The following is a 127,277-nucleotide window of genomic DNA, read 5'->3' as shown; positions in this document are numbered from 1 at the left end:
GGTCTGGCTAGGAACCCCCTTCTGTCACCAGGGCCCTGCAACCGGACACCTGGTGGGAATCAGACTCTCTGTCCCCAAGACAAAAATACCATCTGTAGCTGCTGTGACTGGACCTAATTATAGCTAGTCCCCAGGGGATAAAGGCCGCCGGGCTCAGCCTAGTGGAGAGACTGGGGTTAGGGCCAAGGAGTCTTGACACCACCCCCAGCCCTGTGGGAGGGGCTCAGGATGCTCTCGTGGCCCCAAGGAGACACTGAGGCGCAAAGAGATTCAGTCCCTTTCCTGAGTTCACAGACACAAAATGGAAGGTTAAGACTAAACACGTGGGTACAAACTGAGCATTTCTTGCTCTTCTGGTGCTGAGCCAAGGGCTGTGCATGTAAAAGTCATTTGCTTTTCAGAGCAGCTCTATAAAGTGGGGACTAGTATTCTCATTTTGTGGATGGGGAAATTGAGGCACGGAGAAGGGTGCTCATTGCCTGAAGTCACTCAACCCTGGGTTGCCAGGCTCCCCAGCCTCTCCCAACTTAATGCTTAACTAGCTCCATCCCCTGAGTTTGAGTAAGCTCCAAGAGTTGGTGATGGACAGGGAACCCTCACGTGCTGCAGTCCATGGGGTCGCAAAGAGTTGGACTGAGCAACTGAACTGAAGTGAGCTCCATCGCCTGTGTAGTCCCAGATGCTACTCTGACATTAATGCTTTATCGATAGTTTTAATGTTAATGTTTCATTAATAGATTCAACTTTAAATATTTTATGACCAGTTCTATCAGTAATGCTTTTACTGTTATCAATTGCTTTTTGGATGGAGAAACAGCTGCAGAGCCAAGACTCGGCATTCAAAGCCTGGCCTGCCTGACCTTGCGAGACTCCAAGCTTCACCCAGGAGGGCAGAGGCCAAAAGAGGTGCTGACATGACTTTGTCTCACCCTAACTTTGTCTCTGCATGCTATATGACCTGGGAAGGTGACCAGCAGTCTCTAGCGCCCTTGACACATCAATGTCTCCATTTCCCCTACTTGAGTGAGCCTCTTCCTTGGGCAAGCACTTATCTCCTCTGCCACTAGGTGGCGCTAGTGAGACAGGAGGTGCGTGCTGTTACCCTGTTTTCCGTACAAATACACCTGGGTCTGGAGAGAAGTGATGACTTGCCCTTCTCCCTGAAGAATCTAGAGAGAGAGGAGAGTGGAGGCTGAGTCCCACGTGCAAGTGCTCAAGGGGTAAGATCTCACTCTCCTCTGCTCCAGATCCTCCCGTGGCTCCCCATTGTCCTCACTTCTGAATCCGCACCTCCCTGGCAGCCTTGTGTAGCCTAACCCCTGCCTGTCTCCCCAGCTTCCTCCTCTTGGCTCACTCTGCTCTAGGCTCATCATCTCCCTCTCCTTGCTGTTTTTTTGGAAGCATCCAGGCTCATTCCTATCCCATGCCCTCACCGGAAGCCTCCTCCCCTGCTAACTGTTTTGGTTTTTAGGTCACAGTTGAAGCATTGCCCTCTGCAGGAAGCCCTCCCTGACCAGCTAAATAAATGACTATCCTCAGAGCACCCTCCTCTTATTGGTACAATTTCCTATGTAATGTCCTGATTATTTGATCTGTGTCTGCCTCACCCACCAAAGCTTCCCAGGTAGCTTAGCTGGTAAAGAATCCACCTGCAATGTGGGAGACCCCGCTTCGATCCCTGGGTCGGGAAGATCCCCTGAGAAGGGATAGGCTACCCACTCCAGTTTTCTTGGGCTTCCCTGGTGGTTCAGACAGTAAAGAATCCACCTGCAATGCAGGAGATCTGGGTTCAATCCCTGGGTTGGGAAGATCTCCTGGGGAAGGGAACGGCTACCCACTCCAGTATTCTTGCCTAGAGAATCCTATGGACAGAGGAGCCTGGCGGGCCACAGTCCACAGGGTCACAAAGAGTCAGACACAATTGAGCGACTTTCACTTTCACCCACCAGCCCCTTGAGGGAAGGACCAGGTCTGCCTCTTGTGTTCCCACTTGTGCCCTCCATGGCCAGCACTTAGTAGGTACTCAATGAATGCTTGAGAAATTATTAGAGAACCTCCCCTCCCACCCTCCAGCCACATTGGTCTGTGTTCGGCTCCTCACACATCTGATCTTCTTGAGTCTGAGGCTTTACACTTTCTATTCCTTCTTGGCACACCCTTCTCTACACTCCTCAGCGGACTTCACTTTATCCTTCAGGCTAGGCTTAGAGGTCACTTCTTCCAAGTGGTCCTTCCTCACCTCCTGGCCCCAGCTGCTGGGTCAGAAGCCTCCTCTGGGCCCTACAGCACCCTGATCTCATTCCATCACAGTATAGATCACTCTGTATGGTCTCCAGCTGGTATGTCTGCCTCTACAATTAGCCTATGAGTGCCCTCTTGCCCTTGGCCTGTGCCCCAGTCCAGGATGTGGCACACAATAGCTGCTAAATAAATGTTTGCTGAACAAGATACTCAGACCCTCCCAGACTTTTGTGATCCACCTGGGGTGGTGGGGAGGCAAGCCACCCTGAGGCCTATGCTCTGGCACAGAATGTTCTTGACAAAATTCAAAACCTGTGAGTTTTTGTGTTTGCATTTCGCTAATGACACTGAGACTCAGGGAAGCACCACCACTTGCTTGGAAGTGGGCAGAACATGGGCCTTGAACCTAGCTTCCCTGAGGACTGAGCCTCTCCCACCATATGTGCACATATACACACAAGCAGAACACACACACACTCACAGGAACACAACCCACCACTCCTGCCTTCCAGGGCCACGTGGTTCTCCCCCGAGATGGGCCCAAACCTAGTTTCCGTTTGTTCTTTCTGGAAGATGGAAAATCATGAGTCACCGGGAGGGAGGGGTGGGGAACTAAGGGTTAGAGGGTGGGGGCAAGGGGCCTGCTGGGCCACCTGGGGAAGCCCCAACCCTACCGGCCGTGGGGCCCCGCTGCCCCAAACACCAATCAACACTGCTGGAGGGCCAGCCTGGGGTGTTAGGCCAGGCTTGTTGACCAAGAAATCAGTAGCCCTGGGAGGTCCATGGACCAAAGTATTAATAGGAGAAAAGCCCAGAGAGGATAGGCTTCCCCAATAGCTCAGCAGGTAGGGAACCCACCTGCAATGTAGGAGACACAGGAGACATAGGTTTGATCACTGGTTTGGGAAGATCCCCTAGAGGAGGAAATGGTAACCCACTCCAGTACTCTTGCCTGAAAAATTCCATGGAGAGAGGAGCCTGGCAGGCTACAGTCCACAGGGACACAAAGAATCAGATATGACTGAATGACTAAGCAAGCATGCTAGAGAAGAAAATGACTCATTCAAGGTCACCTAGCCTGGCCTCAAACCCAGAGCTCTAGGTCTGGCCTGATTTAGCTCCCTCTCCCATCCAAGGGCTTCCCAAGTGGCACAGTGGTAAAGAATCAGCCTGCCAATGTAGGAGATACAGGAGACACAGGTTCAATCCCTGGGTGGGGAAGATCCCCTGGAGGAGGAAATGGCAACTCGCTCCTGTATTCTTGCCTGGGAAATCCCATGGACAGAGAAGCCTGGTGGCTACACGTAGTCCAGGGTGTTGCATAGAGTCTGACAGAAGTGAGCACACACACACACTCACACACATACACACACACCCATCCAAGGAGGACCCTGCTCCTTGGTGGTGCTGAGACCTCTCTGGCCCCTCCAAGTCCCCTGTTTCTCTGTGTTTCTCTTCTGTCTTTGTCTTATTCTGGTTATATGAATCTCTCTCAGGTTATATGAATCAGGAGCAGCCCCCTACACACCTCTACTCCCCTCTTCTCCACCTCATTCTCACATTGGAAGAAACATCCTGTGCTCAGGCTCCCCAAGAGGCTTTCCTCTGATGGCAGAGGACGTGTGTGTGTGTGTGCGTGCGCGCGCGCGTGTGCGCGGGGGGGGGGGGGGGGAGTGTGTGTGTGTGTGTGTGTGGCAGGATATGCAACAGAGGAGGCTCCTCCCCCCAGCACAGCAGACAGCTGAGCCTGGCCCTCTAGTATATCTAGCCCAAGCTCCCCTCAAATGTTTTCTGTGACCACAAACCCCACAAACACCTGAGGACAATCCAGGATCTGGAGGACCCTTGGACACCCAACTGGACACACCCAGCCACAAACACACACGGGCACCACAAGGGGAAACACTCAAGCAGGCACACAACTGGTATACAAGCGCATACATAACTGGTATACACACACCCGAACGCCCCGTCACCCACAGAGACCCAGCCAGCGGAGCACACACTGAGTCGTAACTGCTCAGACCCACACATACTCGGACGCAGCACCACGGTGTCACACACATCATAAGCAATCATGACACCACCGCCCCCCAGCTCCACCTCCGCGTAAAACAGCCTTTTCCTCTAAAGCGCCGGCCGCAGCCACGAGGCAGAGACCCCCGCTCCTGAAAAAGCAAAGACCCTCCCCTACTCCCGCCAGGCCCTGCGCGCCGCCCTGCCCCCGCCCACCTACCGCCTGTGGAAGGAGGTGGGCCAGGAGCGCCGCGACTTCTCGAGAGCTGGCCTCAGGCTCGAGTCCTGCTCCCTGCGGCCCACAGACTTGTCCGGGTCTGAGTGGAAGCGCTGCTGGATTCGGATGGGGCGCCGGGGCTGCCGCCACAGGTGCTTCGGGGCCCTGGCTACGCCTTGGCGGCTGCGAGCGGAGTTCAACTCGCGGGATGCCTCTAGCCCTTCTTGGACCTTTGGGGTCTCCATGCGCCAGAACTAGGGAGCAAGCGGAGAGCAGGGCGCGAGAGCCGTCCCCGGGAGGGAAGAGAGTCAGCCGAAGTCCCGGCCAGAGCCGGGAGTGGAGACGACAGCGAGGAGCTGTCCGCGCTGAAGGTGCTGAGGCAGGAAAAGGTAGCAACAGGGGCTCAAGGTGGGGCTGATCCCGAGGAGCTGTCCTCACTGAGGTGGTGCTGAAGGATAGATAGCAGGGCAAAAAGAACTTGAGGGTGGGGGTTGGGGAAAGGGGATGGGGAGGACCCCTGCGCCAAGGATGGTCTGCCGTCCCCTCTAGAGCTGAACGAAATAGGTTCAAGACATGGAGTTGGGGTGAAGACAGAAATTGTCCTCCCGTTTTCTGCCAAACAGAGAGCAGGGAAACAGGGTCTCTGGAAACTCCCAGCACTGAAGCATTGATCCTACTCCTGATGCTGAAAGTGTAGTAGATTCAGGAGCTCCGAGTGGCCAAGACAGAGAGGAGCTGTCCGCGACCTGTCGGTTCTGAAGGCAGGGCAGGAAGACAGACAGGAGTTCAGGAAGACCTCCAGACCAGGGCGTCGATGGCCCGGGAAATGCTGAAAGCAGTAGCGGGTCTTCAGCCTTCCCCTGTGACTGTAGCAAAGAGGTGTCTGGAAGCAGAATCAAGGGCTCTAGTCTTCAGAGGTAGGCACAGATGGCGGTCTCTCTGCTCAGAAAGGTAGGCTTAGCAGTTCAGCCCCAGATTGGGTCTCTTTGGGATCTTAAAAGCCCCATACATGCTGGGCAGAAATCAGAGAAGTAAACAGAAATGGGGAAGGGCTATGGAAGGGTGCTCCAATGCCTGGGGTGTGCACACAAGAAGCTGCCCCTGGCTGGGGTGGGTAGAGAGGGGCACTCTTTTATAACCACACTGACGCCCAGACCCTCAGCGGAAATGGCAGGATCTCATTTGCCCCGTTACGCCCTGGGCCCCTCCTTACAGCCGCAATTTCTGCTCTCAACTCTCAGGCGTGCCCCTCCCTTCCCCAGTTCTAGACACTCAAGGCCCTGCTCACCAGACATTCTAATCTCAGGGGTTATTTTCTGGGAAGTAGCAAAGGGAGGGCGAGCATATTTTCTATCATGGTTAACAGAAGTAGACATGGACAAGAGCAGGCATAAGAGGGTGGGTGTGGGCCGAGGCAGGCAGGTATTTGGGACCATTTGGTGCAACAGATTTGGGGGTAGGAAGGGCTCCGATCTTTTCAGAGAACTCACAAGGACATCTCAAGCGTATTTCCCGTGAAGACTGTCTATCCTCTACTCTAGTTGTGTCCCCGAGTGGGAAGAATGGAAAATACTTGTACCAGGGAATCAGACACACTGAGCCCCAGTTACAATACTGCCATGTCTTGCTGGGTGGTGCCAAACAAATTGCTCCTCTCTGTCCATTCCATCTGGCTCAGTCCCCGGCCCCCCAAAGCTGATAGTGGGAGACAACTTGGTCCAGTGGTGGGGGGTGTGGGTTCTGCCACTGGCTGGCTCTTGCTTTCCCTCCCCAAACCTGTTTCTGTTCCAGAAAATGGGGATAATGATGGTGTTCCCATCTCTTGGCTTTGTTACAAGGATGAAAAGGGATGTCACATGTGAAGGGTCAAAGACCAGGAGCTGTCCACACCAGATCCCCTCTCTCTTACCTACTGCTGGTGCCCACCAAAGCCTGGTGTGTCTATTTTATACATAACTTCTGAATCTGCCTACTTCTCTCCAGCCAGTGGCTCCCACACTGGTCCAGGCGCCACGATCTACTGTCTAGAACTGTCAAGGTGTCTTAATTGGACCCCTGTTGTTTTCACTTCTGCTCTTGACAGTGGTCCCTACAGTAGCCACAGGGAATTTTTTTTTTTTTAATGCCAATCTGATCAACTCACTGCCTTGAAAACCCACCCATGCCTCCCCTTATATCCCATGAGATCTTGGGTAGTCAGGCCCCTCCCCACCACTCCAAGCTCCCCTCCCATCTTCCAGCCACACTGGTCTATGTTCAACTCATGCAGCTGATTCTCTTGAGTCCAAGACTCCAGACATTCTGTTTCTTCTAATTGGCACACACTTCTGGCTCAGCCAGTGAAGAACCTGCCTGCAATGAAGGAGACCTAGGTCTATTCCTTGGGTTAGGGAGATCCCCTGGATTAGGAAATGACAACCCACTCCAGTATTTTCACCTGGAAAATTCCATGTACAGAGGAGCCTGGCAGGGTACAGCTCATGGAGTTGCATGAGTGGGATACAACTTAGCAACTAGACCACCACTCCCTGTCTCCTCCTGGCTGACCTCTCTTTGTCCTTTAGGCTAAGCCTAGATACTACTTCTTCCTAGCAGCCCTTCCTCGTCCCATCCCTCTCCCCCTCCCTCCACAGTGCTGGGTTGGAAGCATCCTCTGGGCTCCCTTATCACTCTGATCTCTCCAGTTAGAATGAGTCTATCTCCACCATCATCCTGTGAATATAGCCATATGCCCATGACTATATTCCAAGTATGAGGTCTGGCACACAGTAGGTGCTTAATAAATGCTTGTTGAACAAGTTAAAGAAAGGTCCAGCTAGACGAGGCACTCTCTTTCTCCTGGGACAGGCCCCCTTGATCCCCACAAGCCTCTTGACCTGCCTGGGGCCAGCCCTGTCATTTCCCTCCAGCCCCGACGTTGAACAGCACACAGGCCCTCGGCTCCACATCTACAGTGGTCCTGAGGCAGTCGCGGCAGCAATGGGGTCCCTGAGAAGCATGTCCGGATGACACCATTGCCAAAGGGGCTCATGGGGGCCAAGCCGGAATCAGCCAGCTCCCAGACTTCCTGGGGAGACAGCAGCAAAACATGAGCACGTTCCCAGGCGTGGGAGCTCTCTGGAGCCCTGGGGACAAGGAGTCTCTGAGGTATCTTCACCAGGTCGTGTGTGGTCAAGCCCCTGCCCATCTCTCCAGGCTCCCCTCCCACCTTCCAGCCACACTGATTTATGTTCAGCTCATGCACCTGATCCCCTTGACTCCAAGACTTTGCACATTCTGTTTCTTCCAGAAAACATTCTTCCAGGAACTGACATTCTCTCAGTCCAGATTCCTGGACTGACGCAGAGAGTTGTATCTCAGTCCTTCTTTTCCCCTCAGTGGATTTCCTTCTCTCAGCCTCAGTTACCCCACCGATGAAATGGGAATGTGGATCTCAAACCTTGCAGGATATGAATAGTGCCTGGCCCACAGTAGGCACTGAAAAAATATTTTTTATCAGTCAATTCATATATAGTATATTTATTGTTTATAACATTATATATATATATTGCTATTTATTATAATATTATAATAATATGCACTGTAATGGTATTCTAGCATGTCTTATTATTATTAAAATGTAAAGATAAGACATGCAGTGCATAAACAAGTGAATAATGACAGTACCAATAGCCACTCTTTCTTACACACTCATTCCACATAGGTGGTGTTCTAAGGATCCCTCATGGATCAGCTCCTAAGAACACAATGAGACCATTTTGTACAATTATCCCCACTGTACAAACAAGAAAACTGAGGCTCAGAGGTTAAGTAACTTGCAGGTGGTAAGGAAATGGTGGAGATGAGGTTCTGGATTCTGAGGCTTCTTGTTGGAAGGACTGAACAGGAAAAACTAAATGAGATAGTGTTTGCAAACGTGCTCTGGGTAAACACTTGAGACATTTAGAAATCAAACAGGGAACTTCCCTGGTGGTCCAGTGGCTAAGACACCAAGCTTCCAATGCAAGGGGCATGGGTTTGATCCTTGGTCAGGGAACTAAGATCCCACATACTTTGTGCATAGCCAGAATATATGTATATATAAATCAGACAGAATCGGGATGAACTGATGCACTCTCCATCCCATCAGATCTGAGTTCAATCCATGCGATATGGTCTAGGCCAAGCATGCTTCAGTTTCCTCATCTGTCAACCAGTAATGAAATCCACACTGGTTCCTTGGAGTTGCTAATAACAGAATCGTCCAGCAGGCATATGCCAGCCTTAGGCTGGGAACTGTCCGCGGTGCTGACCCCAGGAAGTAGCGTCAAAACTGGAACCCGTGGCCATGGGGATAGGGGTAGGAGGCAAAGGCACAAATGAGGACTTGGGAGAGGCAGAGCTCAGAACCAGCCTTCTGCGTCTCTGTCCCTGCACTACACAAGTAAGTGTGACCCCACCATCAGGCTCAATATTCAGATGGAGAAACTGAGATCCAAGTGTGTGTGCATACTAAGTCACTTGAGTCTTGTGTCCAGCTCTTTCCAACCCTATGGACTGTATCCCACCAGGCTCCTCTGTCCATGGGATTCTCCAGGCAAGAATACTGGAATGGGTTGTCATTTCCTTCTCCAGAGGATCTTCCCAACCCAGGGATTGAACCAGCATCTCCTGTGACTCATGTATTGCTAAAAGATTCTCTACTTACCACTGAGCCACCTGAAGGCCAAGACTAGAAGGCTAATCTGGGGCCAGAGCCAGGGCAAGGGGCGATGGGGAAGAAGGTAGGAGAAGAGGACATCAGTTGAACCTCTTCTAGGTTCACTTCCTTCCTTGTGAGGTGGCCCCTCTTATTCCCATGTCCCAGAGGAGGATGTTAAAGCTCAGAGAGGAAATGAGCTGCTGAGGGTCACACAGCCAGGGGCGGCTCAACTCCCCACTCTCCCTTCAGCTCTTTGCGTGAATCCGATCCTCCTAGGATGCAGGACACCTGACTGTTCCCACACGCACACGTCATCCTTCTCTCCCAGGGGCATCTGAATTCTAATGCAAAAACCGAAGTGTTCCATCCTAGGCTCCCCAGGGAGGATCCCTGGCAGCTGGAGGATGTGCAGGGAAAGCTGAGGGTGGGGAGGTGGAAACAATGGGCTCCTTCCAGAACGGGAGGCCCATGGAGACATCAGCTGCCTCTTCTTCAGGAAATGGATTTCTAGATGGGAAAATCACTTGCCCACATTTATGTTCATCCATTTATTCATTGAATACAAAAAGATGGCTTGCATGGTGCTAGGAAGAAGAGGAAACTATGCCAGGGACTGGGGGTGTGACTGGAGGAGGGGCCATTAATGTTGCTCAGGGGTAATTGAGGGTCTTTTGAAGAGAGGACTTTGAGCTGAGACTGGAAAGAGGAAAAGGAGCTGGCCATGGGAGAGCTAGGGAAGTAGCATGCCAGGCAGAGGGAACAGAACATGCACAGGCCCTGAGGTAGGATCAAGCTGGTCGGTTAGATGGACAGTGAGGGGAGGCGGGAATGGAGTTCGAGGAGGTGAGTTGGTGGGAAATTGATGTGGGGCCTCGGGGGTGGGGTGATGAGTTGGGTGTTGCTTCTGGGTGTGGATTGAGAGCTCTCAAGTTACACCACTTGCTTTATGATTTTTTAAATATATATATATATTATTTATTTATTTATTTATTTAGGCTGAGCCAGGTATCAGTTGTGATATTTGGGATCTAGTTCCCTGACCATGGATCAAACCTGGGCCCCCTGAATCAAGAACTGAGTCTTATTCACTGACCTACCAGGGAAGTTCTTCCCTTTATGATTTTAAGGAGCCTCCTGTGTCTGCCAGGGAGCAGGGACCATTGGGGGAGAATAGAGGCTGGGACAGCATCTGGGGGGTGGGACATGGGCCAGGCTGGGGCCCATGAGTGGATTTGGGACATGTTTTGGTAGTTGAGAGACAGGCCATAGCTATAGGATGTTCAAGGGGATTCAAAGGTAACTCATGATTTCGATGGGTGACGAGTCACGCAGTTCTCTGGGTGGGTGGGGCAACCACCACCTAGATGGGGAAGATCTGGGAGGAAGCACCAAAGAGCTGGTGAATTCAGGTTTCATTTGAGCATCACATGACTCCCAGGGGAAACCAGAGGAGGCAGCTTGAAATATGGATCTGGGCTCTTTGGGGTGGGGAGATAGCTGGTTTTGGGGTGAAATAGACAAGCCAGGCCCTATAGGGAGCAGTTGATAGCCCTGCAGTGGGTTGGGAGGGGTGGTTCTTCAGCAAACCCTGACTCCTGGGATCCATCCCGATTGCCTCTCCCTCATCCAGAGTGAGGGTAGGAGAAGGGTGGCGGGAGGGTGGAACTCTCAGAGCTGCAGGTGGGGGAGGGGAGGGTCCTCTGGGCCTCTCAGCTGCAGATTAATCAACCGGCCACTCCAGACTAATTGCTTTCCTCACTGAGAGGCTGGAGTGGGGACAGAAGGCCTGGCGGAGGAGGGGTGGGGTGGGTGGGGAAGGGATTGCAGAGAGGCTGAGAAGCTGGCTTGATTTGTGCATCTCTCTTGTCTCTGAAATCCTGATATGCCGTAGCTCTGGCTGCTAGTCTTGCCTCTAAGACTAGCCTCCAATCTGTTCCTTGCCTACTCCTGACCCTCCTGTGGCTCTCAGCACCTCTAGATCACAACCCACACCCCTCACCTCGGCCCCAGAGGCCCCACGTGCCCTGCCCGCCACTTCCTCTCACCTTCCTCCATCACCCCTCACTCTACCTGCTCCAGCAGCATCAGCCTTGTCATAGCGGCTCCCTTAAACCCGCCTCAGGGCCTTTGCACAGGCTGTGCCCTCTGTAGGAAGTGCCCTGCCCCCAGCTCTCCCTGTGGCTGGCTTCTTCTTTACATCCATTCTTCAACTCAAATGTCACCTCCTCAGAGAAGCCCTCCCTGCCCAGTCTGGGAAGCCTCACTCACATTCACCCACCTTCAGAGGTTATCCTTCTTCTTGGTTTAAGGTCTGTCTGCCCAGCCTGTGAGTCTCTGCGTCCCCAGACCCAGGGCAGGAGGCACCCCACGTGCAAGTGGGGTGCCTGATGCTGTAAAAGAGTGTTTCAGGGAATGTCAAAGACCCCCACTTTAAAGAGAAGGAAGGTGCAATTTGGAGAGGGAGCCAGCTGCTGGGGTTCAGGGCTGCCTGATCACATACCACAGTAAAGAGGGCAGCCAGGGAGTGTCCTGGGCCATTGGAGCAGTTGGGGATTCATCTCAGTTGACAGAGGTTCCAAGCTCAGAAAAGGGTCCTGAAGACTCAGGTTCACGCTCACTCAGCCACTCAGCTTAAGGGAGAGAGAACCTCTCTGTGCCTTGGTTTTCTCGTCTGCAAACTGGAGTCACCTTTATCTTTCTCCTCCACCGGCTAGCAGCTGGGGCATGGCTAAGCAAGGTAAGGTATGTGGGACCTTGCCTGCTGCTGGGACCACCTCATACTGACTTCTCTCCAGCCACGCAACTTTAGCTTTTTTTTTAAACACAAGCATATATAGAGCCCCAGCGGCTTCCCAGGTGGTGGTAAAGAACCCACCTGCCATTGCAGGAGATGTAAAGACACAGGTTCAATTCCTGGGTCAGGAAGATTCCCCTGGAATGTGAAGACCCCCTGGAGGAGGGCCTGGCAGCCCACTCCAGGACTCTGGCCTGGAGAACCCCATGGACTGAGGAGCCTGGCAGGCTACTGTCCATGGGGTCGCACAGAGTTGGACATGACTAAAGCGATTTAGCATGCATGCTCACAGAGTGTGAGTGTCCCAGCCGCTCGGGCAGTAACCTGGGATTCAAATCCAGCCCCTTCCCAGTTCCTCACTCACTACTGTCTTTTACTCCTGCCTCAGTTTCCCTGCCCTGTAAAGAAAGGAGGTGTGAGAGGCTTCACACTCTCCTCACCCTGGACTGAGGACACCCAGACCCCCTTTCCTTGGGTGAAACCTTGCATCCAGACCTAAGGGGACCGTACTGCCTTCCCTCCCCTCAACCCCCTCCACTGCTCTCCTCCCCGTAAAGCAACAGCTGCAGCCAGGGGCTGGGTCCTTGGAACAAGCAGCCTGCTCGTGGCCTCTCAAGGTTTCAGTCTCCTCACCTGCATGTGGGTCTTCAGGCTGCTCTGGGTGTTCCTAAGTACTGGGCCCCCTGCCCCACAGCACAAACAAGGCCACCCCGCTTCAGTCACAGCCCCACCCCTACTGCTCACCTTGCTTAGTGAGAAGGAGAGCAGTGTTCTGTTATGCCTCAGGGAAGCCTGAGGTGTCTTTGAACCTGAGGAGATGAACATGAGATCTCTGGCCTCCGGGAGCCCAGCTACTCCCCTGCGAGACTCCCCTAGACAGGGAGCCCACTCCCACAGCCTGCACTCTCTCCTGGAAGACACTCAATCACGGTAGCCTGGGCCAGGACGACCGTCCAGCCTTCCTCAGGGCCCTCTGTCCAGGGGCAGCGTGTCTGGCACCCACACGTACTCCCCAAGCCCCTCCCAACTCCCTCCCAGAGTCAGCAGCCTTGGAGCATCAGGACCCTCAGGAAGAAGTCCCCTGGCCCCATGGGCTGTCCATTTAGCTCCCAGCCCAGCTCTGGACAGTTCAGGGACCCCAGCCCACCACTTGGGAACCCCTCAAACTCACACAAGTTCTGAGAGGCCTGGGTAGGTCTGAGCTCACTGCCACCACTGAGTCCTGTGACCCAGCAGGAAGTGGGGGCAGGGAGGACAAAGCCTGCCCAAGAGGCAGCCCAGGGTCCCCGCCCTGTTGGAGCCCCTTAACTGTCTGAGCGCCAGCCCTGAGCAGGACATACCCACACCCACATGCTACCCTCAGGACCCAGCTGGAAGTGGCAGGCACAGAGACTGGGAAGGTGTGACAGTGTCACCGAGTTGGTGTGAGACAGAGTGGACAGGAGCATTGACCATCTGTGTTTGTGGGGGGAGATGGGGGGTGGGGTGAGCCCAGAGTGGGCAGGCATTAAGTTTAATTGTTCCTGTGTTTGCTTATGAGAGAGGGAGTGAGACAGAGAGAGGAGAGGACAGAGCCAGAGAGAGAGTTGGAAAGAGAAAGATGGAGACGGAGAAACAGGGAGAAGGGAGGCAGAGAGGCAGAGGGAAGCGCAGTTCTGAGGCCAGAATGGGGGGATTTGGGGAAGGTGGGATGAATTAGGAAGTTAGGGTTGACATGTATACATTACCATGTGTTAAACAGATAATCAGTGGGAAGAGCTCTATAGCACAGGGAACTCAACTCGCTGCTCCGTGAGGGGTGGCGCGGTAGAGTGGGAGGGAGGGCCAAGAGGGAGGGAATACAAGTATTTGTTGTTCAGTCGCTAAGTCGTGTCTGACTCTGCGAGCCCAATGACCACAGCATGCCAGGCTTCCCTGTCCTTCACCATCTCCTGGAATTTGTTCAGATTCAAGTCCTAGAGTCAGTGATATTATCCAACCGATTCACGCTTTGCCACTCTCTTAAGCGGATACCATTTCCTTCTTCAGGGGATCTTCCCGACCCAGGGATTGAACCCAGGTCTCCCGCAGTGCAGGCAGACTCTTTCCCATCTGAGCCACCAGGGAAGCCCTAAGTGGATATCTGTACACATGAAACTGATTCGCTTCATTGCACAGCAGAAACTAACACAATATTGTAAAGCAACTGTTCTCCAAAAAAAAAAAGAAAGAAAGAAAGAAAAGGATGGGAGGATTTTATTTATCCCAGTCCCTGGGGTCTGGAACATGGGCTTCACAGCAGAGTCCATGAGGAATGGCTTCAGGAACATGCGGATGGCTTTCAGGGGTCCCTGGAGGCTCTGGGAAAGTTACTTGTCATGCTCTGCTGCCGCAGGCAGATTGATGACCTTCTCTGGTCCTCTGGTTAATACTCACTTCACAAACAGTAGGGGCTGGAGCTGCAGCAGGAACTGGGGGCCTCCAGGAGGGGCTGTGGGATGAGGGGGCACCGTGGCGAGAGGAAAGGCCACCTCCCAAGCTGCCACAAGTTAATGTTTCACCACACCCGCCGCCTGCCCAGGAGGCCCTGCTGTCCCCTCTTCCTCCAAGAATCATCAGAGCGTGACCCTCCCCTGGGCAGGCTTCACCTCCATGTTCTGGGTGACCCTGACCCCCAGCCTCTCTGACCACCCATTTTCACTGCACGGTAAACCCAGCCCTGAGGGGGCAGCTCCAGATCTGAACCGTGGCCAAGGAACAAGACCAAGACCCAGCCTGAAGCCTCCATGTCCCAAGCTGCTAGAGACTCCTGGAAGGTCCCCTTAGAAGGGAAAGCCCATAACCACCGCGGGCCCGAGCCCCGGGCCTGCCCCGCCCTGAACTCAGTTTTCCCTCCTGTACGAGGAGAGGGAAGAGAATGGATGCCTGGCTCAGACCTTGGGAAACAGGACTGAGATAATGGAGGGGTTGGGGGTGGTGGTGGCTGTTTTCTAAACTATTTATATTTGCTGTGTCAGGTCTTAGCTGTGATGTGCAGGCTCATCGTGCCACATGAGGGCTTAGCTGCCCCCTGGAATGTGGGATCTTAGTTCCCCAGCCAGGAATCGAACCCACATCCCCTGTATTGGGAGGCAGTTTCTTAACCACTGGACCACAAGACTGGGGCAGGGAGGGTGGGGATTGTTTTGACTCCCTGTTCTCTGCCTGCTTCTGGCCCTGTCCAGTCTCCAAGCCTTTGCACAGGCTGCTCCTGCCTCCTGCAGAGCCTCTCCCCCTGCTGATCTGCCCTCCTAAAGACCTGAAGTTGGATTTTGGCATTTGCTGCCTGAAAATGCCCCCACGGTGTTCTGGCTAAAACTCATACTCTTTCCCATAGCCCACCTGGTGCTCCACGTATCTCTCGCTCACCCAGCTCTGACCTCACTCATCTCCTTGTTTCCCAAACACCCCAAGTTCTTCCTACCTACCACAGGGCCTTTGCACTTGCTGTGCCTGCTCCCAGGCACGCCTTCCCTGGCGTTCCCCACAGTGGCGCTGTTCTCTCTTTCAGGTCTCAGCACAAATATCACCTTCCAGGGAACTCCCTGGTGGTCCAGTGGTTAGGAACTCCATGTTCTCACTCCTGAGGGCCTGGGTTCAATCCCTGGTTGGGGAACTAAGATCCCACAAGCTGCATGGTATGGCCGGGGAAAACAGTATCACCTTCCAGAGAGACCTCCCTGCCCTCTCGGCAAACCTGGGCACACAGGACCCTGGGATCCAGCTGCAACCCCACTGTGCGGCCCTCAGCCATTTGAAATTACATCAGTTGATTACCTGGCTGCTGTCGGTCTTCCCTCTTGAGACTGTGGGCTCCATAAGGGTGGAGAAAGGGTCCCCACCCACTGTGACCCCAGCACAGAGTAGACACTCTAAAATGTTTGTCAAATGAATCCATGACTCAAGATGCCTCAGAGGAATGATAGGGGCTTTATTCCCACAAGCTTTGCCCCTCGCCAGATGCCCCAGCCTCATCCAAGTCCCTCTCCCTCAGCTTCAAAGATCGAAGATCACGGCAGTGTGTGATGGGCAGAAGATGACCTTCGGCTCACAAGCCCCTGAAGGAGGAACACACACGAGGGGGTGTTCAGGGACCAGCAGTCTCTGCAGCAGGGGCCTGCCCTGCCTGAGAGGGCACCCCCACCCCAGTGCAGCCTTCCCCCGCCATGGATACCTCATCCAGCTTCTGGAACTCAGAAACCCCGTTGTGACAGCGCCTCACTGCCATGATCGCACCTCCGATGAGCAAAGCAGACACTAGTAGACACACGGCCACCACCACACCAGGGTTCCTGTGCAGCCTGGGAACCCCAGAGTCACCTGGAGCTGAAGGGAGGAGCCCTGAGTCAGCCACAGCACCGAATTCTTCTAAGACAGACACACCAGGGCCCCAGGGCCTTTTTTTTTTTTTTAACTGTGCTGTGAGGCATGTGGGATCTTAGTTCCCTGAATCGAACCCACATCTCCTGCAGTGGAAGTACAGAGCCCGGGGCCTTTAAGTCCTTTCTCAGGACTCGATGCTTACTTCCCTCTCTAGTGGCTGCTGTAACTATCTTTTCAAGCACATTTTTTTACCCTTTTACTTTCACTTTTGTTTTTCTCTTTCTTTTCTTTTGAATAGACTTGTCTACAAGGCATTCGTTTTCTTTGCTGTGTTCACACTCCACTGTTGGCCATTTCTGGGAGTTCTTGCAAAGTGAAAAAAAAAAAAAAAAAAATTCAACCTAAAACTCAATTCCCAAATGCAGTGTCTTTCTGAGGATATGTACAGAATTTGACACTTTGTAAAGATGGTTTTATATCCTGTGACTTTAAGCAAAATGTTTTTATTTATAGCAAACTGTTACTAAATTTATAGCAAAATGTTATTATACTTCATGTTTGCAGTCTTCTTTGCATGTTTTGGAGACAACATATTATTTTGAATGATAGATTTTTCTAGACTCTCTAAAAAATGCTTGGACCCCAGGGACCCTGTATAACCACACTGTGCAAATTCCCCACCCTCACCACCCCAGCTAGTACCCCACTCACCCCATTCCAGCCACCTCACTTCTCCTTGGTTGCTCCTCAGATGCCCCACGAACAGTCCTACCCCAGGGTCTTTGCACTTGCTGTGCTCACTGCCCATCCTGTTTCCCTCTAGGTACCGGCATGGTTCCTTCCTTCACCTCCTTCAAACTAAGACCTCTGCCGAGTAGGCTTTTAAAATTTCAAATCCTTTGCACTCACGTTTCGACCCTTTATCCTGCTCTACTTTGTTCTTTTATAAACAAATTTACTTATAACCTATCTTCCAACATAACTGTTTCCCGCAATAGATGCTTAATAAAATGTGCTTGGGATGAAGGTCTGAAGAGGCTTAGGTGATGGGAGGTGAGGGGGTGGGGTGGGGAAGAGGCCCATCCCAGCACATTCTTAGGACTGTGTTTCCCCCTGGTGGCCAATCCCAGAACTGCAACTTGGTACCCCCAACCATCCCCCCTTGCTCTTCAGTCGCTCAGCCTTGTCCCACTCTTTGCGACCCTATGGACTGCAGCACTCCAGGCTTCCCTGACCCTCGCCATCTCCCAGCGCTTGCTCAAACTCATGTCCATTGGAGCGGTGATGCCATCCAACCATCTCGTCCTCTGTCATCCCCTTCTCCTCCTACCTTCAATCCTTCCATCCCCCTCCAGGCCCCAATGTCCCAATACTCACCATAACCAGAGGTCTCGAATGTCCGGTCAGTGGTGGCCAAGGACACAGAGGGAGGCCCCGTGCTGGGCTTGGGGTGAGTGGGACTCCAAGGCATGGTGGCCAAGGAGACAGAACCCAGGGAGGGGGAGGTGACGGTGTGCTCCGAACTGGGGGAGCCAGAGCTGGGATGGGTGTCTGGCTCTGGTTGTGAGGAGGTGGGCTGGGTGGTGGAGGTTGTCCCTGAATTTGAGGGGCTGTGGGAGATTGTGGACTCTGAACTAGAGCTGTCGGGATGGGATGTGGAGGCCGTCTCTGGCTTCTCTTGGCTGGTTTGCTTTTCCCACACAGTAGGGGAGCTGGAGCTGAAGGAAGAAGTCAGAGGTTTGGAAGTCAAGTTGTCCGTCTCTGAGGCTGTAACATGTGGAAAGAAAACACCATTGGGGTGTAGGAAGGAGATGATTAGGAACAAGGATATGCAACCCTGGCCCCAACCCGCCAGATGCCTCTTTCCCTATTATGCCAGTAGACCACACCCACCACTTAGGGAGACTTGGAGGGATTAGTGCACGGTGGGAGTGCTCAGTGGGAAACTGAGGTGTTGGTGTCTGAAGTTCCTCATCTGAGTTCCCACAGCCAGCATTTCAGTCTGGGGTGGACCCTCCCTGCCCCCTACTCTTCTTCAGGGCTCTGGAACTCTTCTGGATATAGGGAATGGCTGCCAACCCAGGCAGCATGCTGGGTAACTCTTTCAACCCTTCTGGGACTCAGTTTCCTTATCTGTAAAATGCACATCACAGAAAGTCAGTCTCTGAGAGCATACGCAGGTCTGATACTCAGTGACGCTGGGCAGCAGAGATCCATCTTTGAGCTCCCAGAGAGTATCGACCCTAATCTCCTTTCCCAGGTACCTGGAAGGTCCCCATGGCTAAACTCAAGGTTTTAATGGGGGCACTGAGGCCTGAGCTCTAAGAACAGTCAGCAGATATTCATTGGAAGGATTGATGCCATAGCTGAAGCTCCAATACTTTGGCCACCTGATGCCAAGAGCCGACTCATTGGAAAAGACCCTGATATTGGGAAAGATTGAAGGCGGGAGGAGAAGGGGATAACAGAAGAAGAGATGGTTGGATGGCATCACCGACTCAATGGACATGAGTTTGAGCAAGCTCCGGGAGAAAGTGAAGGACGGGAAAGCCTGGCGTGCTGCCATTCATGGGGTCACAAAGAGTCAGACACGACTGAGCAACAAGACTCTAGAACCTCTGCTACCTTGCTCTAGCTGCTCCCTAGCTTCAAGCCCAGGGGCCAGGCTGAGGGTGGGTAAAGATTTCATGGGCCACCTCCCACAATTACTTCCTTCCCAGTTCCAGGCTGCTGGTAAACTTAACTGATTGCAAGTTCATTCATCAACCATATCTTGCCACACCCAATCCACTCTGCCCTGGGTGGATCTTTGTGCTTGCCTCACCCTAAGCAGCACAAATGAGGAAATAACATCTGGCCCTGGCCCCAGGAGGGGGCTGGGTCCTCGTGCAGACCCCATTTCTCTACCCAGTTTCCCAGTTCCTGAGGGGATGACAGATGAGTCTGGAAGGAGACATGGTGTACTGGCCTGACTTCATCCTCATTTCACAGGTGGGGAACTGAGGCTCACAGTGGTAGAGTGTCTGGCCCACAGTGACTGGGAAGTAAGAAGGCTCTTCAACCATCTCCAGGGAGAGTAGCATGGAAGCATATTCACTACCGCATGTAAAGTAGACAGCCCACGGAAATTTGCTGCATGACTCAGGGAACTCAGACTGGGGCTCTAACAACCTAGAGGGGTGGGAAGGGGTGGGAGGTGGGAGGAAGGTTCAAGAGGGAGGGGACATATGTACACCTAAGGCTGATTGATGTTGATATTTGGGAGAAATGAAACCAACACTGTAAAGCAATTATCCTTCAATTAAAAATAAAGTAAAAAACAAAACGAAACCTCCAAGCCGTCAAGGACTAAGAGTCCAGCCTGCTCAAACTGTCTCCTACCATTGAGAAGGAATCCAGATGACAGAGGTTTCAGCTGAAATGAAGATGACTCAGGGGCCACAGTGGACCCCAAGCCAAGCGAGACCTCTGAGGAGTTGTACTTCTAAAGCAAACTAAGGCAAACTGGAAAGAGGAGGTTGTGGAGGACATAAGCTCCGCTGAGTGCCTGGCACAGACAGGGCACTCGTGAGCTGCTGGAAAGTCGACCAGAAGGTAAAGTGGGGCTGAGTCTATGCACCGTGCCAGGACTTTGCTTTGCCCAGAGACTCCTAGACCAGGAGGCTGGCGTGAGTCAAGTCAGTTGGTTTAATCTGGGTCTGGCACAGGTTAGGAAATGTGGCTTGTCTGAGCCTCAGTTTCCTGAGCTATGTGGTCCTTCTGAGTAAAGCTTTTGTCTGCTATGAGAATCTCATTTGTGGTGGCCTCCACTCTGATATTCCAGGTTTGGGGCTGGGACACTGGTCAGAGACTTGATGCGGTGGAAAGGATGGGGGCCATGGATGCAAGAAATTCAACTCTTCTCCACCCCAGGAGTTATCTTACAGGGAAACAGAAAGAAATTAAGTCAGGGGCCAAGAACCTCCCGCTGGGAGCCATGGATGTTCAGTGAGCAGGAAGTAAGCCCTTCTCCCGCCCGCATCCCCATGGTCCCTGGGTGCTCACCCTTCTCCCTTTGGGGGCTGGCTAAGAGAAATTGAGATTGGGAACGGAACCTCCAGTTGGGTAGGCGGCATTCACCAGCCTGTCGCTGTTCATGTAACGCTGGGGTGGCAGACCTGGCACCCTCAGGACTGGGGTGAGGTGGGGGGATGGAGGGGCTGGTGCTCCCGCTGTTTTTGCTTCCAGGAGGAGCAACAGCTCCGGGAGAGGAGGGGGGTGGGGGGCGGTGGCAGACTAGTGTGGCCTGAGGGAGGTGTCCAGACACCAGGTGTGCGACTAGGCCACTTCCCCCTCCAGCTTCCTGGAAGCCGGATCTTACCTGTTCTTACCTGTAGAGGTGGCCGTGGAAACAGAGGAACTCGTATCAGAAACTTTCAGCAGGAGCAGCAGAGCCAGCAATAGAAGCGGCGGCGGCGGCGGCGGCAGCGGCGGCTGGGAGCTCGCCATTCTTGCGAGAGGAGAGGGGGAAAGACGGGCTCCGCACAGGTGTGTGGCCAGGGGCCCGCTCTTTACACCTGCGCGCCCCCTGCTGTCGGCGCGCGGCACTGCTCAGGGCCGAGGCGGAGGCGGGGCCTCCGGACGCAGGGCACGTGAGGGGCGCATGTTCATTCCTGACTTCCCCCTCCACCTCTCCTAACAAACCCTCTTGGTTCATGACCCCAAAGCGTTACACTCTGCCTGTCCCCTCAGGGGACTTCCCAAGTGGCGCTAGCGGTAAAGAATCCGTCTGCCAATGCAGGAGACGCAAGAGACTGGCAGGTTCGATCCCTCGGCCGGGAAGATCCACTGGAGCAGGGCAGGGCAACCCACTCCAGTATTCTTGCCTGGAGAATCCCATGGACAGAGGAGCCTGGTCGTCCGTGGGGTCAGTGTCGGACACGACTCAAGTGACTTGGCACGCACACACGTCTCTCCAGGACACCCTTGCCCCTCCTAGCTTCCACTGAAGCCCCCACCACTCTGCTGCCCCCTATGCCTTTCCCAAGCCCATGCTGTCACCCCCATGCCCCTCCGCTTGGCCAGGCTGCCCTCTCTGGGTGCCCCCAGGCCCCTCCCTCTGCCGTGTCCCTGATCCCACCTGCGTCCAGCTCTCTCTCTCACCTACACTGGGGCCCCTTGAGGGTGGCCCAGCATCCCCCCAAGTCAGGATGTGGCTGGAAGCCTCTAGGATTTTCTAGGAACAAGGGCCTCATGGTGGCCATTCCAAGTCAGGCCCCCCAGACAATGGCTTCTGGGGTGCTTCTGTCCACAACTGACTGGACGCTGCCCTGCTCGCCCTGGATGAATATGGTGGCACAAGTGAGTCCAGGCTGGCCGCCCTGACCTCCGCAGAAGGCTTAGGGTCCAGATTCCAGGCACAGACCCCAGGTGCCTGCAGCGTGGCTGAAAGTTTTGCACCCCTCCAGTCCAGGATGTTCTAGGGCCCCCAGATGCCCACCCCACACCATGCCCAAGACGCCCACACGCACAGGAGGCCAAGATCCAGGCTGTGGAGGGCTTTATTCATGAAACCCAGAGAGCCACGCGGCCCCTCCCCTGGCATCCCCCCACCAGTAAGCCAAGGTCCTAGACGCCTGGCCACTGAGTGTGTCGTGAGTTGTCCCACACCGCTGGCCCCAGGAGCGCGTCCGTGGTGAGGGAGGCCCGGGTGCTGTGGCCGCGCCAGGTGGCTTGAAGCATCTTGGCTGCGTCCTGTTGCTGCTTCAGCCGACGACGCACGACGAAGCCCCTCCAGGCAGACTGGATGGCCGTGGCCGCCTTGGTCTGATGATGGGGTGGCCGCCGAAGGCTCTGGGCGGTTGACTGGGTCAGGCAGCCCCGTGGCACACCGGCCTGGCTGGCAGCACCCCGGCCCGTGCCATGCACCACCCGGGTGGGCAGCGTGTGGCCGCACGTGTGGCATGTGCGGGGGCTGGAACCCACAAGCATCACCACGCTGGGTGGGCTTCCGAGTCCGGAGGTCAGGGACTGGCAGAGAGCACAGACATGGGGCTGGCAGGACTGGAAGCAGCGGTGGTCAGACGTCGTCCTAGCCCCACTGCTGGTCTTAGCCCACACGTTCTGGAGCAGCATTTGCTGGGTGCGGCTCTGGCGGATGACGAAGCCTCTCCACGCAGCCTGGATGATGGTGGCAGCTCGGCAGAGGCGGGCCAGGTCCCGCCGCACACAGTAGCCACGCCAGGCAGCCTGGATGATGATGGCCCACTGGTGCCACACCTTGATGGTACGGCGCACCAGGAAGCCTCGTGCACACGCCTGGATGATGACCGCCGCGTGGATGATTATCTTCTCTACAGCCTGCACTGACGCCACCAACTCCCTCGGCTGTCTGGGGTCCACCGCTGCCTTGCTGCCCACGACATCCCAGGGCACAGTGCCCCCAGCTGGCTCCCAAGCGCTGCCAGGGGCCACGGTGCTGCCCCTGGGCCCAACTGCTATGCTGGGGATGGTAGAATTCCTCGCTTGGCCACCAGACATGGCAGTGTCCTCCGGGCCCTGGAGTACAGCGGGAGTCAGGGACATCCCGAGACTGTCAGCTGGAGTCAGGGATGTCCCGAGACTGTCAGCTGGGGCCAGGGGCACCCCAAGACGGTCAGCTGGAGTCAGGGACGCCCCCAGATTGTCAGCTGGAGTCAGGGATGCCCTGAGACTGTCAGCTGGGGTCAGGGGCACCCCAAGTTGGTCAGCCGGAGTCAGGGACGCCCCCAGATGGTCAGCTGGAGTCTGGGATGCCCCAACATTGTCAGCCGGAGTCAGGGACGCCCCGAGACTGTCAGCTGGAGTCAGGGATGCCCTGAGATGGTCAGCCGGAGTCAGGGATGCCCCGAGACTGTCTGCTGGAGTCAGGGATGCCCCGAGACTGTCAACCGGAGTCAGGGATGCCCCAAGATGGTCAGCTGGAGTCAGGGACGCCCCAAGACTGTCTGCCGGAGTCAGGGATGCCCCAAGATGGTCAGCTGGAGCCAGGGACCCCCCCAGATTGTCAGCTGCAGTCAGGGATGCCCCGAGACTGTCAGCTGGGGTCAGGGGCAACCCAAGTTGGTCACCTGGAGTCAGGGACGCCCCCAGATGGTCAGCTGGAGTCTGGGACGCCCCAAGACTGTCAGCCGCAGTCAGGGACGCCCCTAGACTGTCTGCTGGAGTCAGGGATGCCCCGAGACTGTCTACTGAAGTCAGGGATGCCCCAAGATGGTCAGCTGGAGTCAGGGATGCCCCAAGACTGTCTGCCGGAGTCAAGGATGCCCCAAGATGGTCAGCTGGAGCCAGGGACGCCCCAAGACTGTCACCCAGAGTCAGGGATGCCCCAAGATGGTCAGCTGGCGTCAGGGACGCCCTGAGACTCTCAGCAGGAGTCACAGAAGTTCCAAGAATGCCAGCGGGAGTCTCGGATGCCCTGAGACTCTCTGCAGGAGCCATGAAGCTAAGGGAAATTGGAGACGCCTGCGGCAACTCCTGCCTAAAAAGGGGCCGCCGGGAACCCCTCGGTGAAGACTCATAACCCAGAGACACCCTCCGAATCCCAGGGTTCTGCTTAGAGCTGGCCATGCCCTGTGCCAGCTCATTAGTGTGGATTATTGGCGTTAAGGCTGGCGGTGCATGCAGGGAATGTTTAGGAAATTTCTGCGAGGACTTGGGGGCATCCTGCTGCTCCTGACCGGAGGGCACAGTCCCAGCTGCAGAACTGTCTGGCTTTTCTGGTACAGAAATAGCATGCATGGACCTGAAGGATGTTCTAGGGCCAAGGGGCCTGTGGCCATTCTGAATCAGACCACCAGCCGCTGTCTTCTGGGGTGCGCTGGGAATGGCTTCCTTCTGGAAACCACTGTACGTCAGCTTTCTAAACAGGGATGGATGAGGTGAAACACGTGGCTGTGACCTCCGGGAAGTTCTTGGGGTCCCCGTCCAAGCCACAGACCCTGGGTGTAGACCGGTGGCCGCAGTATTGTCATGGGTCGGCTTGGGTGACCCTGAGACTCCAGTAGAAGCCATGATCCCACGGGACTGGTGGAGTCATTGAGGGGCTCTGAGGCAGTATATGAGCCACCAAAGCCTTTTGATAAGCCGAGGGGCTCCGGAGTGTAGTGTGAGAGCTTGGAGTCTGCGGGCGAGCCAGTGGGGCCCCAGTGCCCGTGATGGGCACCGTCTGCACACTGGGGCTGGCAGCCGCAGTGTGGGAACCAGGGGCCACCAAATTGGTCTCTGACCTCTGCTGCAGGGTTGGGGTGCCACTACTGACCGTGGAGGGCTTGGCAAGACTCGGCGACTGGGGAAGGACAGAGGCCACACTGCTGGGCATTGACTTAGCTTGGCCGGGAGCTACCTCCTCCAATAGCGGCCTCTGGTCTTTGGGAAGAGCCTCATTCTCTACAGGGAATTCTTGGCTGTAGTCAGTGTCTATTGCCAGGGGACTATGGTATATCCATGGGGTTGCCGCAAGGACTTCGGACCCCTGCCTGGATACGGACCCCTGGGGAGGAGCCCTGCCTGGGTCCTCTGGCCTCATCACAGTCTTGGGATCTGTGGTCTCAAATGCCGTCACCACCCCAATGGCCTGGTTCAACTGGGAGGCTCTTTGCAGAACCGAAGGCACTTGGTATACTCCACCAGCCATGCCAGGAGCTTCCTCGAGGGGAGCTTGAGCCAGGCCAGGGGGATGGGATGCCTGCAAGGTGGTTGTGGACCCTTCCCCTGCCAGGCCCCCATGGTATGGACGAGGAGAGATTCCAATCAGCAGGGACCCCTGGGGAAGGCTCGGGGCCACGCCTCCGACTGTGGAGGGTGGACTGGCTGTACTAGCCATGGGCTCCAGAACTAGGTTCTGACTCAGTCCCCCAGGCATAGATGCTGTGTCCACAGTAGAGTTCACAGGACAAGGAGGGATTCTGGAGTCCACTGCACCTAGCACTGAATCTAAGAGCAGGTCCGGAGCACTTAGACTAGCTGACAGCTTCACCGAGAGACCTTGCTTCTTCCCGTCACTGCCAGATGCTGCAATCAGACTGGGGGACACTGAAGTCGCCACAGAACTCATAGGCACAGTTCTGGCCATGCCAGTTGCCCCAGACCCTGGAGGAAGGCCCTGGACTACACTGCTGCTCATGGGATCTAGAGCAAGGCCCTGGCCCACGCCACCAATCACAGGCCCTGGGGAAAGGCCCTGACCCACGCCACCGATCACAGGTCCTGGGGGAAAGCCCTGGCCCACGCCACCGATCACAGGCGCTGGGGGAAAGCCCTGGCCCACGCCACCGATCACAGGCCCTGGGGGAAAGCCCTGACCCACGCCACCGATCACAGGCCCCGGGAGAAGGCCCTGGCCCACGCCACCAATCACAGACCCCGGGGGAAGGCCCTGGCCCACGCCACCAATCACAGACCCCGGGGGAAGGCCCTGGCCCACGCCACCAATCACAGACCCAGGAGGAAGGCCCAGGCCCACGCCACCAATCACAGACCCAGGAGGAAGGCCTAGGCCCAGGCCACTGATCACAGACCCTGGGGGGAGACCCAGGCCCACACCACTGATCACGGACCCTGGGGGAAGGCTCAGGCCCACGCCACTGATCATGGACCCAGGGGGAAGAGTATGGACTACACCATTGACCACATAACCTGGTGGAAGGCTGGGGGCCACACAACTCAATATGGGCCCTGGAGGAAGGCTCTGGCCCATGCCTCTGATCATGGACCCTGGGGGGAGAGTAGAGGCCATGCCACCGGCTATAGAACCTGGGGCCACAGCACTGGGCATGCCCATTGCAGGCTCCTGGCTGATAACATCAGCTTGTTGGTAACTGCTGGAGATTGTGGACACAGAAGGACACCGGTGGTCCAGAGATACTGGAAGATCCATGCTGACCTGAGATATGCTGGGGCCCACACTGGTCACGGAAAACTCAGACGAACTCACACCCAGTCTACTGGACACTGAAGCCTGAGAGAAGCCAGGAGCCATCCTGGCCGATTCATGAGGCAAAGGGGCAGCAGCCACAGAGGCACGGGATGTCATGGGAGCCATGCCCCTGCTCATCTGAGACTGGCTTGGGCCCATGGCGGTAGCCACACTCCTCTGGCCCACCCTCCCTGCTCTGCCAGGGGCCATGGGTACCTGAGACATACTTAGGAACATGCCAGTAGCCAGAGTCCCCTGAGACACATCTGGGAGCACTTCGGAGGCTGTGGCACCCTGGGATCTGCTCACAGACATGCCCCTCAACAGAGACACACTGGCTTCCTGGCCTAGACAAGAGTCCTCCCCACTGGCCACAGGCGCCTGGTAGAGGTTTGGAGCAGAAACGATGACAGCAGGTTGTTCCGTTACTCTTGGGTGCCTCCCACCAATACCAGGCAGCTGATGAAAGCCCAGGGCCACCTCGCTGAACTCAGGGACCTGGGGATGCGGGGCCACTCCTCTGACCGTCAGAGGATCTTGACGTGGGTCCACCCTAGCAGACACGGCTGGCTGGCTCAGACCCTGGCCCACGCCATGAGCCACTGATGCATATGGTGCACCCGAGGTGACTTCAATGGCAAAGGACGAATAATGCTGACTGGGAGTCACTGCATTCGCCCTCGAGGATGGTAGATTTGGACTCACCCTAGGGGCCCAACTCGGCTGACTCATAGCACAACCTGCACCACTCATCACAGGTAGCTGGGCCAGGCTGGGGGTCCCCCTAGTGGCCACAGATGGCTGCGCTAGGCGGGGGGCCACCACACAAGTCATAGAAGGCTGGCCTAAGCTAGGAGCCATCCCACTGGTAAAAGATGGCTGGCTTTGGCAGGCAGATACTCCAAAGGTCAAAGATGGCTGGCTTAGGCTAGGGGCCACCCCAGTGCTCATAGGTGACTGGCCTAGACTGGGGACAACCCCACCAGTCACAGATGTCTGGGTTAAGCTGCGGGCCACTCCAGTAGTCACAGGTGCCTGGGCGAGGCTGGGGGCCACCCCACTGGTCACAGGTGGCTGGGCAGGGCTGGGGGCCACCCCACTGGTCACAGGTGGCTGGCTGAGCTTGGGATCCACCCCACTAGTCACAGGTGGCTGGGCTAGTCTAGGGGCCACCCCACTGGTCACAGGCGGCTGGGTGAGGCTAGACGCCACGCCACTGGTCATAGATGGCTGGGCGAGGCTCAGGGCCAGTCTGCAGGCCATCAGTGGCTGTGAAAAGCTGGGAACCACCCCTCAACCATCAATGGCTGGCCTAGGCTGAGGGACACCTTCTTGGTCCTGGACATCTGGCCTAAGCTGGGAGTCACCTTATTGACCACTGATGGCTCAGATAGGCTGCTGGTCATTCTACTGGCCATAGAGAGCTGGCCTGGATTTGAGGCCACCTTACTGGCTACTACAGGCTGAGATAGGCATGAGGTCAACCTACCAGCCACAGCCGGCTGCTGATAGACAGTAGGGACCATGTTACTCGATGACAAACTTCTGGTCAACACAGTCCCATAGGGTGCCTGCGACAAACTCTCCTTCAGATTCATGGAACTCTGATCTGAGGACATGTCTTCCTCATCCTCTGAGTCCCAGTGCACACTCAGTGTCATGCGACTGGCCAGTGAGCTATGCTGTAGAATGGGGATCAGCTCTGAGTCTACAGAAGACTGGTCATGGAGGCTTGGGGCCAGGTGCCTGTAACCTGCTCCCTCAGTCTCTTCCACACTCCTGGGTCCCTGGGACCTCTCCACGGCCTCTGTGGAGAGGAGAGCATCTAGATCAAAGTCCCTGTCCAAGCTGGCTTCCCAGGCCTCCTCGTCCACCAGGTCAACAGCGGCCATGCTGGCCACAGACATGGTGGAAAGGCCGAGTGAGCCGCAGCTGCGCAGCGAGCTCTGGGAATTGCTCATATTTAGGCCATAGCCTGTGGAGCCCTGGGAGAAGCTTCTGGACAGGTCATTGTCTGGACCTTGTGGCATATTGGCCACCAGTTCACTAGGTATATGGCCAGTTATCCGCTCCTGTGGGCCATGTGCCCTGGAAAGGCTACCCCGTGTTTGATTCTTCTCCTTCCCAGGGATGGCTGTTCGGGAAAGGGTGGGTGTCAGCTTATTGCCTGGGGAGACTTGGAACAGACTGGGATCCACCTGACCCCATCGCTTGGGTGCCCAGCAACGACCAGGAGCCACGGAGCCGGGCCAGGGACCTGGGGTTATGACGCAGGCCTTGGGGGCATGCACTTGTGCTTTTCTCACTGTGGCGGCCTGTGGCGGAACTGGGGTCGCTTCTTTGGTCACCTGCCTAGGGCCCCTGCAGCCTCGTTTATGATTCGGGGACCGTGTTCTCTGCACGGTCTCCTCGGGGACCACAGGTAGCTGTTGTGGAACTTTGGCCCCTTGGGGTTGGCCCCCACCGGGGGATGCCCTGCTGATCCCCGAGGGCTGACACCAGCAAACAGAACCCCCATAGTTGGTGGCACAGCTGTGGGAGTGGGTGCCGCTCCCACGACCTGTGGTGCTGGGAAGCTTGCCCGGTGCTAACCTGCACTCCCCTGGGGATGCCCTTGTGTGTGGGGCCACCCTGCTGACCACGTGTGGACTGTGGGTGCTTGTGGTTGAGCTGCCAGTGGCCAGTGACGGCTGGCTGGTGCTCGGGCCCACGCCATTGGCAAGGAGTGGCTGCCACAGACCGGAGGCCGGCTGTTGGTGGGGCATGTTGGACAAGTTGGGGTCCACATCACTCACCATTGGGCCGAGGGCTGATGCCAATTCACTCACCCTGGGGTGCAGGCACACTCTTTCCTCACAGTTCTTGAGGGTCAGGTACAGATTTAAGGGGCTTCTGCTGGGTCCCGTCTCCCATGACAGAGTGGGACCCGGGGCAGAAATAGGGGGATACTGGTGAATGGTCATCACCCCAGCAATCAAGGAGGCACCTACAGAGACCACGGATGAGCAGGGTGACCCCCCGAGCATAGCCCCATCCCCCCTCTCTTCCAAGAGCCCGGACGGCCAGCCTGTGACAAAACCCTCCCAGGCCCCACCCCAGGGAACCCTAACCTTGCTGGGCTGTAGTCTCATGGGGCCCAGGCTGGGCCCCCACGCGGCCGACAGGCTCCCCCTGCAGTCCTCCTCCACGGGGGCCGGCATCACGGTCATCCCACTTCCCATCGTTTTGGAGGCAGCCTTGGGGAGGCCGACTCCAGACCTCAGGGCCGCCTGAGAGAGAGATTGGCTGAGGACTGCACCCAGCTCACCCTGACACAGGGCCTGGCTCAAGGTGGCGCGCTCCTCCTCCGTCAGGGCCTTGCTAAGCACGTCCGCCAGTCTGCTCTGAATGGCCTTAGTCAGCTCGCCCCGGGACAGTGCGCGGGACAGGCTGGTGCCCAGCTCGCCCCAGGAGAGCGCCTTCACCAGCACCGTGCCCAGGATGCCCTGGGGCAAGGCCTTGGCCATTGTGGCTCCCAAGACTTCTTTGGACAGGGCCTGGTTCAGGGCCGCCCTCACTTCCCCCTGGGAGAGGGCTTTGGCCAGCAGGGCGCGGAGGTCCTCCTGCGAGCCCAGCACGGCGGCCAGCTCAGCACACAGGGAGGCGAGTTGGGAGGCCGCTAGCTCCTCCTGGCTGGGCGGGGGTGCGCTGGTGGTTGATGGCTGGGCCCGGGCAGCCCTGCTGTCCCCCCAGGATTCAGCGTTGCATGTGGTGTGGCCAGCAGAGGCCAGCAGAGGCACCAGCATGTTCTGGGTCTCAGAGGCCCCCTGGTGCAGGCCCAGGGTGGCCTTGCCCTGCACGTAGCTGTGGGATGGGAGCTGGGTCAGTCTGTCTTCTGGCTTGGCTCGGGGCAGAGCGCCAATGTGCTGGCAGGGCTGGGTGGAAGCCTTGAAGCCCACCAGGAGTGGCTGCGACTGCGTCTTGCTGCTGAGTTCAGCAGCCTGGTGGGCTGCATAGAGGCTCTTGGCTGTATCTGTGACCAGCTGGGCCTGGGACTGCGCCTTTGTCAATCCGGTGGGGAGATGCCCTTGGGACTGTACCTTGATCACTGCTGTGGTCAGCTGTGCCTGGGACTGCGCCTTCATCAGCTTGGCGGGCAGGTGTGCCTGGGACGGCGTCTTAGACAGACACACACTCAGGTGTGGTTGGGCCACGGCGGCCGGGGGTTGGGCTTGTGGGTATCCTTGGCCCTGGGCCATGGTCAACTTGGCAGCCACGTGCTCCTGGGGCAGGGCCTTAGTCAGCTCGGCCAGCAGACGGGCCTGAGGCGAGCCCGTGGTTGAACGAGGGGCCAGTTGCGCTTGAGGCAGACATGTGCTCAGAGGCGCCCCAGCGGTTCTCGCAGGCCCATACAGTTGGGACTGAACCTTCAAGATGTCCGTCCTCGGATGTGCCCACTTGTTCCTGTCGCTCGCCACTTTTGCCCAGGTCAGATCCCCGGGCATTTCCATGGCCATACTGGTGTCAGACGTGGTTTCCGTTTTCCCTTGTTTCTGGGAGAAGGCCTTGATTTTCTCGCCTTCCAAAGGAGGCCTGGCTGGAGGCTTGGGAGCCCCAGCCCCCGGATGTGACGGGGGAAAGCATTTCACTTTTCCCTCTGTCAAATATGAGCGGGACGAGACCTTGACCGCCCTGGTCGCCTGTCTCGCGTTCACCATGGCCCTGGCCTTTGGTCCACTTAGACACATGTGGGATGAGGTGTCGGAAATTCCAGCTGTCGCCGCTGCTGAAAACGGAGGCTTGAGGTTTCCAGCTGCTGACGGGGGCAGGCACAGGGTTTTGAGGATGGTGGCCACTGAGCGTAACTGAGCTGGAGTCTTGGTGATCATGGCCGCCAGGCGTGTCTGGGGAGGAGCAGTTTTCGCCACCGTGGCTCCTTGGAGCATCTGATGAGAGTGGGTCTTGGTCGCTGTAGCCACCTGACATGTCTGCAGTAGGGTCTTGGTTCCCGTGGGTGCTGGGTGCGTCTGGGGTGGCGTCTTGGTCAGCAAGGGCACTGCACACGCCTGGGGCGGGACTTTGGTCGCTGTGGCCGCAGGCCGTGTCTGAGTTGGAGACTTGATCATCGAGGCCAGCAGGCCTAGCTGGGGTGGGGCCTTCGTCATCGTGGCTGCCAGTCGTGTCTGGGGTGTAGTGTTGGTCATGGAGGTTGTTGGTCGCATTGCAGCTGGGGTCTTGGTCCCTTGGGTCACCAGGCAGGGCTGGGGTGGGGTTTTGGTGATGGTTATCATGGGCACTGGGCATGGCTGGGGTTGGATCTTACTCATCATGGCCGCCAGGCATGACTGGAGTGGGGTCTTGGTCGCTGTGGCTGGTGGGCACATCTGAGGTGGGATCTTGCCCACCGGGCCTTGGGGGTACACCTGGGGTGGGGCCTTGGTTATTGTGACAGTTGACATCGGGCATGGCTGGGGTAGGGTCTTGTTCATCATGGCTGCCAAGCACGACTGGAGTGGAGCCTTGATCATGGTGGCCGCCGGGCATGTCTGGGCCGCAGTCTTGGTCATGGGGGCTGCTGGGTCTGTCTCTGGTGGAATCTTGGCCATTGCAGCTGCCAGGTACATCTGGGGTGGGGTCTTGGCTATTGTTACCATGGGCACCGGGCAAGGCTGGGGCGAGGTCTTGGTTATCGTGGCTGCCGGGTACATCTGGAAGGGAGTCTTGCTCGTGGTCATAGTGGGCCCTGGCTGGGCGAGGGTCTTGGTTATCACAGGCGCTGGGCCTGTCTGAGGTGGCATTTTGAGGACCTCTGCTTCCGTGTGGACCTGGGTTTGGGTCTTGAATTGTCCTTGAACTGCCTGGGCGCACCTTGCAGATGGTGGTGGCCCCATGGCTCCTGCCTTGTTGGCTCTGGAAGTTATTTGCTTGGTCTTCATTGGGTCCCCTTCTACTTGGACAAGGCAGGTACTTCTGACGGTTCTTGTCATCAGGCATGGGCGGCACTTCGCATCGAGACTCATGGGACATGGAAGTTTGATGGCGACTGTCTGGTGTGGCAGGAAGGTGACGCTGGGGCTTCCGGCAGAGCACGTCCCAGACGGTGACATGCCCTGGGACTGCAAAAGGGCCGGTTGGTGGGTATAAGCGGCCAGGCTGTCAGAGGAAGGGAACTGGGTCTCCTTGCTCACCATGGTGGGCTGGGCCAGAAGGGACTTGCCCTCTTCCGGATGCTGGAACCGCACCTGCTGGGGCGGGTGGTAAGGGATGTCGCGTTCCTCCACCTTCGCTTTTTTCTCCATCGCCTTGCCAGCCCGGAGGAGGCGCCTGGTGTTGAAGCGTCGCCAGGACGCCTGGATGGCCTTGGCCGCCATCATCTGCGAGATAAGCTTCTGCCGGAGGCGGTACCCCCTCCAACAGGCTTGAATGAGGGTGGCTGCGCGGGACACCATTATGTCCATTTCATCCACCAGGACATTCCTGAAGGCCTGGCTCTCCACCACAGCGCGGAGGCGAGGGACACGACGAGCCACCGTCTTGTCCTTGTCAGGCTGTTCCAGAAGGGTCTCCTTGGAGGCAGGGGGTTCGCTCTGGGGCTGTGGATGCAGTGTTCCCGGTTTGTCTGGGAGACTGGGATCGGGCTGATAGGAGCTCTGCCCACTGGGTGATGCCTGTAGCTGTGAACACAGTGTCCTCATTCTATCTTGGAAATTGGCGATGGACTGATAGCTCTGCCCACTGGGTGACGCCTGTAGCTGTGAACACAGTGTCCCCATTCTATCTTGGAAATTGGGGATGGACTGATAGGAGCTCTGCCCACTGGGTGACACCTGTAGCTGTGTTGCTTGCTGCATTGTCTTGGTTCCTAGGCGGGTCGGCTCTGCCTGTGGGGGGCAGTAGGGAGGTGGTCAGGGAGGAGCGTCATGCAGACACGAGGCCTCCTAGCGGGGGCGGGTACTCACCCGCAGAACCTACATGTTCTCGTTCCTGGGATCTTGCCATCTTCCTCCTCCACTTGGCAGGTACTCCTTCCCAGTCACATGCCCGGGTGCCCTTTCGTACCCAGGCCACATCATCCTGTGGCTACTTCGACATCAGCACACAGGGCACATTCTCACCTGAACGCCTGACCACCTACCTGCTCTTCAACTTTCCTCTGTATCTGGAACACACTATAAGGACAGCACTGATCATACTGTTTTGGAAATATCCTGCCTGTGTCCGTGTGCATGGTGTGATTTGCTTTTTCCCACTGACTGATGGTGTTCTGAATTCTTAGATGGTAGGAACCAAGCCTGACTCATTTCTGGGGCCGCATCTCAGGCACAGGGCCTGGGCTCCCAGTTGTGAAAAGGTAGATGTTCTGAGTGGCTAGCTTGGCTGAAAAGGAATAGGGGAGCAGATTGAAGGTTGGATGGATAGATGGATGACTAGATCCTGAAGGGATAAATTAGTGGACGAATGAATATTGGATGGGTTGGAGGAACAGATAAGAGAGTTTGGGCTGAAAATGGGTGAGTAAATGAAGTTGATGAATGAATGGGCAAACAGATCAGTAAATAAGGAAATGGATGCATGGATGGATGGATGGATGAGAGCATAAACAGATAAATGGATGGGTGTCTGAGTAGCAGGATAGTTGCATAGATAGAGGGATGGAGGATAGATGAGTGGGTGAGTGAATAGATGGAAATGAGTAGATAAATGAGTGAGTGAATGACGAAAGGTAAAGGAATTGGTAAAGAGATCAATGAAAAGGAGGTGGATTGACGAATGGCTGGATGGATCAGATGGGGGATAACATAGATGATGGATAGATCAATGACAGATGGAAGGATGGGTACAGGAAAAAACGAAGAGGTGACTAGATTTCAGAAGTATCCCGGTGCAGAGTATTCAGACACTCAGGCAGCCCTGGAGCATAAGACACTTTCTTTACAGGAGTCCCCCCTTCTGGCTGGGACCACAGACTTCATACCTTGGAAGATCATAGAGTTGGAGGAGGAGCAGGAGAAGAAGGTGCAGTCTCAGAAGCCAGCTTGCAAGAAGCAGCAGCCTTCAGCCCTTCATCCCACGCAATGTGCAGCAACACTGCCCTGGGCTGACTCTGTCCCCAAGACCAAAATGAAGAGATGTGAAAACCAAAAAAAACTCCAAAAACCCCAAAAAACTAAATTCTATTTAAAAAACAAAACAAAACCTTTTTTGTTACTGCAAAGTTCACTTATTCAGAGGTAAAACTAGAGAAATAACAGTCACGTCAAAGAGTAGGGTAAAGCCACCATCAAAAATTGGTATTTTGGGCGACTTCCCTGGTGGTTTAGTAGCTAATGTAGTGGCTAATTCTTGGGTCCAGTGGAGGGGACCTGGGTTCGATCCCTGGCCAGGGGACTAGATCCCAAATGCCTCAACTAAGTCTTGGTGCATCCAGATAAATAAATAAATCTTTTTTTTAAAAAATGGCATTTTGGCTATGACTGTCAGTGAATTTCCTCCATGTTCATGTCTTTGGATTAACAATGAAACATCAAAAACAAAGAATTTTAAGTCCAAAACTGAATGTGCAAGGAAGTTTATTCCTTTAAAAAAATTTTTTTTATTGAAATATAGTTGATTTACAATGTTGTATTAGTTTCAGGTATATAGCAAAGTGATTCAGTTATATATACATGTCTATATTCCTCCTTAGAATATTTATTTGTGCTAGTTTACTTATTTAGCTGCACCAGGTCTTATCTGTGGAACCTGGGGGCTTCAGCTGCAGCATATGAGATCTCGTTCCCTGACTGGGGATTGAACCCAGGTCCCCTGCACTGGGAGCTTGGAGTCTGAGCCACTGGACCGTGAGGGGAGGCACATATATGTTCCTTTTTGACATTCTCTTTCATTATAGGTTATTACAAGATATTGAGCATAGTTCCCTGTGTTATCTTGTAGGTCCATTTGGTTATAGATTTGATATGTATCAGTGTTATTTTGTACCTAAAAAAAAAAAACCCTGGAAATAACCAAAAAGGTGATTGCTAGGGGATCAGTTAACAAGTGCATAAGGAAGGGTACTCAAGGATGTTTATCACCGTATTGTTTATGAGAGTCAAAACTGAAAACAACAATGCTTTTCAGCAGGGAGGTGGCTTAAATGCAGGAGGCCTGGGTTCAATCCCTGGTCAGGGAACTAGATCCCACAAGCCACAACTAAAATTTCTCATGACTCAAGGAAGACTGAAGACCCTGCATTCTGCAGCTAAAATAGGGCACAGTCAGATAATATTTTTAAAAAAGAAAAGAAAGGGTTTAAAAAAGAAATGGTGTCCAGATCCACCAGAATAGGTAAAATTTAAAAGGGAAACAAGTTACAACCACTTGGATCTCTATCTTGAAGACAAGTCATCAATTCTACTCAGATGAATATACTCAGGAGGTTCAAGTGTTTACACTCACCCCAAACCAGAAACCATCCAAATGTCCATCAACAGAATAATGAATAAGTCAACTGTATATCTATCAATATATTAATATAAATGAATAGAATTAAAAATATCGACCTATTTATAAATCAATGCATTTTATTTGACATGTCAGTGAGAAAGCGGTCAACAGTATAGAGGAATCTCACATACATTGTTTTGAGTGAAAGAACCTGAACATAAAAGACGACAAATTGTTTCCTCCAGTTATAGGACATACAAAAGAGAAGAGAAGAAATTAAGCTCTGCTATTGAAAGTCTAGACAGGGGCTTCCCTGGTGATCCAGTGGTTAAAAATCCACCTTGAAAGGTAAGGGACACGGGTTTGATCCCTGGTCCCGGAAGCTCCCACATGCCAAGGAGCAACTAAGCCTGTGTGCCGCAACTGCTGAAATCCACACACTTAGAGCCTGTGCTCCACAACAAGAGGAGCCGCCGCGATGAGAAGTCCTCGCGTCACAACAGAGAGCAGCCCCTGCTCACGGCAACTAGAGAAAGCCGGTGCGTAGCAAGGGAGACCCATCACAGCCAAGAAATAAAATAAATACAGAAATGAGGTGATTGAGAGGGGACATGGGCGGGCTTGGGAGGCCAGTCACGTAGGTTTCTTTGGATTGTGAAAATATGGCCTGGCTTTTCTCTCTGCATCACCTTCATATAGAGGCCAAAATACTCATAAGTGATGATGAGGAATATGTAAGGAGATAAGCAAAGAATCAGAGCATAGCTTAAATGAAAAATGCGAGTTATAAACAACAAGCGCACAGGACTTGACCTTTTTCTTTTCTTCACGTGCTTGGCCGCATCAGGTCTTAGAGTGGCAGGCAGGCTCTTCTCTACTTAGGGCGTGTGGGCTAAGTAGCTGCGGTGTGCCGCCTCAGCTGCCCCCGTGGCATATGGGGTCTTAGTTCCCCGATCAGGATCAAGCCCACATCCCCTCCGTTGGAAGGTGGATTCTTAACCACTGGACCACCGGGGAGGTCCCAGGACTTGACTTTTAAAAAAATACAAACACACACAACACACACACACTGGAATAGACATTAAAAAATCTGGAAGGATCAACAATTAAATTGACAAGTGATTGTGTGTGTGTGTGTGAGGAGTAGTCTCAAGGGGTACTTTAATAAACAAAATTTAACTTAAAACATTAGAATTTGGCCTTTTAGTCAAGCTGGCAGGAGGATATGATGTGGGGACCTGGCCTCCCTCACTCCTTCACTCAAACATAGAAAGAATGATGGAGTATTTTAAAACAGTGTTACATGGTGATTGTGGTTTAATGCACAGAAACATCAGATTACTAAATTGAAAACCAGTAACTAACTTAACACTGTGTGTCGATTACACTTCAAAACCAAACAACACGGACTTCTCTGGTGGTCCAGGGGTTAAGACTCCACATGTCCACTGCAGGGATCTCGGGTTCAGTCCCTGGTCGGGAAACTAAAATCCCACGTGCCTTGTGCTGTAGCCAAAAACAAATGAACTCATAGGAAGAGAGATCAGATTTGCGGTTACCAGAGGGAGTGGGTAGGGAGAGGGGGACGTGGATGAAGACAGTCAAGAGGTACATACTTCAGGCTATAAGATAAATATATATTAGGGATGTAATGTACAACATGATTTAAAAATACTGTTGTATGTTGTATACGAAAGATTTAAGAGAGTGAATTCTGAGTTATCATCACAAGGGAAAATAATTTTCTTTTTCTTTTATTTTGTATCTATATGAGATGATGGATGTTCACTAAACATTTTTTTCTTTTATATATTTATTTATTTAAGGCCATGACTTGCAGCACGTGGGATTAATTCTCCAAGTGCAAGTGAAAGTCGCTCAGTCATGTCCAAATCTTTGCAACCCCGTGTTCTATACAGTCCATGGAATTCTCCAGGCCAGGATACTGGAGTGCGTAGCCTTTTCCTTCTCCAGCGGATCTTGCCAACCCATGAATCAAACCGGAGTCTCCTGCATTGCAGGCATATTCTTTACCAACTGAGCTATAACCAGAGATCAAATCAGCAAACCCTGCACTGGGAGCTCAGAGACTTAACTGCTGGACCACCAGGGAAGTCCCAATGTTCATGAAACTTCTTGTGATCATTATTTCATGATGTACCTAAGTCATTATGCCATACACCTTAAATTTGCACAGTGCTGTATGTCAATTATATTTCAATAAAACTGGGAGAAAACTTTTCTTTAAAAAGAAAACTATACCTCAAAAACAAACCAACAAGTCACTCAGTCGTGCCCAGCTCTTTGTGACCCCATGGACTGTAGCCCACCAGGCTCCTCCATCCATGGAGTTTTATAGGCAAGAGTACTGGAGTGGGTTGCCATTTCCTTCTCCAGGGGATCTTCCTGACTCAGGGATCGAACCGGGGTCTTCTGCATTGCAGGTAGATGCTTTACCGTCTGACCCACCAGTTACCATAAAAAAAGGAAAAGAAAAACTTTGTAATATCCTTTTTAAAAAAGAAGAAAAAAGAAAAACGTTATCAAAATCTAGCTCTCACCAACAGATATGATGCAAATACTCTATAAAAAAGGCCAGTTATCAGAAGAATAATACTATACCCAAGTAGGATTTATTCTAAAGATGTAACATTAGTTCAGTATCTATAGATTCCCAAGGTAATTCATTACATCTAGGACTTTAAAAGATAGCCATATCATTTTCCAAATAGCACCCCAAAGCACTTTTCCAAACCCATAGCTATTTATAATAAATATTTTTAAAAATAGATAAGATAGTACCTAAAAATGGTAAGTCTAACCACAAAACCATAACAAATGCCATTTTTACAATGAAATTCTAAAGTCAGTTTTGCTAAAGGAGGGAGAAAGATGTTGCCCACCCTTGCTGTGGGTATCATTATTTTTGGTAATTACAGCAAAAGCAAGATAACAAGGACTTGGACAATCAGTGTAAATGTTTGAAAAGAGAGCTTAGCAGAAATTGTCAGTTAGAAGATCCAAGAGATTCTAATTTTTAAAAGCATATCTGTATACACATACAGAACACATGTATGTATATATATATCCCATCATTCCTAAGGCACATGGCTGCATACAAAAAAATGAGCTGCAAATGGAAATGAGAAAAAAAAAAATTCATAGTGATGTCCAAAACTCTACAATTCACAGGAACAAATATCACACAAAAGCCAAAGGAGTTACATGAAGGCGAGGAAAAGAGACAAAAGATCTCTTGGAGGCTTTTCTCTCTGCATCACCTTCATATAGAGGCCAAAATACTCTTAAGTGATTTTGAGGAATGTGTAATGAGGTAAGCAAATAATCAGAGCATACATTAAATGAAAAATGCAATTCTATGAGGCCACCATCACCCTAATACCAAAACCTGACAAAGATCCCACAAAAAAAGAAAACTACAGGCCAATATCACTGATGAACATAGATGCAAAAATCCTTAACAAAATTCTAGCAATCAGAATCCAACAACACATTAAAAAGATCATACACCATGACCAAGTGGGCTTTATCCCAGGGATGCAAGGATTCTTCAATATCCACAAATCAATCAATGTAATACACCACATTAACAAATTGAAAAATAAAAACCATATGATTATCTCAATAGATGCAGAGAAAGCCTTTGACAAAATTCACCATCCATTTATGATAAAAACTCTCCAGAAAGCAGGAATAGAAGGAACATACCTCAACGTAATAAAAGCTATATATGACAAACCCACAGCAAACATTATCCTCAATGGTGAAAAACTGAAAGCATTTCCTCTAAAGTCAGGAACAGACAAGGGTGCCCACTTTCACCATTACTATTCAACATAGTTTTGGAAGTTTCGGCCACAACAATCAGAGCAGAAAAAGAAATAAAAGGAATCCAAATTGGAAAAGAAGAAGTAAAACTCTCACTGTTTGCAGATGACATGATCCTCTACATAGAAAACCCTTAAGACTCCACCAGAAAATTACCAGAACTAATCAATGAATATAGTAAAGTTTCAGGATATAAAATCAACACACAGAAATCCCTTGCATTCCTATACTCTAATAATGAGAAAACAGAGAAATTAAGGAAACAATTCCATTCACCATTGCAACAAAACTAAAGACCTATATATAGAAAACTATAAAACACTGGTGAAAGAAATCAAAGAGGACACTAATAGATGGAGAAATATACCATGTTCATGGATTAGAAGAATCAATATAGTGAAAATGAGTATACTACCCAAAGCAATTTATAGATTCAGTGCAATCCCTATCAAGCTACCAACGGTATTCTTCACAGAGCTAGAACAAATAATTTCACAATTTGTATGGAAATACAAAAGACCTCGAATAGCCAAAGCAATCTTGAGAAAGAAGAATGGAACTGGAGGAATCAACCTTCTTCACTTCAGGCTCTACTACAAAGCCACAGTCATCAAGACAGTATGGTACTGGCACAAAGACAGAAATATAGATCAATGGAACAAAATAGAAAGCCCAGAGATAAATCCACACACCTATGGACACCTCATCTTTGACAAAGGAGGCAAGAATATACAATGGATTAAAGACAATCTCTTTAACAAGTGGTGCTGGGAAAACTGGTCAACCACTTGTAAAAGAATGAAACTAGACCACTTTCTAACACCATACACAAAAATAAACTCAAAATGGATTAAAGATCTAAATGTAAGACCAGAAACTATAAAACTCCTAGAGGAGAACATAGGCAAAACACTCTCTGACATACATCACAGCAGGATCCTCTATGATCCACCTCTCAGAATATTGGAAATAAAAGCCAAAATAAACAAATGGGACCTAATTAAACTTAAAAGCTTCTGCACAACAAAGGAAACTATAAGCAAGGTGAAAAGACAGCCTTCAGAATGGGAGAAAATAATAGCAAATGAAGCAACTGACAAACAACTAATCTCAAAAATATACAAGCAACTCCTACAGCTCGATTCCAGAAAAATAAATGACCCAATCAAAAAATGGGCCAAAGAACTAAATAGACATTTCTCCAAATAAGACATACAGATGGCTAACAAACACATGAAAAGATGCTCAACATCACTCATTATCAGAGAAATGCAAATCAAAACCACTATGAGATACCATTTCACGCCAGTCAGAATGGCTGCGATCCAAAAGTCTACAAGCAATAAATGCTGGAGAGGGTGTGGAGAGAAGGGAAGTCTCTTACACTGTTGGTGGGAATGCAAACTAATACAGCCACTATGGAGAAGAGTGTGGAGATTCCTTAAAAAACTGGAAATAGAACTGCCTTATGACCCAGCAATCCCACTGCTGGGCATACACACTGAGAAAATCAGAATTGAAAGAGACACGTGTACCCCAATGTTCATCGCAGCACTGTTTATAATAGACAGGACATGAAAGCAACCTAGATGTCCATCAGCAGATGAATGGATAAGAAAGCTGTGGTACATATACACAATGGAGTATTACTCAGCCATTAAAACGAATACATTTGAATCAGTTCTAATGAGGTGGATGAAACTGGAGCCTATTATACAGAGTGAAGTAAGCCAGAAAGAAAAACACCAATACAGTATACTAACGCATATATATGGAATTTAGAAAGATGGTAACAATAACCCTGTATACGAGACAGCAAAAGAGATACTGATGTATAGAACAGTCTTTTGGACTCTGGGAGAGGGCGAGGGTGGGATCATTTGGAAGAATGGCATTGAAACATGTATAATATCATATTTGAAATGAGTCACTAGTCCAGGTTCAATGCACGATACTGGATGTTTGGGGCTGGTGCACTGGGATGACCCAGAGGGATGGTACGGGGAGGGAGGAGGGAGGGGGGTTCAGGATGGGGAACACATGTATACCTGTGGCAGATTCATGTTGATATATGGCAAAACCAATACAATATTGTAAAGTTAAAAAATAAAACTAAAAACAAAGAAAAAAATGCAAATTAAAAAAGAAAAAGCAAGTTACAAACTACAGGCACCCTAGCACCTGATGTACCACCAGTTTAGGAGAAAGAAAGAATTCCTATAACAATTATTACACAATGTCACAACTCACAGACCATAATTCATGTCCGATTAGAATCTCAATGTGGAGTGTTTTGGAAATACTGAAATAATTTCAGTACTCAGACGGAAGAGTAAGTGAGAGTAGCCCAAAAGATCAGAAAAAATAACAGTAATAAGAAAACTTTGACTCGTCAGATGTATAGACTTAAAAGCCATCATAATCACAGTATGGTTCACATCTGTGACTAGAGACATAGACCAATGGGACAGAAAAATGAAACCAGAAATTAATACCAGTGTACCAAAATACCAATGATATAATGTATTTAAATTCAGGAGAGGGAAATTCTGTGTTTAAATAAATGGTACAGGGCAATCTATCTGCAAGAACATATGCTTGGACCTCTACCTCATACCATATTCTAAAAAATTCAGATGACTTGAAAAATTATAAGAACATTTATTATTATGTGTGTATGTCAGTGAGCTCTTAAGAAACTAAACAGGAAACCCAAAAGCTTTGTAAAAGATAGACATGTTTGACATCATAAAGACCAAAAAAAAAAAAAATGTATGCCTAATGATGCCATAAATAAGGCCAAAGTACGAGAGACTAGGAAAAAAGTTTGCGATGCATGTGGTAAAGAGTCCAAGTTGCTATCCTGCTAAAACAAAAATACCCATACTTCTGGAAGACTATGACAGTATCCAGAGTGTCCGCAACTTAACATTTGCAATGTCTAGGATATAATCCAAAATGGCGACAAATGAGTTTGAATAAACTCGAGACAATGAAACATTCTCATGAGAAAAGTTTATCAATGGAGTGTGACCCCAAGAGGCCCAGTTCTTGTAATTATCAGACAAGGATTTTAGAGCAGAAATGCTAAGAAACTTCTTCAAGTTGAAGGAGAATCATACTTGAGGGAGACATATCTGGGGAGAAATGAAGAATACATAAGGGATGATAGATACCCACATAATAAGGAAAGACTATTATTTTCATCTTAAAAAAAAAACACACACACATATGGCAGTATAAGCAAAGATTAACACATGGTCTTTCGGCATCAATACTCTATGTAGATGTATTTCACCGGAGAAGGCAATGGCACCCCACTCCAGTACTCTTGCCTGGAAAATCCCATGGACCAAGGAGCCTGGTGGGCTGCAGTCCATGAGGTCGCTAAGAGTCAGACACGACTGAGCGACTTCACTTTCACTTTTCACTTTCATGCATTGGAAAAGGCAATGGCACCCCACTCCAGTGTTCTTGCCTGGAGAATCCCAGAGACAGAGGAGCCTGGTAGGAGGCCGTCTACGGGGTCGCACAGAGTCAGACACGACTGAAGTGACTTAGCAGCAGCAGATGTATTTCACATGAAAAGTAGAGAATAAACAACAATGTTGAGGGTAAAAGGACCTACACGGTTGGAAGATTTTTACATTTTAGATGAAGTAGAACAACAGTAACTCTAATTCAGTTATCATTTAGGGATTTTTGTTAAGGATTACAATTCCTTGAGGAGCCCCTAAAAAGGAAAAAAAAAGGCAGTAGAAAATAAAATAGAATTCTAAAAATGATTCCAATAATAAAAAAAAAAAAAGAAGGCAGAAGGGGGGATGGAGGAATAAAATTCAGGGACTACAGAAAGAACACTAGTAAAATGGTGTATTTAAATTCAATCATATTAATCACTCGGATGGTAATGGACTAAATACCTTAAGACAGAGATGATCACAATCAATTCGTTTTCAAAGACCCAAGCACCACCTCCTTTCCCACTAGACATTTTGACTTCACTTGTGTGATGGTCTGAGTATCTGGCCCCAAGATGGGCCAGGCCCAGGCACAATGGGCATCAGTGGGAACTGACTCATAAGGGCAAAGTGGCCTGAGGCTGGCTCCCCTGGGGGTCTGCACGGTCGCTGTCTCCATGTCACAGAGGAGGAAACGAAGGTCCAGAGAAGCCAGCATACCATGTCTTACTTCTTTATATCGTTTCTTATTTGCCTCCCCCATTAGACTGGGAGCTGACCACCAGGTAGGGCCCTTTGTCTGCTTTTGAGTCCCAGTGTCTAGAACAGTACATATAGTAGGTGTCCCAGATATACTTATGGGACACTTCCCTGGTGGTCCAGTGACTGCGACTCTGTGCTCCCAATGCAGAGGGCCCGGGAATCGATCCCTGTTTGGGAAACTGGATCCCACATGCCTCAAATATGAGTGTGCATGCCTCAGCTGAAGATCCTGCATGCCACAAGGAAGACGGAGATCCCGAGTGCCGCAGGTAAGACCCAGCACAGCCAAATAAATATTTTCTTAAAACAGAGAGATTTACGGATAAATAGAAGAATGAATGGAAGGATGGATACATGGATGGACCGACAGATGGATGGATGAATGTGGCCCAGCATTCAGAACTTGGAGATGGTAACTTCAGGATCTGAATTTCTCCATCTCAGGTTCTGAGGTTTCCTCAACTGCATGATTCAGCCTGTTCCATAAACTCAATCAGAATGAGACAAAGGAAGGACAGGGTGACAGAAACAGGATGTGGAGAAATGAGAAGGAGTAAGAGCCACAGACACATGAGCTGAGTGGCCAGTTGGGCGATTCTGAGTAACCCCTCTGGGTCTCCATTTAGTGTCACCTGGAGAAGGCAGTGGCACCCCACTCCAGTACTCTTGCCTGGAAAATCCCATGAACGGAGGAGCCTAGTAGGCTGCAGTTCATGGGGTCGCTAAGAGTCGGACATGACTGAGCGACTTCACTTTCACTTTTCAGTTTCATGCATTGGAGAAGGAAACGGCAACCCACTCCAGTGTTCTTGCCTGGAGAATCCCAGGGACGGGGGAGCCTGGTGGGCTGGCGTCTATGGGGTCGCACAGAGTTGGACAAGACTGAAGCGACTTAGCAGCAGCAGCAGCAGAGCAAAGACCACCTTCCCAGGTTCCCAAGAAAATGTGATAGGTTCTCCAGGCTGGGTGCCCAAGGCAGACAAACTCACCATCAGGCCTTTGGGGGCCCCTTGCATCTTTGCTGTGAGGGGCTGTGGGGCTGTCCCACCTCTCAGAGCAGCCTGGAAGGCCCAGGAGGACCCTGAAGGCCCTGGGGGCCTTGGGAGAATGACCAGGTCTCCACATACCCACCCTTACTAAGCCCACCACCAGCCTCACTCACCTACCCTTGAAGCTGAACACACCAGCCTGAATGGCCAGCCTTGGGGCGCTGGTATCAGGGCGGCTTTGTGACTCACCGCCAGGTTCTGGCCAATCCCCACCAGTTCCTGATGGGAGGGGATTCTAGAAGCCTGACTCAGTGGGATGGGGGAGGGGACAGGACCCAGGTCAGGGCTGAAGGGTATGGTGGTTGCTGCACCTCGCCTGCCCATCCCAAATAGAAAGGTTAGGGCTCTGAGCACAGAGGGGACCCCAAATTCTCCCCCTTCGTGTGTCCGGAGATGGCCTCAGTCTCTCTCATCCCTTGGGCATTTCCTGAACACCTACTCTGTGCTGGGACCCTTGTGCTGGGGACACAAACAACTCAAATAATTTAGGGGTGTGAAGCTGTTAGGAAGGAACCTGTCGACTAGAAAATAGTCACAACCTGTAAATAGAGAATTGTTCTATTTGGTAGGAATGTTAAGGACACCAAGCCCGGGAGCCAGCTTCTCAGTAGCGCTGAGAAAACGGCTCCAAGGAGGCGGTGTTGCAGCCACGCGTTCCTGGAAACAAACTCACTCAGAAGGACAGTGCAGACGGTGGAGTGCAGTTTATTACACCGGCGGGCCCAAAGCAGACTTTCCTCTTAGCCAAGGACCCCAACCGGCATTTGTGAAAATCTTTTATACCCCATGTGTTCGTGTCTGAACCCACCACTCCAAATTCCTTGAGACTTACATAAACCAAGGAAAATACAGTCCCAGTCACCCCATCATTCACATGCTGTGTGCTCAAACAGTCAAACAGTTAGCCAGTAATCAATAAACCCAAGGTTACACTCCGATAGATACAGAAAAATGTATGGCCTGTCTGGAGGAAGGGGTGATCAGTGCGTGTTTTCTCTTAGGCGATGAGTAATCTAGATACGATCTTCAAGGTTCCCCTGTCTGGAGGGCGTCGTCTCCTTCTGTTGTTTTCATAGGCACTAAACACAGAGTTCAGAGTCCATTGGAAAGGTGCTGAGCATGATCAGCATGAACAGGCCTAAGATGGAGTCCAGGCCCTACGAATTCCTTCTTCAGTGGGAGGGGGAGTCAGGCTATATCCAAGTTTGCAACAAAGGAAGCAAGTAGTCAGAACATCAAAGATTACTGTGAGGTAAGAAAAATCAGGTGTCAAGTTAAGGAATTTAGCACCCTATGTAAAAGATGTAAGCCTCTGGGCTCACTGAAATGCTTTCTTTCCTATGCACCTCAGCCATCTGTGGGCCAAATCCTGTTTCCTTGTTCACTGTAAGGGGTGGCAGGTGTTCAGTTCAGTTCAGTCCCTCAGTCGTGTCCGACTCTTTGCGACCCCATGAATCGCAGCACGCCAGGCCTCCCTGTCCATCACCAACTCCCGGAGTTCACTCAGACTCACGTCCATTGAGTCCGTGTTGCCATCCAGCCATCTCATCCTCTGTCATCCCCTTCTCCTCCTGCCCCCAATCCCTCCCAGTATCAGAGTCTTTTCCAATGAGTCAACTCTTCACATGAGGTGGCCAAAGTACTGGAGTTTCAGCTTTAGCATCATTCCCTCCAAAGAAATCCCAGGGCTGATCTCCTTCAGAATGGACTGGTTGGATCTCCTTGCAGTCCAAGGGACTCTCAAGAGTCTTCTCCAACACAGCAGTTCAACAGCATCAATTCTTCGGCGCTCAGCCTTCTTCACAGTCCAACTCTCACATCCATACATGACCACAGGAAAAAACCATAGCCTTGACTAGACGAGCCTTTGTTGGCAAAGTAATGTCTCTGCTTTTGAATATGCTATCTAGGTTGGTCATAACTTTCCTTCCAAGGAGTAAGCGTCTTTTCATTTCATGGCTGCAGTCACCATCTGCAGTGATTTTGGAGCCCCGAAAAATAAAGTCTGGCACTGTTTCCACTGTTTCCCCATCTATTTCCCATGAAGTGATGGGACCGGATGCCATGTTCTTCGTTTTCTGAATGTTAAGCTTTAAGCCAACTTTTTCACTCTCCTCTTTCACTTTCACCAAGAGGCTTTTTAGTTCCTCTTCACTTTCTGCCATAAGGGTGGTGTCATCTGTGTATCTGAGGTTATTAAGATTTCTCCCGGCCATTTTGATTCCAGCTTGCGCTTCTTCCAGTCCAGCGTTTCTCATGATGTACTCTGCATAGAAGTTAAATAAGCAGGGTGACAATATACAGCCTTGACGAACTCCTTTTCCTATTTGGAACCAGTCTGTTGTTCCATGTCCAGTTCTAACCCTTGCTTCCTGACCTGCATACAGATTTCTCAAGAGGCAGCTCAGGTGGTCTGGTATTCCCATCTTTTTCAGAATTTCCCACAGTTTATTGTGATCCACACAGTCAAAGGCTTTGGCAGAGTCAATAAAGCAGAAATAGATGTTTTTCTGGAACTCTCTTGCTTCTTCCATGATCCAGTGGATGTTGGCAATTTGATCTCTGGTTCCTCTGCCTTTTCTAAAACCGGCTTGAACATCAGGAAGTTCACAGTTCACATATTGCTGAAGCCTGGCTTGCAGAATTTTGAGCATTACTTTACTAGCGTGTGAGATGAGTGCAATTGTGCGGTCGTTTGAGCATTCTTTGGCATTGCCTTTCTTTGGGATTGGAATGAAAACTGACCTTTTCCAGTCCTGTGGCCACTGCTGAGTTTTCCAGATTTGCTGGCATATTGAGTGCAGCACTTTCACAGCATCATCTTTCAGGATTTGAAATAGCTCAACTGGAATTCCATCACCTCCACTAGCTTTGTTCGTAGTGATGCTTTCTAAGGCCCACTTGACTTCACATTCCAGGATGTCTGGCTCTAGGTCAGTGATCACATCATCGTGATTATCTGGGTCGTGAAGATCTTTTTTGTTCAGTTCTTCTGTATATTCTTGCCATATCTTCTTAATATCTTCTGCTTCTGTTAGGTCCATACCATTTCTGTCCTTTATCGAGCCCATCTTTGCATGAAATGCTCCCTTGGTATCTCTAATTTTCTTGAAGAGATCTCTAGTCTTTCCCATTCTGTTGTTTTCCTCTATTTCTTTGCATTGATCACTGAGGAAGGCTTTCTTATCTCTTCTTGCTATTCTTTGGAACTCTGCATTCAGATGCTTGTATCTTTCCTTTTCTCCTTTGCTTTTCTCTTCTCTTCTTTCCACAGCTATTTGTAAGGCCTCCCCAGACAGCCATTTTGCTTTTTTGCATTTCTTTTCCCTGGGGATGGTCTTGATCCCTGTTTCCTATACAATGTCACAAACCTCATTCCATAGTTCATCAAGCAATCTATCAGATCTAGGCCCTTAAATCTATTTCTCACTTCCACTGTATACTCATAAGGGATTTGATTTAGGTCATACCTGAATGGTCTAGTGGTTTCCCTACTTTCTTCAATTTCAGTCTGAATTTGGCAATAAGGAGTTCATGGTCTGAGCCACAGTCAGCTCCTGGTCTTGATTTTGCTGACTGTATAGAGCTTCTCCATCTTTGGCTGTGAAGAATATAATCAGTCTGATTTCAGTGTTGACCATCTGGTGATGTCCATGTATAGAGTCTTCTCTTGTGTTGTTGGAAGAGGGTGTTTGCTATGACCAGTGCATTTTCTTTCTCTATTAGTACTTGCCCTGCTTCATTCCATATTCCAAGGCCAAATTTGCCTGTTACTCCAGGTTTTTCTTGACTTCCTACTTTTGCATTCCAGTCCCCTATAATGAAAAGCACATCTTTTTTGGGTGTTAGTTCTAAAAGGTCTTGTAGATCTTCATAGAACCGTTCAACTTCAGCTTTCTAAGCGTTACTGGTTGGGGCATAGACTTGGATTACTGTGATATTGAATGGTTTGCCTTGGAAACGAACACAGATCATTCTCTCATTTTTGAGATTGCATCCAAGTACTGCATTTCAAACTCTTTTGTTGACCATGATGGCTACTCCATTTCTTTTGAGGGATTCCTGCCCGCAGTACTAGATATAATGGTCATCTGAGTTAAATTCACCCATTCCAGTCCATTTTAGTTCACTGATTCCTAGAATGTTGACATTCACTCTTGCCATCTCTTGTTTGACCACTTCCAATTTGCCTTGATTCATGGACCTGACATTCCATGTTCCTATGCAATATTGCTCTTTACAGCATCGGACCTTGCTTCTATCACCAGTCACATCCACAGCTGGGTATTCTTTTTGCTTTGGCTCCATCCCTTCATTCTTTCTGGAGTTATTTCTCCACTGATCTCCAGTAGCATATTGGGCACGTACTGACCTGGGGAGTTCCTCTTTCAGTATCTTATCATTTTGCCTTTTCATACTGTTCATGGGGTTCTCAAGGCAAGAATACTGAAGTGGTTTGCCATTCCCTTCTCCATTGGACACCATTCTGTCAGATCTCTGCACCATGACCCACCTGTCTTGGGTGGCCCCACGGGCATGGCTTAGTTTCATTGAGTTAGACAAGGCTGTGGTCCTAGTGTGATTAGATTGACTAGTTTTCTGTGAGTATGGTTTCAGTGTGTCTGCCCTCTGATGCCCTCTTGCAACACCTACCGTCTTACTTGGGTTTCTCTTACCTTGGGCGTGGGGTATCTCTTCACGGCTGCTCCAGCAAAGAGCAGCCACTGCTCCTTACCTTGGACGAGGGGCAGGTGTGGCAATGGCTACTTCTTGCATCCTCCCCCAACCCCACACAACCCAGCTCCTCAGCAATCACCATGAGGGAAAGCTGCTGGATTTCAGGGATCTTTTCCCCTTTGGGGAGCCCTCATTTACAGTTAGAAGCCAGAATTTGCTAACGGCTGTGACATTTCTTGCCCACTGGATTCAGAAGGAAATATTTCATTTCAGGAAATATTTAAATAAACCCAAGAGGGGGTGGGATGGCTGAACCCCACAGAGAGAGAAAAAGAGTTTACTGGGGGCCTGCTGTGGGAACGGCATCCCAGATGGATGGCAGGGCACATGCAAAGGCCCTGAGGTGAGAACAAGCTGGTCACGTTTAGGGAACAAGGTGAAAGCGTTAGTTGCTCAGTTTTGTTAGACTCTGCCACACCCCTGGACTGTAGCCCACCAGGCTCCTCTGTCCATGAAATTCTCCAGGCAAGAATACTGGAGTGGGTTGCCATTTCCTACTCCAGGGGATCTTTCTGACCCAAGCATCAAACCCAGGTGTCCCGCACTGCAGGAAGAATTGTTTACTGTCTGAGTCACCAGGGAAGACCATAGAGATCATGGAGGTGCTAAAGCTGTTGAGGGAGGGAAAGGAGGGTAGGGAGGTTGACTGTATAGGTGGGGCTTCAGAGAGGAGGATAGCAGCTTTGGTTTTGTTGAGAAGGTGCAGGGAAGCCATGAGAGGGTTATAGCAAAGGAGCACAGGCTCTGGGCTCCCGCTGTGGAGGATGGGGGCTCCTTAGGGTAGTGCCAGGTCCAGGGCCCCTTGGGAACTTACCACTGCTTGGCAAAAGTGGGCACTGATCCTGAGCCACAGTCCTGGAAGGGGAAGTGAGGCCACCGTCCCCAGTCACCTCCTGGGGCTGGGCCAAGGCCTGGTGTGAATCACTGCTGGCTGGGTCCCGGCTGACACACACTTTGGCCTCAGCTCAGCAAAGTCCTGCCAAAGCCACACAGCCTGGCCCACAGGCCTCTGGCTGGCCTCCCTGGGGAGCCTGCAGGGTGTGGGGACATGGAAGCAAGAGGCCTTCGGGGATGCTCAGCCTTCCTCTCCAAAGACTCTGTCTTTTCCACACTGTGGGTGAGGTTCTGGGCAAAACCAGGGACATGGCAGTTGGACTAAACTTCGGTCTTTTGTTTCAGCAGTCACCAGGATAGCTCCTATCCAGGCCCTAAGACAGCCAAACACAAATCCAGGGTGACCACGGCAATAATAGTAGAAGCACAGAGCACCGATGGAGCCCCATAAGGGCACCTGCAGCAGAGGCTGAAAGGTGGAGATGAGCTGTGTGGCTGAGGGAAGAAGTGTATCAGGCCAGGCAGCTGTGCAAAGGCCCTGAGGCCAGAAGGAAAGGCAGTAGTTTGGGAGGTGGAGCCTGGAAAGAGACACCTGCCCAGGGCCAAGTGCAGTCAAAGCCTTTTTTCCAGAAAAGTTTCAAGGAGGGGTCAGATCTGTGGTTTCCAAAAAGTCCTTCAGGGCACAGGCTAGTGAAAAGACTGGGCTTCCACCGAGCCCCGAGGCTCCTTCGAGGGAGGTCAAAGGCCCCCGTGCTGCCGTTTAGCAGGAAGGTGTAAGACACTCTTGATCCTTTTTTGGCTGTGCAGGGTCTTCGTTGCAGCATGCAAACTTTTAGTTCTCACATGTGGGATCTAGCTCCCTGCCCTCTGAGCATGGAGTCTTTATCCACTGGACCACCAGATAAGTCCCAAGATATATCTGATCATTGTCCTTGGTTTTTAGCACACAGCTTCTAAAACTTTGGTGAACTCCGGAGTGATGTGTCTTTTGTATGCTAATAACAAAAGCAGTGGCCCAAGGCACTCAAATAGCTTCAGAATGGGGGCTGTTCTCCAAAAAGACCAAGGTATGACCGTGCTGTGTGAAGTCATTTAGTGCTCTACTCTTTGCAACCTCATGGAAGAGCCCACTGTCCATGGGATTCTTCAGGCAAGAATACTGGAATGGGTTGCCATTTCCTACTCCAGGGAAGGCGTGATTAGGTGGTTGTAAATTTCAGCCCCCACTTCCCAGACCTCGGGGGAGGGGAGATGGCTGGATTTTGAGTTAATCCCCAAATGCCAGTGATTTCATCCCATTGGTGAACACATGGGATGCTCAGAAGATGAGGTACCTGGAGAGGGCAGGGAAGCTGCCCGCCTGCTGTGAAATTCTTGACCCCCTGGGAATTGTTAGGCTAGAAGGAAGGGGATACGTAAGTGAGTATGATTGGCTTTCCCGGAGATGGCCTGGGACATGGGATATTTAACCCATCTGTGTTTTCATCCACACCTGATCAAGCCCACCAAGGCAGAACGGACTTTAAGGGAGAAACAGTCTTGGACCACGTGGTGTTCTGGTTCAGCTGTGCTGACCGGCAGGCGAAGGCACGCCGATCCCCCTTCTCCCTCTGGGATCTGGCAGGTAAGGCTCTTCTCACCCCATTTAGGAAGGAGGCAGAATGGCAATTTAAGTGTCATTGAGTGGAAATATCAGAAGTACATAGGGTACTGAGAACTTCGTAGACAGAACGGAAAGGAAAAGTAGAAGAAGGTCCGAGAAGGTAAGCAAGATGGGAGGAAGTGAATCTAAGGCAAATGTATTGGAGGGCATGATTTAAAATTTTAAGAAGGGATTAGGAGGAGACTATGGGGTGAAGAGGACCTAACAGAAGCAGAAGATATTAAGAAGAGATGGCAAGAATACACAGAAGAACTGAACAAAAAAGATCTTCACGACCCAGATAATCACGATGGTGTGATCACTGACCTAGAGCCAGACATCCTGGAATGTGAAGTCAAGTGGGCCTTAGAAAGCATCACTACGAAGAAAGCTAGTGGAGGTGATGGAATTCCAGTTGAGCTGTTTCAAATCCTGAAAGATGATGCTGTGAAAGTGCTGCACTCAATATGCCAGCAAATCTGGAAAACTCAGCAGTGGCCACAGGACTGGAAAAGGTCAGTTTTCATTCCAATCCCAAAGAAAGGCAATGCCAAAGAATGCTCAAACGACCGCACAATTGCACTCATCTCACACGCTAGTAAAGTAATGCTCAAAATTCTGCAAGCCAGGCTTCAGCAATATGTGAACTGTGAACTTCCTGATGTTCAAGCCGGTTTTAGAAAAGGCAGAGGAACCAGAGATCAAATTGCCAACATCCACTGGATCATGGAAGAAGCAAGAGAGTTCCAGGAAAACATCTATTTCTGCTTTATTGACTATGCCAAAGCCTTTGACTGTGTGGATCACAATAAACTGTGGGAAATTCTGAAAAAGATGGGAATACCAGACCACCTGAGCTGCCTCTTGAGAAATCTGTATGCAGGTCAAGAAGCAAGAGTTAGAACTGGACATGGAACAACAGACTGGTTCCAAATAGGAAAGGGAGTTCGTCAAGGCTGTATATTGTCACCCTGCTTATTTAACTTCTATGCAGAGTACATCATGAGAAACGCTGGACTGGAAGAAACACAAGCTGGAATCAAGATTGCCGGGAGAAACCTCAATAACCTCAGATACACAGATGACACCACCCTTATGGCAGAAAGTGAAGAGGAACTAAAAAGCCTCTTGGTGAAAGTGAAAGTGGAGAGTGAAGAAGTGGCTTAAAGCTCAACATTCAGAAAACGAAGATCGTGGCATCCGGTCCCATCACCTCATGGGAACTAGATGGGGAAACAGTGGAAACAGTGCCAGACTTTATTTTTCGGGGCTCCAAAATCACTGCAGATGGTGACTGCAGCCATGAAATGAAAAGATGCTTACTCCTTGGAAGGAAAGTTATGACCAACCTAGATAGCATATTCAAAAGCAGAGACATTACTTTGCCAACAAAGGCTCGTCTAGTCAAGGCTATGGTTTTTCCTGTGGTCATGTATGGATGTGAGACTTGGACTGTGAAGCAGGCTGAGCACTGAAGAATTGATGCTTTTGAATCGTGGTGTTGGAGAAGACTCTTGAGAGTCCCTTGGACTGCAAGGAGATCCAACCAGTCCATTCTGAAGGAGATCAGCCCTGGGATTTCTTTGGAGGGAATGATGCTAAAGCTGAAACTCCAGTACTTTGGCCACCTCATGTGAAGAGTTGACTCATTGGAAAAGACTCTGATACTGGGAGGGATTGGGGGCAGGAGGAGAAGGGGACGACAAAGGATGAGATGGCTGGATGGCATCACTGACTTGATGGATGTGAGTCTGAGTCAACTCTGGGAGTTGGTGATGGACAGGGAGGCCTGGCGTGCTGCGATTCATGGGGTCACAAAGAGTCGGACACGACTGAGCAACTGAACTGAACTGAACTGAACTGATGGGATGAAGATGAAGCCTAACCTCCTCCACATACTCTGAGGTCAAATGGCCCCCTACGGGAGTAGGATGGCCACCAGAGAACACCATGAACTTACAAATAGTGGAAGCAGTCTATTCAGTAGTCACAGGACAGCCAGGACACCTGGATCAATATCCATATATTGACTCATGGCTAGGGTTAGCTCAAGACCGTCCTACTTGGACAAGGTTCTGTATCCAGAAGGGAAAGGGAAAAATATTAATGGCACAAAAATTGACTGATGATTAAAAAGGAAATTCTGCAGGATTTGGACAGGTCGACTGGACCCCTCCTCCACAGTGGATAATGACGCTCTTGCCTCAGTCTCCACCAAGACCGGAGGCCGCCTTAATGCCCAATCCAGGGCCAGTGAAGTCCTGCAGCAGCCACTGCTTCTCTGCCAGCTCTTCCCGAGGTCATAGAGCTGTCACCTCGGCAGGCTCCGATCCCGGTGACAGAAGCCTCTGGCCAACACTTCCAGGATCCAGCTCCAGCCGAACCGCCCAAGCTATACCCGTCTCTCCTGGTGAGTACTGACAAGAAGGGGACGGAGACGTTGGAGTTAAGCAGAGACTGCGCTCTGCCAGAGAGCCGGAAGGAACGAAAGAGAAGAGGCAAGAGATTTGCAATGCTAGCTGCTGCTCTGGGAAAGTCAATCTCGGGCCCTCCGGAAAACCTCCTCTGCCCCAGGGACAGGACAGTCCTTCAACTGGTCCCCACGAGGCCCCGGGCCCCGTTACAGCCAAACCAGTGTGCCCGGTGCCGAGCTTTGGGCCACTGGAAGAATGAGTGCCTAAGGCAAGGAAGGAAGAGGAAGCGCCCGCAGTTGTGGGGCTTGCTGACTTGGAAAGTAAATAGGGCTGCCGGGGCTCAGAGATATCAGGTCCCCGAGAGCCCATGGTAACCTTAAAAGCGGGGACCTAAAACATTGACTTCATGGTGGATACAGGAACAGAACTGTCGGTAGTAACAAAACCTTGGCACCACTGTCCAAAAAGACTACCGCTGTAACTGGGGTATCGGGAGAAGAGATGATTAAATCATTTTGCCAGCCCAGAAAATGTCAGATGGGGGGGCACCAAGTGATTCATGAATTCCTCTACATCCCTGAGTGCCCAGTACCCCTGTTGGGAAGAGACTTGCTCTCCAAACTAGGAGCACAAGTGACTTTCTCCCCTGAGGAGATCCCACCTTCTGGATGGACACTATGACTCATTTGCGCTCTCTCTCAAGACCCCCCCAAGATGAGTGGAGGTTGCATGAGCCTCCGAAGGCAGAACCGGGTGGGCCGGAAGAGCATGAGGGAGAGCTAACTCAATTATTCCCTGAGGTCTGGGCGGAAGACAACCCTCACTTCCCAAAGGCTGGCTAAATGTCAAGCCCCAGATATAACAGAACTCAAACCAGGCTCCATTCTGGTTAGAAAGCGCCAGTACCTGCTACCGATAGAGGCTTGGGCTGGCATACTGCCCCACATCAATAGATTGAAACAAGCGGGCATTCTCGTAGAGTGCCAGTTGGCTTGGAATACGCCGATCTTGCCAGTCAAAAAGGAAGGAGGACAGGACTATAGGCCTGTACAGGATCTCAGACGAGTCAACCAGGCTACTTTGACTTTACACCCCACTGTTCCAAACCCGTATACCTTACTTAGCCTCCTCCCACCGAGGACTAAAGTTTACACTTGCCTAGATCTCAAGGATGCCTTCTGCGTATGCCTCACCCCTGCGTCACAGCCCATCTCTGCCTTTGAATGGGAAGATCCAGTCGGGGGCGCCAAGCAACAGCACATCTGGACTCCCCCGCAAGGGTTTAAGAACTCCCCAGCCATCTTTGGGGAAGCCGTGGCTTCTGACCTGAACTCATTCCATCAGAAAGAGTATGGATGTTGGCTCCTACAATTCGGGGACGACCGGCTGCTGGCCGCTGAGACCAACGAAAAATGCTGGAAAGGGACAAAAGCACTGCTCCAGCTGCTGATGGAAGCAGGTTCCCGGGTGTCGAAGAAGAAGGCCCAGATCTGCAAGGAGGAGGTAAGGTATCTGGGGTTTGTTTTAAAGAAGGACACAAGGTTCCACACCCTAGTTGGGTCCTATATACTGATGGCACTAGCCTGACAAAACAAGGACAACGGCTGTCAGGTTAGCCAAAGCGGAAGGGGCCACCAAGACTGAAAAGGGATGGTGGGAATTGCCAAGTGGCAAATTATTGGTACCCGAACAGCTGGCACAGAATCTGGTAAGCCAAACACACCAAACGACCCACCTAGGCCATGCTGCCTGCTCGCAGGTTAATGCTGCCTCTCGGGTATTCAGACAAAAACCTCCGGGGATTCAGCAGAAAGGCATGCTGCCCTTTGAACACCTGGGAGTGGACTTCACTGAAATGAAATCTCACCGACACTACCGTTACCTGCTGGTCACGGTATGTACGTTCTCAGGATGGGTAGAAGCTTTTCCTACCTGGACTGAAGGAGCATCAGAAGTAGCCCGGTGCCTGCTTAGGGAAATAGTTCCCAGATTTGGACTTCCTACCAGCTTGGTTCAGACAATGACCCGGCTTTTGTAGCTGATTTAGTACAACAAGTAAGCAAAACTTTAAACATCAAATGGAAACTGCACACTGCATGAAGGCCCAGAGTTCTGAGAGGGTGGAATGAGCCAACCGGACATTAAAGAGACTCTCCAAGTGGATCAAAGAGACTGACTGCTCCTGGGTGGACTTGCTTCCGACAGCTCTGCTCAGACTCAGGATGACCCCATAGTCCGAAGGCTATTCTCCATACGAAATTGTGAATGGGAGGCCCCCTCCCATAATAAAACAGATATCAACAAGTTTGCCTCAGGTAAGGGGGGATAGGATTTCACAGCAGATGGAACTGGGGAAGGTAATAAACCGGGTAACTAAGTTTGTACAAGAAAGGGTGCCGTTCCCCCTTGGGGAACAGATTCATGAGTTTACACCTGGTGACCAAGTATGGGTCAAAGACTGGAAACATGATTTGCCAGCCCCTTGGTGAAAGGGCCCTTAGGTTATTCTAACTACCCCTACTGCAGTTAAAGTTGCAGGTCTTGTCCCTTGGATCCATCATACGAGGGTGAAGAGAACATACCACGCAGACCCAAAAAACGCTGAATGGACTGCACAGAGGGACCCCGCTGACCCTCGAGAGACTAAGACCATCCTTGAGAAGAAGGAAAAGAAGATCCTGGATGAGCCCTTTCAGGATGAAGCCGCACAATCAACTCCTGCTGCTTGGCCTCATCAACGTGATTTTGAATTTAACTTCCGTTTCAACTCAGGACAAGGTTTTCATCTCATGGGCACATTCCTACGCAGGCTTCCACAACACTTCCAGATGCTGGGTATGTAGGGCTATGCCTCTGTCAGTGATGGATGGACTTCCTTGGTGGGCGTCACCACTCTGCTCTTCTCTGGGATGACAAAAAAAGACTTTCCTCTCTCTTGTCAATCATAACCTCTCCTTGCTCTCTTGCTGTAAGACCTACAGTCAATAGACTTGGGTCATGGGCTTACATTTGATATACATGCCAGTGTAACAAAACCCTAACCTACTTGTTGTAAATCTACCCCGGTAGCCCCGGCAAATTTACCTTATTTACATGCTAGGTGGACAAGATCCGTGTTTCAATGATATGAGTATATTGCTGCCTTATTCATATCCTCTACAGGGACAACAGATATCATGATTAAAGTAGAGGCCTTGACTAATTTCACAAAACAGGCCCTCCTAGATAAAACAAAAGCCATCCAAGCCTTAAATGAAGAGCAAATCCAAATGAGAAAAGCGGTAATTCATAATAGAATGGCTTTGGACGTACTCACAGCCGCTCAAGGAGGGACCCGTGCTATAATTAAGGTTGAATGTTGTGTATACATTCCTGACTTATCTGGCAATGTATCGACTGCTTTAGATGACATGAAAAACCAGGTAAAAGCAATGTCTAATGAAAACATTCCTTTCTGGACTTCGGGCCTATCTTGTGTGAAGGGTGATTGGTGGAAAACTATATTTACCATTGTTATAGTTGCCTTGATAGTTCTGCTTTGTGGACCCTGAATTTTACAATGTATTTTGAACTTTGTAAACCGAAGGTTGATGTCATTCTCCCAAATATGCGGTCGGAGAGCCAGGGTGCAATATATCCCTATGAATGATGCTCATAATATGAGTTAAGAGCATCAAGAGGGGGGAATGAAGAAGGAATTCATAGGGCCTGGACTCCATCTTAGGCCTGTTCATGCTGATCATGCTCAGCCACCTTTCCAATGGACTCTGAACTCTGTGTTTGGTGCCTATGAAAACAACAGAAGGAGAAGACCCCCTCCACACAGGGGAGCCTTGAAGATCGTATCGAGGTTACTCATCGCCTAAGAGAAAACATACACTAACCACCCTTTCCTCCAGACAGGCCATACATTTTTCTGTGTCTATCGGAGTGTAACCTCGGGTTTATTGATTACTGGCCAACTGTTTGACTGTTTGAGCACATGAGCACATAGCACGTGAATGATGGGGTGACTGGGACTGTATTTTCCTTGGTTTATGTAAGTCTCAAGGAATTTGGAGTGGTGGGTTCAGACACGTACACATGGGGTATAAAAGATTTTCACAAATGCTGGTCAGGGTGCTTGGCTAAGAGAGACTCTGCCTTGGGCCCGCCGGTGTAATAAACTGCACTCCACTATCTGCATTGTTCTTCTGAGTGAGTTTGTTTCCAGGAACGCGTGGGTACAACAAGGGGATGACAGACGAGTCTGGAAGGAGACATGGTGTACTGGCCTGACTTCATCCTCATTTCACAGGTGGGGAACTGAGGCCCACAGTGGTAGAGTGTCTGGCCCACAGTGACTGGGAAGTAAGAAGGCTCTTCAACCATCTCCAGGGAGAGTAGCATGGAAGCATATTCACTACCGCATGTAGACAGCCCACGGAAATTTGCTGCATGACTCAGGGAACTCAGACTGGGGCTCTAACAACCTAGGGGGTGGGAAAGGGTGGGAGGTGGAAGGAAGGTTCAAGAGGGAGGGGACATATGTACACCTAAGGCTGATTGATGTTGATGTTTGGGAGAAATGAAACCAACACTGTAAAGCAATTATCCTTCAATTAAAAATAAAGTAAAAAACAAAACGAAACCTCCAAAGCGTCAAGGACTAAGAGTCCAGCCTGCTCAAACTGTCTCCTACCATTGAGAAGGAATCCAGATGACAGGTTTCAGCTGAAATGAAGATGAATCAGGGGCCACAGTGGACCCCAAGCCAAGCGAGACCTCTGAGGAGTTGTAGTTCTAAAGCAAACTAAGGCAAACTGGAAAGAGGAGGTTGTGGAGGACATAAGCTCCGCTGAGTGCCTGGCACAGACAGGGCACTCATGAGCTGCTGGAGAGTCGACCAGAAGGTAAAGTGGGGCTGAGTCTATGCACCATGCCAGGACTTTGCTTTGCCCAGAGACTCCTAGACCAGGAGGCTGGCGTGAGTCAAGTCAGTTGGTTTAATCTGGGTCTGGCACAGGTTGGGAAATGTGGCTTGTCTGAGCCTCAGTTTCCTGAGCTATGTGGTCCTTCTGAGTAAAGCTTTTGTCTGCTATGAGAATCTCATTTGTGGTGGCCTCCACTCTGATATTCCAGGTTTGGGGCTGGGACACTGGTCAGAGACTTGATGCGGTGGAAAGGATGGGGGCCATGGATGCAAGAAATTCAACTCTTCTCCACCCCAGGAGTTATCTTACAGGGAAACAGAAAGAAATTAAGTCAGGGGCCAAGAACCTCCCGCTGGGAGCCATGGATGTTCAGTGAGCAGGAAGTAAGCCCTTCTCCCGCCCGCATCCCCATGGTCCCTGGGTGCTCACCCTTCTCCCTTTGGGGGCTGGCTAAGAGAAATTGAGATTGGGAACGGAACCTCCAGTTGGGTAGGCGGCATTCACCAGCCTGTCGCTGTTCATGTAACGCTGGGGTGGCAGACCTGGCACCCTCAGGACTGGGGTGAGGTGGGGGGATGGAGGGGCTGGTGCTCCCGCTGTTTTTGCTTCCAGGAGGAGCAACAGCTCCGGGAGAGGAGGGGGGTGGGGGGCGGTGGCAGACTAGTGTGGCCTGAGGGAGGTGTCCAGACACCAGGTGTGCGACTAGGCCACTTCCCCCTCCAGCTTCCTGGAAGCCGGATCTTACCTGTTCTTACCTGTAGAGGTGGCCGTGGAAACAGAGGAACTCGTATCAGAAACTTTCAGCAGGAGCAGCAGAGCCAGCAATAGAAGCGGCGGCGGCGGCGGCGGCAGCGGCGGCTGGGAGCTCGCCATTCTTGCGAGAGGAGAGGGGGAAAGACGGGCTCCGCACAGGTGTGTGGCCAGGTGCCCGCTCTTTACACCTGCGCGCCCCCTGCTGTCGGCGCGCGGCACTGCTCAGGGCCGAGGCGGAGGCGGGGCCTCCGGACGCAGGGCATGTGAGGGGCGCATGTTCATTCCTGACTTCCCCCTCCACCTCTCCTAACAAACCCTCTTGGTTCATGACCCCAAAGCGTTACACTCTGCCTGTCCCCTCAGGGGACTTCCCAAGTGGCGCTAGCGGTAAAGAATCCGTCTGCCAATGCAGGAGACGCAAGAGACTGGCAGGTTCGATCCCTCGGCCGGGAAGATCCACTGGAGCAGGGCAGGGCAACCCACTCCAGTATTCTTGCCTGGAGAATCCCATGGACAGAGGAGCCTGGTCGTCCGTGGGGTCAGTGTCGGACACGACTCAAGTGACTTGGCACGCACACACGTCTCTCCAGGACACCCTTGCCCCTCCTAGCTTCCACTGAAGCCCCCACCACTCTGCTGCCCCCTATGCCTTTCCCAAGCCCATGCTGTCACCCCCATGCCCCTCCGCTTGGCCAGGCTGCCCTCTCTGGGTGCCCCCAGGCCCCTCCCTCTGCCGTGTCCCTGATCCCACCTGCGTCCAGCTCTCTCTCTCACCTACACTGGGGCCCCTTGAGGGTGGCCCAGCATCCCCCCAAGTCAGGATGTGGCTGGAAGCCTCTAGGATTTTCTAGGAACAAGGGCCTCATGGTGGCCATTCCAAGTCAGGCCCCCCAGACAATGGCTTCTGGGGTGCTTCTGTCCACAACTGACTGGACGCTGCCCTGCTCGCCCTGGATGAATATGGTGGCACAAGTGAGTCCAGGCTGGCCGCCCTGACCTCCGCAGAAGGCTTAGGGTCCAGATTCCAGGCACAGACCCCAGGTGCCTGCGGCGTGGCTGAAAGTTTTGCACCCCTCCGGTTCAGGATGTTCTAGGGCCCCCAGATTCCCACCCCACACCATGCCCAAGACGCCCACACGCACAGGAGGCCAAGATCCAGGCTGTGGAGGGCTTTATTCATGAAACCCAGAGAGCCATGCGGCCCCTCCCCTGGCATCCCCCCACCAGTAAGCCAAGGTCCTAGACGCCTGGCCACTGCGTGTGTCGTGAGTTGTCCCACACCGCTGGCCCCAGGAGCGCGTCCGTGGTGAGGGAGGCCCGGGTGCTGTGGCCGCGCCAGGTGGCTTGAAGCATCTTGGCTGCGTCCTGTTGCTGCTTCAGCCGACGACGCACGACGAAGCCCCTCCAGGCAGACTGGATGGCCGTGGCCGCCTTGGTCTGATGATGGGGTGGCCGCCGAAGGCTCTGGGCGGTTGACCGGGTCAGGCAGCCCCGTGGCACACCGGCCTGGCTGGCAGCACCCCGGCCCGTGCCATGCACCACCCGGGTGGGCAGCGTGTGGCCGCACGTGTGGCATGTGCGGGGGCTGGAACCCACAAGCATCACCACGCTGGGTGGGCTTCCGAGTCCGGAGGTCAGGGACTGGCAGAGAGCACAGACATGGGGCTGGCAGGACTGGAAGCAGCGGTGGTCAGACGTCGTCCTAGCCCCACTGCCGGTCTTAGCCCACACGTTCTGGAGCAGCATTTGCTGGGTGCGGCTCTGGCGGATGACGAAGCCTCTCCACGCAGCCTGGATGATGGTGGCAGCTCGGCAGAGGCGGGCCAGGTCCCGCCGCACACAGTAGCCACGCCAGGCAGCCTGGATGATGATGGCCCACTGGTGCCACACCTTGATGGTACGGCGCACCAGGAAGCCTCGTGCACACGCCTGGATGATGACCGCCGCGTGGATGATTATCTTCTCTACAGCCTGCACTGATGCCACCAACTCCCTCGGCTGTCTGGGGTCCACCGCTGCCTTGCTGCCCACGACATCCCAGGGCACAGTGCCCCCAGCTGGCTCCCAAGCGCCTCCAGGGGCCACGGTGCTGCCCCTGGGCCCAACTGCTATGCTGGGGATGGTAGAATTCCTCGCTTGGCCACCAGACATGGCAGTGTCCTCTGGGCCCTGGAGTACAGCGGGAGTCAGGGACATCCCGAGACTGTCAGCTGGAGTCAGGGGCACCCCAAAACTGTCAGCTTGAGTCAGGGATGCCCCGAGACTGTCAGCCGGAGTCAGGGACGCCCCCAGATTGTCAGCTGGAGTCAGGGATGCCCTGAGACTGTCAGCTGGGGTCAGGGGCACCCCAAGTTGGTCAGCCGGAGTCAGGGACACTCCCAGATGGTCAGCTGGAGTCTGGGATGCCCCAACACTGTCAGCCGGAGTCAGGGACGCCCCGAGACTGTCAGCTGGAGTCAAGGATGCCCCGAGATGGTCAGCCGGAGTCAGGGATGCCCCGAGACTGTCTGCTGGAGTCAGGGATGCCCCGAGAGTGTCAACCGGAGTCAGGGATGCCCTAAGATGGTCAGCTGGAGCCAGGGACGCCCCCAGATTGTCAGCTGCAGTCAGGGATGCCCCGAGACTGTCAGCTGGGGTCAGGGGCACCCCAAGTTGGTCAGCCGGAGTCAGGGACGCCCCCAGATGGTCAGCTGGAGTCTGGGACGCCCCAAGACTGTCAGCCGCAGTCAGGGACGCCCCGAGACTGTCTGCTGGAGTCAGGGATGCCCCGAGACTGTCTGCCGGAGTCAGGGACGCCCCCAGATGGTCAGCTGGAGTCTGGGACGCCCCAAGACTGTCAGCCGCAGTCAGGGACGCCCCGAGACTGTCTGCTGGAGTCAGGGACGCCCCAAGACTGTCACTCGGAGTCAGGGATGCCCCAAGATGGTCAGCTGGAGTCAGGGACGCCCTGAGACTCTCAGCAGGAGTCACAGAAGTTCCAAGAACGCCAGCGGGAGTCTCGGATGCCCTGAGACTCTCTGCAGGAGCCATGAAGCTAAGGGAAATTGGAGACGCCTGCGGCAACTCCTGCCTAAAAAGGGGCCGCCGGGAACCCCTCGGTGAAGACTCATAACCCAGAGACACCCTCCGAATCCCAGGGTTCTGCTTAGAGCTGGCCATGCCCTGTGCCAGCTCATTAGTGTGGATTATTGGCGTTAAGGCTGGCGGTGCATGCAGGGAATGTTTAGGAAATTTCTGCGAGGACTTGGGGGCATCCTGCTGCTCCTGACCGGAGGGCACAGTCCCAGCTGCAGAACTGTCTGGCTTTTCTGGTACAGAAATAGCATGCATGGACCTGAAGGATGTTCTAGGGCCAAGGGGCCTGTGGCCATTCTGAATCAGACCGCCAGCCGCTGTCTTCTGGGGTGCGCTGGGAATGGCTTCCTTCTGGAAACCACTGTACGTCAGCTTTCTAAACAGGGATGGATGAGGTGAAACACGTGGCTGTGACCTCCGGGAAGTTCTTGGGGTCCCCGTCCAAGCCACAGACCCTGGGTGTAGACCGGTGGCCGCAGTATTGTCATGGGTCGGCTTGGGTGACCCTGAGACTCCAGTAGAAGCCATGATCCCACGGGACTGGTGAGTCATTGAGGGGCTCTGAGGCAGTATATGAGCCACCAAAGCCTTTTGATAAGCCGAGGGGCTCCGGAGTGTAGTGTGAGAGCTTGGAGTCTGCGGGTGAGCCAGTGGGGCCCCAGTGCCCGTGATGGGCACCGTCTGCACACTGGGGCTGGCAGCCGCAGTGTGGGAACCAGGGGCCACCAAATTGGTCTCTGACCTCTGCTGCAGGGTTGGGGTGCCACTACTGACCGTGGAGGGCTTGGCAAGACTCGGCGACTGGGGAAGGACAGAGGCCACACTGCTGGGCATTGACTTAGCTTGGCCGGGAGCTACCTCCTCCAATAGCGGCCTCTGGTCTTTGGGAAGAGCCTCATTCTCTACAGGGAATTCTTGGCTGTAGTCAGTGTCTATTGCCAGGGGACTATGGTATATCCATGGGGTTGCCGCAAGGACTTCGGACCCCTGCCTGGATACGGACCCCTGGGGAGGAGCCCTGCCTGGGTCCTCTGGCCTCATCACAGTCTTGGGATCTGTGGTCTCAAATGCTGTCACCACCCCAATGGCCTGGTTCAACTGTGAGGCTTTTTGCAGAACCGAAGGCACTTGGTATACTCCACCGGCCGTGCCAGGAGCTTCCTGGAGGGGAGCTTGAGCCAGGCCAGGGGGATGGGATGCCTGCAAGGTGGTTGTGGACCCTTCCCCTGCCAGGCCCCCATGGTATGGACGAGGAGAGATTCCAATCAGCAGGGACCCCTGGGGAAGGCTCGGGGCCACGCCTCCGACTGTGGAGGGTGGACTGGCTGTACTAGCCATGGGCTCCAGAACTAGGTTCTGACTCAGTCCCCCAGGCATAGATGCTGTGTCCACAGTAGAGTTCACAGGACAAGGAGGGATTCTGGAGTCCACTGCACCTAGCACTGAATCTAAGAGCAGGTCCGGAGCACTTAGACTAGCTGACGGCTTCACCGAGAGACCTTGCTTCTTCCCGTCACTGCCAGATGCTGCAATCAGACTGGGGGACACTGAAGTCGCCACAGAACTCATAGGCACAGTTCTGGCCATGCCAGTTGCCCCAGACCCTGGAGGAAGGCCCTGGGCTACACTGCTGCTCATGGGATCTAGAGCAAGGCCCTGGCCCACGCCACCAATCACAGGCCCTGGGGGAAGGCCCTGACCCACGCCACCGATCACAGGTGCTGGGGGAAAGCCCTGGCCCACGCCACCGATCACAGGCGCTGGGGGAAAGCCCTGGCCCACGCCACCGATCACAGGCCCTGGGGGAAAGCCCTGACCCATGCCACCGATCACAGGCCCCGGGAGAAGGCCCTGGCCCACGCCACCAATCACAGACCCCAGGGGAAGGCCCTGGCCCACGCCACCAATCACAGACCCCGGGGGAAGGCCCTGGCCCACGCCACCAATCACAGACCCAGGAGGAAGGCCCAGGCCCACGCCACCAATCACAGACCCAGGAGGAAGGCCTAGGCCCAGGCCACTGATCACAGACCCTGGGGGGAGACCCAGGCCCACACCACTGATCACGGACCCTGGGGGAAGGCTCAGGCCCACGCCACTGATCATGGACCCAGGGGGAAGAGTATGGACTACACCATTGACCACATAACCTGGTGGAAGGCTGGGGGCCACACAACTCAATATGGGCCCTGGAGGAAGGCTCTGGCCCATGCCTCTGATCATGGACCCTGGGGGGAGAGTAGAAGCCATGCCACCGGCTATAGAACCTGGGGCCACAGCACTGGGCATGCCCATTGCAGGCTCCTGGCTGATAACATCAGCTTGTTGGTAACTGCTGGAGATTGTGGACACAGAAGGACACCGGTGGTCCAGAGATACTGGAAGATCCACGCTGACCTGAGATATGCTGGGGCCCACACTGGTCACGGAAAACTCAGACGAACTCACACCCAGTCTACTGGACACTGAAGGCTGAGAGAAGCCAGGAGCCATCCTGGCCGATTCATGAGTCAAAGGGGCAGCAGCCACAGAGGCACGGGATGTCATGGGAGCCATGCCCCTGCTCATCTGAGATTGGCTTGGGCCCATGGCGGTAGCCACACTCCTCTGGCCCACCCTCCCTGCTCTGCCAGGGGCCATGGGTACCTGAGACATACTTAGGAACATGCCAGTAGCCAGAGTCCCCCGAGACACATCTGGGAGCACTTCGGAGGCTGTGGCACCCTGGGATCTGCTCACAGACATGCCCCTCAACAGAGACACACTGGCTTCCTGGCCTAGACAAGAGTCCTCCCCACTGGCCACAGGCGCCTGGTAGAGGTTTGGAGCAGAAACGATGACAGCAGGTTGTTCCGTTACTCTTGGGTGCCTCCCACCAATACCAGGCAGCTGATGAAAGCCCAGGGCCACCTCGCTGAACTCAGGGACCTGGGGATGCGGGGCCACTCCTCTGACCGTCAGAGGATCTTGACGTGGGTCCACCCTAGCAGACACGGCTGGCTGGCTCAGACCCTGGCCCACGCCATGAGCCACTGATGCATATGGTGCACCCGAGGTGACTTCAATGGCAAAGGACGAATAATGCTGACTGGGAGTCACTGCATTCGCCCTCGAGGATGGTAGATTTGGACTCACCCTAGGGGCCCAACTCGGCTGACTCATAGCACAACCTGCACCACTCATCACAGGTAGCTGGGCCAGGCTGGGGGTCCCCCTAGTGGCCACAGATGGCTGCGCTAGGCGGGGGGCCACCACACAAGTCATAGAAGGCTGGCCTAAGCTAGGAGCCATCCCACTGGTAAAAGATGGCTGGCTTTGGCAGGCAGATACTCCAAAGGTCAAAGATGGCTGGCTTAGGCTAGGGGCCACCCCAGTGCTCATAGGTGACTGGCCTAGACTGGGGACAACCCCACCAGTCACAGATGTCTGGGTTAAGCTGCGGGCCACTCCAGTAGTCACAGGTGCCTGGGCGAGGCTGGGGGCCACCCCACTGGTCACAGGTGGCTGGGCAGGGCTGGGGGCCACCCCACTGGTCACAGGTGGCTGGCTGAGCTTGGGATCCACCCCACTAGTCACAGGTGGCTGGGCTAGTCTAGGGGCCACCCCACTGGTCACAGGCGGCTGGGTGAGGCTAGACGCCACGCCACTGGTCATAGATGGCTGGGCGAGGCTCAGGGCCAGTCTGCAGGCCATCAGTGGCTGTGAAAAGCTGGGAACCACCCCCTCAACCATCAATGGCTGGCCTAGGCTGAGGGACACCTTCTTGGTCCTGGACATCTGGCCTAAGCTGGGAGTCACCTTATTGACCACCGATGGCTCAGATAGGCTGCTGGTCATTCTACTGGCCATAGAGAGCTGGCCTGGATTTGAGGCCACCTTACTGGCTACTACAGGCTGAGATAGGCATGAGGTCAAACTACCAGCCACAGCCGGCTGCTGATAGACAGTAGGGACCACGTTACTCGATGACAAACTTCTGGTCAACACAGTCCCATAGGGTGCCTGCGACAAACTCTCCTTCAGATTCATGGAACTCTGATCTGAGGACATGTCTTCCTCATCCTCTGAGTCCCAGTGCACACTCAGTGTCATGCGACTGGCCAGTGAGCTATGCTGTAGAATGGGGATCAGCTCTGAGTCTACAGAAGACTGGTCATGGAGGCTTGGGGCCAGGTGCCTGTGACCTGCTCCCTCAGTCTCTTCCACACTCCTGGGTCCCTGGGACCTCTCCACGGCCTCTGCGGAGAGGAGAGCATCTAGATCAAAGTCCCTGTCCAAGCTGGCTTCCCAGGCCTCCTCGTCCACCAGGTCAACAGCGGCCATGCTGGCCACAGACATGGTGGAAAGGCCGAGTGAGCCGCAGCTGCGCAGCGAGCTCTGGGAATTGCTCATATTTAGGCCGTAGTCTGTGCAGCCCTGGGAGAAGCTTCTGGACAGGTCATTGTCTGGACCTTGTGGCATAGTGGCCACCAGTTCACTAGGTATATGGTCAGTTATCCGCTCCTGTGGGCCATGTGCCCTGGAAAGGCTACCCCGTGTTTGATTCTTCTCCTTCCCAGGGATGGCTGTTCGGGAAAGGGTGGGTGTCAGCTTATTGCCTGGGGAGACTTGGAACAGACCGGGATCCACCTGACCCCCTCGCTTGGCTGCCCAGCAACGACCAGGAGCCACGGAACCGGGCCAGGGGCCTGGGGTTATGACGCAGGCCTTGGGGGCATGCACTTGTGCTTTGCTCACTGTGGCGGCCTGTGGTGGAACTGGGGTCGCTTCTTTGGTCACCTGCCTAGGGCCCCTGCAGCCTCGTTTATGATTCGGGGACCGTGTTCTCTGCACGGTCTCCTCGGGGACCACAGGTAGCTGTTGTGGAACTTTGGCCCCTTGGGGTTGGCCCCCACCGGGGGATGCCCTGCTGATCCCCGAGGGCTGACACCAGCAAACAGAACCCCCATAGTTGGTGGCACAGCTGTGGGAGTGGGTGCCGCTCCCATGACCTGTGGTGCTGGGAAGCTTGCCTGGTGCTAACCTGCACTCCCCTGGGGATGCCCTTGTGTGTGGGGCCACCCTGCTGACCACGTGTGGACTGTGGGTGCTTGTGGTTGAGCTGCCAGTGGCCAGTGATGGATGGCTGGTGCTCGGGCCCACGCCATTGGCAAGGAGTGGCTGCCACAGACCGGAGGCCGGCTGTTGGTGGGGCATGTTGGACAAGTTGGGGTCCACATCACTCACCATTGGGCCGAGGGCTGATGCCAATTCACTCACCCTGGGGTGCAGGCACACTCTTTCCTCACAGTTCTTGAGGGTCAGGTACAGATTTAAGGGGCTTCTGCTGGGTCCCGTCTCCCATGACAGAGTGGGACCCGGGGCAGAAATAGGGGGATACTGGTGAATGGTCATCACCCCAGCAATCAAGGAGGCACCTACAGAGACCACGGATGAGCAGGGTGACCCCCCGAGCATAGCCCCATCCCCCCTCTCTTCCAAGAGCCCGGACGGCCAGCCTGTGACAAAACCCTCCCAGGCCCCACCCCAGGGAACCCTAACCTTGCTGGGCTGTAGTCTCATGGGGCCCAGGCTGGGCCCCCACGCGGCCGACAGGCTCCCCCTGCAGTCCACCTCCACGGGGGCCGGCATCACGGTCATCCCACTTCCCATCGTTTTGGAGGCAGCCTTGGGGAGGCCGACTCCAGACCTCAGGGCCGCCTGAGAGAGAGATTGGCTGAGGACTGCACCCAGCTCACCCTGACACAGGGCCTGGCTCAAGGTGGCGCGCTCCTCCTCCGTCAGGGCCTTGCTAAGCACGTCCGCCAGTCTGCTCTGAATGGCCTTAGTCAGCTCGCCCCGGGACAGTGCGCGGGACAGACTGGTGCCCAGCTCGCCCCAGGAGAGCGCCTTCACCAGCACCGTGCCCAGGATGCCCTGGGGCAAGGCCTTGGCCATTGTGGCTCCCAAGACTTCTTTGGACAGGGCCTGGTTCAGGGCCGCCCTCACTTCCCCCTGGGAGAGGGCTTTGGCCAGCAGGGCGCGGAGGTCCTCCTGCGAGCCCAGCACGGCGGCCAGCTCAGCACACAGGGAGGCGAGTTGGGAGGCCGCTAGCTCCTCCTGGCTGGGCGGGGGTGCGCTGGTGGTTGACGGCTGGGCCCGGGCAGCCCTGCCGTCCCCCCAGGATTCAGCGTTGCACGTGGTGTGGCCAGCAGAGGCCAGCAGAGGCACCAGCATGTTCTGGGTCTCAGAGGCCCCCTGGTGCAGGCCCAGGGTGGCCCTGCCCTGCACGTAGCTGTGGGATGGGAGCTGGGTCAGTCTGTCTTCTGGCTTGGCTCGGGGCAGAGCGCCAATGTGCTGGCAGGGCTGGGTGGAAGCCTTGAAGCCCACCAGGAGTGGCTGCGACTGCGTCTTGCTGCTGAGTTCAGCAGCCTGGTGGGCCGCATAGAGGCTCTTGGCTGTATCTGTGACCAGCTGGGCCTGGGACTGCGCCTTTGTCAATCCGGTGGGGAGATGCCCTTGGGACTGTACCTTGATCACTGCTGTGGTCAGCTGTGCCTGGGACTGCGCCTTCATCAGCTTGGCGGGCAGGTGTGCCTGGGACGGCGTCTTAGACAGACACACACTCAGGTGTGGTTGGGCCACGGCGGCGGGGGGTTGGGCTTGTGGGTATCCTTGGCCCTGGGCCATGGTCGACTTGGCAGCCACGTGCTCCTGGGGCAGGGCCTTAGTCAGCTCGGCCAGCAGATGGGCCTGAGGCGAGCCTGTGGTTGAACGAGGGGCCAGTTGCGCTTGAGGCAGACATGTGCTCAGAGGCGCCCCAGCGGTTCTTGCAGGCCCATACAGCTGGGATTGAACCTTCAAGATGTCCGTCCTCGGATGTGCCCACTTGTTCCTGTCGCTCGCCACTTTTGCCCAGGTCAGATCCCCGGGCATTTCCATGGCCATACTGGTGTCAGACGTGGTTTCCGTTTTCCCTTGTTTCTGGGAGAAGGCCTTGATTTTCTCGCCTTCCAAAGGAGGCCTGGCTGGAGGCTTGGGAGCCCCAGCCCCCGGATGCGACGGGGGAAAGCATTTCACTTTTCCCTCTGTCAAGTATGAGCGGGACAAGACCTTGACCTCCCTGGTCGCCTGTCTCGCGTTCACCGTGGCCCTGGCCTTTGGTCCACTTAGACACGTGTGGGATGAGGTGTCGGAAATTCCAGCTGTCGCCGCTGCTGAAAACGGAGGCTTGAGGTTTCCAGCTGCTGACGGGGGCAGGCACAGGGTTTTGAGGATGGTGGCCACTGAGCGTAACTGAGCTGGAGTCTTGGTGATCATGGCCGCCAGGCGCGTCTGGGGAGGAGCAGTTTTTGCCACCGTGGCTCCTTGGAGCATCTGATGAGAGAGGGTCTTGGTCGCTGTAGCCACCTGACATGTCTGCAGTAGGGTCTTGGTTCCCGTGGGTGCTGGGCGCGTCTGGGGTGGCGTCTTGGTCAGCAAGGGCACTGCACACGCCTGGGGCGGGACTTTGGTCGCTGTGGCCGCAGGCCGTGTCTGAGTTGGAGACTTGATCATCGAGGCCAGCAGGCCTAGCTGGGGTGGGGCCTTCGTCATCGTGGCTGCCGGTCGTGTCTGGGGTGTAGTGTTGGTCATGGAGGTTGTTGGTCGCATTGCAGCTGGGGTCTTGGTCCCTTGGGTCACCGGGCAGGGCTGGGGTGGGGTTTTGGTGATGGTTATCATGGGCACTGGGCATGGCTGGGGTTGGATCTTACTCATCATGGCCGCCAGGCATGACTGGAGTGGGGTCTTGGTCGCTGTGGCTGGCGGGCACATCTGAGGTGGGATCTTGCCCACCGGGCCTTGGGGGTACACCTGGGGTGGGGCCTTGGTTATTGTGACAGTTGACATCGGGCATGGCTGGGGTAGGGTCTTGTTCATCATGGCTGCCAAGCACGACTGGAGTGGAACCTTGATCATGGTGGCCGCCGGGCATGTCTGGGCCGCAGTCTTGGTCATGGGGGCTGCTGGGTCTGTCTCTGGTGGAATCTTGGCCATTGCAGCTGCCAGGTACATCTGGGGTGGGGTCTTGGCTATTGTTACCATGGGCACCGGGCAAGGCTGGGGCGAGGTCTTGGTTATCGTGGCTGCCGGGTACATCTGGAAGGGAGTCTTGCTCGTGGTCATAGTGGGCCCTGGCTGGGCGAGGGTCTTGGTTATCACAGGCGCTGGGCCTGTCTGAGGTGGCATTTTGAGGACCTCTGCTTCCGTGTGGACCTGGGTTTGGGTCTTGAATTGTCCTTGAACTGCCTGGGCGCACCTTGCAGATGGTGGTGGCCCCATGGCTCCTGCCTTGTTGGCTCTGGAAGTTATTTGCTTGGTCTTCATTGGGTCCCCTTCTACTTGGACAAGGCAGGTACTTCTGACGGTTCTTGTCATCAGGCATGGGCGGCACTTCGCATCGAGACTCATGGGACATGGAAGTTTGATGGCGACTGTCTGGTGTGGCAGGAAGGTGACGCTGGGGCCTCCGGCAGAGCACGTCCCAGGCGGTGACATGCCCTGGGACTGCAAAAGGGCCGGTTGGTGGGTATAAGCGGCCAGGCTGTCAGAGGAAGGGAACTGGGTCTCCTTGCTCACCATGGTGGGCTGGGCCAGAAGGGACTTGCCCTCTTCCGGATGCTGGAACCGCACCTGCTGGGGCGGGTGGTAAGGGATGTCGCGTTCCTCCACCTTCGCTTTTTTCTCCATCGCCTTGCCAGCCCGGAGGAGGCGCCTGGTGTTGAAGCGTCGCCAGGACGCCTGGATGGCCTTGGCCGCCATCATCTGCGAGATAAGCTTCTGCCGGAGGCGGTACCCCCTCCAACAGGCTTGAATGAGGGTGGCTGCGCGGGACACCATTATGTCCATTTCATCCACCAGGACATTCCTGAAGGCCTGGCTCTCCACCACAGCGCGGAGGCGAGGGACACGACGAGCCACCGTCTTGTCCTTGTCAGGCTGTTCCAGAAGGGTCTCCTTGGAGGCAGGGGGTTCGCTCTGGGGCTGTGGATGCAGTGTTCCCGGTTTGTCTTGGAGACTGGGATCGGGCTGATAGGAGCTCTGCCCACTGGGTGACGCCTGTAGCTGTGAACACAGTGTCCCCACTCTATCTTGGAAATTGGCGATGGACTGATAGGAGCTCTGCCCACTGGGTGACACCTGTAGCTGTGTTGCTTGCTGCATTGTCTTGGTTCCTAGGCGGGTCGGCTCTGCCTGTGGGGGGCAGTAGGGAGGTGGTCAGGGAGGAGCGTCATGCAGACAGGAGGCCTCCTAGCGGGGGCGGGTACTCACCCCCAGAACCTACATGTTCTCGTTCCTGGGATCTTGCCATCTTCCTCCTCCACTTGGCAGGTACTCCTTCCCAGTCACATGCCCGGGTGCCCTTTCGTACCCAGGCCACATCATCCTGTGGCTACTTCGACATCAGCACACAGGGCACATTCTCACCTGAACGCCTGACCACCTACCTGCTCTTCAACTTTCCTCTGTATGTGGAACACACTATAAGGACAGCACTGATCATACTGTTTTGGAAATATCCTGCCTGTGTCCGTGTGCATGGTGTGATTTGCTTTTTCCCACTGACTGATGGTATTCTGAATTCTTAGATGGTAGGAACCAAGCCTGACTCATTTCTGGGGCCGCATCTCAGGCACAGGGCCTGGGCTCCCAGTTGTGAAAAGGTAGATGTTCTGAGTGGCTAGCTTGGCTGAAAAGGAATAGGGGAGCAGATTGAAGGTTGGATGGATAGATGGATGACTAGATCCTGAAGGGATAAATTAGTGGACGAATGAATATTGGATGGGTTGGAGGAACAGATAAGAGAGTTTGGGCTGAAAATGGGTGAGTAAATGAAGTTGATGAATGAATGGGCAAACAGATCAGTAAATAAGGAAATGGATGCATGGATGGATGGATGGATGAGAGCATAAACAGATAAATGGATGGGTGTCTGAGTAGCAGGATAGTTGCATAGATGGAGGAATGGAGGATAGATGAGTGGGTGAGTGAATAGATGGAAATGAGTAGATAAATGAGTGAGTGAATGACGAAAGGTAAAGGAATTGGTAAAGAGATCAATGAAAAGGAGGTGGATTGATGAATGGCTGGATGGATCAGATGGGGGATAACATAGATGATGGATAGATCAATGACAGATGGAAGGATGGGTACAGGAAAAAAATGAAGAGGTGACTAGATTTCAGAAGTATCCCGGTGCAGAGTATTCAGACACTCAGGCAGCCCTGGAGCATAAGACACTTTCTTTACAGGAGTCCCCCCTTCTGGCTGGGACCACAGACTTCATACCTTGGAAGATCATAGAGTTGGAGGAGGAGCAGGAGAAGAAGGTGCAGTCTCAGAAGCCAGCTTGCAAGAAGCAGCAGCCTTCAGCCCTTCATCCCACGCAATGTGCAGCAACACTGCCCTGGGCTGACTCTGTCCCCAAGACCAAAATGAAGAGATGTGAAAACCAAAAAAAACCCCCAAAACCCCAAAAAACTAAATTCTATTTAAAAAACAAAACAAAACCTTTTTTGTTACTGCAAAGTTCACTTATTCAGAGGTAAAACTAGAGAAATAACAGTCAGGTCAAAGAGTAGGGTAAAGCCACCATCAAAAATTGGTATTTTGGGCGACTTCCCTGGTGGTTTAGTAGCTAATGTAGTGGCTAATTCTTGTGTCCAGTGGAGGGGACCTGGGTTCGATCCCTGGCCAGGGGACTAGATCCCAAATGCCTCAACTAAGTCTTGGTGCATCCAGATAAATAAATAAATCTTTTTTTAAAAAAATGGCATTTTGGCTATGACTGTCAGTGAATTTCCTCCATGTTCATGTCTTTGGATTAACAATGAAACATCAAAAACAAAGAATTTTAAGTCCAAAACTGAATGTGCAAGGAAGTTTATTCCTTTAAAAAAATTTTTTTATTGAAATATAGTTGATTTACAATGTTGTATTAGTTTCAGGTATATAGCAAAGTGATTCAGTTATATATACACGTCTATATTCCTCCTTAGAATATTTATTTGTGCTAGTTTATTTATTTAGCTGCACCAGGTCTTATCTGTGGAACGTGGGGACTTCAGCTGCAGCATATGAGATCTCGTTCCCTGACTGGGGATTGAACCCAGGTCCCCTGCACTGGGAGCTTGGAGTCTGAGCCACTGGACCATGAGGGGAGGCACATATATATTCCTTTTTGACATTCTCTTTCATTATAGGTTATTACAAGATATTGAGCATAGTTCCCTGTGTTATCTTGTAGGTCCATTTGGTCATAGATTTGATATGTATCAGTGTTATTTTGTACCTAAAAAAAAAAAACAACCTGGAAATAACCAAAAAGGTGATTGCTAGGGGGTCAGTTAACAAGTGTATAAGGAAGGGTACGCAAGGATGTTTATCACCGTATTGTTTATGAGAGTCAAAACTGAAAACAACAATGCTTTTCAGCAGGGAGGTGGCTTAAATGCAGGAGGCCCGGGTTCAATCCCTGGTCAGGGAACTAGATCCCACAAGCCACAACTAAAATTTCTATGACTCAAGGAAGACTGAAGACCCTGCATTCTGCAGCTAAAATAGGGCACAGTCAGATAATATTTTTAAAAAAGAAAAGAAAGGGTTTAAAAAAGAAATGGTGTCCAGATCCACCAGAATAGGTAAAATTTAAAAGGGAAACAAGTTACAACCACTTGGATCTCTATCTTGAAGACAAGTCATCAATTCTACTCAGATGAATATACTCAGGAGGTTCAAGTGTTTACACTCACCCCAAACCAGAAACCATCCAAATGTCCATCAACAGAATAATGAATAAGTCAACTGTATATCTATCAATATATTAATATAAATGAATAGAATTAAAAATATCGACCTATTTATAAATCAATGCATTTTATTTGACATGTCAGTGAGAAAGCGGTCAACAGTATAGAGGAATCTCACATACATTGTTTTGAGTGAAAGAACCTGAACATAAAAGACAACAAATTGGTTCCTCCAGTTATAGGACATAAAGAGAGAAGAGAAGAAATTAAGCTCTGCTATTGAAAGTCTAGACAGGGGCTTCCCTGGTGATCCAGTGGTTAAAAATCCACCTTGAAAGGTAAGGGACACGGGTTTGATCCCTGGTCCCGGAAGCTCCCACATGCCAAGGAGCAACTAAGCCTGTGTGCCGCAACTGCTGAAATCCACACACTTAGAGCCTGTGCTCCACAACAAGAGGAGCCGCCGCGATGAGAAGTCCTCGCGTCACAACAGAGAGCAGCCCCTGCTCACGGCAACTAGAGAAAGCCGGTGCGTAGCAAGGGAGACCCATCACAGCCAAGAAATAAAATAAATACAGAAATGAGGTGATTGAGAGGGGACATGGGCGGGCTTGGGAGGCCAGTCACGTAGGTTTCTTTGGATTGTGAAAATATGGCCTGGCTTTTCTCTCTGCATCACCTTCATATAGAGGCCAAAATACTCATAAGTGATGATGAGGAATATGTAAGGAGATAAGCAAAGAATCAGAGCATAGCTTAAATGAAAAATGCGAGTTATAAACAACAAGCCCACAGGACTTGACCTTTTTCTCTTCTTCACGTGCTTGGCCGCATCAGGTCTTAGAGTGGCAGGCAGGCTCTTCTCTACTTAGGGCGTGTGGGCTAAGTAGCTGCGGTGTGCCGCCTCAGCTGCCCCCGTGGCATATGGGGTCTTAGTTCCCCGATCAGGATCAAGCCCACATCCCCTCCGTTGGAAGGTGGATTCTTAACCACTGGACCACCGGGGAGGTCCCAGGACTTGACTTTTAAAAAAATACAAACACACACAACACACACACACTGGAATAGACATTAAAAAATCTGGAAGGATAAACAATTAAATTGACAAGTGATTGTGTGTGTGTGTGTGAGGAGTAGTCTCAAGGGGTACTTTAATAAACAAAATTTAACTTAAAAAATTGGAATTTGACTTTTAGTCAAGCTGGCAGGAGGATATGATGTGGGGACCTGGCCTCCCTCACTCCTCACTCAAACACAGAAAGATTGATGGAGTATTTTAAAACAGTGTTACGTGCTGATCATGGTTTAATGCACAGAAACATCAGATTACTAAATTGAAAACCAGTAACTAACTTAACACTGTGTGTCGATTACACTTCAAAACCAAACAACACGGACTTCTCTGGCGGTCCAGGGGTTAAGACTCCACACGTCCACTGCAGGGATCTCGGGTTCAGTCCCTGGTCGGGAAACTAAAATCCCACGTGCCTTGTGCTGCAGCCAAAAACAAATGAACTCATAGGAAGAGAGATCAGATTTGCGGTTACCGGAGGGAGTGGGTAGGGAGAGGGGGACGTGGATGAAGACAGTCAAGAGGTACATACTTCCAACTATAAGATAAATATATATTAGGGATGTAATGTACAACATGATTTAAAAATACTGTCGTATGTTGCATATGAAAGATTTAAGAGACTGAATTCTGAATTATCACCACAAGGGAAAATAATTTTCTTTTTCTTTTATTTTGTATCTATATGAGATGATGGATGTTCACTAAACATTTCTTTTATATATTTATTTATTTATTTAAGGCCATGACTTGCAGCATGTGGGATTAATTCTCCAAGTGAAAGTGAAAGTCGCTTTGCTGCTGCTGCTGCTAAGTCGCTTCAGTCGTGTCCGACTCTGAGAGACCCCATAGATGGCAGCCCACCAGGCTCCCCCATCCCTGGGATTCTCCAGGCAAGAACACTGGAGTGGGTTGCCAGTTCCTTCTCCAATGCATGAAAGTGAAAAGTGAAAGTGAAGTCGATCAGTCGTGTCCGACTCTAGCAACCCCATGGACTGCAGCCTACCAGGCTCCTTTGTCCATGGGATTTTCTAGCCAAAAGTACTGGAGTAGGGTGCCATTGCATGTCCAAATCTTTGCAACCCCATGTTCTATACAGTCCATGGAATTCTCCAGGCCAGGATACTGGAGTGCGTAGCGTTTCCCTTCTCCAGCGGATCTTGCCAACCCATGAATCAAACAGGGGTCTCCTGCATTGCAGGCATATTCTTTACCAACTGAGCTATAACCAGAGATCAAATCCGCACCCCCTGCACCGGGAGCTCAGAGACTTAACTGCTGGACCACCAGGGAAGTCCCAATGTTCATGAAACTTCTTGTGATCGTTATTTCATGATGTACCTAAGTCATTATGCCATACACCTTAAATTTGCACAGTGCTGTATGTCAATTATGTTTCAATAAAACTGGGGGAAAACTTTTCTTTAAAAAGAAAACTATACCTCAACAACAAACCAACTCATAAAAAAAGAAAGCAAGAAAGAAAAGTCGCTCAGTCGTGGGCCACTCTTTGCGACCCCATGGACTGTAGCCCACCAGGCTCCTCCATGCATGGAGTTTTCTAGGCAAGAGTACTGGAGTGGGTTGCCATTTCCTTCTCCAGGGGATCTTCCTGACTCAGGGATCGAACCAGGGTCTTCCACAGTGCAGGTAGACGCTTTACTGTCTGAGGCACCAGTTACCATAAAAAAAGGAAAAGAAAAACTTTGTAATTTCCATTTTAAAAAAGAAGAAAAAAGAAAAACGTTATCAAAATCTAGCTCTCACCAACAGATATGATGCAAATACTCTATAAAAAAAAAAGACCAGTTATCAGAAGAATAATACTATACCCAAGTAGGATTTATTCTAAAGATGTAACATTAGTTCAGTATCTATAAATTCTCAAGGTAATTCATTACATCTAGGACTTTAAAAGATAGCCATATCGTTTTCCAAATAGCACCCCAAAGCACTTTCCCAAATCCATAGCTATTTATAATAAATATTTTTAAAAATAGATAAGATAGTACCTAAAAATGTTAAGTCTAACCACAAAACCATAACAAATGCCATTTTTACATTGAAATTCTTTTTTTTTTTACATTGAAATTCTAAAGTCAGTTTTGCTAAAGGAAGGAGAAAGATGTTGCCCACCCTTGCTGTGGGTATCATTATTTTTGGTAATTACAGCAAAAGCAAGATAACAAGGACTTGGACAATCAGTGTAAATGTTTGAAAAGAGAGCTTAGCAGGAATTGTCAGTTAGAAGATCCAAGAGATTCTAATTTTTAAAAGCATATCTGTATACACATACAGAACACATGTATGTATATATATATCCCATCATCCCTAAGGCACATGGCTGCATACAAAAAAATGAGCTGCAAATGGAAATGAGAAAAAAAAAAATTCATAGTGATGTCCAAAACTCTACAATTCACAGGAACAAATATCACACAAAAGCCAAAGGAGTTACATGAAGGCGAGGAAAAGAGACAAAAGATCTTTGGAGGCTTTTCTCTCTGCATCACCTTCATATAGAGGCCAAAATACTCTTAAGTGATTTTGAGGAATATGTAATGAGGTAAGCAAATAATCAGAGCATACATTAAATGAAAAAAGCAAGTTACAAACTACAGGCACCCTAGCACCTGATGTACCACCAGCAGAAAGGAAGAATTCCTATAACAATTATTACACATGTCACAACTCACAGACCATAATTCATGTCCGATTAGAATCTCAATGTGGTGTTTTTTGGAAATACTGAAATATTTTCAGTATTCAGATGGAAAGTAAGTGAGAGTAGCCCAAAAGATCAGAAAAAATAACAGTAATAAGAAAACTTTGACTCGTCAGATGTTTAGACTTAAAAGCCATCATAATCACTGTATGGCTCACATCTGTGACTAGAGAAATAGACCAGTGGGACAGAAAAATGAAACCAGAAATTAATACCAATGTACCAAAATACCAATGATATAATGTATTTCAATTCAGGAGAGGGAAATTCTGTGTTTAAATAAATGGTCAGGGCAATCTATCTGCAAGAACATATGCTTGGACCTCTACCTCATACCATATTCTAAAAAATTCAGATGACTTGAAAAATTATAAGAACATTTATTATTATGTGTGTATGTCAGTGAGCTCTTAAGAAACTAAACAGGAAACCCAAAAGCTTTGAAAAAGATAGACATGTTTGACATCATAAAGACCAAAAAAAAAAGTGTATGCCTAATGACGCCATAAATAAGGCCAAAGTACGAGAGACTAGAAAAAAGTTTGCGATGCATGTGGTAAAGAGTGCAAGTTGCTATCCTGCTAAAACAAAAATACCCATACTTCTGGAAGACTATGACAGTATCCAGAGTGTCCGCAACTTAACATTTGCAATGTCTAGGATATAATCCAAAATGGCGACAAATGAGTTTGAATAAACTCGAGACAATGAAACATTCTCATGAGAAAAGTTTATCAATGGAGTGTGACCCCAAGAGGCCCAGTTCTTGTAATTATCAGACAAGGATTTTAGAGCAGAAATGCTAAGAAACTTCTTCAAGTTGAAGGAGAATCATACTTGAGGGAGACATATCTGGGGAGAAATGAAGAATACATAAGGGATGACAGATACCCACATAAAAAGGAAAGACTATTATTTTCATCTTTGAAAAAAACACATATGGCAGTATAAGCAAAGATTAACACACGGTCTTGCGGCATCTATAATCTATGTAGATGTATTTCACCGGAGAAGGCAATGGCACCCCACTCCAGTGTTCTTGCCTGGAGAATCCCAGAGACAGAGGAGCCTGGTAGGAGGCTGTCTATGGGGTAGCACAGAGTTGGACACGACTGAAGTGACTTAGCAGCAGCAGATGTATTCCACATGAAAAGTAGAGAATAAACAACAATGTTTATTCTATAAACATTGAATAACATTGAATTATTGAATAATAGGACCTATACGGTTGGAAGATTTTTACATTTTAGATGAAGTAGAACAACAGTAACTCTAATTCAGTTATCACTTAATGTTTGTTAAGGATTACAATTCCTTTAGCAGCCCCTAAAAAGGAAAAAAAAGGCAGTAGAATTTAAAATAGAATTCTAAAAATGATTCAAATAATAATAAAAAAAAGAAGGCAGAAGGGGGGATGGAGGAATAAAATTCAGGGACTACAGAAAGAACACTAGTAAAATGGTGTATTTAAATTCAATCATATTAATCACTCGGATGGTAATGGACTAAATACCTTAAGACAGAGATGATCACAATCAATTCGTTTTCAAAGACCCAAGCACCACCTCCTTTCCCACTAGACATTTTGACTTCACTTGTGTGATGGTCTGAGTATCTGGCCCCAAGATGGGCCAGGCCCAGGCACAATGGGCATCAGTGGGAACTGACTCATAAGGGCAAAGTGGCCTGAGGCTGGCTCCCCTGGGGGTCGGCAGGGTCGCTGTCTCCATGTCACAGAGGAGGAAACGAAGGTCCAGAGAAGCCAGCATACCATGTCTTACTTCTTTATATCGTTTCTTATTTGCCTCCCCCATTAGACTGGGAGCTGACCACCAGGTAGGGCCCTTTGTCTGCTTTTGAGTCCCAGTGTCTAGAACAGTACATATAGTAGGTGTCCCAGATATACTTATGGGGACACTTCCCTGGTGGTCCAGTGACTGCGACTCTGTGCTCCCAATGCAGAGGGCCCGGGAATCGATCCCTGTTTGGGAAACTAGATCCCACACGCCGCAGCTATGAGTGTGCATGCCACAAGGAAGACAGAGATCCCGAGTGCCGCAGGTAAGACCCAGCACAGCCAAATAAATATTTTCTTAAAACAGAGAGATTTATGGATAAATGGAAGAATGAATGGAAGGACGGATACACGGATGGACCGACAGATGGATGGATGAATGTGGCCCAGCATTCAGAACTTGGAGATGGCAACTTCAGGATCTGAATTGGTCCATCTCAGGTTCTGAGGTTTCCTCAACCGCATGATTCAGCCTGTTCCATAAACTCAATCAGAACGAGACAAAGGAAGGACAGGGTGACAGAAACAGGATGTCGAGAAACGAGAAGGAGTAAGAGCCGCAGACACATGAGCTGAGTGGCCAGTTGGGCAATTCTGAGTAAACCCCTCGGGGTCTCCATTAAATGTCACCTGAGCAAAGACCACCTTCCCAGGTTCCCAAGAAAATGTGATAGGCTCTCCAGGCTGGGTGCCCGAGGAGGACAGACTCACCATCAGGCCTTTGGGGGCCCCTTGCGCCTTCGCTGTGAGGGGCTGTCCCACCTCTCAGAGCAGCCTGGAAGGCCCAGGAGGACCCTGAAGGCCCTGGGGGCCTTGGGAGAATGACCAGGTCTCCACATACCCACCCTTACTAAGCCCAACACCAGCCTCACTCACCTGCCCTTGAAGCTGAACCCACCAGCCTGAATGGCCAGCCTTGGGGCGCTGGTATCAGGGCGGCTTTGTGACTCACCGCCAGGTTCTGGCCAATCCCCACCAGTTCCTGATGGGAGGGGATTCTAGAAGCCTGACTCAGTGGGATGGGGGAGGGGACAGGACCCAGGTCAGGGCTGAAGGGTATGGTGGTTGCTGTACCTCGCCTGCCCATCCCAAATAGAAAGGTTAGGGCTCTGAGCACAGAGGGGACCCCAAGTTCTCCCCCTTCGTGTGTCCGGAGATGGCCTCAGTCTCTCTCATCCCTTGGGCATTTCCTGAACACCTACTCTGTGCTGGGACCCTTGTGCTGGGGACACAAACAACTCAAATAATTTAGGGGTGTGAAGCTGTTAGGAAGGAACCTGTCGACTAGAAAATAGTCACAACCTGTAAATAGAGAATTGTTCTATTTGGTAGGAATGTTAAGGACACCAAGCCGGGGAGCCAGCTTCTCAGTAGCGCTGAGAAAACGGCTCCAAGGAGGCAGGAGGGGAAATCAGGCTATATCCAAGTTTGCAACAAAGGGAGCAAGTAGTCAGCACATCAAAGATTACTGTGAAGTAAGAAAAATCAGGTATCAAGTTAGGGAATTTAGCCCATTATGTAAAAGATGTAAGCCTCTGGGCTCACTGAAATGCTTTCTTTCCTATGCACCTCAGCCATCTGTGGGGCCAAATCCTGTTTCCTTGTTCACTGTAAGGGGTGGCAGGTGTGGCGAGGGGCTACTTTTTGCATCCTCCCCCAACCCCACACCACCCAGCTCCTCAGCAATCACCATGAGGGAAAGCTGCTGGATCGCAGGGATCTTGTCCCCTTTGGGGAGCCCTCATTTACAGTTAGAAGCCAGAAATTGCTAACGGCTGTGACATTTCTTGCCCACTGGATTCAGAAGGAAATATATCATTTCACAAACCAAAGAGGGGGTGGGATGGGCTGAACCCCACAGAGAGAGAAAAAGAGTTTACTGGGGGCCTGCTGTGGGAACGGCATCCCAGATGGATGGCAGGGCACGTGCAAAGGCCCTGAGGTGAGAACAAGCTGGTCACGTTTAGGGAACATGGTGAAAGCGTTAGTTGCTCAGTTTTGTTAGACTCTGCCACACCCCTGGACTGTAGCCCACCAGGCTCCTCTGTCCATGAAATTCTCCAGGCAAGAATACTGGAGTGGGTTGCCATTTCCTACTCCAGGGGATCTTTCTGACCCAAGCATCAAACCCAGGTGTCCCACACTGCAGGAAGAATTCTTTACTGTCTGAGTCACCAGGGAAGACCATAGAGATCATGGAGGTGCTAAAGCTGTTGAGGGAGGGAAAGGAGGGTAGGGAGGGAAAGGAGGGTAGGGAGGAAAGGGAGGGTGACTGTATAGGTGGGGCTTCAGAGAGGAGGATAGCAGCTTTGGTTTTGTTGAGAAGGTGCAGGGAAGCCATGAAAGGGTTTAAAGCAAAGGAGCACAGGCTCTGGGCTCCCGCTGTGGAGGATGGGGGCTCCTTAGGGTAATGCCAGGTCCAGGGCCCCTTGGGAACTTACCACTGCTTGGCAAAAGTGGGCACTGGCCCTGAGCCACAGTCCTGGAAGGGGAAGTGGGGCCACCGTCCCCAGTCACCTCCTGGGGCTGGGCCAAGGCCTGGTGTGAATCACTGCTGGCTGGGTCCCGGCTGACACACACTTTGGCCTCAGCTCAGCAAAGTCCTGCCAAAGCCACACAGCCTGGCCCACAGGCCTCTGGCTGGCCTCCCTGGGGAGCCTGCAGGGTGTGGGGACATGGAAGCAAGAGGCCTTCGGGGATGCTCAGCCTTCCTCTCCAAAGACCCTGTCTTTTCCACACTGTGGGTGAGGTTCTGGGCAAAACCAGGGACATGGCAGTTGGACTAAACTTCGGTCTTTTGTTTCAGCAGTCACCAGGATAGCTCCTATCCAGGCCCTAAGACAGCCAAACACAAATCCAGGGTGACCACGGCAATAATAGTAGAAGCACAGAGCACCGATGGAGCCCCATAAGGGCACCTGCAGCAGAGGCTGAAAGGTGGAGATGAGCTGTGTGGCTGAGGGAAGAAGTGTATCAGGCCATGCAGCTGTGCAAAGGCCCTGAGGCCAGAAGGAAAGGCAACAGTTTGGGTGGGGAGGTGGAGCCTGGAAAGAGACACCTGCCCAGGGCCAAGTGCAGTCAAAGCCTTTTTTCCAGAAAAGTTTCAAGGAGGGGTCAGATCTGTGGTTTCCAAAAAGTCCTTCAGGGCACAGGCTAGTGAAAAGACTGGGCTTCCACCGAGCCCCGAGGCTCCTTCGAGGGAGGTCAAAGGCCCCCGTGCTGCCGTTTAGCAGGAAGGTGTAAGACACACTTGATCCTTTTTTGGCTGTGCAGGGTCTTCGTTGCAGCATGCAAACTTTTAGTTCTCACATGTGGGATCTAGCTCCCTGACCAGGAATCCAACCTGGGTTCCCTGCCCTCTGAGCATGGAGTCTTTATCCACTGGACCACCAGATAAGTCCCAAGAAATATCTGATCTTTGTCCTTGGTTTTTAGCACACAGCTTCTAAAACTTTGGTGAACTCCGGAGTGATGTGTCTTTTGTATGCTAATAACAAAAGCAGTGGCCCAAGGCACTCAAATAGCTTCAGAATGGGGGCTGTTCTCCAAAAAGACCAAGGTATGACCGTGCTGTGTGAAGTCATTTAGTGCTCTACTCTTTGCAACCTCATGGAAGAGCCCACTGTCCATGGGATTCTTCAGGCAAGAATACTGGAATGGGTTGCCATTTCCTACTCCAGGGAAGGCGTGATTAGGTGGTTGTAAATTTCAGCCCCCACTTCCCAGACCTCCTGAGAGGAGAGATGGCTGGATTTTGAGTTAATCCCCAAATGCCAGTGATTTCATCCCATTGGTGAACACATGGGACGCTCAGAAGATGAGGTACCTGGAGAGGGCAGGGGAGCTGCCCGCCCTTCCCCCATACCTTGCCCTGTGCGTCTCTTCCACGTGCTTGTCCCTGAGTTGTTTTCTTTATAATCAACTGGAAATAGTCTGTGAGCTGTTTTAGCAAATTACTGAACCTGAAGAATGGGTAGTGGAAACTCTCGGGTTTATAGTCAGTCGTTAAGAAGTACAGGGGGCAGAGAACTTCTTAGCGTTCCAGTGGTTAGGATGCTGCACTTCCACTGCAGGGGGCACAGGTTCAAATCCTGGTTAGCATGCTCGGCGAGGCCAAAAATAAATAGGTAAAAATTTTTTTTAATTAAAAAATAAAGGAGTACAGGTTGTAATCTAGGACTGATCGGTATCTGAAGTGGGGCAGTCTTGAACTCTTCATCTGTGCGGCCCCGTCTAACTCCAGTAGAGAATTGTAGGATACCCAGTTGGTGTCTGGAGTTGGAGAACTGGTTGGTATGGGGAGAAATAAAACAAACATGCAAAAAATAAATAAATAAAATAAAAATAAAAAAGAAAACAAACATGCATTTGATGTCAGAAGTGCTGTGAGTAAAAACATCTCAGGGGGCATCAGCAGATCTTTTAACCTTCCTGGGGTACCCCCTTCTCTATAGATTTGAGGCTGCACAGGGTGTACCTCGCCTGACTACTCTTTCTCTACTCTTTGTCTCCTGAGCACTTCCAACTTCTGACCTGAGACACGTTACCTGGACACAGGAAACACATCCTTTTTCACAGCACAGGAGGTAAAGGCCAGAGCAGGAAGGGAACTTGGCTGAGGGTTATAGCAGCACGCTGGCATTCAAGCTGGGACCCAAGTCTCCTGAAGAGTGAGGCTCTGCCCCCCAGGCATGGTTCTGCTTGGTCCCCTCTGTGTGGACACCCCAAGCTCAGTTATCAGCCCTCTTCTCTCTCCAGGCCCCTCTCCTGAAACGTCTTCCTGAAGGTGGGACCAAGAAGAGGTCACATGGTTAAAAAACAAACCCCAAAGCAGCTCTCGAAGCCTTAAAAAGTGGGCAGCCAGGGTGACCTGGAGGAAAAATGAACTTGTAGGTGGAGGCCCCTCTCTTTTGATGGCCAAGGGGGACTGTGGGCACAAGGCCCTCCTTCTCTGCATGTGTTTCCTTATCTGTAAAACAGGCATGATTTGCCCACCTTCCCTAGCAGGGTCGGGTACACAACTGGAGTTCAAAACTCACTTGCCCTGTGTCCTTGGCCACCAAAGCTCAAGTCCCTAGGGACCCCAAATTAGGCAGAAGCCCAAGGTCTGGGGTCTTTTGCCCCCACAATAGGAAAGGCCAGAGCAGACAGGGGAAGAGGGGAACCTGGAAGTCAAGGCTCTGGAGATGAAAGGTCCAAGGTCCATACATCCCGGCACGGGCTCCTAAGAAGGCTATGTGACCTCAAGACAGTCACTCAACCTCCCTGAACCTTAGTTTCTTCAAAACGGGAGAATAGGATGTTGGGGGAGGGGTGTTTCAGAAAGTTCTTGAAAAATCCTGGATTTCAAGTTAGTGCTTTAACAGGGAGGTCCCACAGAACCTACCCACACCCCAGGCTTGGAGGAAGACAGCCTTTCTTCTGGTCCTGAGATTCAGGTTTCCCATCCAACAAATGATAACACAAGCTTAAATTGAGCACCACCTGTAAGCCAAGACCTGTTCTGTAAACAAACTCTCTTAATCCTAACAACTTTATGGGACAAGTTTAAGATTGCTCTGCCCATCTTAGAGACAAGCAGACAACAGCCCGGAAAGTTCAAGTTTCCGCCTTTCACTCAGTCTCGGGCTGGAGTTGCCTCCCCGCTTCCCTCCCGCAGTCCCTCCTACGCAAAGGGGACACCCGCGGGCTCGCTATTTCCAAAGGCAGGTTGCAAACGCCAATGTCCCCCACCCAAGCCGACCGGAGTCGGCCCGGCGCCCAGGAGCGCCTAGATGGCGCTCGCTAAGCGCCAGATGTGCAGGCTCTTCCCGGACGCCGAGTCCGGCCTCCTCCGAGCAGAGGCGGAGGGAGGAGAAGGAGGCAGGAGCGGATGGGACCCGGCCAGGCCCCGCCCACCCTGTCAGGCCCCTGCAGGAGAAGAAGGAGGCGAAGAGCCGAGCTGGCGTTAACGAGACTTTACTGAAAACAACACCGGGCGAACCAAGGATTACAAACAGGAATGTGGACTCTTAGCAAAACAAAACAAAAAAACAAACAGAGGAAAAGGGCGGGAGGAGGGGGTGTCGGAGGGATGGAAGGGGAGGGGAAGCGAGAGCGAGGAAAGGGGAGGAGGGCTTTTTTTTTTTTTTTCTTCTTCCCATTTCCTTAAAAAACCAACACAGGAGAACACACACACACACAACCAACGTTTGTTCCCGAGTAGAAACATAAATAGGGCAGAATCGAACACTCTGTTCTCTCTTCCAAAGTCAAAAAAAAAAAAAAAGGGGGGGGGGTAAAAGGAAAAGGAAGCGCAGGGCTTGAGGCTGCGCCCCCTCGGAGCCTCCTTCGGCGGCGGTGTGTACAAAGGGGCGGCCAGGACGCGCGGGTTTGTGCAACACGGGGTGACCGCGGCCCGGGATAAAGGCAGCGCAAGAGCGGGGCAGGGGAGGTCATGCGCTCACACCCCCGGGAGCAGGGGGTCCAGCTTGTCGAGTCTGAGGCGCCCTCTCCGAGTCCTGGCACCATGGGGGAGGGGGTCCCCGGGGCCGCGCCCTCTCCGAGTCCGGGGCGCCCACGCCCCCCCACACACACGCGAGCCCGCCTCTGGGAGGGGGCCGCGCATGCGCCCCGTGCGCGGGCTCAGTACGCGGGCACCTGGTGCTGGGGCAGCAGCTGGCAGCCGCTGTTGACGTGGCTGAGGACCTTCTGCTTGAGCTGCGCCACCTGCTCGCGCAGCAGGCTCGCTGTGGACGCCAGCTCCGTGTTCTGGCTCTTGAGCGTCTTCACTTTCTCCTCGAGGCGCGAGATGCGCTCCAGCTTGCGCTTGCGGCACTTGGAGGCAGCGATGCGGTTGCGCAGCCGCTTGCGCTCTGCCTTAATGCGCTCTTGCGTGTCCATGTCGATGGGCGACAGCGGCGGGCTCTCGCCGAAGCTCGGCACGTCGGGCACCGTCTGCGGTTCATCCTTGAGCGCGGCCAGGCGCGGTGGCCCCAACGTGCCTGGGGGTGGCGGCGGTGGGAAGGGCACAGGCTCCGCGGCGAAGGCGACCGTCGCAGCACCCCCAGCACTCCCGGTGCCGCCCGCGTAGCTGCTCAGGTTCGCGTAGACGGGCGCCTCGGGCGTGGCCGCCGCTGGGGCCAGCTCGCTGGGAGGCGCGGCGCCCGCAGCCGTGCCCGAAGGTCCCCCGGCGGCGGCTGCAGCGGAGGCCGCGCCCGCGCCCAGCTGGTTTTGCTTGTGTAAGTCCTCTAGGGCCTTGACGAAGCCCTCGGCGAACTCCTGCTCCTCGCTGGCCGCCACCTTGGGATAGAGGAACTGCGTGCTCGTCGGCGTGGTGGTAACCAGCCCGTTGGACTGGATGATGAGGCGCTCGAGCTCGGGCGAAGCGAGCTTGAGCAGCCCCAGCTCGGGCGAGGCAAGCAGACCGTCGGGGGGCGCCGTGCCCGGGGCGCCGTCGGTGCGCAAGGGGCCCGGGGGCGGCGCGGCCGCGGGCTTGAGAGCTGCCGCCACCTGTTCGCTCAAGCTCAGCGTCAGCGCGTCTTTCTTCATCATGCTGCCGGGCGCCGCCGTCGGGGGCGCCCCGGGGAACAGACGACCCGGGGACGCGAAGCTGCCACCGCCGCCACTGCTACTGCCGCCGCCGCCCAGGCCGCTCAGCGCCTCATCGCCGTAGAAGGGTGTTTCCATCCTCCGCCTCCCCCGCCGCGCCGGCCCGGGGGGGGAGTGGCCGCGGCCGCCCGGGGGCCCGCGCCCCCCCCCGTCCGCTCGGCCCTGCACCCTCCCCGGCTGCGGCCGCTGCGCCCGGCCCTCCGCTGGCGGCGGCTCCTGCGCCGCGCAACCCGTGCGCCCCCTTATAGCCTCGGCCCGGCGCGATGAGCTCACTGTCCCCGCTCGCCATTGGGCACGAGTGACGTCTCTCATTTGCATGATGGGGTGGGGCCAAGTCAATGACGCCCCCCTTATTCCCCACCGCCTGCCGTTGTCCGGGTGACGCGCGGTAAACCGCACAACAGCGCGCTGCCTTGTGGGTTGACGTCATGGGGGCGGGCCGAGCACCAGGCCTGGTCACTCCGCCCCAGGAGTGCTGTGTACGACCAATGCCCCCAGCGCCGCCTCCCGCCAAGGCACGTCCCGGGTGGCGTGATGGGCCCGGCCACCCGGCGCCCGCCCTCCCAGAGGCCCCGCCCCGCGTCCGCGCGTGGGGCCCCGGGCGGGAAGGGGGCGGTGCTGGCCTCCGGAGACCGGAGCGGGGGATGGGGCTCCGGATGGATAAATAACTCCCTGGCGCCTCCCGCTTCACTATGCTGTGTCTCCCTTATCGCGCCTCACACTGGACATTGTGCGGGCCTAAAGGAGCTGTGCCCGGCGGCTCGCTGCGGGTGTGGGCCAGGTCTGTTTCCAGCTCACCCCCACCCGGTGTGTTTGCCCCAGAAAGGCTGAGGAGGGGAGAGGAGGTTCCAGCCAGAAGTTGTTGTAAATGCTTTGATCCTGCTGCTTTTCATAGGGTGGGGTCTAAATCGCGGGAGTCCGATTTCCTGACTTTACAGACGGGAAATTGAGGCTCTGCGAGGTGGAGTGACCTGCCCTCGAGGCCAGAGCGTGACCAAACCTGAGCTCTTATCCATGCAGTAGAACCCGGGCGTCCATGCCCCGGGCAGCGGCTTACGTCTTTACCTCTGCGTCTGCCAGAGCATCCTGTGGGTACCCCGGTGGCTCCCGGACTGGGCTGTTAAGTCAGGAATCCCAGATGGTACTTATTACCTGTTAATTACTACTGTGATTGTCAGGTCAGGCTTAATGGGCCTCCATAAAGACTGGCTGGGGATGGGAGTATGAGGGAGGTGGGAGGGGCCCTTCACCACACTGCCGGGAGATCCTTGGGACATCTGGGTCTGACCTACGACCCCTGCACAAAACACCCCCATGGCTCTCATCACACACTGGATGGGGCCCAGTCCATCACTAGTTGGTGGAGGGCCCATACATTCCTTTGTTCTTTCCGGTGACACTCTCTAACCTTTCACTCACCCTCTCTGAGCACTGTCTTCCCAACTCCTTGCTGCCCTCAGGGCCTGAACAGGTGCTGGCTCCCTTCCCCCAATGCCAAGGGCTGGTTCTCAGAGAGGCCCCTCCCATTCACCTTGTTTCCCTTATACCTGGAACCATCCACAATGCTGCTGCTGCTGCTGCTAAGTCAGTCGTGTCCGACTCTGTGTGGCCCCATAGACGGCAGCCCACCAGGCTCCCCCGTCCCTGGGATTCTCCAGGCAAGAACACTGGAGTGGGTTGCCATTTCCTTCTCCAATGCATGAAAGTGAAAAGTGAAAGTCAAGTCGCTCAGTCGTGTTTGACTCTTGGCGACCCCATGGACTGCAGCCTACCAGGCTCCTCCATCCATGGGATTTTCCAGGCAAGAGTACTGGAGTGGGGTGCCACTGCCTTCTCCGAATGCTAGGGCGGACCATAAGTCCCAGCAGGGCAGGCTATCTTGGGCCGGCTGGGTCTCCAGCTCCCTGCATGGGGCCTAGCATCCAATAGCCAGTGTTAAAGGAGAGGGCTGGTGGGATTACTGTGGCACTTTCTGGCCTCAGTTTGTCTGATTGGCCTATGGACATGAACACCTGGTCTTCTGTTTCCCTTCCTCACCTGGCCTTGCACCTAACTGGGCTGTGGAGCAAGAAGGCCTTGAAGGAGGCTGTCACCATAAGCAAGAGGCCTGGCCTGGCTGGTGGAGAGTTGGGGGTATGGATGTATGTCTGTGTACCCACAAATGTCTGTTTGTGCCCACATGTGCCTGTATGTGTTCACATATGAACCCAGGTGTGTTCACACACAGGAGTGGGTGTCTGTGCTTGTGTGAATCCATGCATATGTATACCCATGTGTATGTATGTGTGTGTATATGTGTATGTGTTTCCAGGCATGTGGGTTTCTGTAGCCTCCAGTCATGTCCTCTCGGGTCCCAGTATGGCCAAGTTCAGTTCAGTTCAGTTGCTCAGTCGTGTCCGACTCTTTGCGACCCCATGAATCACAGCATGCCAGGCCTCCCTGTCCATCACCAACTCCCGGAGTTCACTCAGACTCATGTCCATCAAGTCAGTGATGCCATCCAGCCATCTCATCCTCTGTCGTCCCCTTCTCCTACTGCCCCCAATCCCTCCCAGCATCAGAGTCTTTTCCAATGAGTCAACTCTTCACATGAGGTGGCCAAAGTACTGGAGTTTCAGCTTTAGTATCATTCCCTCCAAAGAAATCTCAGGGCTGATCTCCTTCAGAATGGACTGGTTGGATCTCCTTGCAGTCCAAGGGACTCTCAAGGGTCTTCTCCAACACCACAGTTTAAAAGCATCAATTCTTCGGCGCTCAGCCTTCTTCACAGTCCAACTCTCACATCCATGCATGACCACAGGAAAAACCATAGCCTTGACTAGACGAGCCTTTGTTGGCAAAGTAATGTCTCTGCTTTTGAATGTGCTATCTAGGTTGGTCATAACTTTCCTTCCAAGGAGTAAGCATCTTTTAATTTCATGGCTGCAGTCACCATCTGCAGTGATTTTGGAGCCCCCCAAAAATAAAGTCTGACACGGTTTCCGCTGTTTCCCCATCTATTTCCCATGAAGTGATAGGACCAGATGCCATGATCTTAGTTTTCTGAATGTTGAGCTTTAAGCCAACTTTTTCACTCTCTTCTTTCACTTTCATCAAGAGGCTTTTTAGTTCCTCTTCACTTTCTGCCATAAGGGTGGTGTCAGCTGCATATCTGAGGTTATTGATATTTCTCCTGGCAATCTTGATTCCAGCTTGTGCTTCTTCCAGTCCAGTGTTTCTCATGATGTACTCTGCATAGAAGTTAAATAAGCAGGGTGACAATATACAGCCTTGATGAACTCCTTTTCCTATTTGGAACCAGTCTGTTGTTCCATGTCCAGTTCTAACCCTTGCTTCCTGACCTGCATACAGATTTCTCAAGAGGCAGCTCAAGTGGTCTGGTATTCCCATCTCTTGAAGAATTTTCCACAGTTTATTGTGATCCACAAAGTCAAAGGCTTTGGCAGAGTCAATAAAGCAGAAATAGATGTTTTTCTGGAACTCTCTTGCTTTGTCCATGATCCAGTGGATGTTGGCAATTTAATCTCTGGTTCCTCTGCCTTTTCTAAAACCAGCTTGGACATCAGGAAGTTCACGGTTCACGTATTGCTGAAGCCTGGCTTGCAGAATTTTGAGCATTACTTTACTAGCAGGTGAGATGAGTGCAATTGTGCGGTAGTTTGAGCATTCTTTGGCATTGCCTTTCTTTGGGATTGGAATGAAAACTGACCTTTTCCAGTTCTGTGGCCACTGCCGAATTTTCCAAATTTGCTGGCATATTGAGTGCAGCACTTTCACAGCATCATCTTTCAGGATTTGAAATAGCTTAACTGGAATTCCATCACCTCCACTAGGTTTGTTCGTAGTGATGCTTTCTAAGGCCCACTTGACTTCACATTCCAGGATGTCTGGCTGTAGGTCAGTGATCATACCATCGTGATTATCTGGGTCATGAAGATCTTTTTTGTACAGTTCTTCTGAAGGGACCCCTAAATGAAGGGGATGCAGCCCCTAGCCTATAACCAGCCACACCCTAGGACCCTGCTCTGGGCCTATGCAGTGGGGCTAGATTGAAGGAGATGGGGCCATGCTTCTCCCCAAGGCAGGAGGGTGAGTGGGTAGCCTAAGGAGGCTCCCCCCTTACCTTGGGCCTTGACTTTGATAGGTAAGAACGGTCTGGTGAGCTGCGGGCAGGGCTTGTCTGCTGGTCACCCGCAGGCTTTGGAAAATGGAGGCAAAGGAAGGCCAAGGCGTATTACCTCTGTTTGTATTTATTGCTTATGAAAATGGAGCAAATAATCCCACCTACTTCATAGAGTATTGTGACTTCTATTGGAAGTATTTGAACACATAGTAAGAGCTCAATAAATGTTTTCTGTAGTTGTTTTATTATCATTTGGCCAAACTTAACTGCAGTTCTTTGGACTACCCTCAGCCTGGACTGCCCTTCCTTAACCTCCTGGCGAACTCCTACTAATCCTTCAAAACCCACCTCCAGTGTCCCCTGCTCCAAGAAGTCTTCCATCACCATGCCTACAGGGATTTCCCTAGACCCTTCCATCTGAGTGAGCCCTTCCCACTCTCTATGTCTGATTTACTCTGCCCTAGAAGGGTCCTTTGGAGAAGGAAATGGCACCCCACTCCAGTACTCTTGCCTGGAAAATCCCATGGATGGAGAAGCCTGGTAGGCTGCAGTCCAGGGGGTCGCTGTGGGTTGGACAGGACTTGAGCGACTTCACTTTCACGCATTGGAGAAGGAAATGGTAACCCACTCCAGTGTTCTTGCCTGGAGAATCCCAGGGATGGCGGAGCCTGGTGGGCTGCCATCTATGGGGTCGCATAGAGTCGGACACGACTGAAGTGACATAGCAGCAGGAGGGTCCTTGGGGCTAGATGCGGAAGCCCTGTCTTGGCTGCCCTTGGCAGCCTCTGCCATCCCTACTCTCCAATACCTACCCCATTAGGCTCCTGTGCTGTGACTTGGCATTCCTTGTGACCCAGTGTCCTTCCTCATCCTCTCCTTTTTCCCTCTGGGACACCCCAGTCCTGATCCTCCATTTGGGCCAGGGGTTGACCCCCCAGAGCTGGGGTGCAGCTGTTTCCAGCTTGTCTTCCCAGATTGAGGGCTCCTCAGCCAGGTCAAAGGGGGCCTGAAATCCATCAACCAGTCCCAGGCAGTGAACATGGGCTATCTCCCAATTCATTCATTCATTCCACATACACTGACTGAGCACTTACTGTGAGCCTAGTGATGGGGGAACACATGAATTACACAAACACCAGCAACTGCTCAGGCACACAGTCTGAGGGAGGAACCTGACAAGCACAGCTTCAAAGAGAAGAAATGGTACCTCCTTCCTGCAGGATGCAGGGGGAAGTGGTTTTAGAGTTGAGTACTCTGGGAGGGTCACCCCAGGAGATGATGCTAAATTCAGGAGGAGCTGGAGAAAATCATGAGATAATTCATTTGAGGGCAGTGTCCCAGGGAAAGCAGCAAGTGCAAAGGTCCAGGGGCAGAAACCTGCTGGCCACATCTGTGCAGGGTGGAGAGGGAAGTGAGGCTGGATTCACTGAGCCAGGGAAAGCCAGAGGGAGAGAAGGTAAGGGTGGCGGTGAAAGGTGAAAGTGCTTCCACTGAAACCCAGGTGCTATTTGAACTTTGGGAAGTGGTGAAAGATAGGGAAGCCTGGCATGCTGCAGTCCATGGGATCGCTAAGATTCGGATACGACTGAGCGCCTGTCTCAAGGGCAGAAGTGGCAGATGGAATTGAGGGACTAGAAGGGAAACGGGCTAGGTTGGGACTCCTCATTTTCCCGTTTATACTCCCTGCAGCGTCTTAAGTCTTCGGAATTATCCCACCCCACCCCCCACCCCCAGCAGGGTCCAGAGAGGATGGACCAAAAATTTGCCCTGGGTCCCAAAGCCGAAGCTGAAGCCCCATCCCCACCCTAGCTTTCCAAAGGGAGGCTGGCTGATCTTAACAGCCCCCTCGCCCGTTTTCAAATCTCCCGGCTCTGGCCTCTCCCCAGCGCGAAGAGATTGCTCTCTTGTTTAAAGGAACCTACAATTCGATTTAATGTTTAGTCTTTATTTGAAGATCGAGACCTGAAATCTACTTAATAAAACACAAAGCCCCAAAGAAAGAAAAGTTAAGGAGGAAGCCGAAAGGAATGAAGCGGCCGGGTCCTGGGGCAGAGGGTCTGGCCAAGGACGGTCCCCGGGCGCTCGAGACCCCGCGGGGCGGGTGGGGCTCCTGCCTACAGAGTCCCCGGCGCTTAGGACCCAAGGGCTGGTGGGGGTGGAGCTTGCAGAGATCGTCCCCAGTGACAGGACCTGTGGATCGGCCGGGGGAAGGGCGCCGGGCTCGGGCTGGGGGTGCGTCTGGCCCCGGCGCATTCCAGAGGATCGGGTTACTGGCGCAGGCGGCGGCCCCTCCCCTCCTGCCCCGCTTCCGCCCTCGCCTAGAGCGGGAACGGCAGTCATCTCCGTCGTCCAGTGCAGGTGTTTGTCCGGTCGCTGGGTGAGGACCCAGCCCCAGCCCTCTGGCTCTTTCCAGTCTCACAAGACCATTTTACAGGCGAGGAAACTGATGCGCCGCCAGCCCCCTTCAGCACCAGAAAAGCGGGCAAAGCCTGCTTTACGACCGGCGACCCTGTTGACTGTTCCCCGAGATTGTGATGTCCCTAGGCTCCCAGAAGAGCCGCTAAGTCCAATATATGTTGATTGAATTGACCGTACCAAGTAAGCCCAGAAGGACTACGGGACAAGAAGAAAATAACTGAGGCCACGCTGACCCCCACCCCCGCCCAGGACAGGCAGGCCTCCTGCACTCATCCAGTGAACATTTTATGTACAATTGCTGAATACCCACGCCCAGGTTCCCAGGTGGCTCAGTTGTAAAGAATCCACCTGCCAATGCAGGAGACAGAGATTCCGGTTAGATCCCTGGGTGGGGAAGATCCCCTGGAGTAGGAAATGGCAACCTGCTCCAGTATTCTTGCCTGGAAAATTCCATGGACAGAGGAGTGAGTCTGGCAGGCTACAGTCCATGGGGTTACAAAGAGTCGGACACGACTAACCGCATGGTACAGGCCTAGGTGAGTACACTTGCTGTATACACAGGCCAGGCCCAGTGTATTCACAGGTGGACATTGGAGAAACAGATTTAAGGGTCAGATGTCACAAGACCAACTTCAGAAGTTGATTTTTGCTTTTGGCCAAGTTGAAGCGTCATCATTCATCTACCACCCTCTACTGAACCACTGCTGTATGCCAAGGCCTATGCGCTGAGGGAGGGTTTAGGGCCTTCCCTTATAACCCCTAAGCTGACCAGAATCTCACGGGGGATGGGAAACCACCACGATAACAGAAAAGCCCACTTTAGGTCAGTGTCATCACTTTCTTTTCCTTTAAGTTGACCCCTTTTCAGCTTTTACTTCAGTAAATACATTTCAAAAGGGAAGCTTCGGGTCACCACCAGGAATGGAAAACCAGTTTCTCTTGCCATAAATAGAAGGAAACTGAAAAACGAAGAAATGAGAGCAAAACTCAGGCATTCCCTCCTCGGGGACACTCTGGGTCAATTCCGGACCCCAAATGTTCCATTATCCAAAAAATATTAAAGGCTGGGAAGCCCCAAACCAAGAAGACAGGCATGTGTGTTCACAGGGCAGGAAGGGCCACAGGGACCCACACAGCATTCCAGTCTCCAAGAGGGGGGTCAGCACACAGTAGGAGCTCAATAATGTGCCCAGCTTGGGTGATAAGCACCTACTATAATATGTGTGGGGTTTGCCTGCATCAGCCAGAATCCTCCCAAGGTTCCTCGAGGTACTGAGCTGTTTGGGGGGCAGAGGGAACAGATGGCAGTGGCAGGCAGAGGCCTCTTGGGTGTGTGTCGCCAGGGGTCTCTCTGAGGAGGCTTCAAGCTGGTTAAGTGGAAGCTCTCATTTCTGCCTAAAGACCTTGGGGCTGCCCCACCCACAATACTGTGGGACCCTGCCATTCTTCCCATACTACCTGGGGTTGGAGAGGGGGGATGTCAATCGTGTCTGACTCTGTGACCCCATGGACTGTAGCCCACCAGATTCCTGTCCTTGGAATTATCCAGGCAAGAATACTGGAGTGGGTTAGCCATTGCCTGCTCCTGGGGATCTTCCCCACCCAGGGATCGAACCCGGGGCTCCCGCATGGCAGGCAGATTCTTTACCATCTGAGCCACCAGGGAAGTTGAGAATCAATGGATACAGTAACAAATAATTAAATGAATAAGTGTATCATTTAGCAGAGTAATGAGCAGATGCTTCCAGGAGGCCAATATGGGAAACCCACTCTTGACATTGTTCTTTAAAAGCCCCACAGAACCACCGAGAAGAGGGACACCTGTCCCCATTTTTCACATAAATAAACTGAGGTTCTGAGCAAAGCATAGGTCCAGACTTTGGAGGAAGACTGGAATCCAGGTGAATCTCTACGGGCAGACAAGGCTCAGGGAGCTGGGCATCTTGGGGAGATGAGGCTGGACCTGGGGCTGCGGGAGCCCTTGGGGGAAGGCACCACGTCGGCAGCTCTACAGGATCCTGGCCCCTGTAGGGGAGTAGATCGAACGAGGGGGTGAAGCAGCAGGGAGGAGGCGGCGGGGGCCCCCAGGGTGGGGAGGAGCAGGCGGAGTCCGCGTCGCTTAGGAAGAGGCCCCAAGGAAGGAGCAGACCGGGGGCGAGGGCCTACATATGGGGTATGTATTAACGCCAGTCCTGCGCTTAATGGGCGAGGGGGCAGGACGACCCTTCCTCTGAACCTGAGGACGTTCTTCCGAACCCCCTCGCCCGTCGCCTCCTCCCCCTCCCCCCAGGCGCCGCCGCCGCCTCTCCCAGGGAGGAAGTGGTGAGGATGCGGGGGAGGGCCCCCCATTCTCACTTCCCCTGGGGCAGGGCGGGGCCTGCAGGGTTCCCTCCCCCTTAGCAGGAATCGAGGCCCCCCCACCCCCGCACACACACAGGGGTGGGGCCCAAAGGAGGCTGCCCGAGCTGGGACTGGGCCGGGGTTGCACGCCCGCCAACCCCCCACCCCACCCCGGTAACACAAGTTCTCTAGGCTTTGACGGTTCTCATCTTAAATGTGGGGGTAAGAAGCTCGACCTTGAAACAGTGAATTGCTGGGTGAGAGGTCCCCGCCCCGGACCTGACGAGCCCCTCGACCCTATTCATTCCCCACCCCCACCCCCGGCCCGGGGCGGGAAAACCCAGCCGGACAAGGACACGCCCAGCCTTAGAAGGGTCAGGGCCGGGCCGGAGGGAGCGACGTCGCAGTAAACACGGACTTGGAGGGAGGAGGGAGGCGCATTCCGCGGTGCAGGCAAAGACCTGATCCCGATGGGGCTTCTCGGCTTGCCTCGCGGCTGCGCTGCCCAAAACCTGTCTCACGTCGGTCCCCGCAGCCTGGCCCCGCCTCTGGCGGAGATCGGGGAGAGAAAGGTTGTGGCGGGGGGTGGGGGGGGGTGGGGTTCGGCGCAGCAGGCGGCCGCGCAAGAGTTAACCCCTGCGGCGACCGGACTCTGGCGTGGGGGTGGGTGGCGTCAGAACCAACGTCAAGGCTAGGAGGAGCGGCGAAGACGCGGATGCTCGGGCTGCGTGGCCCGCGCCCCCGCCGCTCGGGAGGCGGTGGGTGTGGTTGGTGGGGGGAGGCCTACCCGCGCAGTTTCCCCCATGCGGTGCAAAAAGACGGGGCTACTGAGGCACGAGAAGGGGCGTGGCCTACCTGGAATCGCCGCGGGTCTCTGGGCTCCAGGCCCCCGCCCGCCCCTGTCCCACCTGGTCACCCTCATCCAAGCCGGGACTCCCCACCTTTGTCCCGCCACCCGGGGTCGCCTGGCTGGCACAGACTGATATGTTAGTTTTGTTCTCCAGTACGTGGACAAACCTGCCTAAATACTCGCTGGGCGGCCCCGGGTGCTGCCGTACTTAGTCGCATTTCAACGTGGGCCTCAGTTTTCTCCACCCGACATTGGGGAGAGAGCTGATGTTTACTGCCAAGGCCCGCTCGGCCTTAGGGAGGGGGTTGGGAGGGGATTCCCACCCCGAGGGGCGGGGAAGGGAAACGAGAGCCTAGAGGTACGAGTTGGGGACACTAGCCAGGCAAGATTCGAATCCCCCACTGGCTACCGGCCCCGCCTCCTTACCTCCAGCCCTCTCTGGTCCCTCTCCCTCCGTTCTCTTCCTCCCTTCCACTTCTCCCCCGTCCTCCCCTCCTCCTTCCCATCGCCCCGCCACCCCCGGGCTGGCTTGGCCTCCCTGCGGGGCCGCTAATTAAATGCAGGGCTGGGGAAGTGAGGACCGCACACCTTAACCCCTTCCATGCCGGGCCCTGGAGCGCTGCTATTGCCCGGGAAGGAGGGAGAGTGTCAGCTGCCAAACTCCCCTCCGCCCAGAACTTCAGGCCCCAGGACAAGCCCATCTGATCAATGGGTTGTTGTTGTTTAGTCGCCAAGTCACGTCTGACTCTTTCGCGACCCCATGGACAGTAGCCCCCCAGGCTCCCCTGTCCATGGGATTTCCCCCGCAAGAATGCTAGAGTGAGTTGCCCTTTGCTTCTCTAGGGGATCTTTCCCACCCCGGGATGGAACCCGAGTCTCTTGCATTGGCAGACGGGTTCTTTACCACTGAGCCACCAGGTAAAACTGATGAATGGATCAATCAAGGCTTAGGGGCTGGACAAGGCAGACTCTTCATGGCCTCCTAACAGGAGGGCTGGAGCCGACAAATAGTTCGGAGGGGAAAAGGAATTATAGTGACTGTGAAATAAACAAAGGGAGAAAGGCAGAGATGGAGAAAGAGAGCAGGAGAGGGAGGGAGGCAAAGTCTGGTGGAGACAGAGACGAGAGAAAGGCCGTGGGAGAGAGACCAGTTACAGAAGGCAGAAGACACAGCAAGGGACTCTTGATTGTTATAAAATCAAGCCAGTTTTCACTGGGGTCCATGGTTCTTGGCTGGGGATTGGAACCAGTCTTCAGTCTTGTTGGCATGATGAGAAGGGTGACATAAATCTGTACAAGGAAGATACTATCTGAAGTGACTGTCCGAGGGCAGCCTAATTGGAGCTAGTGAGGGCATGGCGGCCCTAGCAATGCTCAGTATGGGTGGTGATAAGGGATTCAGGAGACCACCTTGCGAGCTGGAGGCCTCAGCTCCCCTGGAGGCTCACGGGGCAAGATCCTTGATGCTGACTTCTGGCCACGGCCTGGATCACCCACTGCTCAGTGACCTCTGACTTGTGGGCAGAGCTCAAGGACCCCGATGCCCACCTTCTCAGTGGTGGTCACTGAGTGAGGTCACCCTCAGTGACCTCAGTGCTTTGTGGCCTGAACCACCCAGGGAGCTGTAGCTCACTCCCAAGTCCCCAGCCTGGCCCTGCAGCTCTGGGTCAGGTGGAGAGGACCCAGACACTGGCATTTCATGGCCTGGCTTCCTCTTCCCTCGGCGCACTGGCTACTGCCGTCGTTGGATAGACCGACACTCTGAGAGGGGCCTGCATTCTTGGGGTGAGAATATCTGAAAATGTAGGTAATATAATATCTGGCAAGCGCTGTGAAGAAATCTCACCAGGAGGAGGGGAGTGGGGAATGCAGAGGGTCCATGACATCTGCAAGGAGGCACCAGGAAAGGATGTTCCTAAACACTGGGTTAGCAAGTGCAAAGGCCCTGAGGTAGAGATACAGAGTGTGTTGGAAGACAATCAAGGCTGGAGTAGAGTGAGGAAAGGGGAGATGGGGGAAGGTAAGAGCAGGGGCATCCATGTTGTCAGTAGCTGGGGTGGGCGTAGGTGGAGTCCTTGCCAGCTCAGGTAGAGCCTGTGACTACCCTCCCTGCCTCTGTTTCCCCACCAGTGCCCATGTTCCAGAGGATGCAGGGGAGACACGGGGGCATAGAGGCTGCCCAGGGTCACAGTGGTCCATCTCCTGCTCTCTGTGAGTGCCCCCTGGCCTCTTCACATGCCCTGTGGCTCCCTGCTCAGCCCATCTCCCTGTCACCCCCTAGCTCTCTGCCCACTGCTGCCATCCAGCCACCTAACCTTTGTCCATGATGTTCCCTCACTAGTGCCCACAAAACACTCTGCAGCCCCCCTATCTAGCCGAGCCTGAAGACTTTCCCTCGGCTGGCTCCCCAACCCATTGGGCCCCTCACTCAGCCCCCTCACCCCATGTTTGGCTGCAAGCTCTGCAGGGGGGGGGTGGCTTAAGAGACAGAGAGGCTGACAGATGGGAGAAGGTGGGCATCGGGGTCCTTGAGCTCTGCCCACAACCTGGTTAAAAATAGCTGCCCCTCTGCCCCAGCCCCCTGTGAGGAGGTGGCAGTGATGATGGCTACAGTGATGGGGGATGTGCCTGGAGGAGCATCCGGCAGGGCCCGCGTTGCCATGGTGATGCTGACTCAGAGGCAGAGGCAGGTAGCGGCATCTGGTACCCGGCAGCCGCCTCTGCACGCAAGGCACCCTGCCCAGCCCCCACCCTGCAGCCTGCACTCCACTCATCTTCTGAGACCAGAGGGGGGCGGGTGAGGCCCTGTGGCAGCTGGTTCAGTTTCTTCACAACCCCCATCCAATCACCTGCTAGCAGGTGGGAGATCATGTTCTCACTGCAGTGAAGGGGTACCAGCTCTTCCTCCCTCCATCCACCTGTCATCCCGCCCATCTGTCTGTCTGTCCACCCATCCACCCACCCACCTATCCATCTTTCCCTCTGTTCATTCATCCACCTAACGTTTATGGACCACTTCCTGCATGGCCACACGGTTCTCAGCACAGGGCAGTTAACTCTTGCTCATGCAATCAGAGTATCAGAGAAGGGTTTGGGCTGAGAGGATGCTGGCGAAGACCCTTGGCCACTTGGGCCCAGGCGTCGAGATGCTGAGGCCCTCTTTTCTCCCTTCTGCTGTCAGTCTCTCCCCCTCTTCCTGTGTCTCTTTCAGTATCTCTCTCTCTGTCTCTCCATCTCAAAGTACAGCCCAGATGCTTCTCCACACCCCTCAGGCCTCACAGCTGTGCCCACCTCACTCTTCACTTATCCTGCTCTAGCCACATCAGCCTTTGTGCCTTTCCTCCAGTACATCAGCTCATTCCTACCTCAGGGCCTTTGCACATGCTGCTGTCTCTGCCTGGAAGACCCTTAGGGTCTTCACCAGGTATCTGTCTTGTTTAATTCTTGGTTTCCTGATTATCTCTCTACCCCCTATCTTCAGAGTATATAGACCTAAGAGATGGCCTGTTGTTCCTTAGGTGTGAACACAGAGTAAACACTCAGCCAACAGTCCAGGAGCTGATGAAGGATAAACACAATGTATCCAGTCATATGGTGTATTATTCAGCCAAAGAGAAGAATGAAGCACCGATACACACTGCAACACGTATGAACCTTAAAAATCTTATGCTGAGTGAAAGAAGCCAGATGCGAAAGGCCCCATAGGATGTGATTCCGTTTATGTGAAATGTCCAAAACAGGTCAGTTCGTAAACACGGCAGGCAGATTAGTGGTAGTCAGGGGCTGAGGAGGAGGGAGTGGGTGTGAGGCTTCTTTCTGGGGTGATGACAGTGTTCTGGAACTAGGTACAGGTGGTGGTTACACAACATCGCAAATGTACTAAATACCGCTGAAGTGCTCACTTTCTTTTGGTTGTTTTTAATCTGGCTGTGCCAGGTCTTAGATGTGGCATGCAGGATCTTTGGTTGAAGCAAGTGGGATCTAGTCCCTCCTGACCAGGGATGGAACCCTGGCCCCCTGCACTGCGAGCACAGAGTCTCAGTCACTGGACCACCGGGGAAGTCCCTGAATTGCTCACTTTAAAAAGGTTGATTTTATGTTACTGAATGTTACTTCAATTGTTTTTAAAGCACTTTAGGTAAAAACTGTCTCTGTGTTAGCTGCTTGGTTGTGTCTGACTCTTTGCAACCTCGTGGACTGTAGCCCTCCAGGCTCCTCTGTTCATGGGATGTCTCAGGCAAGAATACTGGAGTGGGTTGCCATTTCCTTCTCCAGGGGATCTTCCCAATTCCAGGGATGGAACCCGGGTCTCCTGCATTGCAGGCAGATTCTTTACCTTCTGAGTCATCAGGTGTGGACTTTAGGCAATAATGCTCAATTTGCTGTGTCTCCAAGACACCCAGCATGTGCCTTCCCCAGGGCCTTTGCACCTGCTATTCCCTCCAGCTGGAGGCTTCAGGGCATAGAGAAGCGAATCAGACCCCAGTGGGCCAAGCCACACTCCAACTCGAATCATTTCCCTCTCTTTCCTGGGGCTACAAGAAAGGTCAAGGGTCTTGGTGGTAAGGATGGAGTGTGCCCAGGAGACTCAGTGGTTAGGATGATGTCAAAGATATTTGGGTGTGTTGGAGGGGGACAGGCTGCTCCCTGGGGGAGGGAGAAGGACCAGTAACCTACGTGCGGTCCCACGGAGGCAACAGGATTGGACCCAGCTGGGGGCCCTGTCCTAGGAGCCTGTTTCCAGCAGCCTCCTGAACACAAACAGCAAGATCCATTTTCTAATTTTGAAGGAAAACTGCTGAGTAATGAAGATCTCCCTGATCCATGTTGCTGCGTCCTGGCCTCCCTCTCCAGGAATCGAGACTTCTAAGGGTTGTGGAAAAGGCTTCGCCCTTCCAGAGAGTTCTGGGGAACCTTGTGGAGTCTCTCCATGGCAACAAGGAGGAAGCAAGGCCACCTCACCACACTTGACAGGGATGTGGGCACTTGGGGACCTCCCACAGACCTGCTGGCCGGGGAGGCATAACCTGCTGGAGGGGTGTAGCGTGGAGGGACGGGCCTGGGGGTGCTTATAGGGATGGTTTTCCAAGGAACAGAGACGGGAACGAGGGAGGGGAGATGCATGCCTGTATTCCCCAAGTATTTTTAGGCACTGAACGCGGCCCTGAAATATTCCACGGCCACTCCCAAGAGTGAGCTGGGTGACTATTTTGGTGCCTGGTTCCAGCGGGGGCGGAATGGGGGTGAGTCATCCCTGGGTGGCTGGGCCCAGACCAGGAGGGGGGGTCTCAGGGCAGGACCCAGGGCCTGTAAGGTGACAGCTTAGGAACCTGGGGCCAGGCATCTGGTGTCGGCCTCCGGGGCACAGAGGACAGTGGCCTGGCCCCTCCCTGTGGCATGGCACCGCTGCTCAGGTCCCCCCGGCCAGTCAGTCACGCTGCCCCCACAGCTAATGGAGAGAAAGAGGGTCCTAGGTGAGGTTTCAGACACTCCCCAGGTGCCCAGTGAGGCGCTTCTCCTGTGTTTTCAAGCAGGAATGAGGGACTTCCCCAGAGGTCCAGCAGTTAAGACTCCGCGCTTCCACTGCAGGGGGCACGAGTTCAATTCCTAGTATAAAAAAAAATAATTTTTTTTTTAAAGCAAATATGGAGCACGGCTGTGTGTCTGAGGCACAGTGGGGTTACACGTCCCAGGGTGTGTCCTGGGGTAGATGGCTCACCCTCTGTGCTTGCGCACGGGCACTGCCTGCGCCCCGCTCGGCTCTTGCTGGGATTGAGCCCCTGGGTCTGCTCATCCTCGCTTCCCTCCCCAAGCAGGGCCCAGAGTCTCAGGGCTTTTGTGTTGACTGTTACCTTTACCTGTTGTTCCCTGCTCTCTTCCCGAGGCCAGAGGCTTCTTTTTCTTTTCTTTTTTTAAGACTTTTTTGATGTGGACGACTTTTTAAAGTCTTTATTGAATTTGGACACTCTTGTTTCTGTTTTCTGTTTTGGTTTTGTGGCCCAGAGGCATGTGGAATCTTAGCTCCCTGACCAGGGATCAGACCTGCACCCTATGCATTGGAAGGCAGTCTTAACCACTAGACTTCCAGAAAAGTCCTGAGCAGAGGCTTCATGTCCTTCAGAAACCAGTTTGACCACGTGCCCCTTCTAGTCTTCAAAAAGCTCCCAGCCCAGCGTCTGAGTTTGCAGAACAGCCCTGCCTGGGCCCTCACGGCACCCCTGCCTCCGCCACCTGTGGCCTCTCCCTTGGGCTGACCCCACCCCCACCCCAGCACTGCTTCCTCTGGTTTCTTGGCTTCCACACTTGCCTCAGTCTGTTCTAGAACCTTCTGTGGCTTCCTATCTCACTCAGGGTCTGCACCTGCCCCATTTCCTGCCCTCTCACTTTGTTCCTGTCACCACCTGGCCCAGGACCTTTGCACAGGCTGTCTCTCTGTCAGGAACACTCTTTCGCCAGGGGTATGACTCCTCTGCCTCCCTCCAACCCTTTTCTCAAAATGTCACCCCTGGCCTGCCCTGACCGCCTCTCTTCCCCACCCTCATTTTCTTCTTGGCATTTATGCATTTGGCCTGTTCGTTGCCAGCTCACCCTCCTGGAAGGTAAGGGTCCCTGTGGTGGGGGACTCTGTTTAATTCACAGCTTAGTCTCCAGTGCCTAGGATGCGGTTGTGGCCCCAGTTCCTCCACCCCCAGCCAGGCCTCTGTTCCTCTTAGGGCGAATAGCTGCCCCCATTAAGACTGTCTGAGTGGACATCAGACCACCTCCCGAAACTCCCACAGACCAAGCAGCCTTGTCCACGGAGGGCTGTCAGAGGACACAGACAGCGATGGGTGGGTAGGGACACACAGGCCGGGACACGCAGACCCCAGGGCCCAGCTGGATGGCTGGGGAGGGCGCCTGCCATCAAGCCTGCCTGAAGTGGGAGGCAGCAGGCTGGGTGCAGGGCTTCCAGGGGAGGTGCTGGCAGAGCCGCAGGTGAGGCCCAGTAGAGGAGGAGTCAGTGCTGAGGGGTGTGCAGGCAGGACTGACACGGGAAGGCAAGAGTCGCCCTCCTGCCCACCACTCCCTGGGGGGCTGCTGCTTACGGCTGCCCACTGGATCCAGCTCCCTGAAATGGACTCAGGGAGCTGAGTCCTGAGCTCAGGTTGAAGCAACAGGGCAATCCAGGCAGGCCCCAGGCTGAGTCACACCTGGGTGTGTGGGCCTCCCTGGCCTGACAGCTGGAACAAACTCCAAAGGGAGACGGTTGGCCTGCGGGGAAACACCTACACTTCACCACCCACACTTAAGGTAGCCCGCAGGCTTCAGGTCATGCAGCAGTCAGCTGATGGGGGCGCTAGCCCCCAGAGACAGACCATCAGGAGGGCAGAAGGGAGGCGGACTTGGGGGAACCAGCACGGTACTTTTGGTTTCTCTTCTTGTTCAGGGCGTTGAGGCTGGTTTCTTGAAACCAACCAGGAAGAAGAACTGGAAAACCGGGCTGTCCTGACACCCAACTCAGGAGGACGGAGCCTTCCGGCAGCCCCTTGGCATCTAAGCGGCCAGTGCCGGGGAGGCGGCTCACGTCACCAGCCGGCTCGCAGAGAACTGGGCCGTGAGCCGGAGCTGCCTGGATGGAAAGGTCAGGGGCGGCTGGCAGGAAGCCGCGATTACGCACGCCGCCGGGGATGCGCCCCTGTGTGGAGACCGGGCGCGTCGGAGACCCAAGACCTTGAGCGGCGAAGGGGCCCTTGGGAACGTCTGAACATGTTCTTGGTCCAGAGCTAAGGAAGAAAAACCAAACCGCGAACAGCAGGAAGGGGCGGGGCTTCTAAAGGGTTTCTCGTTCACAGCCCCCGGCTTCCATCAAAGCTTCACCAGAGACATCACGCCCCTGGCAAGTGGAAAACCCAGACTTCAGACCAAGGCCCCCAAAGGCCATTATGGGATTCTGTGTCCAGGGCTGTGGGAAGGGGAGTTGTGAACACAGGCCCTCCCTCCCCGCCATTCTTTTTGTGTCTTCCTACCAGCCTGGCCTGGCACCGCCGTCTCTGAGGGAGGTGGGTTCCCAGGGCCCAGGTGGAACTCAGACCCCACACCCCTGTCCCCAACCTATGCCAAAACAAGGACTCAGGCAGCAGTAGGTCCCTGGAGGGGGTGCAAATGGAGAGAAGCAATGATGAGGAAGTGGCAGGGAACAGCACTCTCCAGATAGGATCAGACTGAGAAATCTTAGAGCATCTTTGCAATAGCTAGGCCAGTACTTTGCAGACCTAAGTGGAGTTCTACAGGCACCACCATCTTTTCTTCCAATCACCCTTCAGAACCGGTCTCAATACGGTATCGGTGACAAGTAGACCTCAGGCCAGGCAGACCTCACATCCATAGGAACCAGCCTCTTAACATCAGGCTGTCCAGGAATATCGGTCAAAGGACCACATCGCCGGAAGTGTTCTGCACAAGTGCTGGCTCAGCGTCTCAGACAAATCGCTAAGTCATGGACAGGCAAGAGCCCCGACTCTAAGAGGAGGTAAAAGGTTCGCGAAAAGCCTTCCTCTTGTGTTCCTGGAGGCAGCTCCCTGTCACAGCTTCTCAGGGAGCTCTGCTGTGAACAGTACTTAACACAACAGGAACGGAGGCTGAGGACAGGCAGTGTGGGTGTCCCACTGGCTCCCGCCTAGGACTTCCCTCCCCCACCTCCCCACGAAGAGGGGAAGGGGGTCCCCTACTGCCCAGACCCCCATCTTGCCTTCCACCTTTGGTAGGAGGCTGCTGAGGGTCATGGGAACCAGTGTCGCATTGAAATACTTCCCCGTGGTGAGAGGCCACAGGGTGCAAAAGGAAACTTCTTGCGTGGGGCTGTGATTTCCTGGGGACGCTACAACTAGATGCGCCCAGTGGTTTAAAGGAATCACGGATTTCGCAGTTTGTAGTTGTATTTGTTTTTATTTTTCTAAGACAAAGAGGGAGAGAAGAAGGGACAGAACAGGGCATCATCCCCCAGAACAGCTTCTGAGGCACACGTTTGCCTGGATTCATTTCGAAAAGGCAGTTTCAGGGTCCGTGTTTCAGGAGACCCTCCAGGCTGTCAATCTCAGTGCAAACAGCTGAAAATAAAAACCTCCTGTCTGTTCACCATACAGAATGCAAAACAAACCTGTTTGGAAAATGCCTGCCCTTAAAACAAGAGTGAGGGCTTTACAGATGCATTAAACACAGAATCTTCCAGGAACCCAGTTGGCTGCGGCTTCACAAAACCAGAAGCACAGAATAACATTTCCAACCACAGAACTGCTGGCTAACAAAAAAAGAGGAGGACCACGAGACAACAGGCAGGGGGTCCTCCCCGACCCCTGCCTCTTCTTTTTGTTCTGAACAGTCATAAACTGGAGAGCAGGAAAGCAGCCTCTGGGTGGGAGCAGATGCTCCATGCGGCAGCTCCGTCTCGGGAATGGAGGGAGGGGCGGCTCACTGCTTGCCCGCCTGTCGGCCTGGCTTCTTTTCTGGTTGACCTCTGCCAGTCCCGGGGATCCCACCTCGGCCCCGGCCACCGAACACACCTGTGAGACAGAGGAGGGGGGCCTCAGTAGAGCTGGGCTGGGAGGGTCACTGTAGGCAGGGACCAGGAACTGGAACTCTTAGACTATAGCCAAGTCGTTGAACCCCTCTGAGCCTCAGCTTTCACCTCTGTGAAGTGGGGGCAGTGACCATACCTTCTAAGAGCAGGCTGAAAACCTGAGGTGGAGCGTCTGACCAGGACTGGGCAGGGGTATTGCTCCACAACGTTCTCAGTGTGACAAGGGATATCAGACCAGGCGCTCCAAGGGTGCGAAGGATGCCAAGGAGGACAGAGGTTGGCACCAAGTCACACTGGGGCTTGCGGGGGCGGGGGGGGGATGCTTCCTGGAAGAGAGGGCTGAGGGCCAAGGTGAGGGGGTGGGTGGTCATCAGCAGGACAAAGTCAGAGGGTTTCCAGGAGGAGGAGGAGGGAGTACAAGCTAGAATGAGGCCTGGACTCAGCCCAGGGGTGGAGCAACGATGCTCAGCTGTGGCTGGGGCTGCACCGGGGACCCCAGCCTGCCTTGCTGGCCCCAGAGAAACAATGGGGTGGGGTGGGGTTTCTGTGTGTCCAGCCCAGAGATGGGGCGGGGGAGCCTCCTGAGCTCTGACCTCTGCAGCCACAGGCGGGGCTGTTTCCGAAAGACATTTTACATGGAGCACACAGCACTGCTGCTGGGGAAGGTGAATAGCCCAAGGGTGGGTGCAGACCCTGCCCAGGAAGTCACAGAAGCAGCAGCCTGGCCTTCCAGGGTCCCCTTCCTCCACACACATGCAGGGGACAGAGCCAGTGCTGACAGGGTCTGCCTGGCCTCATCTCTAACGGAGCAAGACCCAGCTTGGCCAAGGGGAGCCTGGTCATGCAGGGGCCCCTGTGCAAGCAAGCTGCTCTCCCTGTCCTCCCTGCTCCTTCAGGCAGTTTACTCGACAGTGATGGCACCCTGGGTGGAGAGCCTAGCCCTGGGGGCAGGTCCTGGGGCCCCTGGGGCCCTGCTCACCCCCATCCTAGGTTCTTCTCCACCTGCGGTGCCCTCTTCTCTCTGGCTCCTTTCTGTCACTCAAGCCTCAGCTCAGGGAGGGCTCCTATGTCCTTCCTGGCTCTGCATATAAGCCCCCAAGGTGGGTTCCTGGGACCTAGCATACAAGCCCCTCCAGGTGGGCAAGACAAAGCCAGGTCCCTCCAAGGACGGAAGTCGGGTGGGGAGGCAGGGAAGGGTAGGGCCCACCGCTGGCCTCTGGGCTCCGGCTCTAGCTGACTGCACGTTTAGTTTTATGCTAGATTTATCATTTCAGGGTGGCGTGGGGTGATCTACCCAAAAGGCGTGACCTCGGTTTTGTCTAAAGGAGTCACAGCAGGGAAGGGTCCCAGGCTGGGCACCATGGAGATCTCTGCAGCGGGGAATCTGAGCCTTGTGGAGGTGCCCAGAGCACCTGCCAGGAAACACAGGTGGGGCTCAAGTCCCAGGTCTGTGTGGGTACCAGGTTAGTCTGCCGGGCGGCACCTGGAGCTGAGGGAGCACCAAGAGCCACTGGGGGGAGGAGGGCCCATGTTGCGGGGATGGGCGCAGCTAGCACTGACCACCAGGACTTAGCTGGGCTCCTGGGGTGGGGGACACGGGGCATTCAGGTGGCAACCAGCAGCATCAGCTGTTCCACAGAAGAGCCCTGTGAGTCACGGCCCCCCAGTGCTATGGAGGAGGGGCACAGAGCCAGGCCCTCGGCAACATGACGACACCAGTGGAGAATGTCAACACTGGGCCAGGCCAGATGCCGTGTGCGGCAGTCACCCTCCAGTGGGGAGGCCCCAGCTGCCTGCCAGGGGAGAAGGGGGAGAGAAGGGCCTACCTCGCCCGGCGCCCCCCATCCCTCGGCCCTTCTGCTGCTTCTGCTGCTGCAGGCCACCGCGGCCACGGCCCTTGGCCACCACCTCCTCCTTGACCATGTCGATGATCTCGTCGGGGATGCGCAGGTACTTAATGGTGCTGCCGCGAATGTAGCACTCAGGCATCCGCCAGAATTTGTCCCCGTCCTGCAAGAGGGGGTACATGTCAGAGCCGTGGGGAGGGACGTGTAGTCAGCCGGGGCAGCATGGCGTCGCCCCCGCAGGGTATGAGGTTCTTCCTTCTGCACAGGACATGGGAGGGGCCGCCCTCTAGCAGGCTCTCTCCAGACCCTTGGCAGCCCTTCATGCACGAGGGCGGGCGGGCAGGGCAGGGCCTCGTGAGCAGCCTGTGTCCTCAGCCTGTCCTCTGGTGGGGGATGCCGTCCAAAGCCTGGAGAGGGGCGAGGCTGCCTCACGGGCCAGGTGCTGCCACAGCCCAGCTCCTCCCCTTTCTGCTCCCAGTGTTCCCAAACTCTCCTGGAGTCCGCTCCATGCACCGTGACTCATTCATTCACACAAGTGTCTCGTGGCAGGGTCTGAGCTGGGCATGGGACACAGGTGAGCAGGACACAGACCCTGTGTGGTGGGTGAAGAGGGCCAGGAGGGGGTGGGGAGGCAGGTTTGCGGCCAGCTGGGGCAGCACCCCAGTGATGCCAGTTTACAGGGGAGCTAATGGAAGGTAGAGAGACAAGGGGGCTTGTACAGCTGTAGACTCTTGAGCAATGCTGACCTTGAAGTTTTCAGGATGCTGTCTCCCCCTGACCCTCAAACACCCTGTGACCAGCACAAGGCCTCGCCCCACCCTCCTGCTGCCCTTGGGCAGGAGCCCGGGACCTCGTCCATCACATTGCTTATCCTGCCCCACCCCTGCTGCCCCAAGCCAACCCCTCCCCCACAACCCTAGAAATCAGACCAAGACATCTCCCTGCTTAGATCCCAATCAGGGCCCCGTTGGCCGAGGACGAGGTCCAACTCTCTCAGTGTGGCTCCAGAGGGCCTGAGATCCCGCCCCACTCTGGCTGCCCTCTCTCAGCATTCGATGTGCCTTCCAGATGGAACATTCTGGAACACACACAATGGGCTTCTGGCCTCCTGCATTTTGCATACGCTGTTCCCGCCTTTTCGTGTCTGGCTAACTGCAGCCCTCAACAGGCCTCGCTTGCAGCCTCCTTGAAGCCCTCAGTCCTCCTGCATGACATCAGTGGTGCCTGGGCCACTCAGCCCAGCCCAGTGCAGGCGCTCAGCAGGGACAAGCGGAATGTCTGAGGGCCAGCTCTTCCCAGGAACATACATAAGAGCCCCCAACCCATACAGGAGCCCCAAGAGGCCTCAGAGCATTCCTTTCCCAGAGAGGGTAGGCAAGCAGCCAAGTCCGTGGGGATGCAGAGTACAGCCAGGCAAAACGATGATTCTGTGGAAGCTCAGGGCTGGGACCGGGGCGGCCATTCAGCGTGAGGCTTTTCCCCAGCCAAGGGCAGGCCCAGCCCAGCGCACTCCCTGGGGGAACCAGGCTTATGTGCTTTCCACGGGGGCAGCTCGTGCCTCCAGACGCTTGTTCTCCTGCACACTCTCAGCCCCTGGGGTCTCTGCATCGGCTGCTCGAGGGGAGAAGGGGCTGCTGTCACCTGTTTACAGGTGAGGAGGCCTGATGGCTGCATAGATTGGTTCCTCACACCCAGTTTCTCCTCCCAACCGCTGGGTCCCAAGGGGAACCTTCCAGGGGGAGCCATGTGTCCAGGCTTGGCCATGGAGGTGGGACTGACCTTGCCCCAAGACCCAGTGATTGGCTCAACATCCTCAAAGTGGACAGAAACCTACTGGCCATGTGCAGAAGGACATGTGCCCAGCTGTGCACCATGGCACCATGTGCCACAGCCACAATGGAAATCCCCAGCCACCTGCTGCCTGGAGTTTGGTCCCAAGAAATAAGTTACAGAGCTGAGCAGCTGAGGGGGAGGGGGGGTGGTCCCCCCGCCCCCGTCTGCCTTCAAGGACGAGAGAGGCTGCCTCGTGCTCTGCTGAATGCTGGCAGGGCAAGCCCTGGGGGTACCCTGTCCTTGGCTCAAGACAGCCTGGGCCTCCCAGCAGCTTCTTCCCCATAACATGGGGGGCTGCCTTGGGCAGGTGATGGAGACAGGAATCAAGGGGAAAGGAAAGTACTAACTAGCGGAACCCAGTGCAGGGAGGGGGAGGGAGTCTGCCCTGGAGGCCACTCCCCTTCCTGTAGAGAACGGGTTTACAGCCAGGGGCATCCCTAGGCCCAAGTCCTTCCTGGTCAGGAGTGGCGTTGGGATTGGGGGGTGGAGGAGCAGCTCAGTAACTGCTGGGCAGCATCCACAGGTGCAAAGTCCAGGGCACCAGAGACTTGGAGCCTTGTCCCTCTGCCCAGCTCCACACCCAGCCCAGTTCCTCGGGCCCCGCCCCTCCACAGAGCCCCGCCCCTCCACAGAGCCCCGCCCCTGGCAGGATAGACTGCAGTAGAGGCTGAGGTGTGGGCCGTCCGGTCCAGGCAGAGGGCTTGTACCGGACTTGGAAGTGAGAAGGCCGAGGCTCTGGAAGGTCACCCCAGGTCCCAGTGCATGACCCTGGCCACACAGCCTCCACTCAAGATGCCCACCAGACCAGCACCACCTGAAGGTCCCCAGAAAGGGGCACAGGCTGAGGGCACAGGGCGCTCACCCTGGACGTGCAGATCACCTCGCGCAGGTTGATGTTCATCCAGTTGTCGCAGCTCACCAGGTGCCCGTTGTATGTCTCCCCGTTTTTGAGCTCCACCAACTGGAGAGAAACAGGCCCCACATCAGGCACAGGCCCCAAGGAAGGTACAAACCTACCCCGAGGAGCAGGTCGCCACCATCGGGCCTTGCTCAGACACGGCCTTGGCTCCTCTTGGGACCCAGTGGGCACAGCGCCCGGTACCCAGGCCCCCAGGGGCCCATCTTGCAGGAGATGTGCTCTGCTTTCTCAGTACACTTTGCTGGGCATTGTACACTTTCTATGATGAAATCGTTTTCCTGTGTGTGGAAGAAATGAACAACACCCACACATCTTTAAAAGAATGAGTAGTAACAGGGTGGCCAGGTGCCCAGTGATGCCACGTGTGTGATCTATGGTGGTCTGGAGATAGTCTTTCATTGCAGGAATTACTTGCCTGTCTTGATGTGTTTGGGGAAAAGCACCTCATTCAGAAGACATGCTTTTGCTAGAAAAGCCTGTCTTAAAAAAATACCAACTCAGAGAACAAACTTATGGTTACCAGAGGGGATGGGGGCAAGGAGGGATAGTTAGGGAGTATGGAACTGACATGTACACACAATTATATTTAACATGGATAACCAGGAACCTGCAGTATAGCACAGGGAGCTCAGCTGGGTGCTGTGTGATGGGTGTTCCCCCTTCCAGGATGGGAAGGGGGTGGGGTGGGACGAGGTCCAAGAGGGAGGGGGTATATGTACACATATAGCTCATTCACTTCATTGTACAGCAGAGACTAACAGAGCACTGTAAACCAATTATACTCCAAAGACAAACAAATAAAAAACTGAGCAAGGATCTACTCTATAGTACAGGGAATTCTTTGCTCAATATTATGTAACAACCTAAATGGGAAAATAATTTTAAAAATAACAGATACCTGTGTATACATAACTGAATCACTTGGCTGTACACCTGAAACTAACAAAATGTGGATCAACCATATTTCAATATAAAATAAAAATTTAAAAAATAATCAACTCTTGGGGCTGGAGAGGCACTGGGCTGCCCAGACACCACCTCTGCACCGTTCTGCAGGCCGGGCCTGAGCGCTGGCATGATGCCGGGTGCTGGCATGATGAGCAACAGCGGCAGCCCAGCCCATGCCTGTGACTTCCTGCTCAAGTTCCTGCTGGTGGGTGACCAGTGACGTGCGTGAGGGTGAGACCCTGGTAGGCCTGTGGGACAGCTCAGCTGAGTCCCTGGATGGCCACCGGCAGTCATCACGCGCTCTCCCCTGCCTTCCATGGTGCTGTAGACATTTTTCAGCTACTCTGCCTGTTTCCCTTGGCAACCACTTTAAGGTTTAAACATGATTTAGAAAGTCATCACTTTCAAGTTTGAAAAAATTAAAAAAAAGAATCAACTCAGCTATCTGCCCAAGAGAAATGAAGGCATGTATCCACGGAAAAATGAGTACACAAATGTTTCCGGCAGCTCAAATTTTCAGTAGCCAAAAAGCAGAAACAACCCAAACGTCCGTCATCAGGGAACAAAGGGATGTGTGTTAGCAGCTCAGTCGTGTCCAACTCTGTGATCCCATCAACTGTAGCCTGCCAGGCTCCTCTGTCCACAGAAGTCTCCAGGCAAGAATACTGGAGTGGGTTGCCATTCACTTCTCCAGAGGATCTTCCCAACCCAGGGATCAAACTCTGGTCTCCTTCACTGCAGGCAGATTCTGTACCATCTGAACTATCAGGGAAGCCACCGGGACAAATGGATGAAGTGCGATATATCTACACAATGGAGTAGCACCTGGCCATAGGGATGGAGCTCCGACACACGCTATAATGTGACAAACCCCGAGAACAGCATGCTGAGTGAGAGGAGCCAGACATGATCTACACAATGGAGTTGCACCTGGCCATAGGGATGGAGCTCTGACACACGCTATAATGTGACAAACCCCAAGAACAGCATGCTGAGTGAGAGGAGCCAGACATGATCTACACAATGGAGTTGCACCTGGCCATAGGGATGGAGCTCCGACACACGCTATAATGTGACAAACCCCAAGAACAGCATGCTGAGTGAGAGGAGCCAGACATGATCTACACAATGGAGTAGCACCTGGCCATAGGGATGGAGCTCCGACACACCTTATAATGTGGACAAACCCCAAGAACAGCATGCTGAGTGAGAGGAGCCAGACATGATCTACACAATGGAATAGCACCTGGCCATAAGGGATGGAGCTCCGACACACGCTATAATGTGGACAAACCCCGAGAACAGCATGCTGAGTGAGAGGAGCCAGACATGAAAGGCCACGTGTTGTGTGAGCCCATTTATGGGAAATGTCCAGAACAGGCAAATCCACAGAGACAGAAAGCAGAGGAGTGGTTGCCAGGTGCTGGGGGAGGGGGCTGTGGGGGTGGTTGCTAGTGGGGCCTGGGCCACCTTTTGGGGTGACAGGATTACTCCGCAATGACACAGAGGTGGGGGTTGCCCAACCCTGTGAGCGTGCTGAGCGTCCCTAAACTGTCCCCCCTGAAAAGGCTGAACCGTATGGTTGTATGAATAATATCTGAATTAAAAAAAGGAAAGACAACAGAATATATTGACAGATATCACACTCTATCACAAAGGAACAAAAGCAGATTAGGGAATGTGTATTGCATGAACCCACCCACATTTTAAAAATTCAGTCATGCTTATACACACATGTTAAAAGTCAAAACGTGTAAAAACCAAAGAATAAATTGTTGGAAAGATTAATGAAGAGGGGCTTCCCCTTCCTCTGAATCTCCAGTATTTGACACTTTTAATAAGTATGTATGACTTGGAACAGGAGCAGAAATGACACAGGCCCTGACGTGCGGGAGGGAGGAGAGGACAAGCTGCTGCTTCATGGACAGGCAGGAGGCGGGCTTGTCTGGAGGCACCTCGCCCTCTGCCCAGTGTCCCTGTTCCTGTGCTGAGGCTGGGACCTGCTGAAAGGCACCACTCCAGAGTGGCACATACTCACCATTGGGTGATTCTGAGCCGTTTTCAGCAGCGACAAGGGAAGCTGAAAGGCAAACAAAAGCGCATGACCTGTCTGGCTCATCAGCACCGTGGCCCCGGCCTCTAGGCAGGGCTGGCATATCCCTCAACAGAAACACAGCCTCTGAACTCTGCCCAACCCCAGGCCACATACCCACCTCCCAGGTTAGCACTCAGGTCTAGAAAATCTCATTTCAGCAATTCTGCAGCTGGGGAGATCTCAGCCAGGAGGACGTTAGATCTTTGTCCTCCCAGCCTTTTGACCCTCCCCTGAAGTCCTTCAATAAAACGGTTTGATCTTTCCCCTGACAATCTCAGCAGCAGCTGCCCTCCGGTGTTGGGGCTGATCATTCTGGGTATTTCTCTGTAGCTCATGCCTGACAGGACCAGGCATAGCCCTCTAGGTTTATCAACAGCATCATGGCACATGGGTCCTGCTGCTGCTTGTGTTTCGCTCTGCTGCTGCTTCAGAGATACATCCAGGTTAACACATGCAGCTCTAGCTAAGCCTTTCATTTTCAGTATGGTAGATGGTTATCATCACACACACTTTTCAGGTGAGGATGATGAGCTTAGAGACTGAGGAACTTGCCCAGCGCCAGAGACCTAGAGATGGAGTGTGGCTCGACCCTATCTGTCAGAAGCCAGCTCATCCTGGGCCTACACCTTGGGGGGCAGCCCTGACTGTCCCCTGGCAGAGTGATCCATCAGGCTCAACTGGCCTCATGATCTAAGGAGGTGACATCTGAGCTGGGCATTTGAGCGGAATTTACCAGGTGAGAGGAAGAAACATTTCAGAAAAAGTCTGTGGTTACTGGAAGGGACAGCAGATAAACAATGGGATTTAAAAACTCACCCAGATAAGGTAAACTTTCAAGATAGTTCTGTTTCCTTTATTACTGAATTTTTCATTAAAAAAAAAAAACCACCATATAGTGTTAACTGGGGGTGGGGGGGGGCGCGGTGGGCAGCGGAAATTAGTTTTCATTTTTGGAACACAAATCTTGAGCCTTACCCTGGGGCCTGTCTCTGGGCCTCCAGAAGGGTGACTCAAGGGGCAGTGCTTGGGTTCAGGGTCCAGTGGCAGCCTATCCAGCATAGGTAGGTGAAAGTTCTAGAGCAAGGGCCCCACCAGACAGGAAATTACCTCAGGGAAAACCTTATCATGCCCCAGTAACTGGGGAGCTCTAAGTTGGCCTGACCCCTAGGAGCTCTTTGCTGGGGAGTCCCAGCCTACCCTCAGGCTCTATCGAATAGGGGGTAGCTGTTTCTCCAGGTGGTGGGGGCTGTGAGCCTCTCTGTCAGGAGGCCACAAATGGCCCTCAATCTCCAGAGGAAGGCTCCCTGTGGAAGGGCTTGGAGGGAGGGGAATTCCACATCCCACGGGCCTTCCCTACAAGCCACCCGGGGGGGAGGTCCAGTGGCAGCAGGAAGCTAGGCCCAGGCCCACTTCCTGCACAGGCTTCCTGGAAGGGCAAGATAAGGAGGAAGAAGGGGCTACGTGGAAAGGAGGTGGTTGTTCCCAGAAGGATACGTGGGTGGCCAACCTGCCCTCTACTCTGGAATGAATCTGTGCAAGGCTGCCCGAGTGCGGTGAGCCGGAGGCTCAGACACGCATGCAGCAGCCACACACCCAGGTGGTATTTACAGCGGCGAAGCCTCGCACTCTTCCTGGGCAAGCCTGTTCTCTTGTGTCCACAATGGGAATCTGGACGGGGGCACACCTAGGTCCTCCTCCCAGATCACCAGGTTAGCCCTGGAAGGCGAGAATGAAGATGGACTCTGAGAGGTGGAGGGTCGGAGCAGTCCAACCAAGGAGCCTCTACATGAGACACCAGCGGCTAGAGCAGGAGGAACCTACCCAGGGCCACAGAGCAAGGTCCTGGTAAAGCTGAGGAGAGTAGGCTGATGCCTGTCAGCAGGGAACCCACAGATGTCCTTTTATGGCACACAGAGCCTCTAGGCTGGTCCCTCTCAGGCTGCCACCCTGTCCCAGCTACCAGCAGCACAGACCTGCAGGACCCACAGCCTCCACAGCTGTTGCTGGCAGTATGCCCTCAGATGGCTGCGACACAGATGGGACCAGCACCTGCTCACAACCCTCCCTGTGCACCCCTCCCTAGGCAGCCCACAGAGCCAGACCCGATCCAGCTCCAGCAAACTGGCCCCCTCTGCGCCTCACACACCACGCCTGGTGCTGCTGGTAGCCCTTGTTCTGAGGCTCCCTCTGCCTGGGGTGCCCTGCCCCCAGCTGGCGACTGTCCCCTCAGCCAGGTCCTCATTATAACCCTGTCGAGGGAAGAAAGGAGGTTTCCACCTGGGTCACCCTCTGCTGCTTCTATTACAGGACACAGCCAGTCTCTAATTAACTTGTTTATTTATTATGTCTCCCTGGCTAGACTGGAAACGCCAAACCTCCTGCTAGACTGGAAAATTTGGAGGGTGTGGACTTTGTCCAGCACTGAACACCCGGTCAGGCACACGAGAAGGTCTCAGTAAATATTTGCTGAACAAATACAGCACACACCACCCCCTGGAGGCACGTGGGGTGGGGGGATTCCTGCTCCACCCCGCAAAGAAAGGAGAGGCTTGGGTAGGGAGAGGTGGAGCTGGGACAGCCCAGGGCCTGGAGCCACGGTCACATCTCACCATCTTCTACAACCCCAAACTGTGCTGAAGACAGGGGTGAGAGGAAGGGGAGGATTCTGATGAACCTGAAAGCCAAGGGGAAGGGACAGTAGCACAGGTGGGGGATGGAAGATGCTTGAAGGTGCCAGCGAGATAGGAGAGGGCTGAACACTCAGTCCTGGGGGAGATAGGGTCCTCTGAAGTCAGGGGAAAAAGGCTGAGGAAAGAAAGGCCTTTCTTTGGCCTTTCTCAGAATGCCTGGGGCCTGGTCCTCAGGCCTAGATCTAACAGTATCCTGAGGCTCCCAATTCAGGAAGTTGTTGCAGACCACCCACTCCTTCACCCAGACCTCTGCTTCCGGCCCTTCGGGGACCACAGGGAAAAAGCCTTGTTGATGGCCTCAACACTCCGCAGAAGGCAGGAAAAGGCTGAACGAGTCTGTCCTTCACGCAGGCACTACTCTAGGCTCTGGGACTCCCATGAGAAAAAAATCGAAAATCCTGTCTCCATAGAGCTTAACACATGGATTTTTCCAGTTTTGCTCATTCCCTGAGACCAACTCTACCCTTGAGCAGAGAGGAACCGGTTCCCTTCTCTCTAGCCTTACACTGACCAGGAGAAATTTAATGAGCCCTCATGGGTTGGCTCAGAGAAATGTGCAGGGACCACCTCAGAGCAACCTGGGTGCTGACAGGCCAGGTACTCTCTCAGGAAGCCTTCAGCTCTCAATTCCATTGTGGGGCCACAGTTTCCCTGTCATACACTGGAGGGGGCGGGGGTACACGCACTCTCTGGTTTAGATCTATAACTTGTCCACAACTTGTGAATAGCATGCCTTTGGAGAGGTTTCCTGACAGGGTCTCAGTTTTTCCTTCTGTGAACTGGGAGGAGTTAGCCCATTCTGGCTCACTCTGGCTCAAAATGACCCCTCTCCCTCTGAACCGCATGCTGTGTGACCCTGGGAAAAGCAAACCCATCTCTGGGTGTTTTTCAGCCTGAAAAGGAGAGGCACAGGAGATTGTGAGGCTAGCATCCTAAGGGCCTTGTTGTTCAGTAGCTAAGTCGGTCCGACTCTTGCGATCCCATGGACTGTATCCCGCCAGACGCACCTGCTCACGGTATTTCTCTGGCAAGATACTGCCATTTCCTTCTCCAGGGGATCTTCCTGACCCCGGGATGGAACTCGCGTCTCCTACACTGATAGGCGGGTTCTTTACCACGGAGCCACGAGGGAAGCCCTCTAAGGACCTTACAAGCTCTGAAATTCCCCAAGTTGGCTTAATCTGAGAACGCACAACGGGTCTCTACTTCCTGGCGGTCTAGCTTTACATTCTACGAGGTCAGACTGGGTCTGATCACTCGGAGTCACTTCCCTAACTGAGAAGTCATTCTGTTTCATTCACTGGGGTTCTGGGAGGCCGTGGGGGGGGGGGGGGTTCCCCTTCCTCTCCGGCCTCATTTTTCCCATCCAAAAAATGAGAAGACTGCGGCTAGATTGCTATACTATGATTACACGTTCGTCCAATCCTCTGTTCCCCTGAGACCGACGTGCCAGGTGTCTTGAGAGAAACCCCTGCATTCTCCGGTCTGTTTCCCCTGCTCCGACCGGGTGGCAGGACTCGAGGCCCGGATGACACACTCGCTCTGCATCGCCCCTGCCCCAGCACCCGCCCCGAAGGCCTTTGGCGGCCGGATCCCCCGTCGCCTCACCATGGTGTCGGTAGGGACCGGCCTCCCCGGCCACTTCCGCCACCGCCGCCGCCGCTCACGTTCCCGCCGGTAGCCGCCGCTGCGCGCCACTAGGCTGAAATAGAGTGGCAGCGACGCGAGCCAGTCAGAGCGGGGCTCGTGGGAAGGCTAACCAATCCACTCAGAGTAAGGCGGGGCCTACTAAGCCCGAGGGGCGGGTCGGGCCGTGTTTTCACCAGTGAAATAAGTACCAGAGTCGTAAAGTGCCGCCGTGAGTGCTGCAAAAGGGGGCGGAACAAAATGTGCCTGAGCAGGAGGCCTTGTGGGTAAAGGCGCTTGCGCAGGTCAAACGCTCGAGGATCTCATCGGCTCCACGCTGTGGGCAAAGTCGGTTATTACTTCCAATTTCCTTGAGAAATGGAGGCTCTTCGGTTATTATCGGTTATTATTGGAATGTGCTTAATGTCTGCCTTCCCGCCCCTTTTCTGATTCTCATTACTGTTGTTCAGTCGCTCAGTGAGTCGGACGCTTTGCGACCCACATGGACTGCAGCACACCAGGCGTCCCTGCCCTTCACTGTCTCCTGGAGTTTGGTCAGACTCATGTACATCGAGTCGGTGATGCCATTCAACGATCTCATCCTCTGTCGTCCCCTTTTCCTGACTTCAGTCTTTCCCAGCATCAGGGTCTTTTCCAGAGAGTCGGCCTCGCATCAGGTGGCCATAGTATTGAAGCTGAAGCTTCAGTATCAGTCCTTCAAACGAATACTCAGGGTTGAGGATCGACTGCTTTGATCTCTTTGCTGTTCTGCTGCTAAGTCAACTTCAGTCGTGTCCGACTCTGTGCGACCCCATAGACGGCAGCCCACCAGGCTCCCCCATCCCTGGGATTCTCCAGGCAAGAACACTGGAGTGGGTTGCCATTTCCTTCTCCAATGCATGAAAGTGAAAGTGAAGTCCCTCAGTCGTGTCCGACCCTCAGAGACCCCATGGACTGCAGCCTTCCAGGCTCCTCCATCCATGGGATTTTCCAGGCAAGAGTACTGGAGTGGGGTGCCATTGCCTTCTCCGCTTTGCTGTCCAAGGGGCTCTAAATAGTCTTCTCCAGCACCACAGTTCAAAAGCATCAATTCTTCTGGCGCTCAGCCTTCTTTATGGTTTAATCCTCATATCTGTACATAAGTACTGGAAAACTTATGTCAGCAAAGTGAAGTCTCTGTTTTTTAATACGCTCTCTGGGTTCGTCATAGCTTTTCTTCCAAGGAGCAAGTGCCTTTTGATTTCATGACTACGGTCACCATCTTTTTGGTAGGTTGGAATCCTGGCTTTGTCCCTCGGAGCCTTAGTTCACCTCCCTTTAAAATGGGCGTAATAGGCAGAGCGGTTTGGTCGTTCGTTGGAGGGAGCTTTCCCCGTGTTTCAGCTACTGCGGCTCTTTGGGCAGCAGCGGCGGCGCGGTGGTCGGAGAAGCGGCCTAAAACTTCGGCGTTAGGTAAAAGAAAATGGCCCGAACCAAGCAGACTGCTCGTTAAGTCAACGGGTGGGAAAGCGCCCCGCAAGGAGCTGGCCACCAAAGCGGCCAGGAAAAGCGCCCCCTCTACTGGCGGGGTGAAAAAAACCTCATCGCTACAGGCCCGGGACTGTTGCGCTTCGAGAAATCCGTCGTTACCAGAAATCCACCGAGCTTCTGATCCGGAAACTGCCTTTCCAGAGGTTGGTGAGGGAGATCGCCCAGGATTTCAAAACCGACTTGAGGTTCCAGAGTGCCGCCATCGGCGCGCTGCAGGAGGCTAGCGAAGCGTACCTGGTAGGTTTGTTTGAAGATGCTAATCTGTGTGCCATCCACGCTAAGAGAGTCACCATCATGCCCAAAGACATCCAGTTGGCTCGCCGGATACGGGGAGAGAGAGCTTAAGTGAAGGCAGTTTTTATGCTGTTTTGTAGTAAATTCTGTAAAATACTTCGGTTTAATTTGTGACTTTTTTTTGTAAGAAATTGTTTATCATATGTTGCATTTGTACTTAAGTCATTCCATCTTTCACTCAGGATGAATGCGAAAAGTGACTGTTCACAGACCTCAGTGATCTGAGCACTGTTGCTCAGGAGTGACAAGTTGCTAATATGCAGAAGGGATGGGTGATATTTCTTGCTTCTCATGATGCATGTTTCTGTATGTTAATGACTTGTTGGGTAGCTATTAAGGTACTAGAATTGATAAATGTGTACAGGGTCCTTTTGCAATAAAACTGGTTATGACTTGATCCAAGTGTTTAACAATTGGGGCTGTTAAGTCTGACCATACATCACTATGATAGAATGTGGGCTTTTTCAAGGGTGAAGATACAAGTCTTAACCACAGTGTAACTTACAGTTTCCTTTAAAAAAAAAAGTAAACCTGGCAGCTATAGAATACACTATGTGCCTTTATAATAGCTATTTTATATATTGTAGTGTCAACATTTTTAAATTAAATGTTTTACACTGACATGTGGTGGGGCGTGTTGTCTTTAAGGCGTGTAATTTAGAGTTTGATTGGGTTTCTCCTGAGTAGACTACACTTGTTTATGTAGTAAAATGCTTTGCACGTTATACCTTGCATAAGTCCTCATTCTACCACATGTTAAACTAACCTTCTAGCTGATAATGCAAACACTAACGGGGAGGGGGATTTATTTCTAAGGGCTCTAGACTATAATACAAGTTATTCACACCAGCATCATCTGTTACTAATATAGTAGTTAGTGCAGCTTTTCTTTGTGTTGTGATTGGTCTCATAACTAGGTTGAACTTTTCTCTACCAAGGGGGAACAACACCGAACTTTTTTTCCTTGTGGGGTTTGTATTATAACTTAGGGGGAACTTGCTGTGGGGGAGGGACACAGCTTCAGCTTATGGAACCTCTGCCAGTTAAAGTGGTGTTCATGTGGCATAGGTTCTGGGAAAATCACTTCATAGAGATGGCTTTCCAAGTGGTTTTAAAATTTATCCTTCTATTGAAGTTTTTAGGTCAATTATGTATGTTGACTAAATTTACAAATAAACTTGTTTATTCAACTAACAAAAAAATAAAATCGGCGTAATAAGTGCTGTAGAAGGTTGCAGTGAGGAGGAAATGAGGTAAGCCATGGGAAAGCACATAAAACAGTATCTGCTTGATATATTCAGATGTGCAGTATTTATTGAGCACCTACTATGGGCCTGCTCTGGGAAACACAAAGTGAATAAACCAGACGAAACTCCTGGCCCTCCCAAGGCTTAGGAGGGGTGACAGCTGGTAAACAAGACAAATTGGCAACTGTATTAGTTTCCTTGGTCTGCCATAACAGAGCAATCAAACTGGGTGGCTTTAAACCACAGAACTTGATCCAGAAGTCTGAACTCAAGATGTGGGCAGGATTGGTTTCTTCTAAAGGATCTGAGGGACAATTCATCCCAAGCCTCTCCCCCAGCAATCCAGCTATCCTTGTAGTTCTTGGTTATAAACATGTCACTCCAATCTCTGCCTGTCATCACATAGCTTTTCTCTTTCCTCTTCTTTTCTTATGGGGACACTCCTTTCTCTTATTGTGTGCTGTGCGTGCTAAGTTGCTTCAGTCGTGTCTGACTCTTTGCCACGCTATGGACTGTAGCCCTCCAGGCTCCTCTGTCCGTGGGATTCTCCAGGCAAGAATACTGGAGTGGGTTGCCATTTCTTTCTCCAGGACTACCCTTTTCCAGCCCTCCTTAGTGTCATCATTGGCCTGAGAGATTTTTTCCTTTTTTGGCAGCGTTGCATGGTTTGTGGAATCTTAGTTTCCCAATCAGGATTTGAACCCAGACCCTGGCAGTGAAAGCGTCAGGTCGTAAACCACTGGACTACCAGGGAATTCCCAAGAGCCCAGAGCCAAGCTCTTCCAGCTGAAAAGACCCGATGCCTCTCAGAGCTGAGAGCCCCTGATGCTCCGCTTCTCAATAAAAGATTCCCCTGCATCAGGTCTCAGAGACCTGGGCAGAAGAGGATGAGAACTGCCCAGCCACATCCCACTGGGCAGGGCACTAGAATCTCCCCTCCAGGACCTAGTGGGGGTAGATGGTCTGGGGGTCAGTTTTGTTATGAAAGGACTGAGTAGCTCAGGCTTGTTCCTCCCTCTTTCTTCTCGCTAAAAACAAGAATACAGATTTCCCTTCATTCGTGATAGGGTGGTTGTTTAGTCGCTGAGTCGTGTCCGACTCTTTTGCGACCCCATGGGCTGTAGCCCACCAGGCTTCTCTGTCCATGGGATTTCCCAGGCAAGAATACTGGAGTGGGTTGCCATTTCCTTCTCCAGGGGATCTTCCCTATGCAGGGACTGAACCCAGGTTTCCTTCATTGGCAGGTGGGTTCTTTACCACTGAGCCACCAGGGAAGCCCTGTGATGGGGTTATGTCCGAATAAACCCATCGTAAGTTGAAAATATAATAAATTGAAAATACATTTAATACAGTTAGCTTACTAAACATCGTAGCTTAGTTTAGCCTAGCCTATTTTAAACGTGCTCAGAACACTCACATAAACCTACAGTTGAGCAAAATCATCAAACACAAGCCTATTGGATAATAGTGTTGAATACCTTATATAATGTATTGAATACTGTACTGAAAATTAAAAAAAAAAGTGTATCTGTTGTTTACCGCTGTAACCACATGACTGACTGGGAGCTGAGGCTCATTGCCAGCTGCCCAGAATCATGAGAGAGCATCTTACTAGTCTAGCAATCACTAGACTAGCATATCACTAGTCCAGGAAAAGATCAAAATTCAAAGTTTGGTTTCTACTGAATGATTGCTTGCCCACATCATGAAGTTGAAAAATCTGAAGTCAAACTATCAAAGTTGGGGACTGTCTATGATCGTCTCTACCAATCAGGGTTATTGTGTGGAGGGATCAAATGTGAAACCCGTATAAAGATGGAAGCAGCAGATAGCCCTGGACCCACAGTTGTCTTTCATATCTTTGTTTGGGGTCTTTCCTGACTCAGAAGCTGACCCTGAGATGAGAACTCAAGGGTACATACAGTACTCAAGACATGACCCTAGGAAATCCCCACTGGAGACGGAGACCTGAGACACGGAGGGAAGGATCCCTGCAGTGGGCGCCACTGAGCAGATGACAAAGTGGGCGCCTGAGGGTTAGTCCAGCTGTGGACCTTAGGGAGACAACATAAGAGTTTGTGTCTCAAAGAGGTCCCACCCAGGTCAGGGCCGTGTTTATTTTCCTCTCTATCATGGGCTTGGGGATGATCCCAGGGGTGCTGGTGGGGTCTGGGAAGTGTTTAGGACATTAGTAGCGGGCAACAGTGATATGCCAACTGGGTTAGAGGGATCAGCGTGACCAGCCAAGCTGTGTTTGGCAAGGGTAAAGGCCGCTTTGATGTAAACAACAGAAACTGGGGCACATGATGTGCTCCAACATCAACATGGTGCTGGCAGAAAATTGCATGGTCATTCACCTCTTCCTGACTTTTCTAGATCTTTCTATGTGCAGTCTTTCTCCTTTTGCGCAATTAATAAACTCGTATTCATCCTTGAAAACTCTGCTTGGGTGACCCCTTGTGGCATACTGTGGTTACTACAGTTTTGCTCAGCTCTTTCAACATGCTGCTGCTGCTGCTGCTGCTAAGTCATTTCAGTCGTGTCCGATTGTGTGTGACCCCATAGACGGCAGCCCACCAGCTTCCCCAGTCCCTGGGATTCTCCAGGCAAGAACACTGGAGTGGATTGCCGTTTCCTTCTCCAATGCATGAAAGTGAAAAGTGAAAGGGAAGTCGCTCAGTTTTGTCCGACTCTTCGAGACCCCATGGACTGCAGCCTACCAGGCTCCTCCATCCATGGGATTTTCCAGGCAAGAGTACTGGAGTGGGGTGCCATCGCCTTCTCCATAGTGGTGGCCAATTAGAATTCAATCCTAAAGGAAATCAGTCAGTCAATCCAAAAGGAAATTAACCCTGAGTATTCATTGGAAGGACTGATGCTGAAGCTGAAGCTGAAGCTGAAACTCCAATACTTTGGCCACCTACTGCAAAGAGCCAGCTCAATGGGAAAGACCCTGATGTTAGGCAAGACTGAGGGCAGGAGAAGGGGGAAGCGGCGACATAGGATGAGATGGTTGGATGACATCACTGACTCAATGGACTTGAGTTTGAGCAAACTCCAGGAGATAGTGAAGGACAGGGAAGCCTGGTGTGCTGCGGTCCATGAGGTCACAAAGAGTTGGACATGACTTAGCAACTGAACAACAACACCAAATCAGTTCTCTGCCACCTGGGCAAAGTGACTGGTTTAATAGGAGGAAGTGACCAACCAAGGCCAATTAGACTCTCCCTTGAAAGGGATACTGAGGGCTAGAAGGGAGAAAAGCACTTTCTAGAGAGGTTTTTGAAAATGCAATAGTGAAGGCCCAGGGCTATTACAACTGATCTTCTGGAAGAAGCTCTCTACTAACATACTCTTTTCCTCTGTGGAAAAGAGGCATGTTTTCAGCTCCTGAAGTCATAGGTCTACTTTCTACATATATTACAAGTAGTTGTCCTTTGTTGCTTAATCCACTTGGAGTTTAGACTCTGTCCCTAGCAATTGGCAAGCCCTCCACTAATGTATAGCTGCTCTGGATTCTTGAGTGATTGTCCCCCCAAAATCTAATCATTCCGTTTCTTATACTTTGAACTTCAGTATCTTGTATTGATTTTCAATCAATACCTGGTTTGGCCCAGGTTGTAATTGCTTGTTTGCACAATTAATCTTTCTTGATCCTGACTCATAGGGACAATGTGAGAGTTTGTGTGGGTCACTGTTTAAGGCTGTCAGCACACTTTTTCCTTCCCCTCTATCATGGACACATGACACAGGTTCAGCCAATCAGAGGTCTTCCCTGGGAAGCTTCTGGAATCGCAGAGCTGGAGAAATGTGAGTCAGGTACAGACATAGCCATCTTTCCATCTTGGCATCTTGGTCCTGTTTAATCCTAGATCCAGCTGTAGCTGAGACTTCATAAATTTTCATCATTTCCTATCCCTTGAAAATACTCCTCCATTTTTTTGTGGTCCAGTTTAAATTATATTTCTGACAGTAGAAACCTAAAGAGTTTCTGCTAAACCCATCAAATTAAAAAAGATACACTAGAGACTTCCTCGGTGGTCCAGCGGTTAAGAATCCACCTTTCAATACAGGGGACAAGGTTTCAGTCGATGGATCTGGGAACTAGGATCCCACATGCAGCAGGGCAGCTAAGCCTGAGTGTGCAACCAAGACCCCACGCAGCCAAAAATAAATAGATAATTAATAATAATAATAAAAGATACACCACCCTCCACTTTAAAAATGAGGGGAGGAGGATTGTAAAACTCCATACTGACAAAGTGAGACTGGTAGACATATATTTTTTTTTAAGGAAGAAAATGGCATTATGTTTCAAAATCCATAAAAGTGTCACACCCTGCAACTCATTAATTCATTTCTGAAGACTTACACTAGGGGGTTTTGCAAATGAAGGGAATTGCTCTGTGCCAAGGCCTTGCAGCAATGTCACCAATTTTAAAACAGCAGAAAGAATATAAATATCTAACAACAGTGGACTAGTCGAGTAAGCTATATTTCTTCCACTAGACAGAATATTTTCCATTCATTAAAAACTTATATTTTAATCCTCCCCCACCCCTACCCTGGTGGGGAGGCTGCAGTGGGCTGAACTTAGTGGTTAGATTTTAAACAATAGAGAAAAGGGAAAATAGAAACTCAACAGCAAAAATACTAGCAACACCTCCTGCAGTGGGTTGAGTGTGTGGTGTGCATGCGCTCACGTGCTTGGTCGTGTCCGACTCTCTGTGACCTTATGAACAGCCTTGGTCGCTGGGCTACTCTGTCCATGGAATCTTCCAGGCAAGAATACTGGAGTGGGTTGCCATTTCCTCCTCCAGGGGATCTTCTCGACCCAGGGATCAAACCCATGTCTCCTGCATTGGTAGGTGGATTCTTTACCAAGGGGTCACC

General features: G+C 52.8%; 5 protein-coding genes, 1 long non-coding RNA gene and 1 pseudogene across 12 annotated transcripts; 2 read left to right on the top strand and 5 right to left on the bottom strand.

Annotated features, from left to right (window-relative positions):
* Positions 1–15,878: 15,878 nt before the first annotated feature.
* On the bottom strand, positions 15,879–60,220 carry CIST1 (colon, intestine and stomach enriched 1). Of its 2 annotated transcripts, none has more exons than XM_024993971.2 (4): positions 20,661–20,848; positions 17,668–18,057; positions 16,142–16,293; positions 15,879–16,025 (listed from the first exon to the last, which is right to left on the bottom strand). In XM_024993971.2, exons 1-4 carry the CDS (start codon positions 20,776–20,778, stop codon positions 15,978–15,980), a joined length of 708 nt encoding a protein of 235 aa, XP_024849739.1. In that variant the 5' UTR covers positions 20,779–20,848; the 3' UTR covers positions 15,879–15,977.
* Positions 21,845–45,607, bottom strand: LOC618787 (uncharacterized). Its single transcript, XM_059888857.1, has 10 exons — positions 44,864–45,607; positions 34,179–34,307; positions 27,515–33,084; positions 27,286–27,440; positions 26,930–27,030; positions 26,452–26,722; positions 25,231–26,022; positions 24,839–24,966; positions 24,473–24,595; positions 21,845–24,333 (listed from the first exon to the last, which is right to left on the bottom strand). The coding sequence occupies exons 3-10, from the start codon at positions 33,052–33,054 to the stop codon at positions 21,898–21,900; spliced, it is 9,546 nt and encodes a 3,181-aa protein (XP_059744840.1). The 5' UTR covers positions 33,055–33,084; positions 34,179–34,307; positions 44,864–45,607; the 3' UTR covers positions 21,845–21,897.
* A 977-nt stretch (positions 60,221–61,197) lies between the features above and the next one.
* IQCN (IQ motif containing N) lies at positions 61,198–87,042 on the bottom strand. Of its 5 annotated transcripts, none has more exons than XM_024994755.2 (4): positions 82,920–87,042; positions 73,427–73,555; positions 68,660–72,331; positions 61,198–62,212 (listed from the first exon to the last, which is right to left on the bottom strand). In XM_024994755.2, exons 3-4 carry the CDS (start codon positions 72,299–72,301, stop codon positions 61,283–61,285), a joined length of 4,572 nt encoding a protein of 1,523 aa, XP_024850523.1. In that variant the 5' UTR covers positions 72,302–72,331; positions 73,427–73,555; positions 82,920–87,042; the 3' UTR covers positions 61,198–61,282. The 5 variants fall into 5 exon arrangements, with proteins under 5 accessions (XP_024850523.1, XP_024850527.1, XP_059744483.1 ...); XM_024994759.2 differs by lacking the exon at positions 82,920–87,042 and adding an exon at positions 76,240–81,990; XM_059888500.1 differs by lacking the exon at positions 82,920–87,042 and adding an exon at positions 80,197–81,990.
* Positions 86,421–88,173, bottom strand: JUND (JunD proto-oncogene, AP-1 transcription factor subunit). The gene is given in 1 exon segment (NM_001103253.1): positions 86,421–88,173. A coding segment is annotated over 1 exon segment (1,044 nt). The 5' UTR covers positions 88,147–88,173; the 3' UTR covers positions 86,421–87,102.
* Positions 88,174–97,533: 9,360 nt separating this feature from the next.
* LOC101902444 (uncharacterized) lies at positions 97,534–107,021 on the top strand. Of its 2 annotated transcripts, XR_009495139.1 has the most exons (4): positions 97,534–98,717; positions 99,930–100,010; positions 101,318–101,539; positions 105,226–107,021. It is a non-coding gene; the product is annotated as an uncharacterized lncRNA (long non-coding RNA). The 2 variants fall into 2 exon arrangements; XR_807582.4 differs by having other exon boundaries at positions 97,536–100,010.
* Positions 106,705–119,373, bottom strand: LSM4 (LSM4 homolog, U6 small nuclear RNA and mRNA degradation associated). The gene is given in 5 exon segments (NM_001035436.2): positions 106,705–107,338; positions 109,182–109,365; positions 111,898–111,996; positions 114,941–114,982; positions 119,296–119,373. Coding segments are annotated over 5 exon segments (420 nt in total). The 5' UTR covers positions 119,299–119,373; the 3' UTR covers positions 106,705–107,246.
* A 1,274-nt stretch (positions 119,374–120,647) lies between these two features.
* On the top strand, positions 120,648–121,534 carry LOC101902346 (histone H3.3A-like; annotated as a pseudogene).
* The last annotated feature ends 5,743 nt before the right edge of the window (positions 121,535–127,277 follow it).

This window comes from Bos taurus, chromosome 7 (genome assembly GCF_002263795.3).
Source record: "Bos taurus isolate L1 Dominette 01449 registration number 42190680 breed Hereford chromosome 7, ARS-UCD2.0, whole genome shotgun sequence".
Taxonomy (NCBI): Eukaryota; Metazoa; Chordata; class Mammalia; order Artiodactyla; family Bovidae; genus Bos; species Bos taurus.
This window is presented reverse-complemented; position numbering and strand designations above follow the sequence as displayed.

Bases quoted from the DNA above. Each gene is read 5' to 3' on its own strand.
- CIST1 (XM_024993971.2), bottom strand. From the start codon at position 20,778: ATGGCGAGCTCCCAGCCGCCGCTGCCGCCGCCGCCGCCGCCGCTTCTA. The intron at 18,058-20,660 runs GTAAGAACAGGT...CACATGTTACAG, and splicing joins TTCCACGGCCACCTCTACAG to CCTCAGAGACGGACAACTTG. The intron at 16,294-17,667 runs GTGAGTATTGGG...TCCTCCCTTCAG, and splicing joins ATTCGAGACCTCTGGTTATG to CTCCAGGTGACTCTGGGGTT.
- LOC618787 (XM_059888857.1), bottom strand. From the start codon at position 33,054: ATGCAGCAAGCAACACAGCTACAGGTGTCACCCAGTGGGCAGAGCTCC. The intron at 26,723-26,929 runs GTGAGTCCAAAT...CCGCATCCCCAG, and splicing joins AGCCGAGTTGGGCCCCTAGG to GTCCCTGAGTTCAGCGAGGT. The intron at 26,023-26,451 runs GTATGTCTCAGG...CTCTCCCCCCAG, and splicing joins GGCTACTGGCATGTTCCTAA to GGTCCATGATCAGAGGCATG.
- IQCN (XM_024994755.2), bottom strand. From the start codon at position 72,301: ATGCAGCAAGCAACACAGCTACAGGTGTCACCCAGTGGGCAGAGCTCC. The intron at 62,213-68,659 runs GTTAGGGTTCCC...GCTGTACTCCAG, and splicing joins TGAGACTACAGCCCAGCAAG to GGCCCAGAGGACACTGCCAT.